Source organism: Ranitomeya imitator, chromosome 2 (genome assembly GCF_032444005.1).
Source record: "Ranitomeya imitator isolate aRanImi1 chromosome 2, aRanImi1.pri, whole genome shotgun sequence".
Lineage (NCBI taxonomy): Eukaryota > Metazoa > Chordata > Amphibia > Anura > Dendrobatidae > Ranitomeya > Ranitomeya imitator.
The window spans coordinates 389,030,179-389,164,630 of NC_091283.1; the positions used below are offsets into that span (position 1 = coordinate 389,030,179).

The 134,452-nt window shown below is 48.9% G+C and overlaps 1 protein-coding gene across 4 annotated transcripts; it reads right to left on the reverse strand.

The window, feature by feature from the left end:
* Positions 1–1,928: 1,928 nt before the first annotated feature.
* Positions 1,929–106,926, reverse strand: LOC138664133 (zinc finger protein 665-like). 4 transcript variants are annotated; one of them, XM_069750570.1, is made up of 11 exons: positions 106,819–106,926; positions 66,565–66,714; positions 66,256–66,435; positions 66,049–66,172; positions 65,872–65,969; positions 65,204–65,353; positions 64,896–65,075; positions 64,690–64,813; positions 64,514–64,611; positions 63,633–63,723; positions 1,929–3,884 (listed from the first exon to the last, which is right to left on the reverse strand). In XM_069750570.1, the coding sequence occupies exons 2-11, from the start codon at positions 66,640–66,642 to the stop codon at positions 2,101–2,103; spliced, it is 2,907 nt and encodes a 968-aa protein (XP_069606671.1). In that variant the 5' UTR covers positions 66,643–66,714; positions 106,819–106,926; the 3' UTR covers positions 1,929–2,100. The 4 variants fall into 4 exon arrangements, with proteins under 4 accessions (XP_069606671.1, XP_069606670.1, XP_069606672.1 ...); XM_069750569.1 differs by lacking the exon at positions 106,819–106,926 and adding an exon at positions 78,173–78,281; XM_069750571.1 differs by lacking the exons at positions 65,204–65,353; positions 65,872–65,969; positions 66,049–66,172; positions 66,256–66,435 and having other exon boundaries at positions 106,819–106,905.
* Between the last annotated feature and the right edge of the window lie 27,526 nt (positions 106,927–134,452).

Consider the following 134,452-nt stretch of genomic DNA (forward strand, 5'->3'; position numbering starts at 1 on the left):
CCTGCTCCCGCTCTTGTCCTGACAGCGGGCGCCGACATCATCGAGCTCGCTGTCAGTGTCGGCGACGACATCAGGGGAATGATGGGAGAAGCGCAGCGTTCCTTCCCTCATCAGTGCGGTGAGCTTTATCGGCTAGATGCCGATACAGCTCACCATGCGATGACGGGCAGAGGACCCACTGCTGGCATTGGGCCCCCCACCTGCTCAGGGGCCCCATAGCGGCAGAGCAGGGAGACTGATTCTCCCTGCTCTGCCGCAGAACGTAACTGTATCGGCGCACTCAGAGCGCGGGGCTCTGGGCGACAGCCCCCTCTGCCCCCCTGGTAGCTACTCTGCTTTTCTTATCCTTCTATTTTTTCCCCACTTCTGGTTTCAGAACTCCATTTCATGTTATGCCTCACTTCCGATTTTCACGAGATTTTATTCTGTGCTACAGTTCATGTTCTAGAATATCGGCTCATTATGACCTGCAATAATCACTTCTATGGAGCATGATCCTCCTGGAGACTAATTTTCATCTACCTTCAATTTACTTCTCATATACTTTACAAACATATGAATTATAGGGAATGCTCAAAACATGCTCTTTTAATGTAATATGTTTTAAAGCATACATCCTACATGATCATATATAAATGGACGCCATTTCTCTACCATATACTTTTGATCACACAATTCTCTTTTTTTATTATGGGCAACAGTTGCAAATCATGCAGCTGTGGCAAGGAAAACTAAGTCTCCGAGCAGTCACAAATACTCGGAGATCACCCGAGCGTGCTCTGGGAAACCCGAGCAACGAGTATACTCTCATCACTAATGCTAAATAGTTGCAAGTCAAATTTATGCATGAAATAGTCAAGATGATTGTCTATAAAATGATGGTAGTCTCACGAATGAAGAAGTGGTCCTGTTGATGTAATTATTTACAGATGATGGTTCTGGTGCTTTAATCATGTACTATTGATGTCTCTGGTGTTCTAATTAGTACTGATGATGATCTTGGTATCGTATTTATAGACCGCTGATTGATCTAGTGATGAAAACATTACTAGAACCATCATCACTCCATGAATACTGTATATCACCAGAGCCACCATCAGTACATGAATACGCCACCAGAACCACCAACCATCAGTTTTGTTACAAGCGATATTTGTTGCATGATGTATTTAAAATTCATCATACATATCCCTTTATCTATAATGGGGTCTGTTTGTTTTCAATTAAGGTGTCCAGCATTTGGCAAATACCCTAATGGAAACTAATCAGCCCCCATTATAGTTGAGCAATATTAGTTTCCATACATGTCCTTGGGTTTGAAATTTAAAATATAGGATGCCAGGGATGAATATCACTATGTGTCCCTCATATTGTATAAATAGTTTGCAAACAATGATCGATTCAATATCTAACTTTGAAATTGAAAAAGGTAACAATCCCAGTTGATGTGGTTGTTTCATTACCCATAGATGCGTTAGGTGTTGTGTTACTTTAGTCTCTGACCCATTCCTTTGCTTGGGTGGTAGGGGGCAGCATTTGCATCGTCTGCCTAGAGCACCAAGATATCTTGTCCAGGTCCTGGCAGCACATAGGAACATGGCTAGCTTATTTTTTTATTATTAATATTGTGTCTGTGCACTTGTCTGCAAGGAGAGGAATAACCGAGGAAGGTAATCATACTATGATGTAGGGCAGACTATGATAAATCATTTTGTTTGAGGGTGAGAAGTTTGAAAGAGTTTCCAATTCAGACTTAATTTGGGACCCCTTAATTGCTATGATCGCCCTTGATCACATCAAATTATAAGGTCACTCTTAATTGGATGAGACAAGCTGATCACTGAACAAATACCTTAGCAGCTCATATATAGCAGCATCTCTCCATTATCAGTGTCAAACAGGATGGAAAAAAGCATCACTCGACAACCTTTTAAAGCTGCAGTTGTAATGTAAAAGTAAAATATATTACACGTTGTAGATATATAACTCTATATGCGTATTATTTAGATACCAATTAGTTTTCAAAAACAAATGGTCAATGGTGTTTTCGCTTTCTTTTGGAAACTTGAATCTGACTTGTATATTTTCTTTTACGTTTTGTCAATAAGACAAATAAGGAAAAAAGCTACTTTTTGTGTGCATTTTCTGATGTGTAGCAAGATTTTTTTTCCAATTAAAACATTTCCCACAAATTGAACACGAAAATGGCTTCTCCACTGTGTGAGCTCTCAGATGTATAACAAGTCTTGATTTAGTATCGTAACCTTTCCCACATTCTGAACATGAAAATGGTTTCTGACCTGTGTGAATTCTCAAATGCCTAATTAAAACGGATTTTCGGTTAAAAATTTTCCCACATTCGGAGCATGAAAATGTCTTGTTGTCTGAGTGACTTATCTGATGCTCATCAAGACTTGATTTCTGTGTAAAACATTTCCCACAATCTGAACATGAAAATGGTTTCTCCCCTGTGTGAGCTCTCTGATGTATAACAAGTCTTGATTTAGTATCGTAACTTTTCCCACATTCTAAACATGAAAATGGTTTCTGACCTGTGTGAATTCTCAAATGCCTAATTAAAACAGATTTTCGTTTAAAAAATTTCCCACATTCGGAGCATGAAAACGTCTTGTTGTCTGTGTGACTTATCTGATGTTTAACAAGACTTGATTTCTGTGTAAAACATTTCCCACATTCTGAACATGAAAATGGCTTCTCCCCTGTGTGAATTTTCTGATGTCTAATAAGAACATGTTTGTGGTTAAAACATTTCCCACATTCTGAACATGGAAAAGGCTTCTCTCCTGTGTGAATTTTCTGATGTCTAATAAGAACATGTTTTTGATTAAAACATTTCCTACATTCTGAACATGAAAAAGGCTTCTCCTCTGTGTGAATTATCTGATGTCTATTAAGACGTGCTTTTTGGTTAAAACATTTCCCACATTCTGAACATGAAAATGGCTTCTCCCCTATGTGATTTCTCAGATGCCTAATTAAAGCTGATTTTTTTTTTAACAATTTCCCACATTCGTAGCATGGAAATGTCTTGTTGTCTGTGTGACTTAGCTGATGTATAACAAGACTTGTTTTATCTTTAAAACATTTCCCACATTCTGAACATGAAAATTGCTTATCTCGTGTGTGAATTTTATGATGTCTAATAAGATTTACTTTTTGGGTAAAACATTTCCCACATTCTGAGCAAGAAAATTTCTTATCCCCTCTGTGAGTTCTCTGATGTTTAACAAGAGAATATTTTGAATAATAACATTTCCCACATTCTGAACATAAAAAAGGCTTCTCCCCTGTGTGAATTCTCTGATGTGTAACAAGACGTGTTTTCCAATTAAAACATTTCCCACATTCTGAACATGAATATGGCTTCTCTCCTGTGTGAAGTCTATGATGTGCGACAAGATATGATTTAGTAGTGAAACATTTCCCACATTCTGAGCATAAGAATTGATTATCGCCTCGGTGAATTCTTTGATGTTTGTCAAGAGAATATTTCCAATAATAACATTTCCCACATTCTGAACATAAAAAAGGCTTTTCCCCTGTGTGAGTTCTCTGATGTGCAACAAGCCTTGATTTAGTATTGAAACATTTCTCACATTCTGAACATGGAAAGGTTTTCTTCCTTCTGTCAGCTATTTCATGTTCAACATCCATTCTGTGACTTTTGTTTAGCATATTTGTTTTTGAAGAAGCAGAAAAAAGGAACCGTTGATGAGGATCAGATGACAGATTTTTTCTGAGAAGGTTCTGGGATGTATCTGATACAATGTCATGCTCTTCACAAGTATCTGATAAAATACCAAGATTATTTGCTGGAAAATCTGAAAATATCATACATCCCTCTGCGCTCTTGGTGCAGTTATCTGCCAAAAAGAAAAATGATTTTATTATTTTTCAGTAATATTGCACTGGAATTATATTACTATTTATATTATCATATACTTTACATTATTTCCATGCAAACTGCAATACAATTCAATTATTGACAGAGACAAACCACAAAGAGGGACTCAGATTAAAGTGTTATGCCATCAGGTTATGTCCTTACAAATGTTCACTTCTATTATAGCCATCTTCTCGGTTCATGTTTCACCGTGTCTGTCATGAAATCGGTTCCAGTTACATGTTCAGAGGAGACTCATAAAAAAGATCTGTGATCTATTTTCCTAGGCGATTTAATCTCATACATTCTCTGACAGATACAATAACTATTGCACAGAGCAAAGCACATTGGAGGAGGCTGGTCAAGTACCCAAGTCAAAGTGTCAGGACAAGCACTCCGCATCTCACCAATTTGTCAGTGAGACCACGAAGAGATCCCATCGCTGCCACTAATTTGTCAAGAACCAACACTACTAATCCCACAATTGACTGGAAAATGATAAATGAGGCAATGGCTACTATTACAACTAGGCAGGTTATTGGGCTATACGTTTACTGTGAAAGAGTATATAGTATATACACCTTTATAATCAAAGGTATGTAGGCGTGAGGGGGTGTTATACACCCTATGAATCAGGCAATGTTGTGAAAGTCTCTGGGCTTCACTTATTGATACTAGAGGCATTGACTATAAAATATCGTCCCATATACCCTCACTAATATGGCCCACATCCTTAGTTTTGAGATTAATACTTTTTTTTCTTAAGGATCTGTTCCATAAGGCACTTGTAGTGAACTGAAATTACCCCTCTGGTCGATCCCTTCCCCACCACAGTGTCCAAGAAAGCCGCTTCCCTATTTTGAAAGAGGGAATTGTCTAGTTTGCAGATGTGTAAGCATGTCTTAACTGCAAATATTTGTAAAATCCTTTAGGCTGTGTGCACACGTTCAGGATTTTTCACGTTTTTTTGCTATAAAAACGTGATAAAACTGCGAAAAAAAACGCATACATTAAGCATCTTCTTATTAGAATGCAATCTGCAATTTTTGTGCACGTTGCATTTTTTTCCGTGACTGAATCGCATTCCAGAAAAGAATGCAGCATGCTCATTCTTTCTGCGGAAGCGCAGGGATTCCGCACACATAGGAATGCATTGATCCGCTTACTTTCCATATGTGGCTATGCCCACTATGCGGGAAGTAAGCGGATCATGTGCGGTTGGTACCCGGGGTGGAGGAGAGTAGACTCTCCTCCAGGCCCTGGGAACCATATAATTGTTAAAAAATAAAGAATTAAAATAAAGAAATAGTAATATTCTCACCTTCCGGCGTCACAGGCAGCCGTCCAGCTCCTTGCGATGCTTCCGTTCCAAATATTGCATTGCAAAAATTACCTGTGATGACGTAGCAGTCTCGCAAGACCGCAATGCATTATTGGGACCGGAGCATCGCGGCTGCCTGGGATGGCGGAAGGTGAGAATATTATGATTTTTTATTTTTAACTTTCTATCTTTTTACTATTGATGCTGCATAGGCAGCATCAATAGTAAAAAGTTGGTCACACTTGTCAAACACTGTTTGACAAGTGTGACCAACCTGTCAATCAGTTTTCCAAGGAATGCTACAGATCGCTTGCAAAACGCTAGCATTTTGCAAGCTAAAAAGCTTGCAAAACGCTAGTGTTTAGCGGGAATATACATGCCAATTCCGCATGCGATATACCCGCGGCAGGAGTTGCGGAATTGCCGCGAAAATTTCCACAGCAATTCTGCAACGTGTGCACTTAGCCTTACTTGGGAATCCCAGCTCTTTCAGAAATTCCAGAAAGATCTTAAATATGTTGTCTTTAATAAGTTGTGTGATCCTGGTGAGCATCTTTTCCTGACACTTCTCAAAACCTTCCGATTTACCAAATTATGGACAATCTGAGTTGATCCGGATAGGGAAATATTTTAAGTAACCTGTTATGACCATCGTCTCTTTAACTTTATTCCATATTTTGTGTATCCCTCAAATTGTTATACCCAAGTGATTATAATTTCAAAACACTCCTCCCTCCAAAGCCTCCGCCAAATTCCTTACGCCCAGCATGTGTCTAATCTTTCTAGAGAAGGAGGACGTACGCTCCATGGCTATTCCACCCCCTCAGATGCTGCAATTGTGTGGAGCAAAAAATACATCAGGGGGTCTCGAACATACAGACCGCATCCTCTTAAGGGTATGTGCACACGTAGAATGGTCCAGTGCGGATTTTTCTGCAGGAGATTTGATAAATCTGCAGGGCAAAAACGCTGCGTTTTTGCTGCAGATTTATCGCGGATTTACCTCGGTTTTTGTGCGGATTTCACTGCGGTTTTACACCTGCGGTTTTCTATTGGAGCAGGTGTAAAACCGCTGCGGAATCCACAGAAAGAAGAGACATGCTGCAGAATGTAAACCGCAGCGTTTCCGCGCGTTTTTTTCCACAGCATGGGCACAGCGTTTTCGGTTTCCCATAGGTTTACATTGTAATGCAAACTCATGGGAAACAGCTGCGGATCCGCAGCAAAATCCGCATCATGTGCACATAGCCTTCGGTCTCTGCAGGATCTCAAGTTTTATTCTTGGGGTGTTCATGTCCCTGGTAATACGGGTTACTTTGTCAAAAAAAAAAATCATAGGGGAAGCACTGTTGGTGCATTGTGAAGTAAGAAAGTAACTGTGGCATGAGGACCATTTTAATTACGTTGGCACTTCCTATCGACGACAGAGGCAGTTTACACCAGGCCGTTATTTTAGTCTGAAATGTAATCAAGATGGGATCAATATTTAAGGACTCATACTTTGTAGTATTATATTATTATTATTATTTATATAGCACCATTGATTCCATGGTGCTGTACATGAGAAGGGGTTACATACAAATTACAGATATCACTTACAGTAAACAAACAAACAATGACGGACTGATACAGGGGGGGGAAAACATTGCCCTTGCGGGCTTAAGGTACCGTCACACTAAGCGACGCTGCAGCGATACCGACAACGATCCGGATCACTGCAGCGTCGCTGTTTGGTCGCTGGAGAGCTGTCACACAGACAGCTCTCCAGCGACCAACGATCCCGAGGTCCCCGGTAACCAGGGTAAACATCGGGTTACTAAGCGCAGGGCCGCGCTTAGTAACCCGATGTTTACCCTGGTTACCATCCTAAAAGTAAAAAAACAAACGCTACATACTTACCTACCGCTGTCTGTCCTCGGCGCTCTGCTTCTCTGGTCTGGCTGTGAGCGCCGGGCAGCCAGAAAGCAGAGCGGTGACGTCACCGCTCTGCTTTCCGGCCGCTGTGCTCACAGCCAGACCAGAGAAGCAGAGCGCCGAGGACAGACAGCGGTAGGCAAGTATGTAGCGATTGTTTTTTTACTTTAACGATGGTAACCAGGGTAAACATCGGGTTACTAAGCGCGGCCCTGCGCTTAGTAACCCGATGTTTACCCTGGTTACCAGCGAAGACATCGCTGAATCGGTGTCACACACGCCGATTCAGCGATGTCTACGGGGAGTCCAGCGACGAAACAAAGTTCTGGACTTTCTTCCCCGACCAGCGACAGCACAGCAGGGGCCTGATCGCTGCTGCCTGTCACACTGGACGATATCGCTAGCGAGGACGCTGCAACGTCCCGGATCGCTAGCGATATCGTCTAGTGTGACGGTACCTTTACATTCTACAGGATTATGGGGAAGGAGACAGTAGGTTGGGGGTATTATATCTAGATATTTAAATGAGCAAACCACCTTAACCCCTCCTGACATTTGCAGTACATGTACATCATGATCGGAAAGGACTTCACAACCAATGCAGTACATGTACATCATGGCGACCACAAGTGCTCAGGAGGCTGTGCGCCAGCAATCGCAGCGGGATGTCAGCTGATTTTTGCAGCTGACATTCGGCTATCAGTGCCAGGAGCGGTGCGCCGCTCCGTCACTTCCGAGTCTCACCATATGGCTAAGCAGTAGAGTACAACTACATTTGCGGTGTTTCTACATTCAGCAGAAATTGCGGGACAAATTTTGGTGCCATTTTTACCTATTTGCCCGTGGGAAAATGTAAAATCTGGGGCCAAAACAAAATTTTGATGGTAAAAATTTGTTTTTTCTTTATTGCCCAATGGTATAAAATTCTCTAACTCACCTGTGGTGTCAATATGATCACTGCACGCCTAGATGAAATCATAGAGGTCTAGTTTGTAAACAATGGGGTCTCTTATATAACATAGTAACATAGTTATTAAGGTTGAAGGAAGACTAAGTCCATCTAGTTCAACCCATAGCCTAACCTAACATGCCCTAACATGTTGATCCAGAGGAAGGCAAAAATCCCATGTGGCAAATAGTAAGCTCCACATTGGGGAAAAAAATTCCTTCCCGACTCCACATACGGCAATCAGACTAGTTCCCTGGATCAACGCCCTATCAAGGAATCTAGTATATATACCCTGTAACATTATACTTTTCAAAAAAGGTATCCAGTCCCCTCTTAAATTTAATTAATGAATCACTCATTACAACATCATACAGCAGAGAGTTCCATAGTCTTGTAGATTGTGAGCCTTCGCGGGCAGGGTCCTCACTCCTCCTGTACCAGTTATGACTTGTATTGTTTAAGATTATTGTACTTGTTTTTATTATGTATACCCCTTCTCACATGTAAAGCGCCATGGAATAAATGGCGCTATAACAATAAATAATAAATAATAATAGTCTCACTGCTCTTACAGTAAAGAACCCGCGTCTGTTATTATGCTTAAACCTTCTTTCCTCCAGACGAAGAGGATGCCTCCTTGTCCCTGTCTCAGGTCTATGATGAAAAAGATCATCAGAAAGGTCTTTGTACTGTCCCCTCATATATTTATACATTAAAATAACATCACCCCTTAGTCTTCGTTTTTCCAAGCTAAATAGCCCCAAGTGTAAAAACCTATCTCGGTATTGCAAACCCCCCAGTCCTCTAATAACCTTGGTCGCTCTTCTCTGCACCCGCTCTAGTTCAGCTATGTCTTTCTTACACACCGGAGACCAGAACTGTGCACAGTATTCTAAGTGTGGTCGAACTAGTGACTTGTATAGAGGTAAAATTATGTTCTCCTCATGAGCATCTATGCCTCTTTTAATGCATCCCATTATTTTATTTGCCTTTGTAGCAGCTGCCTGACACTGGCCAGTAAATGTGAGTTTGTCATCCACCCATAAACCCAGGTCTTTTTCATTGACTGTTTTGCCCAGAGTTTTAGAATTAAGCACATCGTTATACATCTTATTACTTCTACCCAAGTGCATGACCTTATATTTATCCCCATTAAAACTCATTTGCCATTTATCAGCCCAAGCTTCTAGTTTACATAAATCATCCTGTAATATAAAATTGTCCTCCTCTGTATTGATTACCCTGCAGAGTTTAGTGTCATCTGCAAATATTGAAATTCTGCTCTGAATGACCCCTACAAGGTCATTAATAAACATGTTAAAAAGAGGGCCCAGTACTGACCCCTGTGGTACCCCACTGCCAACCGCTACCCAGTCCGAGTGTGCTCCATTAATAACCACCCTTTGTTTCCTATCCCTGAGCCAGCTCTCAACCCACTTGCACATATTTTCCCCTATCCCCATTATTCTCATTTTATGTATCAACCTTTTGTGTGGCACCGTATCAAAAGCTTTTGAAAAATCCATATACACTACGTCCATTGGGTTCCCTTGGTCCAGTCCGGAACGTACCTCTTCATAGAAGCTGATCAGATTAGTCTGACATGAACGGTCCCTAGTAAATCCGTGCTGTTACTGGGTCATGAGGTTCTTCCTCTTCAGATACTCCAGTATAGCATCCCTTAGAATGCCCTCCAGGATTTTACCCACAGTAGAGGTTAAGCTTACTGGTCTATAATTACCGAGTTCAGTTTTTGTCCCCTTTTTGAATATTGGCACCACATTTGCTATACGCCAGTCCTGTGGTACAGACCCTGTCATTATGGAGTCTTTAAAGATTAAAAATAATGGTCTATCAATGACTGTACTTAATTCCTGCAGTACTCGGGGGTGTATCCCATCCGGGCCCGGAGATGTCAATTTTAGTGATTTTTAGATGCCGCCGTACTTCCTGCTGGGTTAAATAGGTGATATTTAATGGGGAATTTTTATCACTCGTCATTTTGTCTGCCATGGGATTTTCTTGTGTAAATACTGATGAAAAAAAGTCATTTAGCATATTGGCTTTTTCCTCATCATCATCCACCATTTCACCCAGACTATTTTTAAGGGGGCCAACACGATAATTTTTTAGTTTCTTACTATTTATGTAGTTAAAGAATATTTTGGGATTATTTGTACACTCTGGCAACGAGTCTGTCTCAATCTTTGCTGCTTTGATTTGCTTTTTACAGAATTTATTTAATTTTCTGTATTTATTTAATGCCTCATCACTACCTACTTCCTTTAATTCTCTAAATGCTTTCTTTTTGTCACTTATTGCGCCCCTTACAGCTCTATTTAGCCATATTGGTTTCCTCCTATTTCTAGTATGTTTATTCCCATACGGTATATGCTGTGCACAGGTCCTATCCAGGATGCTAATAAATGTCTCCCATTTTCTTTGTGTATTTTTATGTCTCAGGATATTGTCCCAGTTAATTGCACCAAGATCCTCATCCGTTGGAAATTTGCCCTCCTGAAGTTTAGTGTCCTTGTAACCCCTCTACTACACATCTTATTAACGGATACATGAAAACTTATTATTTTGTGATCACTATTCCCCAAGTGACCCCCAACCCTTATATTTGATATGCGGTCTGGCCTGTTGGTTAATATTAGGTCTAGCAGTGTGTTATGTTTGCTAATGACAGGTGTTATGAAGGCAATCCAGAAACACAGTGTGCTTAGCGATCAGAGCGCACACAGTGATCTGACAAATACCCAAAAATACAAGAACGAGCTCTGAGACGTGGAAACTCTGTAGACTGCACACCTGATCCTATCCTAAACACAACTAAAAGCGGCAGTGGATTGCGCCTAACAACTACCTAGGCAACTCGGCACAGCCTAAGAAACTAGCCAGCCTGAAGATAGAAAAATAGGCCTGACTTGCCTCAGAGAAATTCCCCAAAGGAAAAGGCAGCCCCCCACATATAATGACTGTGAGTAAGATGAAAAGACAAAACGTAGGGATGAAATAGATTCAGCAAAGTGGGGCCCGATATTCTAGGACAGAGCGAGGACAGTAAAGCGAACTTTGCAGTCTACAAAAAACCCTAAAGCAAAACCACGCAAAGGGGGCAAAAAAAACCCACCGTGCCGAACTAACGGCACGGCGGTACACCCTTTGCGTCTCAGAGCTTCCAGCAAAACAAAAGACAAGCTGGACAGAAAAAAAGCAACAAAAAAGCAAAAAGCACTTAGCTATACAGAGCAGCAGGTCACAGGAACAATCAGGAGAAGCTCAGATCCAACACTGAAACATTGACAAGGAGCAAGGATAGCAGCATCAGGCGGAGTGAAGTAATGAAGCAGTTAACGAGCTCACCAGAACACCTGAGGGAGGAAGCTCAGAAGCTGCAGTACCACTTGTGACCACAGGAGTGAATTCAGCCACAGAATTCACAACAGTACCCCCCCCTTGAGGAGGGGTCACCGAACCCTCACCAGAGCCCCCAGGCCGACCAGGATGAGCCGCATGAAAGACACGAACAAGATCGGAAGCATGAACATCAGAGGCAAAAACCCAGGAATTATCTTCCTGAGCATAACCCTTCCATTTAACCAGATGCTGGAGTTTCCGTCTAGAAACACGAGAATCCAAAATCTTCTCCACAATATACTCCAATTCCCCCTCCACCAAAACCGGGGCAGGAGGCTCAACAGATGGAACCATAGGTGCCACGTATCTCCGCAACAACGACCTATGGAATACATTATGTATGGAAAAGGAGTCTGGGAGGGTCAAACGAAAAGACACAGGATTGAGAACCTCAGAAATCCTATACGGACCAATAAAACGAGGTTTAAATTTAGGAGAGGAAACCTTCATAGGAATATGACGAGAAGATAACCAAACCAGATCCCCAACACGAAGTCGGGGACCCACACGGCGTCTGCGATTAGCGAAAAGTTGAGCTTTCTCCTGGGACAAGATCAAATTGTCCACTACCTGAGTCCAGATCTGCTGCAACCTATCCACCACAGAATCCACACCAGGACAGTCCGAAGACTCAACCTGTCCTGAAGAGAAACGAGGATGGAACCCAGAATTGCAAAAAAATGGAGAAACCAAGGTAGCCGAGCTGGCCCGATTATTAAGGGCGAACTCAGCCAACGGCAAAAAGGACACCCAATCATCCTGGTCTGCAGAAACAAAACATCTCAGATGTTTCCAAGGTCTGATTGGTTCGTTCGGTCTGGCCATTAGTCTGAGGATGGAAAGCCGAGGAAAAGGATAGGTCAATGCCCATCCTACCACAAAAGGCTCGCCAAAACCTTGAAACAAACTGGGAACCTCTGTCAGAAACAATATTCTCAGGAATGCCATGCAACCGAACCACATGCTGAAAGAACAAAGGTACCAAATCAGAGGAGGAAGGCAATTTAGCCAAGGGCACCAGATGGACCATTTTAGAAAAGCGATCACAGACCACCCAAATGACTGACATCTTTTGAGAAACGGGAAGGTCAGAAATGAAATCCATCGAAATATGTGTCCAAGGCCTCTTTGGGACCGGCAAGGGCAAAAGCAACCCACTGGCACGAGAACAGCAGGGCTTAGCCCTAGCACAAATCCCACAGGACTGCACAAAAGTACGTACATCCCGTGACAGAGATGGCCACCAGAAGGATCTAGCCACTAACTCTCTGGTACCAAAGATTCCAGGATGACCAGCCAACACCGAACAATGAAGTTCAGAGATAAGTTTATTAGTCCACCTATCAGGGACGAACAGTTTCTCTGCTGGACAACGATCAGGTTTATTCGCCTGAAATTTTTGCAGCACCCGCCGCAAATCAGGGGAGATGGCAGACACAATGACTCCTTCCTTGAGGATACCCGCTGGCTCAGATAAACCCGGAGAGTCGGGCACAAAACTCCTAGACAGAGCATCCGCCTTCACATTTTTAGAGCCCGGAAGGTACGAAATCACAAAGTCGAAGCGGGCAAAAAATAACGACCAACGGGCCTGTCTAGGATTCAAGCGCTTGGCAGACTCGAGATAAGTCAAGTTCTTATGATCAGTCAATACCACCACGCGATGCTTAGCTCCTTCAAGCCAATGACGCCACTCCTCGAATGCCCACTTCATGGCCAGCAACTCTCGATTGCCCACATCATAATTACGCTCAGCGGGCGAAAACTTCCTGGAAAAGAAAGCACATGGTTTCATCACTGAGCAATCAGAACCTCTCTGTGACAAAACCGCCCCTGCTCCAATCTCAGAAGCATCAACCTCGACCTGGAACGGAAGAGAAACATCTGGCTGACACAACACAGGGGCAGAACAAAAACGACGCTTCAACTCCTGAAAAGCTTCCACAGCAGCAGAAGACCAATTAACCAAATCAGCACCCTTCTTGGTCAAATCGGTCAATGGTTTGGCAATGCTAGAAAAATTACAGATGAAGCGACGATAAAAATTAGCAAAGCCCAGGAACTTTTGCAGACTTTTCAGAGATGTCGGCTGAATCCAATCCTGGATGGCTTGGACCTTAACTGGATCCATCTCGATAGTAGAAGGGGTAAAGATGAACCCCAAAAATGAAACTTTCTGCACACCGAAGAGACACTTTGATTCCTTCACAAACAAAGAGTTAGCACGCAGGACCTGAAAAACCATTCTGACCTGCTTCACATGAGACTCCCAATCATCTGAGAAGATCAAAATGTCATCCAAGTAAACAATCAGGAATTTATCCAGATACTCACGGAAGATGTCATGCATAAAAGACTGAAACACAGATGGAGCATTGGCAAGTCCGAACGGCATCACTAGATACTCAAAATGACCCTCGGGCGTATTGAATGCAGTTTTCCATTCATCTCCTTGCCTGATTCTCACCAGATTATACGCACCACGAAGATCTATCTTAGTGAACCAACTAGCCCCCTTAATCCGAGCAAACAAGTCAGATAACAATGGCAAGGGATACTGAAATTTAACAGTGATCTTATTAAGAAGGCGGTAATCAATACACGGTCTCAGCGAACCATCCTTCTTGGCTACAAAGAAGAACCCTGCTCCCAGTGGTGATGACGATGGGCGAATATGTCCCTTCTCCAGGGATTCCTTCACATAACTGCGCATAGCGGCGTGTTCGGGCACGGATAAATTAAATAATCGACCTTTAGGGAATTTACTACCAGGAATCAAATTGATAGCACAATCACAATCCCTATGCGGAGGTAGAGCATCGGACTTGGCCTCTTCAAATACATCCTGATAATCAGACAAGAACTCTGGGACCTCAGAAGGGGTGGATGACGAAATCGACAAAAATGGAACATCACCATGTACCCCCTGACAACCCCAGCTGGATACCGACATGGAATTCCAATCCAATACTGGATTATGGGTTTGTAGCCATGGCAACCCCAACACGACCACATCATGCAGATTATGCAACACCAGAAAGCGAATAACTTCCTGATGTGCAGGAGCCATGCACATGGTCAGCTGGGCCCAGTATTGAGGTTTATTCTTGGCCAAAGGTGTAGCATCAATTCCTCTCAATGGAATAGGACACCGCAAAGGCTCCAAGAAAAACCCACAACGTTTAGCATAATCCAAATCCATCAGATTCAGGGCAGCGCCCGAATCCACAAACGCCATGACAGAAAACGACGACAAAGAGCATATCAAGGTAATGGACAGAAGGAATTTGGACTGTACAGTACCAATGACGGCAGACCTAGCGGACCGCCTAGTGCGCTTAGGACAATCAGAAATAGCATGAGTGGAATCACCACAGTAGAAACACAGACCATTCAGACGTCTGTATTCCTGCCGTTCAACTCTAGTCATAGTCCTATCGCACTGCATAGGCTCAGGTTTAACCTCAGGCAGTACCGCCAAATGGTGCACAGATTTACGCTCGCGCAAGCGTCGACCGATCTGAATGGCCAAAGACAAAGACTCATTCAAACCAGCAGGCATAGGAAATCCCACCATGACATCCTTAAGAGCCTCAGAGAGACCCTTTCTGAACAAAGCTGCCAGCGCAGATTCATTCCACTGAGTGAGTACTGACCATTTCCTAAATTTCTGACAATATACTTCTATATCATCCTGACCCTGGCACAAAGCCAGCAAATTTTTCTCAGCCTGATCCACTGAATTAGGCTCATCGTACAGCAATCCGAGCGCCAGGAAAAACGCATCGACACTACTCAATGCAGGGTCTCCTGGCGCAAGAGAAAATGCCCAGTCTTGAGGGTCGCCGCGCAAAAAAGAAATAATAATCAAAACCTGTTGAATAGGATTACCAGAAGAATGAGGTTTCAAGGCCAGAAATAGCTTACAATTATTTTTGAAACTTAGAAACTTAGTTCTATCTCCAAAAAACAAATCAGGAATAGGAATTCTTGGTTCTAACATAGATTTCTGATCAATAGTATCTTGAATTTTTTGTACATTTATAACGAGATTATCCATTGAAGAGCACAGACCCTGAATATCCATGTCCACACCTGTGTCCAGAATCACCCAAATGTCTAGGGGAAAAAAAAAAGTGAACACAGAGCAGAAAAAAAAAAAAAAATGATGTCAGAACTTTTTCTTTCCCTCTATTGAGAATCATTAGTTAGGCTCCTTGTACTGTTATGTTTGCTAATGACAGGTGTTATGAAGGCAATCCAGAAACACAGTGTGCTTAGCGATCAGAGCGCACACAGTGATCTGACAAATACCCAAAAATACAAGAACGAGCTCTGAGACGTGGAAACTCTGTAGACTGCACACCTGATCCTATCCTAAACACAACTAAAAGCGGCTGTGGATTGCGCCTAACAACTACCTAGGCAACTCGGCACAGCCTAAGAAACTAGCTAGCCTGAAGATAGAAAAATAGGCCTGACTTGCCCCAGAGAAATTCCCCAAAGGAAAAGGCAGCCCCCCACATATAATGACTGTGAGTAAGATGAAAAGACAAAACGTAGGGATGAAATAGATTCAGCAAAGTGGGGCCCGATATTCTAGGACAGAGCGAGGACAGTAAAGCGAACTTTGCAGTCTACAAAAAACCCTAAAGCAAAACCACGCAAAGGGGGCAAAAAAAACCCACCGTGCCGAACTAACGGCACGGCGGTACACCCTTTGCGTCTCAGAGCTTCCAGCAAAACAAAAGACAAGCTGGACAGAAAAAAAGCAACAAAAAAGCAAAAAGCACTTAGCTATACAGAGCAGCAGGTCACAGGAACAATCAGGAGAAGCTCAGATCCAACACTGAAACATTGACAAGGAGCAAGGATAGCAGCATCAGGCGGAGTTAAGTAATGAAGCAGTTAACGAGCTCACCAGAACACCTGAGGGAGGAAGCTCAGAAGCTGCAGTACCACTTGTGACCACAGGAGTGAATTCAGCCACAGAATTCACAACAGCAGTGCTCCCCTTCTTGTTGGATCCTGAACCAGTTGTGAAAGGTAATTGTCTCTCATAGTTGACAAAAACCGATTACCTTTGCTGGAACTGCAAGTTTCTGTTCCCCAATCTATTTCAGGGTAGTTGAAGTCCCCCATAATAATGACTTCTCCTTGAGTCGCAGCTTCATCTATTTGCTTTACGAGGATATTCTCCGTTGCTTCCATTATTTTTGGAGATTTATAACAAACCCCTATCAGTAATTTATTATTTTTTCCCCCTCCCCTTATCTCCACCCACAGGGATTCTACATTTTCATTAAATTCACCTATATTATCACGCCGGATGGGTTTTAAGGACAATTTTACATATAGACACACACCTCCCCCTGGCTTATCAATTCGGTCATTTCTGAACAGACTATAACCCTGTAAGTTGACAGCCCAGTCATGGCTCTCATCCAGCCATGTTTCAGATATCCCCACCATGTCATAATTATGCTCCAACAAGATTAGTTCTAATTCGTCCATTTTGTTGGCAAGGCTTCTGGCATTAGTATACATACACTTTATGTATCTCTCTGCACCTCTATTCTTTCTTAAATTATTAATTGTTCCAATCCCACCCCCATGCCACCGCCACCCCCATATTTGCACTATCCTCCCCTCCAACACAAACAAGAAAAACAAAACAAATGCAAAGTATTAAGATACAGACAGCAATTCAATAATTCCTCCCTTGGAAACTCCGTGAATCCAAAGTCACTGAATCACAAGTCACACTTACCGCCGTTCACACCTACACTCAGGTCACACTCAGCTCGCTCACACTCGCTAAGCTGATGTCACGGGGGTATTGGATAGACTAAAGCTGATTACCCGGGCCCCTGCGATATCCCTCAGACTAGGGAAACCCTGTCTGTCCCTCTCCCAGAATTTACACTGATGGTGTGCTTGTCTGGGCCGCCAGGCCTGACCCTAACTCCTGTTTCAGCCCTATGCTGAAACCTCCACCCGCTACCCAGTGATAAGACCACACACCAACCTACACAGAAAGTACAGACAGGGAAAACTGAAAATGCACCACACCACAGACACAGGAAAACACTATAATGTGCACAGGGCAAAAATAAACACAAATATAAGAAGGAGAAATATGACAAAGGATAATACACCACCAGATACGATACTTCAACTCCTAGACCACCACTCCAGACCGAGATCACCAGGTACAAGACACAAGCTATAATCGGCGACGCCCAAAGTCCAGAATGACTATTTAAAGGCCACGGGCGTGACCCAGCCTCCAACCAGATTAACCCTGGATAACCTGGTTAAAATCTAGCCGGCGCCACTGAGCGTATAGTGGACAAATGTGGAATTACCGCTGTCTGTCGTACGCCCTAGTGTGAATAGCGTCCGACATGACAGTACCCCGCCTTCTATGAGGGACCCCAGGGCCCTCACGTCTTATAGGACCCGGCTTGTCCGGATGGCGGCGGTGAAACATACTGACCAGCCGGTCTGCATGTATGTCCGAAGCTGGTACCCAAGACCTCTCCTCTGGCCCATAACCACGCCAGTGTACCAGATACTGTAATGTGCGTCGCACTATACGAGAGTCAACCACCTTGGAGACTTCAAACTCCAAATTGCCATCCACCAAGACAGGAGGTAGCATCGGCGCCGCGTCCACGGAACCCACCACCTTCTTTAACAGAGATCTGTGAAACACGTTGTGTATTTTATATACAGTAGGAAGCTCCAATCAGTAGGCTACTGGGTTAATGATGGCGGCGACCCTAAATGGACCAATAAACCTTGGACCCAATTTCAGGGATGGTACTTTGAGCTTTATGTTTTTTTGTGGACAACCACACTCAATCACCCACACTCAGGTCCGGACCTGGCACACGTCTACTGTCAGCCACTCGTTTGTACCTAGCACCCATGCTCAGCAAGCGCTGTTTCACTCTCCTTCAAACAGATGACAGTTGTGCTGCTAGCTGGTCCTCCTCAGGAACGCCAGCAGAGCCACCCTGACGCAGAGTACAAAACTGAGGATGGTACCCGTAAACACAAAAGAACGGGGACTCCCCAGACGATTCCTGGCAGTGATTGTTAATGGCAAACTCAGTCAAAGGAAGGAACGTCGACCATTCCTCCTGGTTGTCAGAAACAAAGCAGCGTAAGTACTGCTCCAAATTCTGGTTCATACGCTCGGTCTGACCATTTGACTGAGGATGAAACGCCGAAGAATGCGACAACTTGATCCCCAGCCGTGAGCAAAAAGCTTTCCAAAACTTTGCCACAAACTGAGTACCTTTATCAGACACTGTCAGACGGGACCCCGTGAAGTCTGACCACCTCCTGCACAAACACCTGAGCCAGAGTCTTTGCGTTAGGCAACGAAGGCAAGGACACAAAGTGCGACATCTTTGAGAACCGATCAACAACCACCAAGATGACAGTGTTCCAAGCAGAGGAAGGTAGGTCTGTAATAAAATCGATGGAGATCTCAGTCTTAGCTCTAGCACACGTGGTACATGCTGATACGTACGAGACCACGTCCTGTCAGATTTTGGGCCACCAAAACCGATGCGACACCAACTCCAAGGTACTCCTAACCCCTGGATGGCCAGCCAGAACAGCATCATGACGCTCACCCAACACCTTTAGGCAAAGATGGAGCGGTACAAATGATTTGTTAATGGGAAGCTCTGGTGGTACTTCCTCCTGAGCCTCGGCAATCTCCGCCTCAACCTCTGTCGTGAGAGCCGAGACCACTACACCCTTTTGGAGGATGGGTACCGGATCTTCCCGAGGTTCTCCCCCCGGAAAACACCTGGATAAAGCATCTGCCTTAGTGTTCTTAGACCCCGGACGGTACGTGATAAAAAAGTTGAAACGCGTGAAAAACAATGCCCTGCGAGCCTGCCTGGGGGACAGACGCTTGGCTGACTCTAAATAGAGCAGATTTTTATGGTCGGTGATAACTGTAACCTGGTGGACCGCCCCCTCCAAGAAGTGTCGCCATTCCTCAAAAGCCAACAACTCCCTGTTGCAGATATCGTAGTTAGGTTTGGCGGACGACAGCTTCTTGGAAAAGTAGGCGCATGGACGCAACTCGCCCAAGGATGAGTCTTGTGACAGCACCGCCCCCACTCCAACCTCAGACGCATCGACCTCCACGGTAAATGGTTTTGATACGTCCGGTTGTACCAGAATGGGGGCCGAAGCAAAACGGTTCTTCAGAAATTCGAATGTGCGCACAGCAGCCTCCGGCCAGACGGAGAAATTGGTACCCTTTTTCGTCATGTCAGTAAGCGGTTTAGCAATGGTAGAAAAATCTTTGATACATTTTCTATAATAATTAGAAAATCCGAGGAACCGCTGGAGTGCTTTTAGGTTATAAGGCCGTTCCCAATGCAGCACCGCTTGCACCTTAGCGGCGTCCATTTTAAACCCTGAAGCAGACACAATATAACCCAAGAAAGGCAACTCCTGAACCGAAAAAACACATTTCTCAAGTTTTGCATAGAGCTTATTTTCTCTGAGTAGCTGTAACACCTGCCTCACATGCTCTAAAGGAGTATCACGGTCACATGAATAAATGAGAATGTCATCTAGGTACACAATAACGAATTTCCCCAGTACATGCGAGAACACATCATTTATGAAATGTTGGAATACAGCAGGCACGTTTGTCAACCCAAATGACATCACCAAATTTTCAAAATGACCCTCAGGAGTATTAAAAGCAGTCTTCCACTCGTCACCTTGACGGACTCTTATGAGGTTGTATGCCCCCCTGAGGTCAAGCTTGGAAAACCACTTAGCACCAGCCACCTGGTTGAACAAATCAGATATCAGTGGCATAGGGTATGGATCACGAACCGTAATCTGGTTTAACTCCCTAAAATCCAGACACGGGCGTAGTCCGCCATCTTTCTTCTTAACGAAGAAGAACCCCGCTGCCACCGGCGAGGACGAAGGCCTGATGTGCCCTTTGCTCAGACTCAGCAATGTAGTCCTTTAGGGCTTGCCTCTCAGGACCAGAGATGTTAAACATCCTAGCTTTCGGCAACTTGGCCCCTGGTTTAAACCTAATAGTACAGTCATAGGGTCGATGTGGTGGCAATTCAGAGCAACCCTTCTCAGAAAACACATCTGTGAAATCCAGGACTCAGTGACTCAGGAATGCTGGAAGTCACAGCAGACACACATGTGGCCAGGCAATTCTCCTGGCAAAATCCGCTCCACTGAATTATATCCTGAGTTTTCCAGTCAATCACCGGGTTGTGCATAGACAACCATGGAAAACCCAGAACCATTTGTGCAGGAAGATTACTGAGCACCTTACATGTAACTTGCTCAGAATGTAGGACCCCAATGTGGAGTTTAACCTCAGCCACAAACTCAGTAATCTCCCCCTGTGGGAGTGGAGTAGCATTGACGGTGACCACCCGGATAGGATGAGGCAGTTTATCGAACGTGAACCCGGCCGTGCGCGCAAACTCCGCATCAATGAGATTAGTGGCCGACCCACTATCCACAAACACAGTGATTGGCAGCTCTCTACCAGCGACAATAACTCTGGCAGGGAGCATATATTGAGAGACCCCCATGGAGGATATGCATAAGCTCAGATTGGCCTCCTCCACACCCTCTGAGCTTAAAAGTTTTCCGCCGTTGCGCTTTTCTTAGAAAACAGAGGACAAGCATTTACATGATGCCCTTTTTTACCACAGCAAAAAACAGGCTCCCTGCTTCCTGAGTGAGGAGGCAAGATGATGTGACACCCCTGCGATTTGCATAGGCTCCGTGGGCTCACCTGCAGCAACCACACGTGCACCTACGCTCTCCCCCATAGACGGCGTCTCTTGCGCCCCCTGACGCAAACGGCGATCAATGCGGACAACAAGACTCATGGCAGACTCTAGAGAAACAGGAGTCTCATACATAAGGAGGGCTTGTTTAACCCTTCTCGAAACCCCATGTACAAATTGACTTCGCAGCGCAGGGTCATTCCATTGTGTGTCCACTGCCCAGCGGCGAAATTCAGAACAGCAATCCTCCGCCATTCGCTCCCCCTGGCGGAGAGCGCGTATTTTAGACTCTGCTAGAGCCAGTCTGTCAGGATCATCATAAATGAGTCCAAGAGCAGAAAAAAAATCTCCACAGAGTTAAATGCAGCTGAATCAGATGGTAATGAAAATGCCCATGCTTGGGGGTCTCCATTCAGTAATGACAATACTAGGCCCACACGCGGAGCCTCATTACCTGAGGAAACCGGGCGCATACGAAAATATAATTTGCAAGCTTTACGAAAAACAACAAATTTACTGCATTCCCCAGCAAACCTCTCAGGTAAAGGGATCTTTGGCTCTGCGACTACCTGCAGTTTCAGCTTGCACATTAGACACTACAATACTTTGTTGCTGAACTGCCCCCTTCAACTCAGTGACCTGTAAGGACAGTGCCTCCAACTGGCGGGTTATGGAAGTCATGGGATCCATGGCATCCCAAATTAATTTAGGCCGATTATAATGTCACGGGGGTATTGGGTAGACTAAAGCGGATTACCCGGGCCCCTGCGATATCCCTCAGACTAGGGAAAACCCTGTCTGTCCCTCTCCCAGAATTTACACTGATGGTGTGCTTGTCTGGGCTGCCAGGCCTGACCCTAACTCCTGTTTCAGCCCTATGCTGAAACCTCCACCCGCCACCCAGTGATAAGACCACACACCAACCTACACAGAAAGTACAGACAGGGAAAACTAAAAACGCACCTCGCCGCAGACAAACAGGAAAACACTATAATGTGCACAGGGCAAAAATAAACACAAATATAGGAAGGAGAAATATGACAAAGGATAATACTCCACCAGATACGATACTTCAACTCCTAGACCACCACTCCAGACGGAGATGACCAGGGACAAGACACAAGCTATAATCGGCGACGCCCAAAGTCCAGAATGACTATTTAAAGCAGGGGTGTCAAACTGCATTCCTCGAGGGCTGCAAACAGGTCATGTTTTCAGGATTTCCTTGTACTGCACAGGTGATAATTTAATCACCTACACAAATAATGAGTTGGTGATTAAATTATCACCTGTGCAGTACAAGGAAATCCTGAAAACATGACCCGTTTGCAGCCCTCGAGGAATGCAGTTTGACACCCCTGATTTAAAGGCCACTGGCGTGACCCAGCCTCCAACCAGATTACCAGCCAGATTAACCCTGGATAACCTGGATAAAATCTAGCCGGCGCCACTGAGCGTATAGTGGACAAATGTGGAATTACCGATGTCTGTCGGACGCCCTAGTGTGAATAGCGTCCGACATGACAGCTGAAGATTTAAAGATTTTTTTTTTCTTTTTCCCCTCAGCAGCAGTCCACCTTGCTGTTCAATGCACTTCCAAAAGGGGGGGGGTTGTTGATCTGGCACTCTCAAACCAGTCCAGCAAAACGTATAGCGTTTCATCCATTCTAAGCTCTGGACTGAGCCTCAAAAGTAGTTTTTAAACAAATATGGGGTATCGGCATACTCAAGACAAATTGAACAAAAAAAATTTGAGTCCATTTTCTGCTGCTATCCTTGTGAAAATAAAAATTGGGGCTAAAAACATTTTTTATGGGAAAGAGGTGATTTTTTTTTTATTTTCACTGCTCTGCGTTATAAACTTCTGCGAAGCAGCTGGGGGTTAAGGTGCCCACCACACATCTAGATACATTCTTTGAGGGGTCTAGATTCCAAAATGGTGTCACTTGTGGGGGTTTTCCACTGATCAGGCACATCACGGTCTATGCAAACGCGACAGGACACCAGCAGACCATTCCATCAAAGTCTGCGTTCCAAAACGTTGCTCCTTTTCTGAGCCCTGCTATAAGTCTAAACAGTATTTTTCACACATATGGGGTTTCTGTGTACTCAGAAAACATTGCACAACAAACTGTAAGGTGCAAATTCTCCTGTTACCGTTGTAAAAATGCAAAATTTGGGGCTAAATAACATTTTTTTTTGGGGGGGAAAACATGATTTTTTTTATTTTCACGGCTCAATGTTATAAACTTCTGTGAAGCACCTTGGAGTTCAAAGTGCTCACTACACATCTAGATAACTCCCCTGAGGGGTCTAGATTCCAAAATGATGTTACGTGTTAGGGGTTTCCACTGTTTAAGCACATCAGGAGCCCTTCAAACACGACATGGCGTCCGCTAATTATTCCTGCAAATTTTGCATTCAAAAATTTAAATGACGCCCCTTCCCTTCCAAGCCCTGCTGTGTGCCTAAACAGTAATTTCTTCCACATACTGGACATCAGTGTACTCAGGAGAAATTGCACAACAAATGTTGGGGTCCATTTTTTCCTGTTATCATTGCAACAATAAAAATTTGGGGGTCTAAAGTAAAATTTGTGACAAAAAGTTAAATGTTTATTTTTTCCTTACACATTCCAAAAATTCCTGTGAAGCATCTGAAGAGTTAATAAGCTTCTTGAATGTGGTTTTGAGCACCTTGAGGGGTGCAGTTTTTAGAATGCTGTCACTTTTGAACAGGTTATGTCCCCTCAAAGTTGCCTCAAATGTGATATGGTCCCTAAAAATATGGTTTTGTACATTTTGTTGGAAAAATTAGAAATCGCTGCTCAAATTTTAACCCTTTAAACTTTCTACCCCCAAAAAATGTTGCTTCACCAAAGTGTGCTGATGTACAGTTGACATGCGGGAAATGTTTTTTACTAACTATTTTGTGTGATATGACTCTCTGATTTAAGCGCATAAAAATAAAGTTTAAAAATTGTCAAATTTTATTTTTTTTGCCAAATTTCCATTTTTTTCACAAATTAACTTAGAAGAAATGTTACTGCTATCTTGAAGTACAATATGTCCAGAAAACAAAATTCTCATTATCAGTGGGATCACTGGAAGGGTTCCAGAGTTATTACCACATAAATTGATTACTATGAAAACCACTAAGTGCCCACCTTGTGGATTTTGGCTGCGGGTAATGGTTGACATACAATGTATACAAAAGTGCAGATTGATTGAAGTTCATGGAAATAGTTACATACCATATATTGGAATAACAGTATGTTGAGTCCGTGCTGCTGCTGAAACTATCCGGCTCATAAATAGAAGTTGGAGGACCAGGGTCGCTACCGGCCGGAGCGCTCAAAGGCTCTACATCTGCAGTTTCTGCTCCACACAAAGATTCAACAATCTATAACTACGCTCTGTATCCTCCTGCTTCTATTTGTGAGCCAGATATTTTCAGCAGCAGCACGGACTCCACACACTGTTATTTCAATGGTGCAACTACACAGTATGTAACTATTTCCGTGAACTTCAATCAATCTGCACCTTTGTATAATGGTTGTAGGTCAACCATTACCCGCAGCCAAAATCTGCATGGTGGGCACTCATACTAATCAGTTACTTGCATACCTAATAGCACTATGAACCAACAGTTTTTCTTTATTTGTTTGGGTTCATCACACAGAACCCAAGGTGTGTCTGCAGCATATTGCTTTCCCACGCCTCTATCCCAATTTCCATAGTGTAGGCACTGGTGATTTTATATTGTGTCATTTTATTTTGACCACATAAATTGACACTGGTCAGAATTGTAAAATTTGGTCAGGTCATGAAGGTGAAAACATACGTAGAGAGAAAACACCGTGTGCACTGCTACAAAACTGGTGCTAAGACTTAGGTTCCCAAACCATCAATATACATATAACATAGAAGTCTAGCACTCAACTTCAGTAACCGTAGAAACGATTTTTATTGGTAGCACAAGAAACGTTTCAGTCCCTTGGGACTTTCATCAGTCACTACAACAACATAAAAAAGGAATATAACAAAAAAAGGCAGTACATCCTGTACAAAAATAACTAAAGTATATACAAAAAGAGATACAAATAAACAGACAAGGTAAACTTGAAGTTTAGGTCATAACTAGAAGCAACGCAAAATATCATTTGTGGATGTGTAAAAGAGGAAATGATAGCAAATAACCCCGCTGGGTGTCAATATGTTAAAAGAACGTGACTAGGCCCGGGGACGGGACAAGGCAGATAGATTGAAGCAAGGATAAACATATTGTGCCTATAAGAGCCAATCTGGAAGGTGGAACGGAGCTGAGTCAGAAAAACTCTGACTCTCTTCTGACTCAGCTCCGTTCCACCTTCCAGATTGGCTCTTATAGGCACAATATGTTTATCCTTGCTTCAATCTATCTGCCTTGTCCCGTCCCCGGGCCTAGTCACGTTCTTTTAACATATTGACACCCAGCGGGGTTATTTGCTATCATTTCCTCTTTTACACATCCACAAATGATATTTTGCGTTGCTTCTAGTTATGACCTAAACTTCAAGTTTACCTTGTCTGTTTATTTGTATCTCTTTTTGTATATACTTTAGTTATTTTTGTACAGGATGTACTGCCTTTTTTTGTTATATTCCTTTTTTATGTTGTTGTAGTGACTGATGAAAGTCCCAAGGGACTGAAACGTTTCTTGTGCTACCAATAAAAATCGTTTCTACGGTTACTGAAGTTGAGTGCTAGACTTCTATGTTATATGAAGGTGAAAACAAGCTTACGGGTGAAGGGGATAAGTTGCCCCGCGTCTACCATCTCATTTGAAAGCTTAGGCTACTTTCACACATCAGGTTTTCAGTGTCAGGCTAAATCTGGCAAATGTTGGAAAAACCGTTTTTTTTACGGATCCGGCTAGCATATTTAGATTATTGGATTAAAGAAATAATAATTTTGGAGCATGCTCAGTTAAAAAAAAACGTATCAGGCCGCCGGATCCGCCTTTTTCCGGATCCGGCACCTTCCGGCTCCCATAGGCTTCCATTCTAGCAAACAGCCAGAAGCTTTTCGCCGGAGACAAAACACGTTGCTATGGACGTTTTTTCAAGAAACCGGAACCGGCAGATTTGCCGGATCTGGCAAAAACCGGACGAAACGCAATGTCATCCCGGTGCAATCCGGCACTAATACAAGTCTATGGGAAAAAAAATCCTGATTCGGTGGCAACATTCGCCTGATCCGGTTTTTTGAAAATTAGCCGGATTTAGCCTGACACTGAAAACCTGATGTGTGAAAGTAGCCTTAGGTGTTCTCATCATAGGTGCTAATTTACCCTAGCTAATAGAAAGGCCTGACAACAACCCTTAACGATTGATGATGACCATAGCTTCAGTTACTGAGGTTGGCCAGTTGTCCAGAAAAGAATATCAGCCGCATATTAAACAATTTTTTCTTGATGTTCCCCATATGTGGAGCTTTAAATTTTTTTTGGAGAGACGGATTGCTGCAGCCAACGGTTCCATAGCAATGGCAAACGACGATGAGAGGGGACAGCCCTGCCTGAGGAGCAGAAGAAGCCTTATCCAGGAAATACATTTCTTCCCAAATCCCATTTGAGATAGCTTACTCCTCAGAAAAGCCCACTCAATGCGATCAAAGGCCTTAGCCACGTCGAAAAACGCTATTGCTTTATATTTGTGGTTCTTAGAGGGAAGTTGAAGATTTAGATATAATCTATGTATAATAAAAGGGAACCTGTCACCAGGTTTGTCCGATACAAGTTATGGTCACCACCTTTTAGGGCTTATATACAGCATTCGCAAGACCTGCGACACCCCTCGGACCAGACTGCCCGCAGGAAAGTATAGTAAAAGGTTGGATTTGGGGCAGATATACAGCATTATAGAATGCTGTATATCAGCCCTGAAAAGGTGGCCATATTTCATATCAGCCTAACCCGGTGACAGGTTTCATTTAACCGCCGCTGGCATTTGGCATAAAGCCGGCTTGATCCTGGCGAATTATCACTTTAATAAGCCTATCGGCTACAATTTTGCCAATATCTTAATGCCTACTGTGAGTAATGAAATGAGATGGTACCATTCTGGAAGCAGTGGATCACTCCCCTCCTTTGTAATCACTGCAATTATGGCCTTTACAAAGCATCATTAAAAATTGTTAATAGTTGTGGGTTCCGGGTCCGGATGGCATACACCCACGAGTACTAAGAGAACTAAGTAATGTAATCGATAAACCATTATTTCCTATTTTTAGGGACTCTATAGCGACGGGGTCTGTTCCGCAGGACTGGCGCATAGCAAATGTGGTGCCAATTTAACACTGTCAAAAACTGCAGTCCCTTTACTAGCATCATTCATTCCAAGATACTATATTGATTTTCCTAGACATTTCTCTCTAACCACAGCAATATATAGCAGTAGTGTGATGAAAACGAACTCCATCCATCTTCTTTGAACCTGAGCATTAATAATTCGAGAGCCTGTGCTACCTCATCTAAACCTAAACAGAAGTCCAAATTGAGCTCTAACAACTTAACCCCAGGAAACATACAACAAGAACTACTCCCAAAGGGACTAGGGTCTAATACATATCCATAGATATGACATGCAGTCGCACGGGGAAGGGGGGAGAATTTTAAAATCCAAGTAAATAACATAACTTCTTAAGAATCAAATGTCTTCTATAGAAACTATACTCCTGGCCGAAGAAATTCATTTTCTCTGTCAGCATAGCTAACCGGCCTCAGCAATGTCAACCCTCTTAGCTCGCACTTTCTTCTCATTTTGATCCAGCCACAGGAGAGCATCCTTAGGTGAATCAAAACAGAATGTTGAGGTCATGGCTGCAATTCTTAAGCGAGCTGGATACAGCAACCAGTCGTCCATGAATTCAGTAGCTCTTAGTGATGAGCGAGTATACTCGTTGCTCGGGTTTAACCGAGTACATTCGAGTGATCTCTGGAGTATTTGTAAGTGTTCGGAGATTTAGTTTTTGTCACCTCAGCTAAATGATTTACGGCTACTAGCCAGGCTGAGTTCATATGGGGGTTGCCTGGTTGCTAGGGAATTCCCACATGTGTTCAGCCTGTCTAGCAGCTGTAAATCATTCAGCTGAGGGGACGAAAATAAAATCTCCGAACACTAACAAATACTCGGAGATCACCCGAGCATGCTCGGGAAAACCTGAGCAATGAGTATACTCGTCCATCACTAGTAGCTCTAGCTCCTTCAGTTTTCTTAGGGTCTCCTACAAGGCGCATATTAAACCTACGGAGACGATTGTCCATATCAACCTGTTTAAGCCACAATGCCTCCAGAAGTTATCCATGCTGACACACAACCATTCTCATGGGGACTAAAGTGTCTTCTGTTTCATTAACCCTTTCCTCCAGAACCGTCGTTCTTTCTGAGATATTGCACATTTCCTTTTTAATTTCACACACCTGCAGCACAAGTGATAGGGAGGTGCCACATCCTTTAACCCCTTTACCCCCAAGGGTGGTTTGCACGTTAATGACCGGGCCAATTTTTACAATTCTGACCACTGTCCCTTTATGAGGTTATAACTCTGGAACGCTTCAATGGATCCTGGTGATTCTGACATTGTTTTCTCGTGACATATTGTACTTCATGACAATGGTAAAAATTATTTGATAGTACCTGCGTTTATTTGTGAAAAAAACGGAAATTTGGCGAAAATTATGAAAATTTCGCAATTTTCCAACTTTGAATTTTTATGCAATTAAATCACAGAGATATGTCACACAAAATACTTAATAAGTAACATTTCCCACATGTCTACTTTACATCAGCACAATTTTGGAACCAAAATTTTTTTTTGTTAGGGAGTTATAAGGGTTAAAAGTTGACCAGCAATTTCTCATTTCTACAACACCATTTTATTTTAGGGACCACATCTCATTTGAAGTCATTTTGAGGGGTCTATATGATAGAAAATACCCAAGTGTGACACCATTCTAAAAACTGCACCCCTCAAGGTGCTCAAAACCATATTCAAGAAGTTTATTAACCCTTCTGGTGCTTCACAGGAATTTTTTGAATGTTTAAATAAAAATGAACATTTAACTTTTTTTCACAAAAAATTTAATTCAGCTCCAATTTGTTTTATTTTACCAAGGGTAACAGGAGAAAATGGACCCCAAACATTGTTGTACAATTTGTCCTGAGTATGCCAATACCCCACATGTGGGGGTAAACCACTGTTTGGGCGCATGGCAGAGCTCGGAAGCGAAGGAGTGCCATTTGACTTTTCAATGCAAAATTGACTGGAATTGAGATGGGACGCCATGTTTCGTTTGGAGAGCCCCTGATGTGGCTAAACATTGAAACCCCCCACAAGTGACACCATTTTGGAAAGTAGACCCCCTAAGGAACTTATCTAGAGGTGTGGTGAGCACTTTGACCCAACAAGTGCTTCACAGAAGTTTATAATGTAGAACCGTAAAAATAAAAAATCATATTTTTTCACAAAAATTATCTTTTCGCCCCCAATTTTTTATTTTCCCAAGGGTAAGAGAAGAAATTGGACCCCAAAAGTTGTTGTACAATTTGTCCTGAGTACGCTGATAGCCCATATGTGGGGGTAAACCACTGTTTGGGCGGATGGGAGAGCTCAGAAGGGAAGGAGCGCCGTTTGACTTTTCAATGCAAAATTGACAGGAATTGAGATGGGACGTCATGTTGCGTTTGAAGAGCCACTGATGTGCCTAAACATTGAAACCCCCCACAAGTGACACCATTTTGGAAAGTAGACCCCCTAAGGAACTTATCTAGAGGTGTGGTGAGCACTTTGACCCACCAAGTGCTTCACAGAAGTTTATAATGTAGAACCGTAAAAATAAAAAATCATATTTTTTCACAAAAATTATCTTTTTGCCCCCAATTTTTTATTTTCCCAAGGATAAGAGAAGAAATTGGACCCCAAAAGTTGTTGTACAATTTGTCCTGAGTACGCTGATAGCCCATATGTGGGGGGAACCACTGTTTGGGCACATGGGAGGGCTCAGAAGGGAAGGAGTGCCATTTGAATGCAGACTTAGATGGAATGGTCTGCAGGTGTCACATTGCGTTTGCAGAGCCCCTAATGTACCTAAACAGTAGAAACCCCCCACAAGTGACACCATTTTGGAAAGTAGACCCCCTTAGGAACTTATCTAGATGTGTGCTGAGCGCTTTGACCCACCAAGGGCTTCACAGAAGTTTATAATGGAGAGCCGTAAAAATAAAACAAAAATTTTTTCCCACAAAAATTATTTTTTAGCCCCCAGTTTTGTATTTTCCCGAGGGTAACAGGAGAAATTCGACCCCACAATTTGTTGTCCAATTTGTCCTGAGTGCGCTGATACCCCATATGTGGGGGGGAACCACTGTTTGGGCGCATGGGAGGGCTCGGAAGGGAAGGAGCTCCATTTGGAATGAGGACTTAGATGGAATGGTCTGCAGGTGTCACATTGCATTTGCAGAGCCCCTAATGTACCTAAACAGTAGAAACCCCCCACAAGTGACCCCATATTGGAAACTAGACCCCCCAGGGAACTAATCTAGATGTGTTGTGAGAACTTTGAACCCCCAAGTGTTTCACTACAGTTTATAACGCAGAGCCGTGAAAATAAAAAATCTTTTTTTTTCCCACAAAAAATATGTTTTAGCCCCGAGTTTTGTATTTTCCCAAGGGTAGCAGGAGAAATTGGACCCCAAAAGTTGTTGTCCTATTTGTCCTGAGTACGCCGATACCCCATATGTTGGGGTAAACCCCTGTTTGGGCACACGGGAGAGCTCGGAAGGGAAGAAGCACTGTTTTACTTTTTCAACGCAGAATTGGCTGGAATTGAGATCGGACGCCATGTCGCGTTTGGATAGCCCCTGATGTGCCTAAACAGTGGAAACCCCCCAATTATAACTGAAACCCTAATCCAAACACATCCCTAACCCTAATCCCAACAGTAACCCTAACCACACCTCTAACCCTGACACACCCCTAACCCTAATCCCAACCCTATTCCCAACCGTAAATGTAATCTAAACCCTAACTGTAACTTTAGCCCCAACCCAAACTGTAGCCCTAGCCCTAACCCTAATCCTAGCCCTAACCCTAGCCCTAACCCTAGCCCTAGCCCTAACCCGAAAATGGAAATAAATACATTTTTTTAATTTTTCCCTAACTAAGGGGGTGATGAAGGGGGGTTTGATTTACTTTTATAGCAGGTTTTTTAGCGGATTTTTATGATTGGCAGCCGTCACACACTGAAAGACGCTTTTTATTGCAAAAAATATTTTTTGCGTTACCACATTTTGAGAGCTATAATTTTTCTATATTTTGGTCCACAGAGTCATGTGAGGTCTTGTTTTTTGCGGGACGAGTTGATGTTTTTATTGGTAACATTTTCGGGCACGTGACATTTTTTGATCGCTTTTTATTCCGATTTTTGTGAGGCAGAATGACCAAAAATCAGCTATTCATGAATTTCTTTTGGGGGAGGCGTTTATACCGTTCCGCGTTTGGTAAAATTGATGAAGCAGTTTTATTCTTCGGGTCAGTACGATTACAGCGACACCTCATTTATATCATTTTTTTATGTTTTGGCGCTTTTATACGATAAAAACTATTTTATAGAAAAAATAATTATTTTTGCATCGCTTTATTCTCAGGACTATAACTTTTTTATTTTTTTGCTGATGATGCTGTATGGCGGCTCGTTTTTTGCGGGACAAGATGACGTTTTCAGCGGTACCATGGTTAGTTATATCTGTCTTTTTGATCGCGTGTTATTCCACTTTTTGTTCGGCGGTATGATAATAAAGCGTTGTTTTTTGCCTCGTTTTTTTTTTTTTTTTCTTACGGTGTTTACTGAAGGGGTTAACTAGTGGGCCAGTTTTATAGGTCGGGCCGTTACGGACGCGGCGATACTAAATATGTGTACTTTTATTGTTTTTTTTTTTTATTTAGATAAAGAAATGTATTTATGGGAATAATATTTTCATTTTTTTTTTCATTATTTTGGAATATTTTTTTTTAATTTTTTTTTACACATTTGAAATTTTTTTTTTTTACTTTGTCCCAGGGGGGGACATCACAGATCGGTGATCTGTCAGTTTGCACAGCACTCTGTCAGATCACTGATCTGACATGCAGCGCTGCAGCCTTCACAGTGCCTGCTCTGAGCAGGCTCTGTGAAGCCACCTCCCTCCCTGCAGGACCCGGATCCGCGGCCATCTTGGATCCGGGGCTGGAGGGAGCAGGGAGGGAGGTGAGACCCTCGCAGCAACGCGATCACATCGCGTTGCTGCGGGGGGCTCAGGGAAGCCCGCAGGGAGCCCCCTCCCTGCGCGGTGCTTCCCTGTACCGCCGGCACATCGCGATCATCTTTGATCGCGGTGTGCCGGGGGTTAATGTGCCGGGGGCGGTCCGTGACCGCTCCTGGCACATAGTGCCGGATGTCAGCTGCGATAAACAGCTGACACCCGGCCGCGATCGGCGGCGCTCCCCCCGTGAGCGCTGCCGATCGCATATGACGTACTATTGCGTCCTTGGGAAGTAAAGCCCACCCCACATGGACGCAATAGTACGTCTAATGGCAGAAAGGGGTTAATAGTGTATAATGTCCTTAAAGGGACACTGTCACCTGAATTTGGAGGGAACAATCTTCAGCCATGGAGGTGGGGTTTTTGAGTTTTTGATTCACCCTTTCCTTACCCGCTGGCTGCATGCTGGCTGCAATATTGGATTGAAGTTCATTCTCTGTCCTCCGTAGTACATGCCTGCACAAGGTGCAATCTTGCCTTGCTGTTATGAAAGGTAATTCAGTACCACAATGGACATAGAGGTCAGCGCACATACAGTGACCTGGCAATACCCCAAAAAACAAGAACGAGCTCTGAGACGTAGGAACTCTGTTGACCGCAATCCCTAATTCTCTCCAACCACACTAAAGGCAGCCGTGGATTGCGCCTAACGCTGCCTATGCAACTCGGCACGGCCTGAGAAACTAGCTAGCTTGAAGATAGAAAATAAGCCTACCTTGCCTCAGAGAAATACCCCAAAGGAAAAGGCAGCCCCCACATATAATGACTGTGAGTTAAGATGAAAAGACAAACGTAGAGATGAAATAGATTTAGCAAAGTGAGGCCCAACTTTCTGAACAGAGCGAGGATAGGAAAGGTAACTTTGCGGTCAACACAAAACCCTACAAAAACCACGCAAAGGGGGCAAAAAGACCCTCCGTACCGAACTAACGGCACGGAGGTACACCCTCTGCGTCCCAGAGCTTCCAGCAAGCAGAAAAAAACAAATTGACAAGCTGGACAGAAAAAAAACAGCAAACAAATAGCAAAGAGGAACTTAGCTATGCAGAGCAGCAGGCCACAGGAACGATCCAAGAGGAAACAGGTCCAATACTAGAACATTGACTGGAAGCCAGGATCAAAGCACTAGGTGGAGTTAAATAGAGAAGCACCTAACGACTTCACCACATCACCTGAGGAAGGAAACTCAGAAGCCGCAGTACCACTTTCCTCCACCAACGGAAGCTCACAGAGAGAACCAGCCGAAGTACCACTTGTGACCACAGGAGGGAGCTCTGCCACAGAATTCACAACACCTTACGCAGGCGTGTACTATGGAGGACAGAGAATGAACTTCAATCCAATATTGCAGCCAGCGGGTAAGGAAAGGGTGAATCAAACACACAAAAACCCCGCCTCCATGGCTGAAGATTGTTCCCTCCAAATTCAGGTGACAGTGTCCCTTTAAGTGTGGGTTCACTGTCCACATTATTTCGCAAGGGAATCATGAGAAGTTACCTGACTTTTTTATTCAGCCTATTCTCCGGCTCGGGTTAATGCTGATCAAGATCCAGCAGGGGGGGTAAAAAGGGATTCGGGTCTGGGCATATCCCACTAGTTACCTGTCTACCCATGCACTCCTCTGCCCTTGCAAACCTCTCAAGCCGGGCTTCAGCTTCTCTCTGCCGGTCCCCAGAGAGACTTGTTCTTCCTGCCGCCCATGTGTCAGCGCCATCTTGTGCCTCCTGCTATGACCCTTTAGGCGTTTTTCCTCTCTTCAGGTCAGGTGCCAGTCTGCCAGAGAGCCCTCCCGTCGTGCTGGATATGTTCAGGTGAGTATACCCGACTCCTGGTCTGTTACTCCAGTCAATAAATGTGCTTTTTAGGATTTTACAAGGATCACCTCACGGAGCTTGTGTGAAGTGCGTTCGCTCACATTCCTCGCCAGCTCCGGCCCCCCATAACTCACATGCTTAGTGAAAGGAAGTCCACCTGCGTGCAATATAAGTGTCACATGGTCTTTCAGAATACACACACCTTTTCTAAAAGGCCACAGCATCATTAAGCAAGAGTAACTACTAACCAAGTAACACCATGAAGACCAAGAAGATCTCCAAATAAGTTAGGGACAAAGCTTTTGAGAAGTACATGTTCGTGTTGGGTTATAAAAAAAATCCCAATCTCTGATGATCCCCTGGAACACCATCAAATCCACTGTCATCAAATGGAAAGAACATGGCACCGCAACAAACCTGCCAAGCGAGGGTTGCCCCCACCAAAACTCTCAACCCAGGAAAGGAGGGCATTAAAGGGAACCTGTCACCCCGTTTTTTCAGATTGAGATATAAATACTGTTAAATAGGGCCTGCGCTGTGCGTTACAATAGTGTATGTAGTGTACCCTGATTCCCCACCTATGCTGCAAAATACATTACCAAAGACGCCGTTTTCGCCTGTCAATCAGGCTGGTCAGGTTGGGTGGGCGTGTTCACAGCGCTGTTTCTTCCTCAGCTTTACGTTGGTGGCGTAGTGGTGTGCGCATGTTGAAGTGACTAATCCACTGTGGGCACGTGAACAAGCAGCGCGCGATCTGCGCTATCACCCCCTGTCATCGGTGGGGGCGGCCATCTTCCAGGGGCCGCGCGTGCGCAGATGGAGTGCTCTGCTGCACGGGGCTTCAGGAAAATGGCCGCGGGATGCCGCGCGTGCTCACAAGAGATCGCGGCGGCCATTTTCCCAAAGCAGAGTTTGCATCTCGGCTTTGGGAAAATGGCCGCCGCCGCGATCTCTTGTGCGCACGCGCGGCATCCCGCGGCCATTTTCCTGAAGCCCCGTGCAGCAGAGCACTCCATCTGCGCACGCGCGGCCCCAGGAAGATGGCCGCCCCCACCGATGACAGGGGGTGATAGCGCAGATCGCGCGCTGCTTGTTCACGTGCCCACAGTGGATTAGTCACTTCAACATGCGCACACCACTACGCCACCAACGTAAAGCTGAGGAAGAAACAGCGCTGTGAACACGCCCACCCGACCTGACCAGCCTGATTGACAGGCAAAAACGGCGACTTTGGTAATGTATTTTGCAGCATAGGTGGGGAATCAGGGTACACTACATACACTATTGTAACGCACAGCGCAGGCCCTATTTAACAGTATTTATATCTCAATCTGAAAAAACGGGGTGACAGGTTCCCTTTAATCAGAGAGGCCACACAGAACAAAGCAAAGGAAATCCTGAAATAGCTGCAGAGTTCCCGAGCAAAGACTGGAATATCTGTCCATATGACCACAATAAGCCATACACTTCATAGAGGTGGACTTTATGGAAGAGTGGACAGAAAAAAATGCCTTTATTTACACACAAAAATTGTAAGGCTGTGTGCACACGATGCAGATTTGGTGCAGAAAAATCTGCTGCAGTTCTGCACTAAATCTGCATCTCCTGGCAGAATCCGCAGGTGCGTTTTTGATGCGCTTTTTGTGCGTTTGATGCGTTTTTTGTGCACAAATCTGCACAAAAAAAAACGCATAAAAAACGCACCTGCAGATTTCTATTATGGAGGGGTGCAGAAACGCTGCAGAACTGCACAAAAGAAGTGACATGCACTTCTTTGAAATCTGCAGCGTTTCTGCGCAGATTTTTCTGCACCATGTGCACAGCTTTTTTTTTCACATTGATTTACATTGTACTGTAATCACAGTGCAGTTCTGCAGCGTTTCTGCTGCAGAAAAATCTGCATCGTGTGCACATACCCTTAGACTTATTTTGAGTTTACTAAAAGACATATGGGAGACTCCCCAAATGTATTGAGAAAGGTGCTGTGGTCAATTGAGACCAAAATTAAACATTTTGACCACCAAGCTACCATATTTTTTGTACTAAAAGACTCCCCGGACCATAAGACGCATTTAGGTATTAGAGGAGGAAATTACAAAAAAAAAAAAAAAATTGAAGCAAAAAATTAGGTAAATTCTGTACTTAATATCCCCTATCCTGGTATATATGGTCCTCTCATCCCTATCCTTGTATTAATTGCTCCCTCATACGTACCCTGGCATGCATGGCACCCTAATCCCTATCCTGGTATGTATGGCCCTTCTCATGATGTGCATGGCTCCCTCATTCCTATCCAGGTATGCATGGCCTGGTCATCCTAACCCTGGTATGCATGGCACCCTCATCCCTATCCTGATGTCCCTGTCATGCGCTGCTTACAAGCAAAATTCAGCTGCTGGCATCGGAACAGGAAGCTGCCAGGGAGAACAGGAAGGTAAGTATAATGATTTATGATTTTTTTATGTTTTTCTGATGGGGCCATGGATAGCAGAATTGGAATGGGGGCCAATCATACTAGGATAGGGATGGGGCACAATCATACCAGGATAAGGATGGGGCCATGCATACCAGGATAAGGATGGAGCAATACATACCAGGATGCTATTAAAGAGATATGAATATTCACTGCCCTCCATGCCTTTGGGCTCCCAGTCTCTTAAAGAGACAGTGCACACAATCCACAAGTGTTCCCAGCCAATCACTTATTTAAGGCACCTCCACCCGTTGAGAGGTGCCTGAGCAATGTGGATTTCTATGCCAGTCTGTGACTTTTCCAGTTTCTCTATCTCGCCGGCAACCTGCTGATGGCACACGGTGACACTCGATTTTCAGAGGCTATTTCGATCTGGGAACATCCGGCTTGAAGACTAGCAATTGCGAGGTACTGTTGATCAATTGGCAGGAGTCTTGGTCTCATTGTGTCAAAATGTGAACAGTATGATGAGGAGGACTGTTTAAATACAAATTCTAAATTAACCACAACATTTATTGGGCGATTCATGGCTCAAACAATACCACACATTTTTTACTACTGCAGTTATACAACAGAAGTATTTGTTTAATGCTTTAGTGTTTTCTGTTCCTATCTCCATTACCAAGTTGTGAGCTCCTATATTCCCCCCTATCCAGGACCACTTTAAAATGGGTACAGCATTCCCTGCCTCAGGCAGGCTATTATATTTTCTCCTGTTGCGCTACACTATGTAATGTGATAGCTGCAAGGCGCAAGAAGGCAGAAGGATCTTCCCCTCAGATATTGCGTCTGTCTACATTTGCAGTGAGCGGACACATGAGAGGTACATTTTTTTTTACCATTATTGTGTATAAAAACAAATCCCAGACAGAGTGCTCAGCACAGAGCAATTCAGAATGTGAATATAGGCCTCAATCAGACATCAGTTTTTTTGGGGTCATTCTTGAATAGCTTTGTGTTAGATCCATTTTAAGTCTGTGAGCCAGTTTTTGCAATCTGTGTGTCATTACATTTTTTCTCACATGGAAAAAAAATAGAGCTAGACTTCCTGGTAATTCGGTTTCTAGTAACCCACCATGACAGCACACCAGAGAATGTCACCCCTTTCCTAACAGGTACAGGAAATGACAAAGAGGTTAAATAACCCCTCCCACATCCTCCCCTCAGTACCATTATAAAAAGGACCACAGGAGAAGGAATGCTTCAAATTATATTTATTCTCTTTAAAGAACTAAAATGAAGCAAAGGGAGGGATTACCCATGCTGTTGTGGTGGGTTACTAGAAGCCGAATTACCGGTAAGACTAATTCTATTTTCTCTAGTAACCGTCCATGACAGCACACAAGAGTAATGTTTTAGGGAGGGACTATAGCTTGGGGGACTTTTCTCCCCAAGGCTAAGTTCTCTTCTGACATCATGTCTAGCATGCAATGCTTGGAGAATGTATGAACCAAGGTCCAGGTAGCAGCTCTGCATATCTGCTCAGTGGAAGCACCGGCTTTCTCGGCCCAGGAGACAGATGGTGCTCTGGTAGAGTGAGCCGTAAATTTCTCTGGCAGTGGAAGGCCCTAGACATGATATACCTCCGAGATTACCCTCTTGATCCAGTTGGCGATTTTAAATCTGGAAGTCTTCTTCCACTTATTCTGGCCTCGAAGGTGAACAAACAGGTTCTGGTCCTTCCTAGTTTTTTCTGTCACCTGAAGGTAATGGAGTACCATTCTACGAACGTCCAAAGTGTGGAACTGTTCTTCTTACTTATTTCCCGGCCCTTGAGAGAAAGAGGGAAGAATTATCTCCTGAGACTTGTGAAACTCTTAAGACTACATTAAGAAGAAAGGACTAATCCAATCGCAGAATAAGTTGGTCCTGCAAGATCTTCATGTAGGCTTCATTGATTGAGAGAGCTTGTAATTCGCCCACTCTCCTGGCTGTAGTTATTTAGTTATTGCTACCAAGAAGGCTGCTTTCCAGGAGAGTCTGTCTACATCTATGGATGACAAGGGTTCGAAAGGTGGTAGTGTGAGCCCCATCAAGACCACATTGAGGTCCCAGGATGGAAATAAGTTCATAGCTCCTGGACGTATGCAAGACGCTGCTGTCATAAACCTTCTAATCCATCGGTAGTCAGCTAACATCTGGTCAAAATATGAGCTTAGGGCCGCCACCTGGACTTTTTTTTTGTTTAAATAGTTTTTTTATTGAAAGCAAACATGCACAATACAATTTATGCACTGTCCAGTATTTTACAAAAATTTTAACATTTTCCAAACCCCCAACAATCCCAACCATACCCAAACCTCCCCCTCCCCTGACAGCTCCTTCCCAGTTATACTTTTGTTACCAGTATTGATGGTTCCTTGAGCCATTTGACTCACTTATGTTCGCTTGTTCCTCTAGCACTCTCTTCCTTTCAGAGGCTCTCACTCTCCCATTTCCCATAACTACTCATCCCAGCTCGAGCCACGGAGACCACATTTTGTCAAACGTTTCTATTTTCCCACGTCTTTTATAGACCCCCTTTTCCAGATTGAGACCATGTTTAACATAATTCAGGAATTCACCCCTTGTAGGCGGTTCCTCCTTGATCCAGTTCCTTGCTATTACCTTCCTTGCCATGTATAATAGCCTAGCTATTGCTATCTTCCAGATGTTATCCACTCTAATTTCCTCTACATATCCTAGTATACACACTATCGGATCTCTCGGCACTCTGCATTTATACGCCCCTTCCACACGGCTCATTACCACCAACCAGAAAGCAACCAGTCTTGGACATGTCCACATCATGTGGTATATTCCTGCATTCCCAGTCTTACATCTCGGGCATTCAGAGTCAGCACGTAACCCCGCTCTGCACAACACTTCCGGTGATTTATAGACTCTGTGCAAGATGTACAGCTGCGATAGTCTATACGGCTCGCTCAGCGACACTCGTGGAACCGACTCCAACACCGACTCCCAGGTTTCATCCTCCATTGGGCCTAAATCTCTTTCCCATTTCGCTCTCGCTTTTAAAGGGAAGTCTAACAAATATGCATGTAGAAGGTCCTTATAAAGGGTGGTAATGACTCCCCTTGTGGACCCTTCCCCACACACGTATTCCAGAACTATGTCCTCTTGGATCTCAACACCACCGCCCCTGTTTTGAGCTTTAAAAGCATGTTTCATCTGAGCATATTGATACTCCCCAGTCGGTCTCAGTCCAAACTCCCCTTGCAGCTGCGAAAAGGACTTTAATCCTCGTTGTTGAACTATCTGAGCCACCAAGTGGATTCCTTTGGCCCTCCACTCCGCCAGCACTCCAAGGGCCGCAAACTCAACCAAATTATTATTAAACCATATCGGTGTAAATTTAGTCAGCCCCGTAACCCCCCGAATCTGTCGCAGTCTGGTCCATAATTTATATATCAAAAACATAGTTGGGTATAATTTCCCCAATACTCCCAAGGAACCATCCTCCAGACACTGCGCTACCGGTCGTCGGTCTGTCACCCTCTCCATCAAGTGCTGTACCGCACTGGAGGACACCTCCCGTGCCCAGCCCTTCAAATGTTGGCTCTGGGCTGCAAGAAAATATAACTCAGGATTGGGTAAAGCCAATCCTCCATCTTCCTTGGGTCGCTGAAGCGTCTCCAGGCGAATACGTGGGTACCGCCTCCCCCATATCAGACTTCTAAATAGAGCATTAATCTGCCGGAATTTCCCACGTGGAATCCAAACTGGCGCGTTATGTAGGACGTAGAGTAATTTGGGCATCAGAACCATTTTAATTAGATTAACCCTCCCCACCACCGATAAGTGCAATTTATTCCATGCATCCACTTTTGCTTTAAGGGCGCCCACGAGAGGTGTCAAATTCCTATACAGAAACTCTGTAACTGGCATCGAGATCCATATTCCCAGGTATCTGAAAAGGGATACTACCCTAAGCCGCCCCTCTCCCAATGGCTCACTTCTGCTCTCCTCCACCCCATCCACCTCAAAGAGGACCGATTTATCCCAGTTTATCCTCAATCCCGATAAGTCTCCAAATTTCCCAACGATCTCGATAGCCCCATTCAAGGCTTCATCCGGGTCCGCTAGGAACAGTAGGATGTCGTCTGCATATAACGCAATCTTCTCCTCAACACTCCCATAACTGAACCCAGGGACTTCATCCGACTGTCGGATCTTGGCGGCCAATGGCTCCACAGCTAAGGCAAACAGAAGGGGCGACAGTGGGCAACCCTGCCTCGTACCTCTGGCCAGCTTTATAGGCTGAGAAAGTTCCCCATTCACTCTAATTCTAGCTGTTGGTAGTGAATATAACAGTTGAGTCCACGCCACAAATTGCGGGCCAATACCCATACATTTCAACACCCGCCAGAGATATCCCCACTCCACACTGTCAAACGCCTTATGGGCGTCCAAGGATGCAATAACCCTTCGGCCACAATTGTCAGACTTCAGCTGCAGGTTCATATGCAGCCTCCGCAGATTAACCGCTATAGATCTGTCAGGCATAAAACCAGACTGATCCGGATGCACAAGGTTAGTAATGACACTAGACAGACGGGTAGCTAACACCTTGGCCAAGAGTTTGACATCAATGGTTAACAGAGAGATTGGCCGATATGACTCAGGCTTCCCCAGATCCTTATCCTCCTTCGGAATAACCACTATAATAGCCTCCCTCATAGATGCTGGGAGATACCCTTTACATCCAGCCTCCTCCAGTACTAACTTTAATCTGGGAATCAGCACTTCCTCCAAACTTTTATAGATTTCGGCTGGTAACCCATCAACCCCAGGTGCCTTCCCATTGGCCATAGACTTCAGCGCCCGACTCAGTTCCTCCTCGGTGATAGGGGCATCGAGGCTCACCCTATCCTCCTCACTCAATTTCGGAAGACCCAGACTCTCAAGGAAAGTCTCCGTATCTCCGGCTGACTCATTGACCCTGGAGGAATATAAGTCCGCGTAAAAGTCCGCAAAGACCTTTATAATATCAGGTGTTTCAGATACCCTGCTCCCCCCATCCGAAACCAACGAGTGTACATATGAGGTACTACGCTGAGCCGCGGCTACCACCGACAGCATGTGTCCCACTGTTTCTCCCTCCTGAAAATAAGCCACCCTCTGAAACTCCCGCTTCCTTTCAGCTTTTCCCAGCAGAATCTTTTCCATACAATTTTGCGCTGTTCTCAACCTTTTCTCTGCCTCTGAGGTCCCCAGTACTACCATCTCGTCCTCCGCGGCTTTCAACTCTTCCAATGCCACTCTCTCCGCTTCCCATGTCCTCCTCTTACACCTACTAATGTCTCTAAAAAGTAGCCCTCTCAGGTACGCTTTCATTGCATCCCAAACAGTCAGAGCATCAGTACTCCCATCATTTAACGCAAAGAATTCCGTCACCTCCTTCCCTATACCGTCCAAGTCAATACTCTGTAACCAGTTAGGATGGATCTTCCATTCTCTCCCGCTTGTAGTCCGTGTCCCCAACAACCTAACCTCCACCTCAATTGGACTATGATCCGAAAGGGCCTTCGGCAGATAACGCACCTCCCCCACCATTGTGTCCAACAGGCGGTTACCCAGTGCCATATCAATTCTGGATAGCGTAGCATGAGCCGGCGAATAGCACGAGTATCCTCTCTCCCCAACATGTCTGACTCTCCATAGATCAATCATGCCTAATTCACGCACATAGGTTCCAAATGTTGTAGTGTGCCCCTCCGACCTATTCTGGGCGTTCTTATTTTTATCCCAAAAGTCATCGCATATATTGTTCAAATCCCCAATAATTAAGAGTGGCAGTGGTTCCCATCGTTCCACCCTCTCCAATACCTCCCTGATCTTCTTACTTGAATATGGAGGTGGAATATACATTGCCGCAACACACAATCTCACTCCATACAATATACATTGTATCACCACATACTGACCCTCAGCATCCACGCATACTTTCACCTCTTCATACTGCACTCCCACCGGCACCAACACTGACACACCTCTTGAGTACGTCGAGAAGGTAGAGTGATACCCTTTCTGTATCCAACGTCTATTTAGTACGTCCACTTTCTCCTGTATCAAGTGCGTCTCTAGCAAGCATATCATAGAAGCCCGTTGATCCTTCGCATACTGCAAGCTCGCAGCTCTCCTAGACTTATCCGCCAGGCCTCTCACATTCCAGCTCAATATCTTAAAGCGGTCCCCTATTATGTGACTCATCATCCTTAGTTATGTCAATACTCCCGGTTCTGAGCTGTCTAACTTCCCTCCCCACCCTCACCCCTCCCCCCCCTCCCCCACACCCCCCAATATTATACATTCTGCCTCTTATCAAGAGTGGGGCACCATCACCCGTTGCGAACACTCTTGCTAAACCTTCTCTTTCCGCCTCCCGCTACCGTTTATAACAGAATTCGGCGCAATTCTTAGAAGAACAGTATAATTAAACCTGTATTATATTACAACTGCAAGAAACTAAATAAACTTTTTAGTACGCTGCACACCCTTCCTCCCTCATATTTCACCGCCGCACCAGCTCTCCCAGTGCGTTCCCTGAGTAATACCCAACTCCACCCTTCAACCTTCACAATTCAATTACCAGTGTACTGTCAGTCAATCTCTTTTTTTCCCTTTTTGAAAGAATTAAGATACCTCCCGACCAACCCGCCCCACATTTTCAATCTCCTTTCCCTTTAAGTTTTTTAGCGTTAAGATCTATCCACTGGGTAGCGTCCTCCGGCGTCTGGAAAAAGTGAATCTTATCCATCGCTACCACTCTCAGTCGTGCCGGAAACATCATGGAGTATTGCACTCCCAGTTCTCTCAGCCGTCTCTTGATACCCGTGAACATCATCCGTTGTTTCTGTACCAGGGCGGAATAGTCAGGGTAAATAGCAATTCTTTGACCTCCAATTGTCAGATCCGTCATGTCTCTAGCCTTCCTCAGGATAATGTCTCTGTCTCTGTAGTTTAGGATTTTGGCAAGCATGGTACGGGGACTTGCTCCAGGGACAGGTGGTTTCGGTGGGACCCTGTGGGCTCTCTCTACCGCAAATACTTTTGTCAGTGCTGCATCACCAAAAGTCTCAAGGAGCCAGCTTTCAATATACTCCGTGGGATTCCTCCCCTCAGTTTTTTCAGGGACACCCACTATGCGAATGTTATTTCTTCTGGACCTATTCTCCAGATCCTCATTTTTTGCAGCTAGCTCCGATATTGTTTGAGCAAACTTCCTCTCCGCTTTCTGCAGCTGCACTATATGGTCTTCTGCCGTGCTCACTCTTTCCTCCACAGCCCCCACACGTTTGTCAATCTTCTGCAAGGCTGCATTTATCTGGGCTGTATCCCCTTTAACCTCCTGTATCTGCTGGGTCAGGGATTGTTTGCAGGATGATACCAGTGCAAAGACATCTCTAAGGGTGGGCTCTGCTCCTGACTCCTTATCTTCAGGTCCCCCTACTACCACCGCCATGTCACCATCCCTGCTCCCCTGTTGTACCTCCTGCTCCTCTGCTGGGCTTTCCTCCTCTCCTTCTGTGTCTGTGTCCACTCCGTCGTCCTCCTCTGCTTTTCCTGTGTTCCCTGCGGCTTCCACTCTAGCAAACTGCTGGAGCTTTGCCGCCGCCGACATTCTCTTCTGGCATGCCGCGTTGTCCTTCTCCGCCTTCTCCCTGGCGTCGGCGCCATCTTGGCCGGTCCCTGCCTCGCCGGCTCCGGCGTCTCTTTGTCTCCTCCTGGTCATGTTCACCGACCTCGGGGCCGCCGCTATTCACCGCCGCACTCCCGGGACTCTCCTGCAGCCGGTAAGCGCTGTGAATCGCCGCTCAGCTGCGGCTTATAAGGATAATATTAACTTTGGCAGCGGGAGCGCTCTGTCACGCGTCCGCTCACATGAACGTTCAGGCCACGCCCCCGCCACCTGGACTTTAAGGGTGCTAGGCCTGAGACCCTTCTCTAGCCCTTCTTGCAGAAAATCCAGGATCCGAGTTAAGTTCAGCTGGTGTGCGTTAGGTCGTTTGGGTGCACTCCACGAGATAAAGGTCTTCCATATCTTCTGGTATACGGAGTTTTTACTGCCTTTCGGCTTTAGTGCTGTGTCCTAATGACCCTTTCTGACAATCCTCTGGTCTTCAGGATTGAGAACTCAAAAGCCAGGCCTTCAGATGTAACCTTTCAGGATCCGGATGAAATATTGGCCCCTGGTGGAGAAGGCTTCTGACTGTGGGTAGCTCTACTGGCGTCTACTTTTATAGTGATCGCTGACTCTTGCGTCCAGGGAAAGCCTCTGCTCAAGTTCTCTGTTTTTAGCCACCATGTCAACGAGGACTTCACGCGAGGTGGCACCCGGATCTTCTTGACGAAGGATTCTGAGGATCCATCCCAGTATGCCAGGATGTGCATCTGAAGCGTTCTGGTGTGTTCTTGTGCCCATGCTACCATCTGGATGCAAGATGTCATAGATCAGAGAGCCGACATGGCCCATCTTAATGACACCATCTTCTTGCTCTGTAGTATCTTTATTTTTTATGTTCACAAGATCTGTTTTTGTTTGGGCAAGAAAGATGTTTGGCTGTGTGAATCTAGTAGGACTCCTAAAATGTCTTTGTTGTTGCAGTAACCACATCTGATTTTTTTGTGGTTCACTATCCAGCCTAGAGACGATAAGATCTGGGTCTTCATCTGTAGATGTTCCTGTAGCATGGGTACTGAAGGAGCCACCAACAAGAGGTCGTCGAGATATGGAACTATGCATATGTGCGGACCTCTGATGTTTGCCAACCACTGACATGACTTTTGTGAAGATTCGTGGGGCCGAGGAGAGACCGAATGGGAGGACATTGAACTGATAATGGCCTGTGTGCTCTACTTGGGTGATTGCAAATCTTAGGAATTTCCAATAAGTTGGATGGATCGGGATGTGATAATATGCATCCTGTAGGTCTATTATCGCCATGACGAAATCCTGCCGAATCAGAGGTACTGTTGACCTGACAGATTCCATCTTGAATCTTCTGTATATTATATATAACGATTCAGGGGTTTCAGATAATAATAATAATAATCTTTATTTATACAGCACAAACCTATTCCGCAGCGCTTTACAGTTTAACAATTTCAAACATAACAGGCATAAGTAACAATGATAACAATACAATAATTAAAGCAAAATAAGACGACCCTGCTCGTGAGAGCTTACAATCTACAATGAGGTGGGGGAAATAAAGTACAGGTGTGTATTTACAATGATGTATTTACAATGATGGTCCAGCCATCTTCAGGGGGTGGGGGATAGATGGAGATAGTGAATGGGCTACACACACACACACACATAAAATGACTTTGATTAGGGAACGTGATAGGCCGCTCTGAACAAATGTGTTTTGAGGGATCACCTAAAACTATGCAAATTGTGGATGGTCCTAACATCTTGGGGTAGAGCATTCCAGAGGATTGGTGTGGCACGGGAGAAGTCTTGGAGTCGGGAGTGGGAGGTACGGATTAGAGCAGAGGTTAGTCGAAAGTCGTTTGCAGAGCGCAGCGGTCGGTTAGGCTGATAGACAGAAATGAGGGAGGAGATGTAAGGGGGTGCTGCACTGTGGAGAGCTTTGTGGGTGAGAACAAGTACTTTGAATTGAATCCTGTAATGAATGAGCAGCCAGTGAAATGACTGGCGAAGAGCGGACATGTCTGAATACCAATTAGCTAGATGGGCAACCCTGGATGCATTAAGGATAGACTGGAGAGGGGAAAGTCGAGTAACGGGGAGGCAAATTAATAGAGAATTGCAGTAGTCCAGGCGGGAGTGGATCAGGGTGACAATGAGGGTTTTTGTTGTTTCCATGGTGAGAAAAGGGCAGATTCTAGAGATGTTCTTTAGGTGTAAGCGGCAAGAGCAGGAAAGAGATTGTATATGGGATGTGAAGGAGAGATCAGAGTCAAATATAACATCCAGACAGCGTGCCTGCTGCCGGGGTGTTATTATGGTGCCACCCACGGAGAGGGAAATGTCAGATTTAGGGAGGTTGGTACACAACGGGAGCAGAAGAAGTTCAGTTTTGGAGAGGTTGAGATTCAAACAGAGTGCGGACATGATGTTGGAGACTGCGGACAGACAGTCACTGGTGTTCTATAGTACAGTGGGGGTAAGGTCAGGGGATGACGTGTATAGTTGTGTGTCATCGGCATAAAGATGGTACTGAAAGCCAAGTCTGCTGATGGTCTGACCAATTGGGGCCGTGTAGACAGAAAAGAGATGGGGGCCAAGGACTGAGCCCTGAGGTACCCCAACAGCGAGAGGAAGAGGAGATGAAGTGGAGCCAGCAAACCAAACACTGTAGGAGTGATCAGAAAGGTAGGAAGAGAACCAGGAGAGAGCAGTGTCCTTAATGCCTAGTGACTGGAGCCTAGAGAGTAGGAGAGGGTGGTCAACAGTGTCGAAAGCTGCAGAAAGGCCGAGAAGTATGAGCAGAGAGTGGTCACCATTGCATTTTGCTGTCAGAAGGTCATTGGTTATAATCCGATGGGACCCGTTTGGTTTCTTTATGAGGAACAGGTTTGAGTAATGTCCCCTGTTCCTTTCCCTTTCCGGGATTATGGAGACTACCTTTGTGGATAGTAGGTATTTTACTCCCGCTATCAAGGTGGATTGTAGCTCTAGAGAGGAGAGTCGCATTGTTTTTACCGTTTCTGGAGGATAGGAGGCAAACTGTCTTTATTCCTTCCCAGACTGATCTTAGAGTCCATTGATCTGAATAGATCTTGTGCTACTGCGGAAGCAAGTTTGAGATGCGACCGCCTACCCTGTTGGCGTCATGGCTTCTTTTGTGTCTGGGAGTGGGGAAGAAAAAGATTTCTTTCTTTTCCTCCTTTCGGGTAGCTCCAGCGGCCTGACTTGCGCTTCTCCTTGTACGGAGGTGTATGCTGTTGCTGGGGGCGAAAGGGTATTTTCCTAGTATTACTAGGTTCCAGTAATGTCTTTTTGTCCAAAGCCTTTTCTAACAGCTCATCAAGGACAGGACCAAACATGTATTTCCATTTGAAGGGGATAGAAGACAGCTTCATTTTTGAAGTCATGACCCCGCTCCAAGATCTCAGCCAGAGTGCTCATTTCACAGTGTGACAACCCTGAGGATCTTGCTGCCACTCTCACGGATTGTACAAAGGCATCTGCTAGGAACCCGGTTACCTTCTGGAGGAGAGGTAGAGAAGCTAGGATGTCCTCTCTTGGAGTACTTGTGGACAGGTGTTCCTCCAGCTGCCCCAGCCAATGGTAGATCGATCGGGCCACACAGGTAGATACAGCGTTGGCATTCACTAAAGATGCTGAGGTTTCCCATGATTTCCTCAGTAGCTTATCCATTTTGCGTTCCAGAGGGTCCTTCAACTGTGAGGCATCCTCAAATGGTAGTATGGTCTTATTAGCTACCCGAGCAATCTGGACGTCGACCTTTGGAATCTCTGACCAGCATGATGCAGTCTCGTCATCTACAGGTAACCTGTCCTTCATCTCCGCTGGAATGGTCAAGTCACTTTTCTGGGGATTCCCACTCTCCTTAGACCAGGTCTCGGATGTTTTTATGAATGGGAAATACCTGCTTCTTTCCTAAAATGGAGACCCCCGAACACTTCTTCCTGTACCGTCTGGGCAGTCTTCTCCTCCTCAATCTCCATGGTCCTCCTTACTGCCGTGAGGAGTTCCTCTATATCACCTGAGGAGAAATAATATCTCTCCTGTTGTGATACCTCTGGGTCCAGGATTAACTCGCCTTCTTCCAGAGGTTCGTCTGGGATTGGAGTTTCATCCTGAGAGTCATCATCCCTTTCCTCCTCTAAATTAAGCTTCCTCCTTATGGCTTCTGGTGGAACACTGGGAGAGGGTGAGGGCTGGGAGAAAGGGGCCAGGGAGGTTTTTATCTCCTGTTGGATTAGGCCCTTAATTTCTTCCATCAAGGATGGTTGCTCTTCCCTGATGACTTTCTCAGTGCACTCTTTGTATAATGTCTTCTTATGCGAAGAGGCCAGCTTTTGGGTACAGAATGCACAGCTCCGTGAAGTCTTGAACTTGCTTCCTGGTGCAGGTTCCTTGTCCCCTTACAAGAAAGGGGAGAATAATAATAAAGCTTGGCACCTGCACACAGGGAATGGACATCAGTGCCAGAGCAATTCCTGGGATCGTGAGGGTGCTGGGATCTGCAGACAAAGAGCTAATGGAACCTGACATCTCCATGCTGGTTACCACACAGTGGTCTTACCTTAGATGTCTTCCTTGTCCGAGGCTCTTATATGGGCGACCGGACTTCAACACCTGATATCTGATTAGAGGACCTCCTCCCTCCGATGTTCAGGTGTGGGGGAAGGAGGTGGAGGAGTGGCCCGCCGACACCATCTGCGTTGTAATCCGGCTAAACGTTTCAGCGTGGAACGCAAAAATCCGCTCTGTATGCTGAAGCCAGCCGGGGTGCGACGTCACATCCTGTCACCGGCTTCAGACCAGGAAGTCTTTGCGCGTGCGCGCCCAGCACGACACGCTGCTCCACAGTGCCAGAGGAGGAGAGGGGCTGGAAAGCTCAAAGAGGTCTGCAGCGGAAAAATCCCCCACAGATCTTATCTGAAGGTGCGAAATGAAGGGGGGCCTGAGCCGAAAATGGAAACGGGAGCAGCACTCGGGGTGGAGAGGCAAGTCTGCTCCCCTACTGCCTGGCCTGAATCTCTTTCCCCCCCGATGACTGTTGCCGGCACAGCACACCGTTGATGACCTCTTCATCCCTAGTAGAGACAGGAAAGAACACTAAGGGGAGGATGTGGGAGGGGTTATTTAACCTCTTTGTCATTTCCTGTCCCTATAAGGAAAGGGGTAACATCTTCCAGTGTGCTGTCGTGGGGGGTTACTAGAGAAAAAAAAAAATCTAGTGATTTTTTTAAAGCTACCAATATCAACTACTTACTGACATAGTTAAAACACAGCATTTATCGACTACCATGAAAACATTTGTTTGCTATATTGTACACACTTACACAAAGTATGTCATGTTTATTGTAATTGTTTTGCATCTTTATTTTACATTAGAAAGTACTGACATACAGTTATATGTTTAGAACAGTATATTATAACATATAAAGAAGAACGCTACTAAGGTTTTTAGGCTGAGAAAATTCTTTAGTACATACAATGGGGAAAAGTATTTGATCCCTTGCTGAGTTTGTAAGTTTGCCCACTGACAAAGACATGAGCAGTCTGTAATTTTAAGGGTAGGTTAATTTTAACATTGAGAGATAGAATATCAAAAATAAAATCCAGAAAAATCACATTTTATAAATTATATGACGTTATTTGCATTTTGCAGTGAGGAATAAGTATTTGATCCCTCTGGCAAACAAGACTTTTAAATAATTGGTGGCAAAACCATTGTGGCAAGCACAGCAGTCAGACCTTTTTGTATTTGATGAGGTGGTTTACACAGATGTCAGAAGGAATTTTGGTCCACTCCTATTTGCAGATCATATCTAAATCATTAAGATTTTGAGGTTGCCGCATGGCAAGTTGGAGCTTCAACTCCCTCATAAGTTTTTTATGGGAATAAAATTTGGAGACTGGCTAGGCCACTCCATGGCCTTAATGTGCTTATTTTTGAGCCACTCCTTTGTTGCCTTGGCTGTATGTTTTGGGTCATTGTCTTGTTGGAAGACCCAGCCATGACCCATTTTTAATGTCCTGGCGGAGGGAAGGAGGTTGTCTCAGGATTTTACAGTACATGGCTCCATCCATTCTCCCATTGACACAGTGAAGTAGTCCTGCTCCCTTAGCAGAGAAACACCCCCAAAACAATGTTACCACCTCCATGCTTGACAGTGGGGACGGTGTTCTTTGAGTCATAGGCAACATTTCTCTTCTTGCAAACACGGCGAGTTGAATTAATGCACAAATACATCAATTTTTGTCTCATCTAACCACAGCCCCTTCTCCTAATCAGTCACAGAATCATCCAAGTGTTCATTGGCAACCTTGACACGGGCCTGCACATGTGCCTTCTTGAGCAGGTGTACCTTATGGGCACTGCAGGATTTTAAACCTTTACGGCGTAATGTGTTACCAATGGTTTTCTTGGTGACTGTGGTCCCAGCTACCTTGAGATCATTAACAAGCTATCTTCGTGTAGTTTTAGGATGATCTTTCACCTTCCTCATGATCAAGGATACCCCACAAGGTGAGATTTTGCATGGTGCCCCAGATCGGCCATTTTCTTACTATTGCACCAACAGTTGTCTCCTTTTCACCCAGTGTCTTGGTTTTGTAGCCAATTCCAGCTTTGTGCAGGTCTATGATCTTGTCCCTGACACCCTTATAAAGCTCTTTGGTCTTGGCCATGTTGTAGAGGTTAGTCTGACTGATTAATTGAGCTTGTGGACAGGAGTCGTTTATAAAGGTGACTATGTAGGACAGCAGTCTTTAATGCAGGTAAAGAGTTAATTAGGAGCATCTAACTGGTCTGTAGGAGCCAGAACTCTTAATGGTTGGTAGGGGATCAAATACTTATTTCTCACTGCAAAATGCAAATAAATTTAGATAATTTATACAATGTGATTTATGGATTTTATTTTTCATATTCTCTCTCTCAATGTTCAATTTTTTTACCTACCCTTAAAATTATAGACTGTTCATGTCTTTGTCAGTGAGCACACTTACAAAATCAGCAAGGGATCAAATACTTATTTCCCTCACCGTAACATTAACCCCTTTCTGACATATGACATACTATCCCGTCGAGGTGGGGTGGGCCCGTATGACCACCAACGGGATAGTACATCATAGCGATCGGCCAAGCTCACGGGGGGAGCGTGGCCGGGTGTCAGCTGCCTATCGCAGCTGACATCCGGCACTATGTGCCAGGAGCAGTCACGGACCGCTCCCGGCACATTAACCCCCGGCACACCGCGATCCCTGCGTGCTTCCCTGAGACCCCCGAATCCCTTCCGAAGGTCTCTTACCTCCTTCCTCGCTGCAGGCCCCGGATCCAAATGGCCACGGCATCCGGGTCCTACAGGGAGGGAGGTGGCTTCACAGCGCCTGCTCAGAGCAGGCACTGTGAAGCCTGGAGCTGTGCATGTCAGATCGCTGATCTGACACAGTGCACAGCAAAGTGTCAGATCAGCGATCCTACACTAAAACATGATGTATTTATTTCCATTTTCCCATTAGTGTTAGGGCTAAAGTTAGCGTTTGGGCTAAAGTTAGGGTTAGGGTTGGGGCTAAAGTTAGGGTTTGGATTACATTTATGGTTGGGATTAGGGTTAGGGGTGTGTCAGGGTTAGGGGTGTGTTTAGGGTTACCTTTGAGATTAGGGTTAGGGGTGTGTTTGGATTAGGGTTTCATTTATAATTGGGGGGGGGTTTCCACTGTTTAGGCACATCAGGGGCTCTCCAAACGCGACATGGCGTCCGATCGCAATTCCAGCTAATTCTGCGTTGAAAAAGTAAAACAGTGCTCCTTCCCTTCCGAGCTCTCCCGTGTGCCCAAACAGGGGTTTTCATTTTTATTTAAACATTCCAAAAATTCCTGTGAAACACCTGAAGGGTTAATAAACTTCTTGAATGTGGTTTTGAGCACCTTGAGGGGTGCAGTTTTTAGAATGGTGTCACACTTGGGTATTTTCTATCATATAGACCCCTCAAAATGACTTCAAATGAGATGTGGTCCCTACAAAAAATGGTGTTGTAAAAATGAGAAATTGCTGGTCAAGTTTTAACCCTTATAACTCCCTAACAAAAAAAAATTTTGGTTCCAAAAATGTGCTGATGTAAAGAAGACATGTGGGAAATGTTACTTATTAAGTATTTTGTGTGACATATCTCTGATTTAATTGCATAAAAATTCAAAGTTGGAAACATGCGAAATTTTAAAAATTTTCGCCAAATTTCCGTTTTTTTCACAAATAAACGCAGGTAATATCAAATAAATTTTACCACTGTCATGAAGTACAATATGTCACGAGAAAACAATGTCAGAATCACCGGGATCCGTTGAAGCGTTCCAGAGTTATAACCTCATATAGGGACAGTGGTCAGAATTGTAAAAATTGGCCCGGTCATTAACGTGCAAACCACCCATGGGGTAAAGGGGTTAAAGCCTATGACGGGTAATGTTTTTGCCTTACATATCAAACGTCACCGGCACTAGTAAGCATCAGAACTATATTTAGAAACATCCATTGAATACAGTGACTTGTGATTTGCAGGACTGTGACTAAAGAGTTATCTCCTCTTAAGTTGCTCAGAAACGTGCTATGGATGCAGTGGAGAAACCTTTGTACAAAGCAGTGTAAAAAAAAGCATCTTTCTTAAGCACTTTGGAGATGATTTAGCAACGTATCTATGCCACTGCAGTAGCATAATGTCATGGGGATAATACAACAGAGAGAGGCCAGAAGATTGCGGAGTCTGTTTATCCGAACTCTTGCACTGGTTAGAACTGCTTCACCATCATAATAAACAGTGCAGGATGCTATGGTTAACCCCTTCCCAACCTGTGACGCAGTGTATGCGTCAAGAAAGTCGGTATCAGGGCGTGGCCTGAACGTCCATGTGAGCGGACGTGTGACAGAGCGCTCCCGCTGCTAACGCTCAATTTATCCTTATAAGCCGCAGCTGAGCGGCGATTCAAGGCGCTTACCGGCTGCAGGAAAGTCCCGGGAGTGCGGCGGTGAATAGAGGCGGCCTCGAGGTCAACAAATATGACCAGGAGGAGGCAAAGAGATGCAGGAGCCGGCGAGGCTGGGACCGGCCAAGATGGCGCCGACGCCAGAGAGAAGGCGGAGAAGGACAACGCGGCATGCCAGAAGAGAATGGCGGCGGCGGCAAAGCTCCAGCAGTTTGCTAGAGTGGAGGCCGCAGGGAACACAGGAAAAGCAGAGGAGGATGCCGGAGCAGACACAGACACAGAAGGAGAGGAGGAAAGCCCAGCAGAGGAGCAGGAGGTACAACAGGGGAGCAGGGATGGTGACATGGCAGTGGTAGTAGGGGGATCTGAAGATAAGGAGTCAGGAGCAGAGCCCACTCTTAGAGATGTTTTTGCACTGGTATCAGCATGCAAACAATCCCTCACCCAGCAGCTACAGGAGGTCAAGGGGGATACAGCCCAGATAAATGCAGCCCTGCAGAAGATTGACAAACGTGTGGGGGCTGTGGAGGAAAGAGTGAGCACGGCAGAAGACCATATAGTGCAGCTGCAGAAAGCGGAGAGGAAGTTTACTCAGGCAATATCGGAGCTGGCTGCAAAAAATGAGGATCTGGAGAACAGGTCCAGAAGAAATAACATTCGTATAGTGGGTGTCCCTGAAAAAATTGAGGGGAGGAATCCCACGGAGTATATTGAAAGCTGGCTCCTTGAGACCTTTGGTGATGCAGCACTGACAAAAGTATTTGCGGTAGAAAGAGCCCACAGGGTCCCACCGAAACCACCTGTCCCTGGAGCAAATCCCCGTACCATGCTTGCCAAAATCCTAAACTATAGAGACAGAGACATTATCCTGAGGAAAGCTAGAGACATGACGGATCTGACAATTGGAGGTCAAAGAGTTGCTATTTACCCTGACTATTCCGCCCTGGTACAGAAACAACGGATGATGTTCACGGGTATCAAGAGACGGCTGAGAGAACTGGGAGTGCAATACTCCATGATGTTTCCGGCACGACTGAGAGTGGTAGCGCTGGATAAGATTCATTTTTTCCAGACGCCGGAGGACGCTACCCAGTGGATAGATCTTAACGCTAAAAAGCTTAAAGGGAAAGGAGATTGAAAATGTGGGGTGGGTTAGTCGGGAGGTATTTTAATTCTTTCAAAAAGGGGAAAAAGAGATGGACTGACAGTACATTGGTAATTGAAATGTGAAGGTTGGAGGGTGGAGCTGGGTATTATTCAGGGAATGTACTGGGTGTGCTGATGCGGCGGAGAAGTACGAGGGAGGAAGGGTGTGCAGCGTACTAAAAGTTTATTTAGTTTCTTGCAGTTGTAATTTAATACAGGTTGAATTATATTGTTCTTCTAAGAATTGCGCCGAATTCTGTTATAAACGGTAGCGGGAGGCGGAAGGAGAAGGTTACGTTAACAAGAGTGTTCGCAATGGGTGATGGTGCCCCACTCTTGATAAGAGGCAGAATGTATAGTATTGGGGGGTGTGGGGGAGGGGGGGTAGGGGTAAGGGTGGGGAGGGAAGTTAGACAGCTCAGAACGGGGAGTAAAGACATAACTAAAGATGATGAGTCACATAATAGGGGACCGCTTTAAGATTTTGAGTTGGAATGTGAGAGGTCTGGCGGATAAATCTAGGAGAGCTGCGAGCTTGCAGTATGCGAAGGATCAGCGGGCTTCTATGATATGCTTGCTAGAGACGCACTTGATACAGGAGAAAGTGGACGTACTGAATAGACGTTGGATACAGAAAGGGTATCATTCTACCTTTTCGACGTACTCAAGAGGTGTGTCAGTGTTGGTGCCGGTGGGAGTGCAGTATGAAGAGGTGAAAGTATGCGTGGATGCTGAGGGTCAGTATGTGGTGATACAATGTATATTGTATGGAGTGAGATTGTGTGTGGCGGCAATGTATATTCCACCTCCATATTCAAGTAAGAAGATCAGGGAGGTGTTGGAGAGGGTGCAACGATGGGAACCACTACCACTCTTAATTATTGGGGATTTGAACAATATCTGTGATGACTTTTGGGATAAAAATAAGAACACCCAGAACAGGTCGGAGGGGCACACTACAACATTTGGTACCTATGTGCGTGAAATAGGCATGATTGATCTATGGAGAGTTAGACATGTTGGGGAGAGAGGGTACTCGTGCTACTCGCCGGCTCATGCTACGCTATCCAGAATTGATATGGCGTTGGGTAACCGCCTGTTGGACACAATGGTGGGAGAGGTGCGTTATCTGCCGAGGGCCCTTTCGGATCACAGTCCAATTGAGGTGGAGGTTAGGTTGTTGGGGACACGGACCGCAAGTGGGAGAGAATGGAAGATCCATCCTAACTGGTTACAGAGTATTGATTTGGACGGTATAGGGAAGGAGGTGACGGAATTCTTTGCTTTAAATGATGGGAGTACAGATGCTCTAACTGTTTGGGATGCAATGAAAGCGTACCTGAGAGGGCTACTATTTAGAGACATTAGTAGGTGTAAGAGGAGGACAAGGGAGGCGGAGAGAGTGGCGATGGAGGAGCTGAAAGCCGCAGAGGACGAGATGGTAGTGCTGGGGACTTCTGAGGCAGAGAAAAGGTTGAGAACAGCGCAAAATTGTATGGAAAAGATTCTGCTGGGAAAAGCTGAAAGGAAGCGGGAGTTTCAGAGGGTGGCTTATTTTCAGGAGGGAGAAACAGTGGGACACATGCTATCGGTGGTAGCCGCGGCTCAGCGTGGTACCTCGTATGTACATTCGTTGGTTTCAGATGGGGGGAGCAGGGTATCTGAAACACCTGAAATTATAAAGGTCTTTGCGGACTTTTACGCGGACTTATATTCCTCCAGGGTCAATGAGTCAGCCGGAGATACGGAGACTTTCCTTGAGAGTCTGGGTCTTCCGAAATTGAGTGAGGAGGATGGGGTGAGCCTCGATGCCCCTATCACCGAGGAGGAACTGAGTCGGGCGCTGAAGTCTATGGCTAATGGGAAGGCACCTGGGGTTGATGGGTTACCAGCCGAAATCTATAAAAGTTTGGAGGAAGTGCTGATTCCCAGATTAAAGTTAGTACTGGAGGAGGCTGGATGCCAAGGGTATCTCCCAGCATCTATGAGGGAGGCTATTATAGTGGTTATTCCGAAGGAGGATAAGGATCTGGGGAAGCCTGAGTCATATCGACCAATCTCTCTGTTAACCATCGATGTCAAACTCTTGGCCAAGGTGTTAGCTACCCGTTTGTCCAGCGTCATTGCTAGCCTTGTACATCCGGATCAGTCTGGTTTTATGCCTGACAGGTCTACAGCGGTTAATCTGCGGAGGCTGCATATGAACCTACAGCTGAAGTCTGACAACTGTGGCCGAAGGGTTATTGCATCCTTGGATGCCCATAAGGCGTTTGACAGTGTGGAGTGGGGATATCTCTGGCGGGTGTTGAAGTGTATGGGTATTGGTCCGCAATTTGTGGCGTGGACTCAACTGTTATATTCACTACCAACAGCTAGAATTAGAGTGAATGGGGAACTTTCTCAGCCTATAAAGTTGGCCAGAGGTACGAGGCAGGGTTGCCCACTGTCGCCCCTTCTGTTTGCCTTAGCTGTGGAGCCACTGGCCGCTAAGATCCGACAATCGGATGAGGTTCCTGGGTTCAGATATGGGAGTGTTGAGGAGAAGATCGCGTTATATGCAGATGACATCTTACTGTTCCTGGCGGACCCGGATGAAGCCTTGAATGGGGCTATCGAGATCATTGGGAAATTTGGAGCCTTGTCGGGATTGAGGATAAATTGGGATAAATCGGTCCTCTTCGAGGTGGATGGGGTGGAGGAGAGCAGAAGTGAGCCATTGGGAGAGGGGCGGCTTAAGGTGGCATCCCTTTTCAAATACCTGGGAATATGGATCTCGATGCCAGTTACAGAGTTTTTGTATAGGAATTTGACTCCTCTCATGGGCGCCCTTAAAGCAAAAGTGGATGCGTGGAATAAATTACACCTATCGGTGGTGGGTAGGGTTAATCTCATTAAAATGGTTCTGATGCCCAAATTACTTTACGTCCTACATAATGCGCCAGTTTGGATTCCACGTGGGAAATTCCGGCAGATTAATGCTCTTTTTAGAAGCCTGATATGGGGGAGGCGGTACCCACGTATTCGACTGGAGACGCTTCAGCGACCCAAGGAAGATGGAGGATTGGCTTTACCCAATCCTGAGTTATATTTTCTTGCAGCCCAGAGCCAGCATTTGAAGGGCTGGGCGCGGGGAGCGTCTACCAGTGCGGTACAACACTTGATGGAGAGGGTGACAAACCGAAGACCGGTGGCGCAGTGTCTGGAGGATGGCTCCTTGGGAGTATTGGGGAAATTATACCCAACTATGTTTTTGATACATAAATTATGGACCAGACTGCGACATATTCGGGGGGTTACGGGGCTGACTAAATTTACACCGATATGGCTTAATAATAATTTGGTGGAGTTTGCGGCTCTTGGAGTGCTGGCGGAGTGGCAGGCCAAAGGAATCCACTTGGTGGCTCAGATAATTCAACAACAAGGATTAAAGTCCTTTTCGCAGCTGCAGGGGGAGTTTGGATTGAGACCGACTGGGGAGTGTCAATATGCTCAGATGAAACATGCCTTTAAAGCGCAAAGCAAGGGCGGTGGTATTGAGATCCAGGAGGACATAGTTCTGGAATACGTATGTGGGGAAGGGTCCACAAGGGGAGTCATTACCACCCTTTATAAGGACCTTCTACATGCATATTTACTAGACTTCCCTCTAAAAGCGAGAGCGAAATGGGAAAGAGATTTAGGCCCAATGGAGGATGAAACCTGGGAGTCGGTGTTGGAGTGGGTTCCACGAGTGTCACTGAGCGAGCCGTATAGACTATCGCAGCTGTACATCTTGCACAGAGTCTATAAATCACCGGAAGTGTTGTACAGAGCGGGGTTGCGTGCGGACTCTGAATGCCCGAGATGTAAGACTGAGAATGCAGGAATATACCACATGATGTGGATATGTCCAAGACTGGTTGCTTTCTGGTTGGTGGTAATGAGCCGTGTGGAAGGGGCGTATAAATGCAGAGTGCCGAGAGATCCGATAGTGTGTATACTGGGACATGTAGAGGAAATTAGAGTGGATAACACCTGGAAGATAGCAATAGCTAGGCTATTATATATGGCAAGGAAGGTAATAGCAAGGAACTGGATCAAGGATGAGCCGCCTACAAGGGGTGAATTCCTGAAATATGTTAAACATGGTCTCAATTTGGAAAAGGGGGTATACAAAAGACGTGGGAAAATAGAAACGTTTGATAAAATGTGGTCTCCGTGGCTCGAGCTGGGATAGTAGGTATGGGAAATGGGAGGATGAGGGCCTCTGAAAGGAAGAGAGTGCTAAAGAACAAGCGGACATAAGTGATTCAAATGGCTCAAAGAGCCATCAATACTGGTAACAAAGTATAACTGGGTATGAGCTGTCAGGGGAGGGGGAGGTTTGGGTTTTGTTGGGATTGTTGGGGGTTTGGAAAATGTAAAAATTTTGTAATATACTGGAAAATGCATAAATTGTATTGTTCATATTCGCTTTCAATAAAAATCTATTTAAAATAAAAAAAAGAAAGTCGGTATCACAGAATGATCGCGTCCCTGCAGATCGGGTGAAAGGGTTAACTCCAATTTCACCCGATCTGCAGGGACAGGGGGAGTGGTAGTACAGCCCAGGGGGGGTGGCTTCACCCCCCCCGTGGCTACGATCGCTCTGATTGGCTGTTGAAAGTGAAACTGCCAATCAGAGCGTTTTGTAATATTTCACCTATTAAAACTGGTGAAATATTACAATCCAGCCATGGCCGATGCTGCAATATCATCGGCCATGGCTGGAAACACTGGTCTGCCACCCCCCCACCGCCACCGATCCCCCCCAGTCCTTTGATCAGTCCTGTACACTGCTCCGCTCCCCTCTGTCCTCCTGTCCGCTCCCCCCGTGCTCCAATCCCACCCCCTGTGCTCCAATCCCACCCCCTGTGCACTCCGATCCACCCCCGTGCTCCAATCCACCCCACCATGCCCCAATCCACCCCCCCACCCGTGCTCCAATCCACCCCACCATGCCCCAATCCACCCCCCCCCCCCCTCCCGTGCTCCAATCCACAACCCCCGCGCTCCGATCCACCATAACCCCCCGCCCCGTGCTCCCCCCCCCCACCCCATCATACTTACCGAGCCTCCCGGGGTCCGTCCGTCTTCTCCATGGGCGCTGCCATCTTCCAAAATGGTGGGTGCATGCGCAGTGCGCCCGCCGAATCTGCCTGCAGGCAGATTCGTTCCAATGTGCATTTTGATCACTGTGATAAAACCTATAACAGTGATCAAAATAAAAAAAATAAAAAAATAGTAAATGACCCCCTCCCCTTTGTCAACCCCATAGGTAGGGACAATAATAAAATAAAGACATTTTTTTTTTTTCCACTAAGGTTGGGGTTAGAACTAGGGTTAGGGTTAGGGTTTCGGTATGTACACATGTATTCTGATCCTCTGCGGATTTTTCCGCAGCGGATTTACCGCGGATTTTCTGCGCATTTCACTGCGGTTTTACAACTGTGATTTTCTATTGGAGCAGTTGTAAAACCGCTGCGGAATCCGCAGAAAGAAGTGACATGCTGCGGAATGTAAACCGCTGCGTTTTAGTGCAGTTTTTCTGCAGCATGTGTACAGCGATTTTTGTTTCCCATAGGTTTACATTGAACTGTAAACTCATGGGAAGCTGCTGCGGATCCGCAGCGTGTGCACATACCTTTTGAATTAGGCTATGTGCACACAGTGCGGATTTTGCTGCGGATCCGCAGCGGATTGGCCGCTGCGGATTCGCAGCAGTGTTCCATCAGGTTTACAGTACCATGTAAACCTATGGAAAACCAAATCTGCTGTGCCCATGGTGCGGAAAATACAGCGCAGAAACGCTGCGTTGTATTTTCTGCAGCATGTCAATTCTTTGTGCGGATTCCGCAGCGTTTTACACCTGTTCCTCAATAGGAATCCGCAGGTGAAATCCGCACAAAAAACACTGGAAATCCGCGGTAAAATCCGCAGGTGAAATGCAGTGCCTTTTACCTGCGGATTTTTCAAAAATGTTTCTGAAAAATCTCACGAATCCGCAACGTGGGCACATAGCCTTAGTTTTAGGGTTGGAATTAGGGATGTGGTTAGGTTTGTGATTAGGGTTATGGCTACAGTTGGGATTAGGGTTAGCGGTGTGGGGGGGGTTAGTGTTGGAGGTAGAATTGAGGGGTTTCCACTGTTTAGGCACATCAGGGACAGGCACAAACGCAACATGGCGCCACCATTGATTCCAGCCAATCTTGTATTCAAAAAGTCAAATGGTGCTCCCTCACTTCCGAGCCCCGACGTGTGCCCAAACAGTGGTTTACTCCCACATATGGGGTACCTGCATACTCAGGATAAACTGCGCAACAATTACTGGGGTCCAATTTCTCCTGTTACCCTTGTGAAAATAAAAAATTGCTTGCTAAAACATCATTTTTGAGGAAAGAAAAATGATTTTTTATTTTCACGGCTCTGCGTTGTAAACGTCTGTGAAACACTTGGGGGTTCAAAGTGCTCACCACATATCTAGATAAGTTCCTTGGGGGGGACTAGTTTCTAAAATGGGGTCACTTGTGGGAGGGGGGGTTTCTACTGTTTAGGCACACCAGGGGCTCTGCAAACGCAACGTGATGCCCGCAGACCATTCCATCAAAGTCTGCATTTCAAAAGTCACTACTTCCCTTCTGAGCCCCGACGTGTGCCCAAACAGTGGTTTACCCCCACACATGGGGAATCAGCGTACTCAGGAGAAACTGGACAACAACTTTTGGGGTCAAATTTCTCCTGTAACCCTTGGGAAAATAAAAAATTGGGGGCTAAAAAGTCATTTTTGAGAAAATAATTTTATTTTTTTTTCATGGCTCTGCGTTATAAACTTCTGTGAAGCACTTGGGGGTTCAAAGTGCTCACTACACATCTAGATTAGTTCCTTTGGGGGTCTAGTTTCCAAAATGGGGTCATTTGTGGGGGATCTCCAATGTTTAGGCACACAGGGGCTCTCCAAACGTGACATGGTGTCCGCTAATGATTGGAGCTAATTTTCCATTTAAAAAGCCAAATGGCATGCCTTCCCTTCCGAGCCCTGCCGTACACCCAAACAGTGGTTTACCCCCACATATGGGGTATCAGCGTACTGAGGACAAACTGGACAACAACATTTGGGGTCCAATTTCTCCTATTACCCTTGGCAAAATAGGAAATTCCAGGCTAAAAAATCATTTTTGAGGAACGAAAAAATTTTTTTTAGTTTCATGGCTCTGCGTTATAAACTTCTGTGAAGCACCTGGGGGTTTAAAATGCATCTAGATAAGTTCCTTGGGGGGTCTAGTTTCCAAAATGGGGTCACTTGTGGGGGAGCTCCAATGTTTAGAGGCACACAGGGGCTCTCCAAACGCGACATGGTGTCCGCTAACGATGGAGAATTTTTCATTCAAAAAGTCAAATGGCGCTCCTTCCCTTCCAAGCCCTGCACCCAAACAGTGGTTTACCCCCACATATGAGGTATCAGCGCACTCAGGACAAATTGGACAACAACTTTCGTGGTTCAGTTTCTCCTTTTACCATTGGGAAAATAAAAAAATTGTTGCTAAAAGATAATTTTTGTGACTAAAAAGTTAAATGTTCATTTTTTCCTTCCATGTTGCTTCTGCTGCTGTGAAGCAACTGAAGGGTTAATAAACTTCTTGAATGTGGTTTTGTGCACCTTGAGGGGTGCAGTTTTTAGAATGGTGTCACTTTTGGGGATTTTCAGCCCTATAGACCCCTCAAACTGACTTCAAATATGAGGTGGTCCTTAAAAAAAATGGTTTTATAAATTTCGTTGTAAAAATGAGAAATCGCTGGTCAAATTTTAACCTTTATAACTTCCTAGCAAAAAAAAGATTTTGTTTCCAAAATTGTGCTGATGTAAAGTATACATGTGGGAAATGTTACTTATTAACTATTTTGTGTCACATAACTCTCTGGTTTAACAGAATAAAAATTCAAAATGTGAAAATTGCGAAATTTTCAAAATTTTCGCCAAATTTCCGTTTTTATCACAAATAAACACAGAATTTATTGACCTTAATTTACCACTAACATGAAGCCCAATATGTCATGAAAAAACAATCTCAGAACCGCTACGATCCGTTGAAGCGTTCCTGAGTTATTACCTCAATGGGACACTGGTCAGAATTGCAAAAAACGGCCAGGTCATTAAGGTCAAAATAGGCTGGGTCATGAAGGGGTTATTCAAGTCACTTAATCTTCTGAAGCTCTCCATCATGAATTGCCTCAGCTGTTCTGTGTTGGACACTCCCCTCTAATATATGCTTGCCACTGGCAAGTTGGAGTAGTTGTTCATTGTTTGGAGATTTTTGTTCTGGAGTTTTCTGAGTGGAGTTGGTTTGCATGTTCATTCTAATCGGTTTCACCTACATTACTCTCCCGTGTTCCACTCTGTTTGGCAAGTGTATTTTGTATGATTGCAGTTTTCATTCATCTCTGTGTGTTCTCCCTGGTCTCTCTGGTTAGCATAATCCTATAAACCTGAGCCTCACACCTTCTTGGGTGGGGGAGGGAACAGATAAGGGTAAGTCAGGAGCACAGCAAGGCATGTGACCCCAGCATCTCCACCGTAATCCGGGGACATATAGACTAAGGCGCTCGCTAGTGTGAAGGATGGGGAAGGAGCTCCTTTCACCGAGAAATCGTGGAACAGTACCGTGACACCTAAGAAATGCTGCTCCAGTCTGGTCCTAACTTGAGCCATTGAGATGATGTGACAAATTGACTAAGTGTCACGCACATCCTAATGAATTCAGCATCTCTTACCCCACTAATACCCCCCAAAAATTGAACATCTTGCTATAGTTATTCTACAAACCAGTGAGTAAAACCTGTGACCGCTATGTATTTAGTGGTCACTACTCACCTGTGTGGTTATCTGTAGGAATCTCCTCTTTACACCGCTCATCACCCTTCACATATGTCTCTGAAGTATTAATATGGGTCAAATATTTACCCTAAAACAAAAATTGTAAGAGTCACACACAGATGAAGATGTTTGGTGAGATGATTTGGAAAAACAACAACGATCAAACAAAATCCAATCTATTTGTTGGATTTTTGAAAAAGCAATCTAGATAAAAAGGAAAACGGCCTAACAAACATGCAATCCCTACTTGTGTTGCAGCGGTCGAACAGCAGAGAGACATGTCATGGTACCTGAAGCATAGTATACGTGCACGAAGATACTGTCAGCACACGAGCGTGCTCGGATAACAACTTGAATATTTCTCATTCATCACATATCCCATCATTCATCAGTATACTCGTGACATCATTGCATGTAAAAAAACAAAACATAAGTTTGTCACTTTTTAAAATACTTGTGCTGTGACAGTGTTCGAAATAATTCAGATTGCTCAATGTTGCCATTCTGAAAACCGATCACGATGATTTACGGCACAGTCACACAGACAGACGTATAAATCAGATTGAGATCGGAAAGCAGTGCATGAACTGGTCGGCGTCTCTCCCAACCCGACAGTGACAGCGATATGTATGCAGCTGTCACACTCCGGTTCAGAGAGTTACCAGCCAGCACATGCACAGCATTTTGATCTCACCCCGATTTATACAGCCATCTGACTGCACCTTTATACTGTACTCCTTGGTCACATGTCTAACTGGTTTCAGGTAGGAGTGTGAAAGTGTCGTAATAAATTGGCCGTTCAATGTGTAAACTACTAGTGGATAAAACAACACCGGGCACAAGACTTTCACAGCCTTCTACACCTTCTCTCCATCTACCTGATGATCCAGGGGAACATTGGGATCTTCTTGTTTACAGTCCTGTGGAAGAAGAGGACGGGGACATCTCTCTGGTGTTGTCCTCTTACTGGATAGACCTGGAGGAAAGACATACAGGACTGAATTCATTCTTTACATACAGATAATTATAGGCCGTGCGTATTTAGCCCTATTACCTGGTGATGTGAAGGGCTGGGGAACCTCCATCATGACGTCTTTGTACAGATCTTTGTGTCCTTCTAAATACCCCCACTCCTCCATAGAGAAATAGAAGGTGACATCCTGACACCTTATAGGAACCTGACACATACAATGATACCGTCATCCCCCGATTCCTCCATAGCGTTACTGTATAATGTCCCAGCATTCCCAGCAATGTCACCTCTCCAGTCAGCAGCTCAATCATCTTGTAGGTGAGTTCTAGGATCTTCTGGTTAATGATATCCTCATGTATCAGGGGGTGAGGTGGAGGCCCTGTGATTGGGCTCAGGGGTCCTCCCCATCCCTCAGACACAGGGGCCTGACAGCGCTCACTAGAGGTCTTCTTCACTACTGTGTAATCCTGGTTATGGAGAGACACATTAATAAACCTCACTACAGACATTCCAGAGTCCTCACCTCTCCAGCTCTGTCCGTCTGTTATTCCCATAGATAAGAATGATGTAATGTGACGTCATCAGAATCTCTCACCTCTCCAGTAAGCCGGAAGAGGATCTCTAGGGTGAGGTGTAATATCCTCTCTGCCATCTTGTCCCTGTCCCTATCCATCCTTGTAGGGTCACTCAGGAGAATTCTCTTATATAGAAGATCTCCACTGAGAGGATACGATATTGTAGGGACCTGAATGGGGAGAAGATAACGATGTAACATCATAAAGATCCCATATAAGAAACCTCCGGAGCTGTTACCGGCGTCACATGATCACTACATGCAGTCATGGCCCCGTCCTGCCTCTGGTATAACACACAATCCAAAAATAGTTGCATACAGACATACATACAGGTTTTCCCTAGACAGCTAAATAGCATCAGCATAAAGTTACTGGCGCCTGCGCCCAGTAATGAAGAATCTCTGCATGCCTACACCTGCAGAGCAGCACACTATATATAGCTGTGACTAAACACTAGTGGGCTATAGCATCTGGTGCCTTTTTCCACTAGAATTTAGATGTCTTATGTAGAGCAGGTTGAATGCTAATGGACAGAGTCTAGTAAGTTTCAGATGGGAATGTGAAAGGATTTCTAATAAATTGTTCATTCAGTGCAGAATACTGGGGGATAAAACAAGACTAAACAAAAGAACTTCACAGCCTTCTACACATCAAAGTAGAGAAGGTGCCATGAGATCTCTCCATCTACCTGCTGATCCTGAGGAACATTGGGATCTTCTTGTTTACATTTGAGTAGAAGAAGAGGACGGGGACATCTCTCTGGTGTTGTCCTCTCACTGGATAGAACTGGAGGAAACACATACAGGGAGTTCATTCTTTACATATAGATAAATATACACTGTGTATATTTAGTCCTGTCTATTACCTGGTGATGTGAGGGGCTGAGCTAACTCCATCACAAAGTCCTTGTAAAGATCTTTGTGTCCTTCTAAATACTCCCACTCCTCAATGGAAAAATGGACGGTGACATCCTGACACCTTATAGGAACCTGTCACATACAATAATACCGTTATCCCCCCGATCCCTTCATAGCATTACTGTATAATGTCCCAGCATTCCCAGCAGTGTCACCTCTCTAGTCAGCAGCTCAATCATCTTGTAGGCGAGTTCTAGGAGATTCTGGTCATTGATGTCCTCATGTATCAGGTCATGAGGTGGAGGTCCCGTGATTGGGCTCAGGGGTCTTCCCCATCCCTCAGACACAGGGGCCTGACAGCGCTCCCTAGAGGTCTTCTTCACTACTGTGTAATCCTGGTTATGGAGAGACACATTAATAAATCTCACTACAGACATTTCCAGAGTCCTCACCTCTCCAGTTCTGTCCATCTGTTATTCCCATAGATAAGAATGATGTAATGTGACGTCATCAGAATCTCTCACCTCTCCAGTAAGCCGGAAGAGGATCTCTAGGGTGAGGTGTAATATCCTCTCCGCCATCTTGTCCCTGTCCCTATCCATCCTTGTAGGGTCACTCAGGAGATTTCTCTTATATAGAAGATCTCCACTGAGAGGATCCAATATTGTAGGGACCTGAATGGGAAGAAGATGACGATGTAACATCATAATGATCCACCTTCACATATCCTGGTGATTCGTGTACTGGGAAAAAAAACTGGTGTGATCTGTGGTCCATTTCCCATCAGTGTGTACATATGTGACATAAGTATGACATCCATTTGTCAGAGTGACACATATGGAATGAAATGCAGCATAGAAATTAAAGAGTTTAATCTATTACAGATGTTCAAAGCTACAGGTACATAGCAATGAGGAACACGATAGATAAGTAGATAGATAGTAAGTGTGATATAATTTTTATTTATATAGCGCCAACATATTCCGCAGCACTTTACAATTAAGCAGGGACATGTACAGACAATAAATTCAATACAAGAGAATTTAAACTGTGACATTAGGGGTGAGGTCCCTACTTGCAAGCTAAAGGAAATGGGGGAACACAATAGGTAAAAAGTGCTTGTTATTTCAGGTCTGGCAATTATAATAAATAGAGATTTTCATATAAAGCTGCATGATCCGGTCATCAGCCCAGCCCGTGTGTTTAAGTGCAATAGTCAAGTATCAAGTGCAGTTATCATGTGCATGGAGGGTGTGGAGGCAGATGAATAGTAGGGTGCAGATTCAGAATAATATTTGGAAGGAGGGAACAGGGCAAAGTTAGTTTACTGAGTAGTTGATGTGGTAGGCTTGTTTGAAGAGATGGGTTTTCAAAGCGCGCTTGAATAGGTCGGGGCTAGGTATCAGTGTGGATGAAGTCTTCTGCTAAGAGATTTTCTCCACTGCCGCTCTGCACACCTTGAGCAACCTTGAGCGCCAAGACTGCCGTTGTCTGTCAGGTCTTTCTGCATGAGGAAGGTGCTGCTTCATCTAGGGCGTTCTTCAGTGTATTATTGAAGTGTGACAATACTAAGGGTATGTTCACACGTTCCTGATTTCCATCCTTTTTTTTTTTTTCAGGACTGAAACCGCAGCTCTTGGCAGAAAACGCAGGTCCTTTTTTTGGTGCTTTTTTGGTGCGTTTTTTGATCCTTTTTTATGCAGTTTTCTATGCAGAGTCTGTGTGTTTTCTAGGAAGTTTTTAAGGGTTAAAATGGCTGAAAATACCCTACCCCTATTCTAACCTTAGTGGAGAAAAAAAAAAATTCTTAATTTTTTTATTGTCCCTACCTATGGGGGTGACTAAGGGGGGGGGGGGGGGGTGTGTCATTTACTATTTTTTTATTTTGATCACTGAGATATAACCTCTCTCAGTGATCAAAATGCACTTTGGAACGAATCTGCCGGCTGGCAGATTCGGCGGGCGCACTGCGCATGCGCCCGCCATTTTGCAAGATGGCGGCACCCAGGGAGAAGACGGCCGGACGAACACCGGGAGGCCGGGTAAGTATAAGGGGGGGAGATTAGGGCACGGGGGGGGGGGGGCATCGGAGCACGGGGTGGGGGGGCATCGGAGCACGGGGGTGGCATCGGAGCACGGGGGGGTGGCATCGGAGCATGGGGGGGTGGGATCGGGGCAGCCACACTCCGCCCACGCACTTCCGCCCGCTCCCCGCACTTCCTGCTGCAGCGGTTCTGCACTACAAACCGCAATAAAACCCGCAGATAAATTTTTGATCTGCGGGTTTTACTGCGGGTTTGACCTCACAATGGAGGTCTATGGGTGCAGAACCGCTGCGGCTCCGAAAAAAGAAGTGACATGCTCCTTCTTTTTTACCGCGGCTATTCAGCGCGGCTTTTTTTTTTTAAATTCAGGATCATGTGCACAGTGGTTCCTGTTTTCCATAGGGTACATTGTACTGTACCCTGCATGGAAAACAGCTACGGAACCGCAGCGGCAAAAACGCTGCGGTTCCGCAGTAAAAAACGCACTGTGTGAACATGGCCTAAGTCTGGGCAGGAGAGGGAGGAGATGGTGGCTAAAGATGTGTGGAGATTGTCCATAAGCTGCTGGGTATTAATGGTACGTGTATTACGATAAGTTTGTAACTTAGTGGGGGTGTCCTGGGTGAGGAGACAATTCTTCGTAGGAGAATTAGCAAACTGTGAGAGGCCGAATGAAGAAATTAGAGAAAGAAGATGAGAGGCAGATTTGGAGAGGGGATCACTGATGGGGATGTTAAAGTCTCCCATGATGAGGGCGGGGATGTCACAGTGTTTAGCATGCTTATTTTTTTCACTTGTATTTATTATTTAAATAAATAAAAAACACGGAGTGGGGTGACCGGCGGTAACCTTAATGATGTAACCAGCGGTTACACCCAGCCACGTCCTCACGCTCAGCGTGAGGTTGCATCACTCATCTCACCGCTCACCAAACCATCTGGATCGTCATGGGACATCAGCAGTATGGATCATCAACGGACAGCTAAGGATTACTTTGATTTTATATTTTCCGGTTAATAAATGGGTAAAATAGGGTTATTGTGGGGGACAGTTTTATTTTTTTTTTTCAATTAACCCATTCCCGACATGCGCTATACATATACTGCTCTGCAGGTACTGTGTTCCAGCAAAGAGGTATATATACGGTGCAGCCATCGCACAGACTAACGCTGAGCACCTCGGCAATTGGCTGTGGGTGTCCGCTCCATGTGAAAGCTGACATCCTCCAGCAATGCCCACGATTAGTGCTAGCACCCATCGTGGACATTTAATTCCTCTGATACCGCTGTCAACAGTGACATCGAGCAGCATCGCATAGGGAGTGGGCTCCCTATATGGTTCCATCAAAAAGACGCAATGCGATTGCATTGTGCTGATGACCTCCTTGGAAACCACCGGCCACAAGATGACTGAGGAGTCCTTCAGGGAAGGTGGCATGTGAGCATCTGCTAAGAGCAGGAGCTGACACTCCCCCTCCACCCCTGCCTGTCAGACACTGCTCTGATGTTCTGCAGTGCAGAAGCATTGTAGAGTATCAGATCAGCAATCTGCTACTATATAGTGATGTTACATCCAGGGACAAAGTAAAAAAAAGTTTAAAAACAAAAGTTATTACAAAATGTAAAAATACTTAAAAAATTGGTCATGATTATGGGTGGGCAGTCACCGGAAACGCATCGATGTCGCACACCATGTAACATACATCGCTGATTCGGTATCTTCTACTGAGCACTTTCAGTGAATAAAGAAAGAAGTTTGTTCCCAAGTTTGTTGAGCTGGATGTTCTTCTGTTTAGTGATAAATCCCCAATAAAGAACAAAAAATAGAAAATATTTATTCCAATAAATAGCTTTATTTACATACAACAAAAAGTATATATTTGGAATCGCCATGCCCAGAACAACCCGACCTATAAAACTGTCCCACTAGGTAACCCCTTTCAGTGAACGCCGTAAAAAAAAAAAAAAAAGTCAGGAGGCAAAAAACTATGCTTTGTTCGGCAGTATGATGATAAACAGTGCAATAAAACATGATAAAAAAGACCAATGTAAATAGAAATGGAATAGCTGAAAATGTCATCTTTTCCCGCAAAAAACAATCCCCCACGAAGCTCTTTCAGCGGAAAAATAAAAAAGTTAGCTTTCAGAATAAAGCGATGCAAAAATAATCTTTTTTATAAAATATGTTTTTATTGTGTAAAAGCGCCAAAACATAAAATAAATGTGGTATCTCTGTAATTGTACTGACCCAAAAAATAATGCTACCTTATTAATTTTACCACACATGGAACGGTATTGAAAAAAAAAAAAAAGAAAAAAAAAAAACACAGTTCCCGAATTGCTATTGTTTTGTTTATTCTACATCACAAAACTCAGAATAGAAAGCGATCAATAAAAGACATGTGCCTGAAAATGTCAATTCTTCCTACAAAAAACAAGCCCTCACATGACTGTCGGCCGAAATATGGAGAGATTATAGCTGTCTAAATATGGCGATGCGCAATAAAAGCGTCTCTCAGAGAATGACCGCAACCAAACCTAAAAATCGACTTAAATCTACTGTCACTGTAATCGCACCGATCCAAAGAATAAAGTTGTCTAATCACTTATATGCACAAGGAACTGTGTAAAAAAATATAAACAAATTGTTCACAAAGAATTCTGCCTCCCAAAGATCGCAGTAAAGGTACCGTCACATTTAGCGACGCTACAGCGATATAGACAACGATGCCGATCGCTGCAGCGTCGCTGTTTAGGTCATTGTGTGGTCGCTGGAGAGCTGTCACACAGACAGGTCTCCAGCGACCAACGATGCCGAAGTCCCCGGGTAACCAGGGTAAACATCGGGTTACTAAGCGCAGGGCCGCGCTTAGTAACCCGATGTTTACCCTGGTTACCATTGTAAAAGTTAAAAAAAAAAAACAGTACATACTTACATTCCGGTGTCTGTCCCCCGGCATCAGCTTCCCTGCACTGTGTCAGGGCCGGCCGGCCGTAAAGCAGAGCACAGCTGTACCCCACATATGGGGCATCGTTGAAATTTTACCACTATCATGAAGTACAATACATCACTGAAAAAAAAATAAATCTCAGAATCAGTGGGATCCATTGAAGCGTTCCAGAGTTATGACCAGAGTTCCAGGGCCAACTGTACCCTAATGTGCAGAGTCCCTGTGCCCCCCCAGGACTGAGTCCTGTCCCCTCTATCACACAGTCCCTGCTCCCCCATTACCGCTCACCAGTGCAGACTTCTCCCTTCAGCTCTTACATGTGGAGGCGGCTGTACCCTAATGTGCAGAGTCCCGGTGCCCCCCAGGACTGAGTCCTGTCCCCTCTATCACACAGTCCCTGCCCCCCTTTACCGCTCACCAGTGCAGACTTCTCCCTTCAGCTCTTACATGTGGAGCCGGCTGTACCCTAATGTGCAGAGTCCCGGTGCCCCCCAGGACTGAGTCCTGTCCCCTCTATCACACAGTCCCTGCCCCCCATTACCGCTCACCAGTGCAGACTTCTCCCTTCAGCTCTTACATGTGGAGCCGGCTGTACCCTAACATAGTAACATAGTAACATAGTTAGTAAGGCCGAAAAAAGACATTTGTCCATCCAGTTCAGCCTATAATACCCTAATGTGCAGAGTCCCGGTGCCCCCCAGGACTGAGTCCTGTCCCCTCTATCACACAGTCCCTGCTCCCCCATTACCGCTCAGCAGTGCAGACTTCTCCCTTCAGCTCTTACATGTGGAGCCGGCTGTACCCTCATGTGCAGAGTCCTGTCCCCTCTATCACACAGTCCCTGCTCCCCCATTACCGCTCACCAGTGCAGACTTCTCCCTCCAGCTCTTACATGTGGAGTCGGCTGTACCCTAATGTGCAGAGTCCCGGTGCCCCCCAGGACTGAGTCCTGTCCCCTCTATCACACAGTCCCTGCCCCCCCATTACCGCTCACCATTGCAGACTTCTCCCTTCAGCTCTTACATGTGGAGCCGGCTGTACCCTAATGTGCAGAGTCCCGGTGCCCCCCAGGACTGAGTCCTGTCCCCTCTATCACACAGTCCCTGCTCCCCCATTACCACTCACCAGTGCAGACTTCTCCCTTCAGCTCTTACATGTGGAGCCGGCTGTACCCTAATGTGCAGAGTCCCGGTGCCCCCCAGGACTGAGTCCTGTCCCCTCTATCACACAGTCCCTGCCCCCCCATTACCGCTCACCAGTGCAGACTTCTCCGTTCAGCTCTTACATGTGGGGCCGGCTGTACCCTAATGTGCAGAGTCCCGGTGCCCCCCAGGACTGAGTCCTGTCCCCTCTATCACACAGTCCCTGCCCCCCCATTACCGCTCACCAGTGCAGATTTCTCCCCTCAGCTCTTACATGTGGGGCCGGCAGTATCCTAATGTGCAGAGTCCCGGTGCCCCCCAGGACTGAGTCCTGTCCCCTCTATCACACAGCCCCTGCTCCCCCATTACCGCTCACCAGTGCAGACTTCTCCGTTCAGCTCTTACATGTGGGGCCGGCAGTATCCTAATGTGCAGAGTCCCGGTGCCCCCCAGGACTGAGTCCTGTCCCCTCTATCACACAGTCCCTGCTCCACCATTACCACTCACCAGTGCAGACTTCTCCCTTCAGCTCTTACATGTGGAGCCGGCTGTACCCTAATGTGGAGAGTCCCGGTGCCCCCCAGGACTGAGTCCTGTCCCCTCTATCACACAGTCCCTGCTCCCCATTACCGCTCACCAGTGCAGACTTTTCCCTTCAGCTCTTACATGTGGAGCCGGCTGTACCCTAATGTGCAGAGTCCCGGTGCCCCCCAGGACTGAGTCCTGTCCCCTCTATCACACAGTCCCTGCTCCCCCATTACCGCTCACCAGTGCAGACTTCTCCCCTCAGCTCTTACATGTGGAGCCGGCTGTACTCTAATGTGCAGAGTCCCGGTGCCCCCCAGGACTGAGTCCTGTCCCCTCTATCACACAGTCCTGCCCCCCATTACCGCTCACCAGTGCAGACTTCTCCCTTCAGCTCTTACATGTGGAGCCGGCTGTACCCTAATGTGCAGAGTCCCGGTGCCTCCCAGGACTGAGTCCTGTCCCCTCTATCACACAGTCCCTGCCCCCCATTACCGCTCACCAGTGCAGACTTCTCCCTTCACCTCTTACATGTGGAGCCGGCTGTACCCTAATGTGCAGAGTCCCGGTGCCCCCTAGGACTGAGTCCTGTCCCCTCTATCACACAGTCCCTGCCCCCCATAACCGCTCACCAGTGCAGACTTCTCCCTTCAGCTCTTACATGTGGAGCCGGCTGTACCCTAATGTGCAGAGTCCCGGTGCCCCCCAGGACTGAGTCCTGTCCCCTCTATCACACAGTCCCTGCTCCCCCATTACCGCTCACCAGTGCAGACTTCTCCCTTCAGCTCTTACATGTGGAGCCGGCTGTACCCTAATGTGCAGAGTCCCGGTGCCCCCTAGGACTGAGTCCTGTCCCCTCTATCACACAGTCCCTGCCCCCCATTACCGCTCACCAGTGCAGACTTCTCCCTTCAGCTCTTACATGTGGAGCCGGCTGTACCCTAATGTGCAGAGTCCCGGTGCCCCCCCAGGACTGAGTCCTGTCCCCTCTATCACACAGTCCCTGCTCCCCCATTACCGCTCACAAGTGCAGACTTCTCCTCCAGCTCTTACATGTGGAGCCGGCTGTACCCTAATGTGCAGAGTCCCGGTGCCCCCCAGGACTGAGTCCTGTCCCCTCTATCACACAGTCCCTGCTCCCCATTACCGCTCACCAGTGCAGACTTTTCCCTTCAGCTCTTACATGTGGAGCCGGCTGTACCCTAATGTGCAGAGTCCCGGTGCCCCCCAGGACTGAGTCCTGTCCCCTCTATCACACAGTCCCTGCTCCCCCATTACCGCTCACCAGTGCAGACTTCTCCCTTCAGCTCTTACATGTGGGGCCGGCTGTACCCTAATGTGCAGAGTCCCGGTGCCCCCCAGGACTGAGTCCTGTCCCCTCTATCACACAGTCCCTGCTCCCCATTACCGCTCACCAGTACAGACTTCTCCCTTCAGCTCTTACATGTGGAGCCGACTGTACCCTAATGTGCAGAGTCCCGGTGCCTCCCAGGACTGAGTCCTGTCCCCTCTATCACACAGTCCCTGCCCCCCATTACCGCTCACCAGTGCAGACTTCTCCCTTCACCTCTTACATGTGGAGCCGGCTGTGCCCTAATGTGCAGAGTCCCGGTGCCCCCCAGGACTGAGTCCTGCCCCCTCTATCACACAGTCCCTGCTCCCCCATTACCGCTCACCAGTGCAAACTTCTCCCTTCAGCTCTTACATGTGGAGCCGGCTGTACCCTAATGTGCAGAGTCCGGTGCCCCCCAGGACTGAGTCCTGTCCCCCCCTATCACACAGTCCCTGCTCCCCATTACCGCTCACCAGTGCAGACTTCTCCCTTCAGCTCTTACATGTGGAGCCAGCTGTACCCTAATGTGCAGTGTCCCGGTGCCCCCCCAGGACTGAGTCCTGTCCCCCCTATCACACAGTCCCTGCTCCCCCATTACCGCTCACCAGTGCAGACTTCTCCCTTCAGCTCTTACATGTGGAGCCGTCTGTACCCTAATGTGCAGAGTCCCGGTGCCCCCCAGGACTGAGTCCTGTCCCCTCTATCACACAGTCCCTGCTCCCCATTACCGCTCACCAGTGCAGACTTCTCCCTTCAGCTCTTACATGTGGAGCCGGCTGTACCCTAATGTGTAGAGTCCGGTGCCCCCCAGGACTGAGTCCTGCCCCCTCTATCACACAGTCCCTGCCCCCCCATTACTGCTCACCAGTGCAGACTTCTCCCTTCAGCTCTTACATGTGGAGGCGGCTGTACCCTAATGTGCAGAGTCCCGGTGCCCCCCAGGACTGAGTCCTGTGCTCTCTATCACACAGTCCCTGCTCCCCCATTACAACTCACCAGTGCAGACTTCTCCCTTCAGCTCTTACATGTGGAGCCGGCTGTACCCTAATGTGTAGAGTCCGGTGCCCCCCAGGACTGAGTCCTGCCCCCTCTATCACACAGTCCCTGCCCCCCCATTACTGCTCACCAGTGCAGACTTCTCCCTTCAGCTCTTACATGTGGAGGCGGCTGTACCCTAATGTGCAGAGTCCCGGTGCCCCCCAGGACTGAGTCCTGTGCTCTCTATCACACAGTCCCTGCCCCCCCATTACTGCTCACCAGTGCAGACTTCTCCCTTCAGCTCTTACATGTGGAGCCGGCTGTACCCTAATGTGCAGAGTCCAGGTGCCCCCCCAGGACTGAGTCCTGTCCTCTCTATCACACAGTCCCTGCTCCCCCATTACCGCTCACCAGTGCAGACTTCTCCCTTCAGCTCTTACATGTGGAGCCGGCTGTACCCTAATGTGCAGAGTCCCGGTGCCCCCCAGGACTGAGTCCTGTCCCCTCTATCACACAGTCCCTGCTCCCCCATTACCGCTCACCAGTGCAGACTTCTCCCTTCAGCTCTTACATGTGGAGCCGGCTGTACCCTAATGTGCAGAGTCCCGGTGCCCCCCAGGACTGAGTCCTGTCCCCTCTATCACACAGTCCCTGCTCCCCCATTACCGCTCACCAGTGCAGACTTCTCCCTTCAGCTCTTACACGTGGAGCCGGCTGTACCCTAATGTGCAGAGTCCCGGTGCCCCCCAGGACTGAGTCCTGTCCCCTCTATCACACAGTCCCTGCCCCCCATTACCGCTCACCAGTGCAGACTACTCCCTTCAGCTCTTACATGTGGAGCCGGCTGTACCCTAATGTGCAGAGTCCCGGTGCCCCCCAGGACTGAGTCCTGTCCCCTCTATCACACAGTCCCTGCCCCCCCATTACCGCTCACCAGTGCAGACTTTTCCCTTCACCTCTTACATGTGGAGCCGGCTGTACCCTAATGTGCTGAGTCCCGGTGCCCCCCAGGACTGAGTCCTGTTCCCTCTATCACACAGTCCCTGCCCCCCCATTACCGCTCACCAGTGCAGACTTCTCCCTTCAGCTCTTACATGTGGAGCCGGCTGTACCCTAATGTGCAGAGTCCCGGTGCCCCCCAGGACTGAGTCCTGTCCCCTCTATCACACAGTCCCTGCCCCCCCCCATTATCGCTCACCAGTGCAGACTTCTCCGTTCAGCTCTTACATGTGGGGCCGGCTGTACCCTAATGTGCAGAGTCCCGGTGCCCCCCAGGACTGAGTCCTGTCCCCTCTATCACACAGTCCTTGCCCCCCCATTATCGCTCACCAGTGCAGACTTCTCCGTTCAGCTCTTACATGTGGGGCCGGTTGTACCCTAATGTGCAGAGTCCCGGTGCCCCCCAGGACTGAGTCCTGTCCCGTCTATCACACAGTCCCTGCTCCACCATTACCACTCACCAGTGCAGACTTCTCCCTTCAGCTCTTACATGTGGGGCCGGCTGTACCCTAATGTGCAGAGTCCCGGTGCCCCCCAGGACTGAGTCCTGTCCCCTCTATCACACAGTCCCTGCTCCCCCATTACCGCTCACCAGTGCAGACTTCTCCCTTCAGCTCTTACATGTGGAGCCGGCTGTACCCTAATGTGGAGAGTCCCGGTGCCCCCCAGGACTGAGTCCTGTCCCCTCTATCACACAGTCCCTGCTCCCCCATTACCGCTCACCAGTGCAGACTTCTCCCCTCAGCTCTTACATGTGGAGCCGGCTGTACCCTAATGTGCAGAGTCCCGGTGCCTCCCAGGACTGAGTCCTGTCCCCTCTATCACACAGTCCCTGCCCCCCATTACCGCTCACCAGTGCAGACTTCTCCCCTCAGCTCTTACATGTGGAGCCGGCTGTACCCTAATGTGCAGAGTCCCGGTGCCCCCAGGAATGAGTCCTGTCCCCTCTATCACACAGTCCCTGCTCCCCCATTACCGCTCACCAGTGCAGACTTCTCCCTCCAGCTCTTACATGTGGAGCCGGCTGTACCCTAATGTGCAGAGTCCCGGTGCCCCCAGGAATGAGTCCTGTCCCCTCTATCACACAGTCCCTGCTCCCCCATTACCGCTCACCAGTGCAGACTTCTCCGTTCAGCTCTTACATGTGGGGCCGGTTGTACCCTAATGTGTAGAGTCCCGGTGCCCCCCCAGGACTGAGTCCTGTCCCCTCTATCACACAGTCCATGCCCCCCATTACCGCTCACCAGTGCAGACTTCTCCCTTCAGCTCTTACATGTGGAGCCGGCTGTACCCTAATGTGTAGAGTCCCGGTGCCCCCCCAGGACTGAGTCCTGTCCCCTCTATCACACAGTCCCTGCTCCCCCATTACCGCTCACCAGTGCAGACTTCTCCCTTCAGCTCTTACATGTGGAGGCGGCTGTACCCTAATGTGCAGAGTCCCGGTGCCCCCCAGGACTGAGTCCTGTCCCCTCTATCACACAGTCCCTGCTCCCCCATTACCACTCACCAGTGCAGACTTCTCCCTTCAGCTCTTACATGTGGAGCCGGCTGTACCCTAATGTGCAGAGTCCCGGTGCCCCCCAGGACTGAGTCCTGTCCCCTCTATCACACAGTCCCTGCCCCCCATTACCGCTCACCAGTGCAGACTTCTCCCTTCAGCTCTTACATGAGGAGCCGGCTGTACCCTAATGTGCAGAGTCCCGGTGCCCCCCCAGGACTGAGTCCTGTCCCCTCTATCACACAGTCCCTGCTCCCCATTACCGCTCACCAGTGCAGACTTCTCCCCTCAGCTCTTACATGTGGAGCCGGCTGTACCCTAATGTGCAGAGTCCCGTTGCCCCCCCAGGACTGAGTCCTGTCCCCTCTATCACACAGTCCCTGCCCCCCATTACCGCTCACCAGTGCAGACTACTCCCTTCAGCTCTTACATGTGGAGCCGGCTGTACCCTAATGTGCCGAGTCCCGGTGCCCCCCAGGACTGAGTCCTGTCCCCTCTATCACACAGTCCCTGCTCCCCCATTACCGCTCACCAGTGCAGACTTCTCCCTTCAGCTCTTACATGTGGAGCCGGCTGTACCCTAATGTGCAGAGTCCCGGTGCCCCCCAGGACTGAGTCCTGTCCCCTCTATCACACAGTCCTGCTCCCCCATTACCGCTGACCAGTGCAGACTTCTCCCTTCAGCTCTTACATGTGGAGCCGGCTGTACCCTAATGTGCAGAGTCCCGGTGCCCCCCAGGACTGAGTCCTGTCCCCTCTATCACACAGTCCTGCTCCCCCATTACCGCTGACCAGTGCAGACTTCTCCCTTCAGCTCTTACATGTGGAGCCGGCTGTACCCTAATGTGCAGAGTCCCGGTGCCCCCCAGGACTGAGTCCTGTCCCCTCTATCACACAGTCCTGCTCCCCCATTACCGCTGACCAGTGCAGACTTCTCCCTTCAGCTCTTACATGTGGAGCCGGCTGTACCCTAATGTGCAGAGTCCTGGTGCCCCCCCCAGGACTGAGTCCTGTCCTCTCTATCACACAGTCCCTGCTCCCCCATTACCGCTCACCAGTACAGACTTCTCCCTTCAGCTCTTACATGTGGAGTCGGCTGTACCCTAATGTGCAGAGTCCCGGTGCCCCCCAGGACTGAGTCCTGTCCCCTCTATCACACAGTCCATGCTCCCCATTACCGCTCACCAGTGCAGACTTCTCCCTCCAGCTCTTACATGTGGAGCCGGCTGTACCCTAATGTGCAGAGTCCCGGTGCCCCCCAGGACTGAGTCCTGTCCCCTCTATCACACAGTCCCTGCTCCCCCATTACCGCTCACCAGTGCAGACTTCTCCCTCAGCTCTTACATGTGGAGCCGGCTGTACCCTAATGTGCAGAGTCCCGGTGCCCCCCAGGACTGAGTCCTGTCCCCTCTATCACACAGTCCTGCTCCCCCATTACCGCTCACCAGTGCAGACTTCTCCCTTCAGCCCTTACATGTGGAGCCGGCTGTACCCTAATGTGCAGAGTCCCGGTGCCCCCCAGGACTGAGTCCTGTCCTCTCTATCACACAGTCCCTACTCCCCCATTACCGCTCACCAGTGCAGACTTCTCCCTTCAGCTCTTACATGTGGAGCCGGCTGTACCCTAATGTGCAGAGTCCCGGTGCCCCCAGGAATGAGTCCTGTCCCCTCTATCACACAGTCCCTGCTCCCCCATTACCGCTCACCAGTGCAGACTTCTCCCTCCAGCTCTTACATGTGGAGCCGGCTGTACCCTAATGTGCAGAGTCCCGGTGCCCCCAGGAATGAGTCCTGTCCCCTCTATCACACAGTCCCTGCTCCCCCATTACCGCTCACCAGTGCAGACTTCTCCGTTCAGCTCTTACATGTGGGGCCGGTTGTACCCTAATGTGCAGAGTCCCGGTGCCCCCCAGGACTGAGTCCTGTCCCCTCTATCACACAGTCCCTGCTCCACCATTACCACTCACCAGTGCAGACTTCTCCCTTCAGCTCTTACATGTGGAGCCGGCTGTACCCTAATGTGTAGAGTCCCGGTGCCCCCCCAGGACTGAGTCCTGTCCCCTCTATCACACAGTCCCTGCTCCCCCATTACCGCTCACCAGTGCAGACTTCTCCCTTCAGCTCTTACATGTGGAGGCGGCTGTACCCTAATGTGCAGAGTCCCGGTGCCCCCCAGGACTGAGTCCTGTCCCCTCTATCACACAGTCCCTGCTCCCCCATTACCGCTCACCAGTACAGACTTTTCCCTTCAGTTCTTACATGAGGAGCCGGCTGTACCCTAATGTGCAGAGTCCCGGTGCCCCCCAGGACTGAGTCCTGTCCCCTCTATCACACAGTCCCTGCCCCCCCATTACCGCTCACCAGTGCAGACTTCTCCCTTCAGCTCTTACATGAGGAGCCGGCTGTACCCTAATGTGCAGAGTCCCGGTGCCCCCCAGGACTGAGTCCTGTCCCCTCTATCACACAGTCCCTGCCCCCCCATTACCGCTCACCAGTGCAGACTTCTCCTTCAGCTCTTACATGTGGAGTCGGCTGTACCCTAATGTGCAGAGTCCCGGTGCCCCCCAGGACTGAGTCCTGTCCCCTCTATCACACAGTCCCTGCTCCCCCATTACCGCTCACCAGTGCAGACTTCTCCCTTCAGCTCTTACATGTGGAGCCGGCTGTACCCTAATGTGCAGAGTCCCGGTGCCCCCCAGGACTGAGTCCTGTCCCCTCTATCACACAGTCCCTGCTCCCCCATTACCGCTCACCAGTGCAGACTTCTCCCTTCAGCTCTTACATGAGGAGCCGGCTGTACCCTAATGTGCAGAGTCCCGGTGCCCCCCAGGACTGAGTCCTGTCCCCTCTATCACACAGTCCCTGCTCCCCCATTACCGCTCACCAGTGCAGACTTCTCCCTTCAGCTCTTACATGTGGAGCCGGCTGTACCCTAATGTGCAGAGTCCCGGTGCCCCCCAGGACTGAGTCCTGTCCCCTCTATCACACAGTCCCTGCTCCCCCATTACCGCTCACCAGTGCAGACTTCTCCCTTCAGCTCTTACATGTGGAGCCGGCTGTACTCTAATGTGCAGAGTCCCGGTGCCCCCCAGGACTGAGTCCTGTCCCCTCTATCACACAGTCCCTGCCCCCCATTACCGCTCACCAGTGCAGACTTCTCCCTCAGCTCTTACATGTGGAGCCGGCTGTACCCTAATGTGCAGAGTCCCGGTGCCCCCCAGGACTGAGTCCTGTCCTCTCTATCACACAGTCCCTACTCCCCCATTACCGCTCACCAGTGCAGACTTCTCCCTTCAGCTCTTACATGAGGAGCCGGCTGTACCCTAATGTGCAGAGTCCCGGTGCCCCCCAGGACTGAGTCCTGTCCCCTCTATCACACAGTCCCTGCCCCCCCATTACCGCTCACCAGTGCAGACTTCTCCCTTCAGCTCTTACATGTGGAGCCGGCTGTACCCTAATGTGCCGAGTCCCGGTGCCCCCCAGGACTGAGTCCTGTCCCCTCTATCACACAGTCCCTGCTCCCCCATTACCGCTCACCAGTGCAGACTTCTCCCTTCAGCTCTTACATGTGGAGCCGGCTGTACCCTAATGTGCCGAGTCCCGGTGCCCCCCAGGACTGAGTCCTGTCCCCTCTATCACACAGTCCCTGCTCCCCCATTACCGCTCACCAGTGCAGACTTCTCCCTTCAGCTCTTACATGTGGAGCCGGCTGTACCCTAATGTGCAGAGTCCCGGTGCCCCCCAGGACTGAGTCCTGTCCCCTCTATCACACAGTCCTGCTCCCCCATTACCGCTGACCAGTGCAGACTTCTCCCTTCAGCTCTTACATGTGGAGCCGGCTGTACCCTAATGTGCAGAGTCCCGGTGCCCCCCAGGACTGAGTCCTGTCCCCTCTATCACACAGTCCTGCTCCCCCATTACCGCTCACCAGTGCAGACTTCTCCCTTCAGCTCTTACATGTGGAGCCGGCTGTACCCTAATGTGCAGAGTCCTGGTGCCCCCCCCCAGGACTGAGTCCTGTCCTCTCTATCACACAGTCCCTGCTCCCCCATTACCGCTCACCAGTACAGACTTCTCCCTTCAGCTCTTACATGTGGAGTCGGCTGTACCCTAATGTGCAGAGTCCCGGTGCCCCCCAGGACTGAGTCCTGTCCCCTCTATCACACAGTCCCTGCCCCCCATTACCGCTCACCAGTGCAGACTTCTCCCTTCAGCTCTTACATGTGGAGCCGGCTGTACCCTAATGTGCAGAGTCCCGGTGCCCCCCAGGACTGAGTCCTGTCCCCTCTATCACACAGTCCCTGCTCCCCCATTACCGCTCACCAGTGCAGACTTCTCCCTTCAGCTCTTACATGTGGAGCCGGCTGTACCCTAATGTGCCGAGTCCCGGTGCCCCCCAGGACTGAGTCCTGTCCCCTCTATCACACAGTCCCTGCTCCCCCATTACCGCACACCAGTGCAGACTTCTCCCTTCAGCTCTTACATGTGGAGCCGGCTGTACCCTAATGTGCAGAGTCCCGGTGCCCCCCAGGACTGAGTCCTGTCCCCTCTATCACACAGTCCCTGCTCCCCCATTACCGTTCACCAGTGCAGACTTCTCCCTTCAGCTCTTACATGTGGAGCCGGCTGTACCCTAATGTGCAGAGTCCCGGTGCCCCCCAGGACTGAGTCCTGTCCCCTCTATCACACAGTCCTGCTCCCCCATTACCGCTCACCAGTACAGACTTCTCCCTTCAGCTCTTACATGTGGAGTCGGCTGTACCCTAATGTGCAGAGTCCCGGTGCCCCCCAGGACTGAGTCCTGTCCCCTCTATCACACAGTCCCTGCCCCCCATTACCGCTCACCAGTGCAGACTTCTCCCTTCAGCTCTTACATGTGGAGCCGGCTGTACCCTAATGTGCAGAGTCCCGGTGCCCCCCAGGACTGAGTCCTGTCCCCTCTATCACACAGTCCCTGCTCCCCCATTACCGCTCACCAGTGCAGACTTCTCCCTTCAGCTCTTACATGTGGAGCCGGCTGTACCCTAATGTGCAGAGTCCCGGTGCCCCCCAGAACTGAGTCCTGTCCCCCCTATCACACAGTCCCTGCTCCCCCATTACCGCTCACCAGTGCAGACTTCTCCCTTCAGCTCTTACATGTGGAGCCGGCTGTACCCTAATGTGCAGAGTCCCGGTGCCCCCCAGGACTGAGTCCTGTCCCCTCTATCACACAGTCCCTGCTCCCCCATTACCGCTCACCAGTGCAGACTTCTCCCTTCAGCTCTTACATGTGGAGCCGGCTGTACCCTAATGTGCAGAGTCCCGGTGCCCCCCAGGACTGAGTCCTGTCCCCTCTATCACACAGTCCCTGCTCCCCCATTACCGCTCACCAGTGCAGACTTCTCCCTTCAGCTCTTACATGTGGAGCCGGCTGTACTCTAATGTGCAGAGTCCCGGTGCCCCCCAGGACTGAGTCCTGTCCCCTCTATCACACAGTCCCTGCCCCCCATTACCGCTCACCAGTGCAGACTTCTCCCTTCAGCTCTTACATGTGGAGCCGGCTGTACTCTAATGTGCAGAGTCCCGGTGCCCCCCCAGGACTGAGTCCTGTCCCCTCTATCACACAGTCCCTGCCCCCCATTACCGCTCACCAGTGCAGACTTCTCCCTTCAGCTCTTACATGAGGAGCCGGCTGTACCCTAATGTGCAGAGTCCCGGTGCCCCCCAGGACTGAGTCCTGTCCCCTCTATCACACAGTCCCTGCTCCCCCATTACCGCTCACCAGTGCAGACTTCTCCCCTCAGCTCTTACATGTGGAGCCGGCTGTACCCTAATGTGCAGAGTCCCGGTGCCCCCCAGGACTGAGTCCTGTCCCCTCTATCACACAGTCCCTGCTCCCCCATTACCGCTCACCAGTGCAGACTTCTCCCTTCAGCTCTTACATGTGGAGCCGGCTGTACTCTAATGTGCAGAGTCCCGGTGCCCCCCAGGACTGAGTCCTGTCCCCTCTATCACACAGTCCCTGCCCCCCATTACCGCTCACCAGTGCAGACTTCTCCCTTCAGCTCTTACATGTGGAGCCGGCTGTACTCTAATGTGCAGAGTCCCGGTGCCCCCCCAGGACTGAGTCCTGTCCCCTCTATCACACAGTCCCTGCCCCCCATTACCGCTCACCAGTGCAGACTTCTCCCTCAGCTCTTACATGTGGAGCCGGCTGTACCCTAATGTGCAGAGTCCCGGTGCCCCCCAGGACTGAGTCCTGTCCTCTCTATCACACAGTCCCTGCCCCCCATTACCGCTCACCAGTGCAGACTTCTCCCTTCAGCTCTTACATGTGGAGCCGGCTGTACCCTAATGTGCAGAGTCCCGGTGCCCCCCAGGACTGAGTCCTGTCCTCTCTATCACACAGTCCCTGCCCCCCATTACCGCTCACCAGTGCAGACTTCTCCCTTCAGCTCTTACATGAGGAGCCGGCTGTACCCTAATGTGCAGAGTCCCGGTGCCCCCCAGGACTGAGTCCTGTCCCCTCTATCACACAGTCCCTGCCCCCCCATTACCGCTCACCAGTGCAGACTTCTCCCTTCAGCTCTTACATGTGGAGCCGGCTGTACCCTAATGTGCAGAGTCCCGGTGCCCCCCAGGACTGAGTCCTGTCCCCTCTATCACACAGTCCCTGCCCCCCCATTACCGCTCACCAGTGCAGACTTCTCCCTCCAGCTCTTACATGTGGAGCCGGCTGTACCCTAATGTGCAGAGTCCTGGTGCCCCCCAGGACTGAGTCCTGTCCCCTCTATCACACAGTCCCTGCTCCCCCATTACCGCTCACCAGTGCAGACTTCTCCCTTCAGCTCTTACATGAGGAGCCGGCTGTACCCTAATGTGCAGAGTCCCGGTGCCCCCCAGGACTGAGTCCTGTCCCCTCTATCACACAGTCCCTGCTCCCCCATTACCGCTCACCAGTGCAGACTTCTCCCTTCAGCTCTTACATGAGGAGCCGGCTGTACCCTAATGTGCAGAGTCCCGGTGCCCCCCAGGACTGAGTCCTGTCCCCTCTATCACACAGTCCCTGCTCCCCCATTACCGCTCACCAGTGCAGACTTCTCCCTTCAGCTCTTACATGTGGAGCCGGCTGTACCCTAATGTGCAGAGTCCCGGTGCCCCCCCAGGACTGAGTCCTGTCCCCTCTATCACACAGTCCCTGCTCCCCCATTACCGCTCACCAGTGCAGACTTCTCCCTTCAGCTCTTACATGTGGAGCCGGCTGTACCCTAATGTGCAGAGTCCCGGTGCCCCCCAGGACTGAGTCCTGTCCCCTCTATCACACAGTCCCTGCTCCCCCATTACCGCTCACCAGTGCAGACTTCTCCCTTCAGCTCTTACATGTGGAGCCGGCTGTACCCTAATGTGCAGAGTCCCGGTGCCCCCCAGGACTGAGTCCTGTCCCCTCTATCACACAGTCCCTGCTCCCCCATTACCGCTCACCAGTGCAGACTTCTCCCTTCAGCTCTTACATGTGGAGCCGGCTGTACCCTAATGTGCAGAGTCCCGGTGCCCCCCAGGACTGAGTCCTGTCCCCTCTATCACACAGTCCCTGCCCCCCCATTACCGCTCACCAGTGCAGATTTCTCCCCTCAGCTCTTACATGTGGGGCCGGCTGTACCCTAATGTGCAGAGTCCCGGTGCCCCCCAGGACTGAGTCCTGTCCCCTCTATCACACAGCCTCTGCTCCCCCATTACCGCTCACCAGTGCAGACTTCTCCCTTCAGCTCTTACATGTGGAGCCGGCTGTACCCTAATGTGCAGAGTCCCGGTGCCCCCCAGGACTGAGTCCTGTCCCCTCTATCACACAGTCCCTGCTCCCCCATTACCGCTCACCAGTGCAGACTTCTCCCTTCAGCTCTTACATGTGGAGCCGGCTGTACCCTAATGTGCAGAGTCCCGGTGCCCCCCAGGACTGAGTCCTGTCCCCTCTATCACACAGTCCTACTCCCCATTACCGCTCACCAGTGCAGACTTCTCCCTTCAGCTCTTACATGTGGAGCCGGCTGTACCCTAATGTGCAGAGTCCCGGTGCCCCCCCAGGACTGAGTCCTGTCCCCTCTATCACACAGTCCCTGCTCCCCCATTACCGCTCACCAGTGCAGACTTCTCCCCTCAGCTCTTACATGTGGAGCCGGCTGTACCCTAATGTGCAGAGTCCCGGTGCCCCCCAGGACTGAGTCCTGTCCCCTCTATCACACAGTCCCTGCTCCCCCATTACCGCTCACCAGTGCAGACTTCTCCCTTCAGCTCTTACATGTGGAGCCGGCTGTACCCTAATGTGCAGAGTCCCGGTGCCCCCCAGGACTGAGTCCTGTCCCCTCTATCACACAGTCCCTGCCCCCCCATTACCGCTCACCAGTGCAGATTTCTCCCCTCAGCTCTTACATGTGGGGCCGGCTGTACCCTAATGTGCAGAGTCCCGGTGCCCCCCAGGACTGAGTCCTGTCCCCTCTATCACACAGTCCCTGCCCCCCATTACCGCTCACCAGTGCAGATTTCTCCCCTCAGCTCTTACATGTGGGGCCGGCTGTACCCTAATGTGCAGAGTCCCGGTGCCCCCCAGGACTGAGTCCTGTCCCCTCTATCACACAGTCCCTACTCCCCCATTACCGCTCACCAGTGCAGACTTCTCCGTTCAGCTCTTACATGTGGGGCCGGCTGTATCCTAATGTGCAGAGTCCCGGTGCCCCCCAGGACTGAGTCCTGTCCCCTCTATCACACAGTCCCTGCTCCACCATTACCGCTCACCAGTGCAGACTTCTCCCTTCAGCTCTTACATGTGGAGCCGGCTGTACCCTAATGTGGAGAGTCCCGGTGCCCCCCAGGACTGAGTCCTGTCCCCTCTATCACACAGTCCCTGCTCCCCCATCACCGCTCACCAGTGCAGACTTCTCCCTTCAGCTCTTACATGTGGAGCCGGCTGTACCCTAATGTGCAGAGTCCCGGTGCCCCCCAGGACTGAGTCCTGTCCCCTCTATCACACAGTCCCTGCTCCCCCATTACCGCTCACCAGTGCAGACTTCTCCCTTCACCTCTTACATGTGGAGCCGGCTGTACCCTAATGTGCAGAATCCCGGTGCCCCCAGGACTGAATCCTGTCCCCTCTATCACACAGTCCCTGCTCCCCCATTACCGCTCACCAGTGCAGACTTCTCCCTTCAGCTCTTACATGTGGAGGCGGCTGTACCCTAATGTGCAGAGTCCCGGTTCCCCCCAGGACTGAGTCCTGTCCCCCCTATCACACAGTCCCTGCTCCCCCATTACCGCTCACCAGTGCAGACTTCTCCCTTCAGCTCTTACATGTGGAGGCGGCTGTACCCTAATGTGCAGAGTCCCGGTGCCCCCCAGGACTGAGTCCTGTCCCCCCTATCACACAGTCCCTACTCCCCCATTACCGCTCACCAGTGCAGACTTCTCCCTTCAGCTCTTACATGTGGAGCCGGCTGTACCCTAATGTGCAGAGTCCCGGTGCCCCCCAGGACTGAGTCCTGTCCTCTCTATCACACAGTCCCTGCTCCCCCATTACCGCTCACCAGTGCAGACTTCTCCCTTCAGCTCTTACATGTGGAGCCGGCTGTACCCTAATGTGCAGAGTCTCGGTGCCCCCCAGGACTGAGTCCTGTCCCCTCTATCACACAGTCCCTGCTCCCCCATTACCGCTCACCAGTGCAGACTTCTCCCTTCAGCTCTTACATGTGGAGCCGGCTGTACCCTAATGTACAGAGTCCCGATGCCCCCCAGGACTGAGTCCTGTCCCCTCTATCACACAGTCCCTGCTCCCCCATTACCGCTCACCAGTGCAGACTTCTCCCTTCAGCTCTTACATGTGGAGCCGGCTGTACCCTAATGTGCCGAGTCCCGGTGCCCCCCAGGACTGAGTCCTGTCCCCTCTATCACACAGTCCCTGCTCCCCCATTACCGCTCACCAGTGCAGACTTCTCCCTTCAGCTCTTACATGTGGAGCTGGCTGTACCCTAATGTGCAGAATCCCGGTGCCCCCCAGGACTGAGTCCTGTCCCCTCTATCACACAGTCCTGCTCCCCCATTACCGCTGACCAGTGCAGACTTCTCCCTTCAGCTCTTACATGTGGAGCCGGCTGTACCCTAATGTGCAGAGTCCCGGTGCCCCCCAGGACTGAGTCCTGTCCCCTCTATCACACAGTCCCTGCTCCCCCATTACCGCTCACCAGTGCAGACTTCTCCCTTCAGCTCTTACATGTGGAGCTGGCTGTACCCTAATGTGCAGAATCCCGGTGCCCCCCAGGACTGAGTCCTGTCCCCTCTATCACACAGTCCTGCTCCCCCATTACCGCTGACCAGTGCAGACTTCTCCCTTCAGCTCTTACATGTGGAGCCGGCTGTACCCTAATGTGCAGAGTCCTGGTGCCCCCCCCAGGACTGAGTCCTGTCCTCTCTATCACACAGTCCCTGCTCCCCCATTACCGCTCACCAGTGCAGACTTCTCCCTTCAGCTCTTACATGTGGAGCCGGCTGTACCCTAATGTGCAGAGTCCCGGTGCCCCCCAGGACTGAGTCCTGTCCCCTCTATCACACAGTCCCTGCCCCCCATTACCGCTCACCAGTGCAGACTTCTCCCTTCAGCTCTTACATGTGGAGCCGGCTGTACCCTAATGTGCAGAGTCCCGGTGCCCCCCAGAACTGAGTCCTGTCCCCCCTATCACACAGTCCCTGCTCCCCCATTACCGCTCACCAGTGCAGACTTCTCCCTTCAGCTCTTACATGTGGAGCCGGCTGTACCCTAATGTGCAGAGTCCCGGTGCCCCCCAGGACTGAGTCCTGTCCCCTCTATCACACAGTCCCTGCTCCCCCATTACCGCTCACCAGTGCAGACTTCTCCCTTCAGCTCTTACATGTGGAGCCGGCTGTACCCTAATGTGCAGAGTCCCGGTGCCCCCCAGGACTGAGTCCTGTCCCCTCTATCACACAGTCCCTGCTCCCCCATTACCGCTCACCAGTGCAGACTTCTCCCTTCAGCTCTTACATGTGGAGCCGGCTGTACCCTAATGTGCAGAGTCCCGGTGCCCCCCAGGACTGAGTCCTGTCCCCTCTATCACACAGTCCCTGCCCCCCATTACCGCTCACCAGTGCAGACTTCTCCCTTCAGCTCTTACATGTGGAGCCGGCTGTACTCTAATGTGCAGAGTCCCGGTGCCCCCCCAGGACTGAGTCCTGTCCCCTCTATCACACAGTCCCTGCCCCCCATTACCGCTCACCAGTGCAGACTTCTCCCTCAGCTCTTACATGTGGAGCCGGCTGTACCCTAATGTGCAGAGTCCCGGTGCCCCCCAGGACTGAGTCCTGTCCTCTCTATCACACAGTCCCTACTCCCCCATTACCGCTCACCAGTGCAGACTTCTCCCTTCAGCTCTTACATGAGGAGCCGGCTGTACCCTAATGTGCAGAGTCCCGGTGCCCCCCAGGACTGAGTCCTGTCCCCTCTATCACACAGTCCCTGCCCCCCCATTACCGCTCACCAGTGCAGACTTCTCCCTTCAGCTCTTACATGAGGAGCCGGCTGTACCCTAATGTGCAGAGTCCCGGTGCCCCCCAGGACTGAGTCCTGTCCCCTCTATCACACAGTCCCTGCCCCCCCATTACCGCTCACCAGTGCAGACTTCTCCCTCCAGCTCTTACATGTGGAGCCGGCTGTACCTTAATGTGCAGAGTCCGGTGCCCCCCAGGACTGAGTCCTGTCCCCTCTATCACACAGTCCCTGCTCCCCCATTACCGCTCACCAGTGCAGACTTCTCCCTTCAGCTCTTACATGTGGAGCCGGCTGTACCCTAATATGCAGAGTCCCGGTGCCCCCCAGGACTGAGTCCTGTCCCCTCTATCACACAGTCCCTGCTCCCCCATTACCGCTCACCAGTGCAGACTTCTCCCTTCAGCTCTTACATGTGGAGCCGGCTGTACCCTAATGTGCAGAGTCCCGGTGCCCCCCAGGACTGAGTCCTGTCCCCTCTATCACACAGTCCCTGCTCCCCCATTACCGCTCACCAGTGCAGACTTCTCCCTTCAGCTCTTACATGAGGAGCCGGCTGTACCCTAATGTGCAGAGTCCCGGTGCCCCCCAGGACTGAGTCCTGTCCCCTCTATCACACAGTCCCTGCTCCCCCATTACCGCTCACCAGTGCAGACTTCTCCCCTCAGCTCTTACATGTGGAGCCGGCTGTACCCTAATGTGCAGAGTCCCGGTGCCCCCCAGGACTGAGTCCTGTCCCCTCTATCACACAGTCCCTGCTCCCCCATTACCGCTCACCAGTGCAGACTTCTCCCTTCAGCTCTTACATGTGGAGCCGGCTGTACCCTAATGTGCAGAGTCCCGGTGCCCCCCAGGACTGAGTCCTGTCCCCTCTATCACACAGTCCCTGCCCCCCATTACCGCTCACCAGTGCAGACTTCTCCCTCAGCTCTTACATGTGGAGCCGGCTGTACCCTAATGTGCAGAGTCCCGGTGCCCCCCAGGACTGAGTCCTGTCCTCTCTATCACACAGTCCCTACTCCCCCATTACCGCTCACCAGTGCAGACTTCTCCCTCAGCTCTTACATGTGGAGCCGGCTGTACCCTAATGTGCAGAGTCCCGGTGCCCCCCAGGACTGAGTCCTGTCCCCTCTATCACACAGTCCCTGCTCCCCCATTACCGCTCACCAGTGCAGACTTCTCCCTTCAGCTCTTACATGAGGAGCCGGCTGTACCCTAATGTGCAGAGTCCCGGTGCCCCCCAGGACTGAGTCCTGTCCTCTCTATCACACAGTCCCTACTCCCCCATTACCGCTCACCAGTGCAGACTTCTCCCTTCAGCTCTTACATGAGGAGCCGGCTGTACCCTAATGTGCAGAGTCCCGGTGCCCCCCAGGACTGAGTCCTGTCCCCTCTATCACACAGTCCCTGCCCCCCCATTACCGCTCACCAGTGCAGACTTCTCCCTTCAGCTCTTACATGTGGAGCCGGCTGTACCCTAATGTGCCGAGTCCCGGTGCCCCCCAGGACTGAGTCCTGTCCCCTCTATCACACAGTCCCTGCTCCCCCATTACCGCTCACCAGTGCAGACTTCTCCCTTCAGCTCTTACATGTGGAGCCGGCTGTACCCTAATGTGCCGAGTCCCGGTGCTCCCCAGGACTGAGTCCTGTCCCCTCTATCACACAGTCCCTGCTCCCCCATTACCGCTCACCAGTGCAGACTTCTCCCTTCAGCTCTTACATGTGGAGCCGGCTGTACCCTAATGTGCAGAATCCCGGTGCCCCCCAGGACTGAGTCCTGTCCCCTCTATCACACAGTCCCTGCTCCCCCATTACCGTTCACCAGTGCAGACTTCTCCCTTCAGCTCTTACATGTGGAGCCGGCTGTACCCTAATGTGCAGAGTCCCGGTGCCCCCCAGGACTGAGTCCTGTCCCCTCTATCACACAGTCCTGCTCCCCCATTACCGCTGACCAGTGCAGACTTCTCCCTTCAGCTCTTACATGTGGAGCCGGCTGTACCCTAATGTGCAGAGTCCTGGTGCCCCCCCCAGGACTGAGTCCTGTCCTCTCTATCACACAGTCCCTGCTCCCCCATTACCGCTCACCAGTACAGACTTCTCCCTTCAGCTCTTACATGTGGAGTCGGCTGTACCCTAATGTGCAGAGTCCCGGTGCCCCCCAGGACTGAGTCCTGTCCCCTCTATCACACAGTCCCTGCCCCCCATTACCGCTCACCAGTGCAGACTTCTCCCTTCAGCTCTTACATGTGGAGCCGGCTGTACCCTAATGTGCAGAGTCTCGGTGCCCCCCAGGACTGAGTCCTGTCCCCTCTATCACACAGTCCCTGCTCCCCCATTACCGCTCACCAGTGCAGACTTCTCCCTTCAGCTCTTACATGTGGAGCCGGCTGTACCCTAATGTACAGAGTCCCGATGCCCCCCAGGACTGAGTCCTGTCGCCTCTATCACACAGTCCCTGCTCCCCCATTACCGCTCACCAGTGCAGACTTCTCCCTTCAGCTCTTACATGTGGAGCCGGCTGTACCCTAATGTGCCGAGTCCCGGTGCCCCCCAGGACTGAGTCCTGTCCCCTCTATCACACAGTCCCTGCTCCCCCATTACCGCTCACCAGTGCAGACTTCTCCCTTCAGCTCTTACATGTGGAGCCGGCTGTACCCTAATGTGCCGAGTCCCGGTGCCCCCCAGGACTGAGTCCTGTCCCCTCTATCACACAGTCCCTGCTCCTCCATTACCGCTCACCAGTGCAGACTTCTCCCTTCAGCTCTTACATGTGGAGCTGGCTGTACCCTAATGTGCAGAATCCCGGTGCCCCCCAGGACTGAGTCCTGTCCCCTCTATCACACAGTCCCTGCTCCCCCATTACCGTTCACCAGTGCAGACTTCTCCCTTCAGCTCTTACATGTGGAGCCGGCTGTACCCTAATGTGCAGAGTCCCGGTGCCCCCCAGGACTGAGTCCTGTCCCCTCTATCACACAGTCCTGCTCCCCCATTACCGCTGACCAGTGCAGACTTCTCCCTTCAGCTCTTACATGTGGAGCCGGCTGTACCCTAATGTGCAGAGTCCTGGTGCCCCCCCCAGGACTGAGTCCTGTCCTCTCTATCACACAGTCCCTGCTCCCCCATTACCGCTCACCAGTACAGACTTCTCCCTTCAGCTCTTACATGTGGAGCCGGCTGTACCCTAATGTGCAGAGTCCCGGTGCCCCCCAGGACTGAGTCCTGTCGCCTCTATCACACAGTCCCTGCTCCCCCATTACCGCTCACCAGTGCAGACTTCTCCCTTCAGCTCTTACATGTGGAGCCGGCTGTACCCTAATGTGCCGAGTCCCGGTGCCCCCCAGGACTGAGTCCTGTCCCCTCTATCACACAGTCCCTGCTCCCCCATTACCGCTCACCAGTGCAGACTTCTCCCTTCAGCTCTTACATGTGGAGCCGGCTGTACCCTAATGTGCCGAGTCCCGGTGCCCCCCAGGACTGAGTCCTGTCCCCTCTATCACACAGTCCCTGCTCCCCCATTACCGCTCACCAGTGCAGACTTCTCCCTTCAGCTCTTACATGTGGAGCTGGCTGTACCCTAATGTGCAGAATCCCGGTGCCCCCCAGGACTGAGTCCTGTCCCCTCTATCACACAGTCCCTGCTCCCCCATTACCGTTCACCAGTGCAGACTTCTCCCTTCAGCTCTTACATGTGGAGCCGGCTGTACCCTAATGTGCAGAGTCCCGGTGCCCCCCAGGACTGAGTCCTGTCCCCTCTATCACACAGTCCTGCTCCCCCATTACCGCTGACCAGTGCAGACTTCTCCCTTCAGCTCTTACATGTGGAGCCGGCTGTACCCTAATGTGCAGAGTCCTGGTGCCCCCCCCAGGACTGAGTCCTGTCCTCTCTATCACACAGTCCCTGCTCCCCCATTACCGCTCACCAGTACAGACTTCTCCCTTCAGCTCTTACATGTGGAGTCGGCTGTACCCTAATGTGCAGAGTCCCGGTGCCCCCCAGGACTGAGTCCTGTCCCCTCTATCACACAGTCCCTGCCCCCCATTACCGCTCACCAGTGCAGACTTCTCCCTTCAGCTCTTACATGTGGAGCCGGCTGTACCCTAATGTGCAGAGTCCCGGTGCCCCCCAGGACTGAGTCCTGTCCCCTCTATCACACAGTCCCTGCCCCCCATTACCGCTCACCAGTGCAGACTTCTCCCTTCAGCTCTTACATGTGGAGCCGGCTGTACCCTAATGTGCAGAGTCCCGGTGCCCCCCAGAACTGAGTCCTGTCCCCCCTATCACACAGTCCCTGCTCCCCCATTACCGCTCACCAGTGCAGACTTCTCCCTCAGCTCTTACATGTGGAGCCGGCTGTACCCTAATGTGCAGAGTCCCGGTGCCCCCCAGGACTGAGTCCTGTCCCCCCTATCACACAGTCCCTGCCCCCCATTACCGCTCACCAGTGCAGACTTCTCCCTCAGCTCTTACATGTGGAGCCGGCTGTGCCCTAATGTGCAGAGTCCCGGTGCCCCCCCAGGACTGAGTCCTGTCCCCTCTATCACACAGTCCCTGCCCCCCATTACCGCTCACCAGTGCAGACTTCTCCCTCAGCTCTTACATGTGGAGCCGGCTGTACCCTAATGTGCAGAGTCCCGGTGCCCCCCAGGACTGAGTCCTGTCCTCTCTATCACACAGTCCCTACTCCCCCATTACCGCTCACCAGTGCAGACTTCTCCCTTCAGCTCTTACATGAGGAGCCGGCTGTACCCTAATGTGCAGAGTCCCGGTGCCCCCCAGGACTGAGTCCTGTCCCCTCTATCACACAGTCCCTGCCCCCCCATTACCGCTCACCAGTGCAGACTTCTCCCTTCAGCTCTTACATGAGGAGCCGGCTGTACCCTAATGTGCAGAGTCCCGGTGCCCCCCAGGACTGAGTCCTGTCCCCTCTATCACACAGTCCCTGCCCCCCCATTACCGCTCACCAGTGCAGACTTCTCCCTTCAGCTCTTACATGTGGAGCCGGCTGTACCCTAATGTGCAGAGTCCCGGTGCCCCCCAGGACTGAGTCCTGTCCCCTCTATCACACAGTCCCTGCTCCCCCATTACCGCTCACCAGTGCAGACTTCTCCCTTCAGCTCTTACATGTGGAGCCGGCTGTACCCTAATGTGCAGAGTCCCGGTGCCCCCCAGGACTGAGTCCTGTCCCCCCCTATCACACAGTCCCTGCTCCCCATTACCGCTCACCAGTGCAGACTTCTCCCTTCAGCTCTTACATGTGGAGCCGGCTGTACCCTAATGTGCAGAGTCCCGGTGCCCCCCAGGACTGAGTCCTGTCCCCTCTATCACACAGTCCCTGCTCCCCCATTACCACTCACCAGTGCAGACTTCTCCCTTCAGCTCTTACATGTGGAGCCGGCTGTACCCTAATGTGCAGAGTCCCGGTGCCCCCCAGGACAGAGTCCTGTCCCCTCTATCACACAGTCCTGCTCCCCCATTACCGCTCACCAGTGCAGACTTCTCCCTTCAGCTCTTACATGTGGAGCCGGCTGTACCCTAATGTGCAGAGTCCCGGTGCCCCCCAGGACTGAGTCCTGTCCCCTCTATCACACAGTCCCTGCCCCCCCATTACCGCTCACCAGTGCAGACTTCTCCCTTCAGCTCTTACATGTGGAGCCGGCTGTACCCTAATGTGCAGAGTCCCGGTGCCCCCCAGGACTGAGTCCTGTCCCCTCTATCACACAGTCCCTGCTCCCCCATTACCGCTCACCAGTGCAGACTTCTCCCTTCAGCTCTTACATGAGGAGCCGGCTGTACCCTAATGTGCAGAGTCCCGGTGCCCCCCAGGACTGAGTCCTGTCCCCTCTATCACACAGTCCCTGCTCCCCCATTACCGCTCACCAGTGCAGACTTCTCCCCTCAGCTCTTACATGTGGAGCCGGCTGTACCCTAATGTGCAGAGTCCCGGTGCCCCCCAGGACTGAGTCCTGTCCCCTCTATCACACAGTCCCTGCTCCCCCATTACCGCTCACCAGTGCAGACTTCTCCCTTCAGCTCTTACATGTGGAGCCGGCTGTACCCTAATGTGCAGAGTCCCGGTGCCCCCCAGGACTGAGTCCTGTCCCCTCTATCACACAGTCCCTGCCCCCCATTACCGCTCACCAGTGCAGACTTCTCCCTCAGCTCTTACATGTGGAGCCGGCTGTACCCTAATGTGCAGAGTCCCGGTGCCCCCCAGGACTGAGTCCTGTCCTCTCTATCACACAGTCCCTACTCCCCCATTACCGCTCACCAGTGCAGACTTCTCCCTCAGCTCTTACATGTGGAGCCGGCTGTACCCTAATGTGCAGAGTCCCGGTGCCCCCCAGGACTGAGTCCTGTCCCCTCTATCACACAGTCCCTGCTCCCCCATTACCGCTCACCAGTGCAGACTTCTCCCTTCAGCTCTTACATGAGGAGCCGGCTGTACCCTAATGTGCAGAGTCCCGGTGCCCCCCAGGACTGAGTCCTGTCCTCTCTATCACACAGTCCCTACTCCCCCATTACCGCTCACCAGTGCAGACTTCTCCCTTCAGCTCTTACATGAGGAGCCGGCTGTACCCTAATGTGCAGAGTCCCGGTGCCCCCCAGGACTGAGTCCTGTCCCCTCTATCACACAGTCCCTGCCCCCCCATTACCGCTCACCAGTGCAGACTTCTCCCTTCAGCTCTTACATGTGGAGCCGGCTGTACCCTAATGTGCCGAGTCCCGGTGCCCCCCAGGACTGAGTCCTGTCCCCTCTATCACACAGTCCCTGCTCCCCCATTACCGCTCACCAGTGCAGACTTCTCCCTTCAGCTCTTACATGTGGAGCCGGCTGTACCCTAATGTGCCGAGTCCCGGTGCTCCCCAGGACTGAGTCCTGTCCCCTCTATCACACAGTCCCTGCTCCCCCATTACCGCTCACCAGTGCAGACTTCTCCCTTCAGCTCTTACATGTGGAGCCGGCTGTACCCTAATGTGCAGAATCCCGGTGCCCCCCAGGACTGAGTCCTGTCCCCTCTATCACACAGTCCCTGCTCCCCCATTACCGTTCACCAGTGCAGACTTCTCCCTTCAGCTCTTACATGTGGAGCCGGCTGTACCCTAATGTGCAGAGTCCCGGTGCCCCCCAGGACTGAGTCCTGTCCCCTCTATCACACAGTCCTGCTCCCCCATTACCGCTGACCAGTGCAGACTTCTCCCTTCAGCTCTTACATGTGGAGCCGGCTGTACCCTAATGTGCAGAGTCCTGGTGCCCCCCCCAGGACTGAGTCCTGTCCTCTCTATCACACAGTCCCTGCTCCCCCATTACCGCTCACCAGTACAGACTTCTCCCTTCAGCTCTTACATGTGGAGTCGGCTGTACCCTAATGTGCAGAGTCCCGGTGCCCCCCAGGACTGAGTCCTGTCCCCTCTATCACACAGTCCCTGCCCCCCATTACCGCTCACCAGTGCAGACTTCTCCCTTCAGCTCTTACATGTGGAGCCGGCTGTACCCTAATGTGCAGAGTCTCGGTGCCCCCCAGGACTGAGTCCTGTCCCCTCTATCACACAGTCCCTGCTCCCCCATTACCGCTCACCAGTGCAGACTTCTCCCTTCAGCTCTTACATGTGGAGCCGGCTGTACCCTAATGTACAGAGTCCCGATGCCCCCCAGGACTGAGTCCTGTCGCCTCTATCACACAGTCCCTGCTCCCCCATTACCGCTCACCAGTGCAGACTTCTCCCTTCAGCTCTTACATGTGGAGCCGGCTGTACCCTAATGTGCCGAGTCCCGGTGCCCCCCAGGACTGAGTCCTGTCCCCTCTATCACACAGTCCCTGCTCCCCCATTACCGCTCACCAGTGCAGACTTCTCCCTTCAGCTCTTACATGTGGAGCCGGCTGTACCCTAATGTGCCGAGTCCCGGTGCCCCCCAGGACTGAGTCCTGTCCCCTCTATCACACAGTCCCTGCTCCTCCATTACCGCTCACCAGTGCAGACTTCTCCCTTCAGCTCTTACATGTGGAGCTGGCTGTACCCTAATGTGCAGAATCCCGGTGCCCCCCAGGACTGAGTCCTGTCCCCTCTATCACACAGTCCCTGCTCCCCCATTACCGTTCACCAGTGCAGACTTCTCCCTTCAGCTCTTACATGTGGAGCCGGCTGTACCCTAATGTGCAGAGTCCCGGTGCCCCCCAGGACTGAGTCCTGTCCCCTCTATCACACAGTCCTGCTCCCCCATTACCGCTGACCAGTGCAGACTTCTCCCTTCAGCTCTTACATGTGGAGCCGGCTGTACCCTAATGTGCAGAGTCCTGGTGCCCCCCCCAGGACTGAGTCCTGTCCTCTCTATCACACAGTCCCTGCTCCCCCATTACCGCTCACCAGTACAGACTTCTCCCTTCAGCTCTTACATGTGGAGCCGGCTGTACCCTAATGTGCAGAGTCCCGGTGCCCCCCAGGACTGAGTCCTGTCGCCTCTATCACACAGTCCCTGCTCCCCCATTACCGCTCACCAGTGCAGACTTCTCCCTTCAGCTCTTACATGTGGAGCCGGCTGTACCCTAATGTGCCGAGTCCCGGTGCCCCCCAGGACTGAGTCCTGTCCCCTCTATCACACAGTCCCTGCTCCCCCATTACCGCTCACCAGTGCAGACTTCTCCCTTCAGCTCTTACATGTGGAGCCGGCTGTACCCTAATGTGCCGAGTCCCGGTGCCCCCCAGGACTGAGTCCTGTCCCCTCTATCACACAGTCCCTGCTCCCCCATTACCGCTCACCAGTGCAGACTTCTCCCTTCAGCTCTTACATGTGGAGCTGGCTGTACCCTAATGTGCAGAATCCCGGTGCCCCCCAGGACTGAGTCCTGTCCCCTCTATCACACAGTCCCTGCTCCCCCATTACCGTTCACCAGTGCAGACTTCTCCCTTCAGCTCTTACATGTGGAGCCGGCTGTACCCTAATGTGCAGAGTCCCGGTGCCCCCCAGGACTGAGTCCTGTCCCCTCTATCACACAGTCCTGCTCCCCCATTACCGCTGACCAGTGCAGACTTCTCCCTTCAGCTCTTACATGTGGAGCCGGCTGTACCCTAATGTGCAGAGTCCTGGTGCCCCCCCCAGGACTGAGTCCTGTCCTCTCTATCACACAGTCCCTGCTCCCCCATTACCGCTCACCAGTACAGACTTCTCCCTTCAGCTCTTACATGTGGAGTCGGCTGTACCCTAATGTGCAGAGTCCCGGTGCCCCCCAGGACTGAGTCCTGTCCCCTCTATCACACAGTCCCTGCCCCCCATTACCGCTCACCAGTGCAGACTTCTCCCTTCAGCTCTTACATGTGGAGCCGGCTGTACCCTAATGTGCAGAGTCCCGGTGCCCCCCAGGACTGAGTCCTGTCCCCTCTATCACACAGTCCCTGCCCCCCATTACCGCTCACCAGTGCAGACTTCTCCCTTCAGCTCTTACATGTGGAGCCGGCTGTACCCTAATGTGCAGAGTCCCGGTGCCCCCCAGAACTGAGTCCTGTCCCCCCTATCACACAGTCCCTGCTCCCCCATTACCGCTCACCAGTGCAGACTTCTCCCTCAGCTCTTACATGTGGAGCCGGCTGTACCCTAATGTGCAGAGTCCCGGTGCCCCCCAGGACTGAGTCCTGTCCCCCCTATCACACAGTCCCTGCCCCCCATTACCGCTCACCAGTGCAGACTTCTCCCTCAGCTCTTACATGTGGAGCCGGCTGTGCCCTAATGTGCAGAGTCCCGGTGCCCCCCCAGGACTGAGTCCTGTCCCCTCTATCACACAGTCCCTGCCCCCCATTACCGCTCACCAGTGCAGACTTCTCCCTCAGCTCTTACATGTGGAGCCGGCTGTACCCTAATGTGCAGAGTCCCGGTGCCCCCCAGGACTGAGTCCTGTCCTCTCTATCACACAGTCCCTACTCCCCCATTACCGCTCACCAGTGCAGACTTCTCCCTTCAGCTCTTACATGAGGAGCCGGCTGTACCCTAATGTGCAGAGTCCCGGTGCCCCCCAGGACTGAGTCCTGTCCCCTCTATCACACAGTCCCTGCCCCCCCATTACCGCTCACCAGTGCAGACTTCTCCCTTCAGCTCTTACATGAGGAGCCGGCTGTACCCTAATGTGCAGAGTCCCGGTGCCCCCCAGGACTGAGTCCTGTCCCCTCTATCACACAGTCCCTGCCCCCCCATTACCGCTCACCAGTGCAGACTTCTCCCTTCAGCTCTTACATGTGGAGCCGGCTGTACCCTAATGTGCAGAGTCCCGGTGCCCCCCAGGACTGAGTCCTGTCCCCTCTATCACACAGTCCCTGCTCCCCCATTACCGCTCACCAGTGCAGACTTCTCCCTTCAGCTCTTACATGTGGAGCCGGCTGTACCCTAATGTGCAGAGTCCCGGTGCCCCCCAGGACTGAGTCCTGTCCCCCCCTATCACACAGTCCCTGCTCCCCATTACCGCTCACCAGTGCAGACTTCTCCCTTCAGCTCTTACATGTGGAGCCGGCTGTACCCTAATGTGCAGAGTCCCGGTGCCCCCCAGGACTGAGTCCTGTCCCCTCTATCACACAGTCCCTGCTCCCCCATTACCACTCACCAGTGCAGACTTCTCCCTTCAGCTCTTACATGTGGAGCCGGCTGTACCCTAATGTGCAGAGTCCCGGTGCCCCCCAGGACAGAGTCCTGTCCCCTCTATCACACAGTCCTGCTCCCCCATTACCGCTCACCAGTGCAGACTTCTCCCTTCAGCTCTTACATGTGGAGCCGGCTGTACCCTAATGTGCAGAGTCCCGGTGCCCCCCAGGACTGAGTCCTGTCCCCTCTATCACACAGTCCCTGCCCCCCCATTACCGCTCACCAGTGCAGACTTCTCCCTTCAGCTCTTACATGTGGAGCCGGCTGTACCCTAATGTGCAGAGTCCCGGTGCCCCCCAGGACTGAGTCCTGTCCTCTCTATCACACAGTCCCTGCTCCCCCATTACCGCTCACCAGTGCAGACTTCTCCCCTCAGCTCTTACATGTGGAGCCGGCTGTACCCTAATGTGCAGAGTCCCGGTGCCCCCCAGGACTGAGTCCTGTCCCCTCTATCACACAGTCCCTGCCCCCCCATTACCGCTCACCAGTGCAGACTTCTCCCTTCAGCTCTTACATGTGGAGCCGGCTGTACCCTAATGTGCCGAGTCCCGGTGCTCCCCAGGACTGAGTCCTGTCCCCTCTATCACACAGTCCCTGCTCCCCCATTACCGCTCACCAGTGCAGACTTCTCCCTTCAGCTCTTACATGTGGAGCTGGCTGTACCCTAATGTGCAGAATCCCGGTGCCCCCCAGGACTGAGTCCTGTCCCCTCTATCACACAGTCCCTGCTCCCCCATTACCGTTCACCAGTGCAGACTTCTCCCTTCAGCTCTTACATGTGGAGCCGGCTGTACCCTAATGTGCAGAGTCCCGGTGCCCCCCAGGACTGAGTCCTGTCCCCTCTATCACACAGTCCTGCTCCCCCATTACCGCTGACCAGTGCAGACTTCTCCCTTCAGCTCTTACATGTGGAGCCGGCTGTACCCTAATGTGCAGAGTCCTGGTGCCCCCCCCAGGACTGAGTCCTGTCCTCTCTATCACACAGTCCCTGCTCCCCCATTACCGCTCACCAGTACAGACTTCTCCCTTCAGCTCTTACATGTGGAGTCGGCTGTACCCTAATGTGCAGAGTCCCGGTGCCCCCCAGGACTGAGTCTTGTCCCCTCTATCACACAGTCCCTGCCCCCCATTACCGCTCACCAGTGCAGACTTCTCCCTTCAGCTCTTACATGTGGAGCCGGCTGTACCCTAATGTGCAGAGTCTCGGTGCCCCCCAGGACTGAGTCCTGTCCCCTCTATCACACAGTCCCTGCTCCCCCATTACCGCTCACCAGTGCAGACTTCTCCCTTCAGCTCTTACATGTGGAGCCGGCTGTACCCTAATGTACAGAGTCCCGATGCCCCCCAGGACTGAGTCCTGTCGCCTCTATCACACAGTCCCTGCTCCCCCATTACCGCTCACCAGTGCAGACTTCTCCCTTCAGCTCTTACATGTGGAGCCGGCTGTACCCTAATGTGCCGAGTCCCGGTGCCCCCCAGGACTGAGTCCTGTCCCCTCTATCACACAGTCCCTGCTCCCCCATTACCGCTCACCAGTGCAGACTTCTCCCTTCAGCTCTTACATGTGGAGCTGGCTGTACCCTAATGTGCAGAATCCCGGTGCCCCCCAGGACTGAGTCCTGTCCCCTCTATCACACAGTCCCTGCTCCCCCATTACCGTTCACCAGTGCAGACTTCTCCCTTCAGCTCTTACATGTGGAGCCGGCTGTACCCTAATGTGCAGAGTCCCGGTGCCCCCCAGGACTGAGTCCTGTCCCCTCTATCACACAGTCCTGCTCCCCCATTACCGCTGACCAGTGCAGACTTCTCCCTTCAGCTCTTACATGTGGAGCCGGCTGTACCCTAATGTGCAGAGTCCTGGTGCCCCCCCCAGGACTGAGTCCTGTCCTCTCTATCACACAGTCCCTGCTCCCCCATTACCGCTCACCAGTACAGACTTCTCCCTTCAGCTCTTACATGTGGAGTCGGCTGTACCCTAATGTGCAGAGTCCCGGTGCCCCCCAGGACTGAGTCCTGTCCCCTCTATCACACAGTCCCTGCCCCCCATTACCGCTCACCAGTGCAGACTTCTCCCTTCAGCTCTTACATGTGGAGCCGGCTGTACCCTAATGTGCAGAGTCCCGGTGCCCCCCAGGACTGAGTCCTGTCCCCTCTATCACACAGTCCCTGCCCCCCATTACCGCTCACCAGTGCAGACTTCTCCCTTCAGCTCTTACATGTGGAGCCGGCTGTACCCTAATGTGCAGAGTCCCGGTGCCCCCCAGAACTGAGTCCTGTCCCCCCTATCACACAGTCCCTGCTCCCCCATTACCGCTCACCAGTGCAGACTTCTCCCTTCAGCTCTTACATGTGGAGCCGGCTGTACCCTAATGTGCAGAGTCCCGGTGCCCCCCAGGACTGAGTCCTGTCCCCTCTATCACACAGTCCCTGCTCCCCCATTACCGCTCACCAGTGCAGACTTCTCCCTTCAGCTCTTACATGTGGAGCCGGCTGTACTCTAATGTGCAGAGTCCCGGTGCCCCCCAGGACTGAGTCCTGTCCCCTCTATCACACAGTCCCTGCCCCCCATTACCGCTCACCAGTGCAGACTTCTCCCTTCAGCTCTTACATGTGGAGCCGGCTGTACCCTAATGTGCAGAGTCCCGGTGCCCCCCAGGACTGAGTCCTGCCCCCTCTATCACACAGTCCCTGCCCCCCATTACCGCTCACCAGTGCAGACTTCTCCACTCAGCTCTTACATGTGGAGCCGGCTGTGCCCTAATGTGCAGAGTCCCGGTGCCCCCCCAGGACTGAGTCCTGTCCCCTCTATCACACAGTCCCTGCCCCCCATTACCGCTCACCAGTGCAGACTTCTCCCTCAGCTCTTACATGTGGAGCCGGCTGTACCCTAATGTGCAGAGTCCCGGTGCCCCCCAGGACTGAGTCCTGTCCTCTCTATCACACAGTCCCTACTCCCCCATTACCGCTCACCAGTGCAGACTTCTCCCTTCAGCTCTTACATGAGGAGCCGGCTGTACCCTAATGTGCAGAGTCCCGGTGCCCCCCAGGACTGAGTCCTGTCCCCTCTATCACACAGTCCCTGCCCCCCCATTACCGCTCACCAGTGCAGACTTCTCCCTTCAGCTCTTACATGAGGAGCCGGCTGTACCCTAATGTGCAGAGTCCCGGTGCCCCCCAGGACTGAGTCCTGTCCCCTCTATCACACAGTCCCTGCCCCCCCATTACCGCTCACCAGTGCAGACTTCTCCCTCCAGCTCTTACATGTGGAGCCGGCTGTACCCTAATGTGCAGAGTCCCGGTGCCCCCCAGGACTGAGTCCTGTCCCCTCTATCACACAGTCCCTGCTCCCCCATTACCGCTCACCAGTGCAGACTTCTCCCTTCAGCTCTTACATGTGGAGCCGGCTGTACCCTAATGTGCAGAGTCCCGGTGCCCCCCAGGACTGAGTCCTGTCCCCTCTATCACACAGTCCCTGCTCCCCCATTACCGCTCACCAGTGCAGACTTCTCCCTTCAGCTCTTACATGAGGAGCCGGCTGTACCCTAATGTGCAGAGTCCCGGTGCCCCCCAGGACTGAGTCCTGTCCCCTCTATCACACAGTCCCTGCCCCCCATTACCGCTCACCAGTGCAGACTTCTCCCTTCAGCTCTTACATGTGGAGCCGGCTGTACTCTAATGTGCAGAGTCCCGGTGCCCCCCCAGGACTGAGTCCTGTCCCCTCTATCACACAGTCCCTGCCCCCCATTACCGCTCACCAGTGCAGACTTCTCCCTCAGCTCTTACATGTGGAGCCGGCTGTACCCTAATGTGCAGAGTCCCGGTGCCCCCCAGGACTGAGTCCTGTCCTCTCTATCACACAGTCCCTACTCCCCCATTACCGCTCACCAGTGCAGACTTCTCCCTTCAGCTCTTACATGAGGAGCCGGCTGTACCCTAATGTGCAGAGTCCCGGTGCCCCCCAGGACTGAGTCCTGTCCCCTCTATCACACAGTCCCTGCCCCCCCATTACCGCTCACCAGTGCAGACTTCTCCCTTCAGCTCTTACATGAGGAGCCGGCTGTACCCTAATGTGCAGAGTCCCGGTGCCCCCCAGGACTGAGTCCTGTCCCCTCTATCACACAGTCCCTGCCCCCCCATTACCGCTCACCAGTGCAGACTTCTCCCTCCAGCTCTTACATGTGGAGCCGGCTGTACCCTAATGTGCAGAGTCCCGGTGCCCCCCAGGACTGAGTCCTGTCCCCTCTATCACACAGTCCCTGCTCCCCCATTACCGCTCACCAGTGCAGACTTCTCCCTTCAGCTCTTACATGTGGAGCCGGCTGTACCCTAATGTGCAGAGTCCCGGTGCCCCCCAGGACTGAGTCCTGTCCCCTCTATCACACAGTCCCTGCCCCCCATTACCGCTCACCAGTGCAGACTTCTCCCTTCAGCTCTTACATGTGGAGCCGGCTGTACCCTAATGTGCAGAGTCCCGGTGCCCCCCAGGACTGAGTCCTGTCCCCTCTATCACACAGTCCCTGCTCCCCCATTACCGCTCACCAGTGCAGACTTCTCCCTTCAGCTCTTACATGAGGAGCCGGCTGTACCCTAATGTGCAGAGTCCCGGTGCCCCCCAGGACTGAGTCCTGTCCCCTCTATCACACAGTCCCTGCTCCCCCATTACCGCTCACCAGTGCAGACTTCTCCCTTCAGCTCTTACATGTGGAGCTGGCTGTACCCTAATGTGCAGAGTCCCGGTGCCCCCCAGGACTGAGTCCTGTCCCCTCTATCACACAGTCCCTGCTCCCCCATTACCGCTCACCAGTGCAGACTTCTCCCTTCAGCTCTTACATGTGGAGCCGGCTGTACCCTAATGTGCAGAGTCCCGGTGCCCCCCAGGACTGAGTCCTGTCCCCCCCTATCACACAGTCCCTGCTCCCCATTACCGCTCACCAGTGCAGACTTCTCCCTTCAGCTCTTACATGTGGAGCCGGCTGTACCCTAATGTGCAGAGTCCCGGTGCCCCCCAGGACTGAGTCCTGTCCCCTCTATCACACAGTCCCTGCTCCCCCATTACCGCTCACCAGTGCAGACTTCTCCCTTCAGCTCTTACATGTGGAGCCGGCTGTACCCTAATGTGCAGAGTCCCGGTGCCCCCCAGGACTGAGTCCTGTCCCCTCTATCACACAGTCCCTGCTCCCCCATTACCGCTCACCAGTGCAGACTTCTCCCTTCAGCTCTTACATGTGGAGCCGGCTGTACCCTAATGTGCAGAGTCCCGGTGCCCCCCAGGACTGAGTCCTGTCCCCTCTATCACACAGTCCCTGCTCCCCCATTACCGCTCACCAGTGCAGACTTCTCCCTTCAGCTCTTACATGAGGAGCCGGCTGTACCCTAATGTGCAGAGTCCCGGTGCCCCCCAGGACTGAGTCCTGTCCCCTCTATCACACAGTCCCTGCTCCCCCATTACCGCTCACCAGTGCAGACTTCTCCCTTCAGCTCTTACATGTGGAGCTGGCTGTACCCTAATGTGCAGAGTCCCGGTGCCCCCCAGGACTGAGTCCTGTCCCCTCTATCACACAGTCCCTGCTCCCCCATTACCGCTCACCAGTGCAGACTTCTCCCTTCAGCTCTTACATGTGGAGCCGGCTGTACCCTAATGTGCAGAGTCCCGGTGCCCCCCAGGACTGAGTCCTGTCCCCCCCTATCACACAGTCCCTGCTCCCCATTACCGCTCACCAGTGCAGACTTCTCCCTTCAGCTCTTACATGTGGAGCCGGCTGTACCCTAATGTGCAGAGTCCCGGTGCCCCCCAGGACTGAGTCCTGTCCCCTCTATCACACAGTCCCTGCCCCCCCATTACCGCTCACCAGTGCAGACTTCTCCCTTCAGCTCTTACATGTGGAGCCGGCTGTACCCTAATGTGCAGAGTCCCGGTGCCCCCCAGGTCTGAGTCCTGTCCCCTCTATCACACAGTCCCTGCTCCCCCATTACCGCTCACCAGTGCAGATTTCTCCCTTCAGCTCTTACATGTGGAGCCGGCTGTACCCTAATGTGCAGAGTCCCGGTGCCCCCCAGGACTGAGTCCTGTCCCCTCTATCACACAGTCCCTGCCCCCCCATTACCGCTCACCAGTGCAGACTTCTCCCTTCAGCTCTTACATGTGGAGCCGGCTGTACCCTAATGTGCAGAGTCCCGGTGCCCCCAGGACTGAGTCCTGTCCCCTCTATCACACAGTTCCTGCTCCCCCATTACCGCTCACCAGTGCAGACTTCTCCCCTCAGCTCTTACATGTGGAGCCGGCTGTACCCTAATGTGCAGAGTCCCGGTGCCCCCCAGGACTGAGTCCTGTCCCCTCTATCACACAGTCCCCGCTCCCCCATTACCGCTCACCAGTGCAGACTTCTCCCTTCAGCTCTTACATGTGGATCCGGCTGTACCCTAATGTGCAGAGTCCCGGTGCCCCCCAGGACTGAGTCCTGTCCCCTCTATCACACAGTCCCCGCTCCCCCATTACCGCTCACCAGTGCAGACTTCTCCCTTCAGCTCTTACATGTGGATCCGGCTGTACCCTAATGTGCAGAGTCCCGGTGCCCCCCAGGACTGAGTCCTGTCCCCTCTATCACACTGTCCCTGCTCCCCCATTACCGCTCACCAGTGCAGACTTCTCCCTTCAGCTCTTACATGTGGAGCCGGCTGTACCCTAATGTGCAGAGTCCCGGTGCCCCCCCAGGACTGAGTCCTGTCCCCTCTATCACACAGTCCCTGCTCCCCCATTACCGCTCACCAGTGCAGACTTCTCCCTTCAGCTCTTACATGTGGAGCCGGCTGTACCCTAATGTGCAGAGTCCCGGTGCCCCCCAGGACTGAGTCCTGTCCCCTCTATCACACAGTCCCTGCTCCCCCATTACCGCTCACCAGTGCAGACTTCTCCCTTCAGCTCTTACATATGGAGCCGGCTGTACCCTAATGTGCAGAGTCCCGGTGCCCCCCAGGACTGAGTCCTGTCCCCTCTATCACACAGTCCCTGCTCCCCCATTACCGCTCACCAGTGCAGACTTCTCCCTTCAGCTCTTACATGTGGAGCCGGCTGTACCCTAATGTGCAGAGTCCCGGTGCCCCCCAGGACTGAGTCCTGTCCCCTCTATCACACAGTCCCTGCCCCCCCATTACCGCTCACCAGTGCAGACTTCTCCCCTCAGCTCTTACATGTGGCAGCTTCCTTCCAGTTCCTACACAGAAAGCAGCAGTGTCTAGACTGGAGTTGATTTTTTGAGGGAATGACGTCACCGGAATAGGCGGAGCCTCCAGTCAGTAACCTGCAGTGTGTGCTCTCCTGTGGTGATTGCTGAGGCTGCACTGGACAGGAAAGGACTGAGGGGCTGCACTATAGGATGGGCTCTGGCAGAGGTCACACTACATATTTTACGAAGGGGTTAAAATACTCCTCATCAATTTTGAAGAGTATATTTTAGCCAAGAACGATGTAATTTGCAGTAACTCAAATCCATGTAGTCAGTATACATGGACCTGTGAGAAGAGCAGCACTCAGGACACGTCCAGCTCTCTGGCTGGTCCGGACTGGTTCCTGTGTCAGTAGGCAGCCAAAGGGCTGAAAACAGTAGAAACTGGGGGCACAGGCTGCAGCATGCAAGTGCCCTCTCGGCAGGGCCGGACTGGCCATATGGCAGATGTCAGAAGGTCCTGTCTGGTTGTGGGCACCTTGTCTGCTACTTTGGTAACAGAATCAGTGTTTTCAAGACACCCATACTGTTAAGGGTATGTGCACACGTTGCAGATTTGCCTGTGGAATTTTCAGTACAAATTTTGCATCTCTTGACAGAAAACGCGGGTGAAAATCCATGCGGATTTGTATGTTTTTGTAAGCTAAATAAAGAGCTATTATTTAACAAAAAGAAAAAGAATTGTGATGTCGTTTCTTGTCCAACCTCTTTTACATACTCCATTGAAGAATAATGTTTACACACAGAAAGATAGACGATAGATAAATATGTATACCACAAGATGGCAGAAAATCCCTGTCGTCTATCAAGAAGCCAACCATACATATAAATAAAAATAATCCAATTTATTGTTACAGAAACAAATACAGATAAATAAACAAAACATATAAAAAGCTACACGATATCTTCCTGGTCATACCCCATGGGAGAGTGGCGAGGAGCACTAGTCAAAAATAACCAAACAGAAATATCTATAATGAAAAACTGCCTATATAGTCCCCATAGGTATAGGTGCACACAGGCATCCTATTGCTAGAAAATCACAATAGCGGCAGTCTAACATACCCTTATAGCTGTATACATAAATAGACCTGTTCCAAAAAGGTAGTGCCAGTGTATGGTACAGAATAGAAGGGGTCACAAATAATTACCACTGTAGGTTTTCGAACAGTGCGTCCTCCCACGTCACAATCCCAGCGCCCCACTGGGATAAATAATAGATAACACTGTGTTAGGCCGGAGTCACACTACATGGAGCCGCACGCTCCGCTCTGGAGTGCCGGTGCCAGAGCTTGGTTTTAACCTGCGAGACTCGGCCGTATCTCCCTGTAGTGTGACTCCGGCCTTACAAAGGTTTTGAATGAGTTCAGATTTTTCCTATCACGTAAGGTTTATGAGAAATGATACAAAAAGTAATATTCTGTTATCATTCTAAAAACACGGATTATAAATGAAAGTCTGTAAAACTTTTGAACAATTGCTTTTGCTACTGACATTGATGCACATGTACGTAGTGTCTCAGACGTCATAATATAGACTGTATAAACTGTTGTTTCTTAACCCCTTACTGCCAGCTGACGGAATACAGTAGTACATCAGCTGGCAGTATCCACCGCTTTGAGGTGGGCTCCGGCGGTGAGCCCACCTCAAAGCCACAATATGTTAGCTGTTTTTAAAGGGACTCTGTCACCTGAATTTGGAGGGAACAATTTTCAGCCATAGGGGCGGGGTTTTCGGGTGTTTGATTCACCCCTTCCTTACCCGCTGGCTGCAATATTGGATTGAAGTTCATTCTCTGTCCTCCATAGTACACGCCTGCGCAAGGCAATCTTGCCTTGCGCAGGCATGTACTATGGAGGACAGACAATGAACTTCAATCCAATATTGCAGCCAGCATGCAGCCAGCGGGTAAGGAAAGGGTGAATCAAACACCCGAAAACCACCGCCCCTATGGCTGAAAATTGTTCCCTTTAATAGCTGAGATATGCCCGCAATAGGCGCGAGCGGAATCGCTATTAAGTAGTTAAGTGCCACTGTCAAACTCTGACAGCGGGCATTTAAATGCACTTCCGGATGCCGGTCACGTGATCGGGGGTCATCGCTGTGTTGCTATCCCAACCAGAGGTCTCGTCGAGTCCTCTATGGTTGTTGATGGCAGAGTGATATGAGTGCCACCCAGTGGTCGGCGCTCATAGCAAGCCTGTAATTCTGCTGCACAGAGGTTATCTGAGCATCACCTCTATGTAACAGAGGCGATCCCCCTATGGCAGCTTCTAGCCTCCTATGGAGGCTATTGAAGCATACCAAAAGTAAAAAAAAAAATGTTTAAAAATATTTAAAAAAACATAAAAGTTCAAAACACCCCCCTTTCGCCGCAATCAAAATAAAATTTAAAAAAATCAAACCTACACATATTTGGTATCACTGCCATTAGAATCCCCGATCAATAAAACAAAAGAATTAACATGATCGCGCCGGCTTGCAAGAGTCATCTGCGGTAGCTAACATAGTTCTGTAGCTATGCTGGATAAAAAATATATACATTCTTGTCCCTTATAGGCTACTTTCACACTAGCGTCATATGACGCACGTCACAATGCGTCGTTTTGGTGAAAAAATGCATCCTGCAAAGTTGGCTGCAGAATGCGTTTTTCCCCATAGACTAACATTAGCGACGCATTGCCACACATTGCAACCGTCGTGCGATGGTTGCATCGTGTTGTCGCGGACCGTCAGAACAAAAAAACGTTACATGTTACTTTTTTTTGTGCGTCGTGTTCGCCATTTCCGACACAGAATTAGTCACTAATCTTTCTTAGCCCTGCAAGATGTGTAGATTAATGATTGCCAGTCACTCCGGACCGTGACAGTCTGAATTGTCTCCTAATATGTGACTTCGGTTTTATGGCGTTTATTTATTTTTGTTTTTTTAGGATACGCCACGATAAGATATACTGCCACATGGTGCACCGTCTCCAGAAAGCGGCATTGCGTAATTTTACCGTCTGCTCCACCACACCAGTCGCTGATTGTGCAGTTGTGAGCGGACAGATGTAATATCAGACTGGCACATGGGCACAGATTGGAGATTAGTGCCTATTAGTGATGAGCGAATATACTCGTTACTCGAGATTTCCCGAGCACGCTCAGGGGTCCCCCGAGTATTTTTTAGTGCTCAGAGATTTAGTTTTCATCGCCGCAGCTGAATGATTTACAGCTACTAGCCAGCATAAGTACATGTGGGGGTTGCCTGGTTGCTAAGGAATCCCCACATGTAATCAAGCTGGCTAACAGATGTAAATCAGTCAGCTGCAGCGATTAAAACTAAATCGGAATGTGGTCAGAAGTATACAAATCACATGCTTGTGCTGACATGACTGTCACCAGCAAGGGAGAATCCTAAAAGTGTGCAGTGCATGAGTTGTGAGAATTCAGAACTTTCACCAAACTGAATTCTTGCCCCGGGTGCCAGAAACCCTAGATACACCTCTGCAATCTGGTTCTTGGGGATGGGGACATCTTGGGCCTGTATGATTTCAAATGCCACGGCTGAATTTGAACCCCAGTCGGTATCTGCCTCTCGGCGACGAAAGTTGGCAAGTGTCCAGAAATTCCAGGACAGTCTATGAAAATATGGCCTGGTCTGTAAAACAAATTTAAGGTGTCTGTGATTTTTTTTTTTAATTGAAGAAACTTACATAGCTAATAAGACTGACTAATTCTTATCATTATTCAGTGAATGCAGCTATTGTCTTCATATCAGAATTATGGGCTGTAGATATATATCATTTACAGCCATAATGATTTATGATTTTTGAAAGTGTCCATAAAAAATGTTTTTGCCTTTCTTTTTAATTAGGCTGTCCAGAAAAATATATAGCGGAGGAGGCAACCTTGCCGGTATCCCAATATATAGCGGAAGAGGCAACCCTGCCGGCATCCCTATATATAGCAGAGGAGGCAACTTGCCGGCGTCACAATATATAGTGGAGGAGGCAACCTTGCCGGTATCCCAATATATAGCGGAAGAGGCAACCCTGCCGGCATCCCTATATATAGCAGAGGAGGCAACTTGCCGGCGTCACAATATATAGTGGAGGAGGCAACCCTGCCGGCGTCCCAGTATATAGTGGAGGAGGCAACCCTGCCGGCATCCCAGTATATAGCGGAGGAGGCAATCTTGCCGGCATCCCAGTATATAGCGGAGGAGGCAATCCTGCCGGCATCCCTATAGCGGAGGAGGCAACCCTGCCGGCTTCCCAGTATATAGTGGAGGAGGCAACCCTGCCGGCATCCCAATATATAGCGGAGGAGGCAACCCTGCCAGCGTCCCAATATATAGCGGTGGAGGCAACCCTGCTGGCGTCCCAATATATAGCGGAGGAGACAAGTCTACCAGCATCCCAATATATAGTGGAGGAGGCAACCCTGCCGGCGTCCCAATATATATAGCGGATGGGGCAATCCTGCCGGCGTCCCAATATATAGCGGAGGAGGCAATCCTGCCGGCATCCCAATATATGGAGAGGAAAATTTAACCGTGAGCACTACTAGAGAAGGGGTGCTAAGGACAGGTTCCCAAACCATATAGATTAATAGTAAGAGACGTAGCACTCAACTAGACAAGCGGTGGATGCCGCGTCAGAGAGCACTGCAGCTCCAGGAATCTTCCTTTTTGCTCATAGCAGGTTAGCCTACAACAACCACACTGAACTAATTTTGATATATGATCGTGCAGCGATTATAATTCCCGTTACCGGCTTTTATTTAATAACCTCCTGTAACTGATGAAGGTCACAATTGACTGAAACGTTTTCCTGTATTTACTACAATACATTTTTCCTGCTGCATCTTACGTAAAGTTGAGTGCTAGGTCTCTTACTATTAGGCATCCCAATATATAGCGGAGGAGGCAACCATGCGTGTGTGAATCTATTGGAGAAATAGGCAGCTGTTGGCTCCTCCCACTATTTGGCACAATCGCTGAATAAAAAGCCGTGAATTATATGGAGCTGATTCGCTGTTACAAGTGAGGACACAAGTTACAATGTGAGCCCTATCTTAATGTAGGAGCGACTCAGAGGAATTTATTCTGCTCAGTATTAAGTAATACATTTATTACTGTTTTATAATATTTGTATTAATGTTGAGCAGAATATAAGCCTATTGGTTCGGCCTCCACAACAGTCACAGTCTCTCGTGTGACCCCTCGGGAAAATAAATTTGCCACTCCTGGTATACAGAATACTAAAATCTCATTATTTATGATGGGAAACTGGATTGTTGTATGAATAGAGAGAAATTGTTTTCATCAGACCCCTTTATCACCTATCCAAGGTGACCGGTGGTGTCAGAGGTGAAAAATCTGAGTGGGCTCCTAACCAGGTAATTCTGACTACAGCTACGGTTGCGCACCCTAATTGTTAGTATAGGGGAACATCACCAGATGACTGGGCTGTCATTGAAAATAAAATATAAATCTATATACACAAAAGAACACAGATATTACTATATGGGGGCCATATAGTGGTAGATCCCACTCTTGCATACAATAATAGTAAGAGAGAACAGTACAGTTATAGATGGTGACTTACAGCGGATGTTCTTTCTTACGGAGTCGTTCACTTCCCTTCTTTTCCCTCTGACCCAGACCAACATGACAACTTCTCCAGCCAAGACTTGTCTGCAGAGATTACAGCAGACATCTCACTTCTCACATTTTCAGCACTGTCCATATCTATACCCAACCTGCACAAACGCCTCATCCTGCTGATACACCAATACTGAGCCACTGCTGCTGTTATGTGTACTACAGCACCAGTTGTGTGGTACAATAACAGCCCCTCTTACCGCCCCATATAATACTGCCACCACTGTGCCCCTTACATAGCAATAAAGACTTCTTTGTGCTCTCTAGATAGTTTAATGCCCCCAAGAAAATATTAATGCCCTGTGCTAGTGCACTACACATTTTGTCCCTAAAACAGAATACCCCATATGCAACTTTGATGGTCACAATACTCTGAGTGCCCCTCTAACAATGTTTAAGTGCCCCCTTAACATTTAATAATGTCCCCTAAGTTCTCCCCATGTACAGCTTCCCTATACACAGTATAATGCTCCCAAAGCTCCCCTATACACCATATGATAATCCCACAACTCCCCTATACACCGTATAATATCCCCACTGCTCCCCTATGATGTCCACACATCTCCCCTCTACACAGTATGATGAGCCCACTGCTCCCCTCTGCACAGTATGATGAGCCCACTGCTCCCTTATACACAGTATGATGAGCCACATCTCCCATATACATAGTATGATGAGCCCAATGCTATCCTATACATAGTATGATGAGACCACATCTCCCCTCTACACAGTATGATGAGCCCACTGCTCCCCTATACATAGTATGATGATCCCACAACTCCTCTATACACCGTATAATGTTTCAACTGCACCCCTATACACAGTATGATGATCCCACAGCTCCTCTATACACAGTATGATGATCTCACTGCTCCCCTCTACACAGTATAATCATACTGCTCCCCTCTACACAGTATGATGATCCCACTGCTCCCCTCTACACAGTATGATCATACTGCTCCCCTATACACAGTATGATGATCCCACTGCTCCCTTCTACACAGTATGATGATCACACTGCTCACCTACACACAGTATGATGATCACACTGCTCCCCTACACACAGTATTATGAGCCCACAGCTCCCCTTTACACAGTATGATGAGCCCACAGCTCCCCTTTGCACAGTATAATCCCAACAGAACTCCACTATAAAAAGTATAATGCCTCCGGAGCTCCCATATGTACAGTATAATGGGTCAACAGCTCTCCTATGCACAGTATAATGCCTTCACAGCTCTCCTATACACAGCATGGTGGGATGACAGCTCCAGTACATACAGTATGATGCCCCCCACAGTTCCCATGTACACAGTATAATGGGCCAACTGCTCCCTTATACACAGTATAAAGCCCATACAGCTCCCCTACACACAGTATGGTGGGCCAAGAGCTCCCTTACACACAGTATGATATGCCCACAGCTTCCATACATACAGTATGATGTCCCTCACAGTTCCCCTGTACACAGTATAATGGGCCATCTGCTCCCGTATACACAGTAGGATGGGCCCACAGCACCCGTACATACAGTACGATGTCCAGCAGAGTTCCCCTATATATAGAATGATGTCCCCACTTCTCTCCCATAACACAGTATAACAGTTAATAGCAATTTGACACAGCGTAGCGCCTGCACTGAGAGTCCCACTGCCAGGAGGGAATTAATTGTCTTCTTCCTGGCAACCTTGCTCTTCCAGTCATAGTGGTGGCCTCGGCATGGTTTCAGTCACAGGTTTGTGTACAGCCAGCTCAGCACCCTCTACCACCCAGTAGCTGCACTACCGGGGCCCCTAAAAACAATAATGCTCCTTAAGTTCCCACTTAACATTTAATAATGACCCGAGTCCCCCCATGTACAGTAACAATGGCCCCAGCATCGCTGATATCAGCAGGCGGTCAAGTGATGACTCTTTCGGCTTCTCTCTGTTCTCTTCTATTGAGAGAAGCCAAAACTTTCTAGTTGACATACACACAAACGTGGTCGCATAACCGCTGTGATATCGGGGTCTCATAATAGCAGGCGCTTCCTGTCATGATTTGACAGTCTGAAGTCACATAAAGGGACTGCAGACATTTATTCCAAGCCTTTATTAACATTATAATAAATTGCTTATTAAATTATTAAAAGTATCACTCCAGCGGGAATGGGGGGGGGGTTCACCACAGGAGTGGTGGTTTCAGCGCAAGCCCCCCTTCCGGGTCATATATTCATCCTCCGGCGTATTAAATGTTTTTGGCACCGCTCCAGTCCTGCTGCTCAATTGAGAACGAGGTCAGAATAAGGCTCTCATAGACTTACATTGATTAGTCACCTCCATGACACAGTATGAAACACTGGAGCAGCGGACAAGTCACAAACTGCTGGAGATGGAGGGGAGCGGCGGCGAAAACAGATGAAAACCCCGGAAGGTGAGTATCAGACAGTCGGTAGAGGTCTTGGATTTTAAGAGCCACTCTAGTGATTAAAGGGACTCTGTCACCTGAATTTGGCGGGACTGGTTTTGGGTCATATGGGCGGAGTTTTCGGGTGTTTGATTCACCCTTTCCTTACCCGCTGGCTGCATGCTGGCTGCAATATTGGATTGAAATTCATTCTCTGTCCTCCATAGTACATGCCTGCGCAAGGTAATCTTGCCTTGTGCAGGCGTGTACTACGGAGGACAGAGAATGAACTTCAATCCAATATTGCAGCCAGCATGCAGCCAGCGGGTAAGGAAAGGGTGAATCAAACACCCGAAAACTCCGCCCATATGACCCAAAACCAGTCCCGCCAAATTCAGGTGACAGAGTCCCTTTAACCCCTTTCTGACCTCGGACGGGATAGTACGTCCGAGGTCAGATCCCCTGCTTTGATGCAGGGCTCCGGCGGTGAGCCTGCATCAAAGCCGGGACATGTCAGCTGTTTTGAACAGCTGACATGTGCCCGTAATAGGCGCGAGCAGAATCGCGATCTGCCCACGCCTATTAACTAGATAAATGCTGCTGTCAAACGCAGACAGCGGCATTTAACTACCGCTTCCGGCCGGGCGGCCGGAAATGACGTCATCGCCGACCCCCGTCACATGATCGGGGGTCAGCGATGTTTCAGAATTGTAACCATAGAGGTCCTTGAGACCTCTATGGTTACTGATCGCCGGCAGCTGTGAGCGCCACCCTGTGGTCGGCGCTGACAGCTCACCTGATTTTCAGCTACATAGCAGCGAACAGCAGATCGCTGCTATGTAGCAGAGGCGATCGTGCTGTGCCTGCTTCTAGCCTCCCATGGAGGCTATTGAAGCATGGCAAAAGTAAAAAAAAAAAAAGTAAAAAAAAATGTGAAAAAAATAAAAAAAAATATAAAAGTTTAAATCACCCCCCTTTCGCCCCAATCAAAATAAATCAATAAAAAAAATCAAATCTACGCATATTTGTTATCGCCGCGCTCAGAATCGCCTGATCTATCAACTAAAAAAAAGCATTAACCTGATCGCTAAACAGCGTAGCGAGAAAAAAATTCAAAACGCCAGAATTACGTTTTTTTGGTCGCCGCGACATTGCATTAAAATGCAATAACGGGCGATCAGAAGAACGTATCTTCACCAAAATGATATCATTAAAAACGTCATCTCGGCATGCAAAAAATAAGCCCTCACCCGACCCCAGATCATGAAAAATGGAGGCGCTACGGGTATCGGAAAATGGCGCAATTTTTTTTTTTTTTTTTAGCAAAGTTTAGAATTTTTTTTTACCACTTAGGTAAAAAATAACCTAGTCATGTTAGGTGTCTATGAACTCTTACTGACCTGGAGAATCATAATGGCAGGTCAGTTTTAGCATTTAGTGAACCTAGCAAAAAAGCCAAACAAAAAACAAGTGTGGGATTGCACTTTTTTTGCAATTTCACCGCACTTGGAATTTTTTTCCCGTTTTCTAGTACACGACATGCTAAAACCAATGATGTCGTTCAAAAGTACAACTCGTCCCGCAAAAAATAAGCCCTCACATGGCCAAATTGACGAAAAAATAAAAAAGTTATGGCTCTGGGAAGGAGAGGAGTGAAAAACAAACACGGAAAAGCAGAAAATCCCAAGGTCATGAAGGGGTTAAATAAAAAAAAAATAAGCTGGAGTGGGGCATTTAATGGGATGCAGCTCATGGTTACTGTATGGGGGCTTGTTATACTAATACTCGTAAAAGACCCAGCTGGTAATTATAAAAAGACCCCTACATACCTATCTCCAGCCTCCCAGACAGCAAGTCAGGGCCGCCATCAGGGCATGACAGCCATGACTGGCGTATGGGGCCCGGTGGGCAGAGGGGGCCCGCATCGGGCCCCGTCTCATCTGCTCACCGGGCCCCCCCTGGAGGCGCTGCGGCTCACTATTGACGTGCGGGCCCGTGCCCGCACGTCAATAGTTAACAGTCGCCGCCAGCCAGTCGGAGGCTGGCAGCTGACTTGAACGGCGGCAGTGCGCAGTCGCACCTCGCCGGCGTCTGACGTCATCGTCAGCCGCCGGCGAGTGCGTCCTTCACCTGCGTGGAGGAGCTTCGCCCGCCGCGGGAGCATGGCAAGGTAAGAAGTTTTTTTTTTTTTTTGGTAGCGGTGATCCAGGGGAGGGGGCCCGGGGCAGAGGAGATGCTGGACACAGACAGGGGCAGAGGAGATGCTGGACACAGACAGGGGCAGAGGAGATGCTGGACACAGACAGGGGCAGAGGAGATGCTGGACACAGGGGCAGAGGAGATGCTGGACACAGACAGGGGCAGAGGAGATGCTGGACACAGACAGGGGCAGAGGAGATGCTGGACACAGACAGGGGCAGAGGAGATGCTGGACACAGACAGGGGCAGAGGAGATGCTGGACACACAGGGGCAGAGGAGATGCTGGACACACAGGGGCAGAGGAGATGCTGGACACAGGGGCAGAGGAGATGCTGGACACAGACAGGGGCAGAGGAGATGCTGGACACAGACAGGGGCAGAGGAGATGCTGGACACAGACAGGGGCAGAGGAGATGCTGGACACAGACAGGGGCAGAGGAGATGCTGGACACAGGGGCAGAGGAGATGCTGGACACAGACAGGGGCAGAGGAGATGCTGGACACAGACAGGGGCAGAGGAGATGCTGGACACACAGGGGCAGAGGAGATGCTGGACACAGGGGCAGAGGAGATGCTGGACACAGGGGCAGAGGAGATGCTGGACACAGGGGCAGAGGAGATGCTGGACACAGACAGGGGCAGAGGAGATGCTGGACACAGGGGCAGAGGAGATGCTGGACACGGGCAGAGGAGATGCTGGACACACAGGGGCAGAGGAGATGCTGGACACACAGGGGCAGAGGAGATGCTGGACACACAGGGGCAGAGGAGATGCTGGACACAGGGGCAGAGGAGATGCTGGACACAGACAGGGGCAGAGGAGATGCTGGACACACAGGGGCAGAGGAGATGCTGGACACAGGGGCAGAGGAGATGCTGGACACAGGGGCAGAGGAGATGCTGGACACAGACAGGGGCAGAGGAGATGCTGGACACAGGGGCAGAGGAGATGCTGGACACAGACAGGGGCAGAGGAGATGCTGGACACAGACATGGGCAGAGGAGATGCTGGACACAGACAGGGGCAGAGGAGATGCTGGACACAGACAGGGGCAGAGGAGATGCTGGACACAGACAGGGGCAGAGGAGATGCTGGACACAGACAGGGGCAGAGGAGATGCTGGACACAGGGGCAGAGGAGATGCTGGACACAGGGGCAGAGGAGATGCTGGACACAGGGGCAGAATGGAGATACGGGGTATGATGAAAGACATGGGGGCATGACTGGAGACAGATGGGGAAGAATTGGAGACACTGGGGGCAGAATTGGAGACAGATCTTGCAGGATCATGGGGCAGGATTGATATGATGGAGACAAATGGGTCAGGATGGGGAGATCATATGGGGCAGAATGGATACTCATGAGGGCAGGATGGGAGAACATATGGCTGACGCCAGGAATGAGACACACGGGGCCAGGATGGGGAATATTATTACCATAGGGACTAATTTAGGGATATTATTACTGCAGTGATGTATTTATTTTATTTTTTGAGGATACTGTTTTAAATGAGGGGGCGATCCTGTTACTGTGTAGAGTGATACTATGTTGCCTCTTTTTCTTCATGTGGTGTAATGTAGAAGTTGGGAAAATTAATTAATGTATTCTACAAGCAGAGCTCGAGATAACTGTGTTATTTCCTGCAGAAACGAGTCCTGGCTGGATGAAATGATGGCGGTCTGTGCTGGATGAAAGATGAAGGACTTCAACCTAGAGACGTCACTGGTAAGTCAGTGTGTTACCTATACACTGACACTATACACTGTATACAGAGCTCCTGTGTATAATTTCACTAGTGATCACTGTATTATCTGTACACAAACACTGCATACTAAGTACAGATCTCCTGTGTATAATGGCACTTATGGTGATAGTATGGTGCTTTTTTTTTTATTACTGATCAGAATTGTAGTATTCAGTCACTATGTGGTGGTAATATGTGGTCTGGTAATGGTGTAGCAGTATTTGTTCTTTGTATGTGATATTATTGGTCATTTAAAAAATTGAAAAATAAATATAAATATACCTAAATTGTATTGCATATTTTAACAAATATTTAATAGGTTACAGTAGAGTAGGGCCCGGCCAAAAGTGTCTACTGTGTTATGGTGGCGGCATAAAAAATCTTTTGGCCAAAACAAAAGCTGCCGGCTATATGTGTGATCTGGTGATGGGAACTGTTAATGTGTGATAGGTGAGAAGTGGAGTTTTTCCAAGAGATAGCGGTGGGACTGTGGACAGATCGTGGGGTGGAGCCTGGAGGCGGGGCTGGGGTGGAGCCTGGGCGGAGTCTCAAGGGGGCCCCGAAAATTTTGCCAGTATGGGGCCCCGAAATTTCTAGTGGCAGCCCTGCAGCAAGTATTACATGTAATGGAGTGCATATAATCTCCTAACAAAAGAGTATAATAATCAGCCCCCAGCGACCTGTCCCCCTTCCCCACTTCAGCTCACACAACACCCCCATCCTTTCACATTCACCTCCAGTGCCCTGTCCCTCCTCCTCCACCTCAGCCCCCACAATACCCCCATCCTCTCACATTCATTCCACAGTGACCATGAGATGCCTATATTTAATCAATCTAATAAATTCCATCCCCATTTACTGATGAAGTTTGCAGAAGGACCAGGAAGTGTCTGAGTGAAATGCAAGCTTGCAGGGAGTGAAACAAACTGCAGCCCGGAGAAGCTCCTCAGATCGGCCTGAATTGCACACTGCAGGAGGGACACTCTGCAACTGGCGGCTGTGCTAGCCAGCACGCAGAGTCTCCATCATACAGGAGCAGGCATTTTGCCTCTCTCCTCCTGTGCTGTGTTCTGCCTCATCCAGAAATGGCAGTGACTCCTGGTGGGCCACTTCATGTGACTGCCCCCTCTGCCCCCCCTACTGGGTGGTGTCCAACAGCTTGGACCTGCGGTGATCAGCAGAATGGGGCACACTTATTTCTGTAAGGCTGCGCTCACACTGGCATATAACTTGGATGAGTGCAATTCAATAAAGAATGACATTGCACTTAGACTAATGTCTGTCAGATGTCAGTTTTGCCTGCCTGGTTATCAAAAATACAGGGGAACCCAAGCTGTTTTTTTATTATTATTTAAGAGCGCAGGCGCCAACTGATGAATACTCCCATCGGTCATCGCTTATCTTGCTGTTAATAGCGGCAGCAGGAGTAGGCTGATGGGAGCAGTAGTCCCATCAGTCGACACCAGTGACTGGAGGAAAACTTTTTACCTCGGGTCACAGCTTTGAGCGCTTGCGATCATCTGACAGTGTGGGAATCGCAGCACTTTGAAAGGTAATATTAATCTTACTGCGGATCAAAGCCGTTGGTGTATCTTGCGCTGTCATGCAGATGACAGGTGATTGGAGTTGTGAACCCGCAAAGTAAAACGGACTTCCTGGTGAAGTCCTTGCCCAAACGGTAGGTCTTTGGCACGGACCCCGACCGTTACTGTTCGGGTTTGCCCACCTCTAGTGCTAACATATTGCATCACTGAACGAGTGCTTGAAAATTTGATTATTTTCAGATCTTAGTGACAATTTGCATAACCTTACGACTTGTCCCTCTGGGTATTGCAATTACAATGTTGAGAAGTGTATATAAAATACCTGGAAAACAAGAAGGAAGATACAATCTATTATAGAAGAATGAAGAATAATAAAACCTGACTGCTGGACACCATCATAAAAACAAGATATCCTCATTTAAAATAAATAAAATATCAAAGCAAGTGAAAAACACTTACAGAAAAAAAAACACTTAACACATAACTCATGCAAAATTGTATAAAAGACAATATAAACATTAAAACATTTTTTGTTATAAAAAAAAAACGCATTTCGGATAAGTAGGCTTTCATCAAGTGTATAATAAAATGATTTTGTTGTAAGCTATTTATAACCCATTTTTATTGCCAATGGGTGTGGTTGTACTAACTGAGGAACCAATCGCTGTTTTAATGTTTATATCGCCTTTTATAAAATTTTGCATATTACCAAGCCAATAAAATATCGTCTGATTCTGCATCAGATATACTTGGTTCTTTGGCTATACAACCCTCTTACTCCAAAATGGCTTAAGGATCCTCTGAAGGAAGCGCCCTGAAACTTCTTTATTCGCAGTATCACATGCAGAATTGTTTTTTTTTCTGGGAGAGGAAAATCATCTGCATGTTATTAAAGATGGACAGCATACCGGTGGAAGGATCATCCTTGTTTGCAAACTTTTCCCACTGTTGTGCCTCTTTGCACAACCACACCAGGTGAGCAAGATTCAAGTTGTACTTTTCTCAACAAGCAAGAATGGCTCATCTACTACGCATAGATAGCACTCTCCCTCTCATCCTCTTTCCTAGGACCTCATTCACACCATCCACAAACCAGCTGCCTTCTCATCAGTGTGTGTGTGTCTACTAGAGGGGAGGCAAGGGATACACTGGCAGTGTCAGGAGAGAACTACACCGAGTGCAAGCTGAAGACGCTGGGGGGAGGGTGCCTGTGGCCCCTTAACATCAGTTATGGCACTCTGTAACAAACACTTGCTCCTGGCATTTAGGAGTGCAGCCTGAGCTACATCTTCTGGTGGTGCTGAAGGAGCTTTATTTTTTTTTAGCTTGAATACACAAGCTCTATAGAACACAATACAATTAAATATCTGTGGTACACTACCGCCACCCAGTGGCACTTCCTGTATCTGCACTATCAACTATTAACCTTCACATCAAAATTGCCGTATCTCAACTAGATCAAGACATATAAGCCATCTGAGGCTATGTGCACACGTTGCGGATTTTCTGCGGATCCGCAGCGTTTTTTGCGGTGCAGAAACTCTGCTGATCTGCAATTGATTTACAGTACAATGTAAATCAATGAGAAAAAAAAAAAGCTTTGCACACGTTGAGGAAAATCCGCTGCAGAAACGCTGCGGTTTATAAGATGTAGCATGTCACTTTTTGGGGAATCTGCAGCGTTTCTGTACCCATTCCATTATAGAAATCCGCAGGGGTAAAAAACGCAGCAAATCCGCAAAAAAAAACCGCAGCAAAAATGCACAAAAAACGCTGCAGAATCCGCACAAAAAAGCGACAAATCCGCAGCTGCGTTTTCTGCCAGGAGAAGCAGAATCCGCACCAGAAATTCCTAAGGCTAATCCGCAACGTGTGCACATAGCCTAAGAAGTGGGAGAGTAGTGCAGGTCGGTTATAATGTCACACTCGGACACAGGTAAGTCTGGCAAAAGGCATAGCATATAAGTAAAACTAGATGGAACAAGGAGAGGAATGCCCTAACTGTAGAAAGTGGGGGATGGGACACTACCTGACAAAAACCTGTGCCAGTCCCTAAGCTTCCCCAATGCCCTATGCGGGTCCTTCCCCTCACTGCCGTCACGTGCCTAGACCCTGACTGTCACCTCTATGTACCCTGGCTAGTGAACTGGCCAGCAAGGATGCTTGCCACTGCAGATGGTAACACGAAGAAGAGACGAACAGGGAACAGACAAAAAGGAAACTACTCAGTGCAGGCCCTGCTGATAAGCTCCACAGCAGCAATAAATGGCACCAGGAATCTGAACTCCCAAAGCAGCCACACTTCCGTCACAGGCGAACTCCACACTCCAAGCTGGTCTGCATAGAAGAAAACTCTATAACCAACGATCAGCTGATGGATCTTGTGACTAAAAGACGAATTCCAACAAGAGACTGACATTAGCTCTTGCCGAACCAAAAGCAAAAACATTTCAACAGACCCAGAGCTGCCACGAATCCCTTAATGATTCGCAACATCCACACCCATGAAAAACAGATGGAGATGCTCCACGAAAAAATCTAATTCCTTAACAACAAACTGGAAGATTTTGAAAATCCTGCCCGTAAGAGCAACATTTGCATCAGAGGCCTCCCTGAGACAATCATAGACCTCCAATCCACAGCTTCATTCCAAGAATTCCTACCTGGAATCTCTATCAAATGCTTAGAGATGGACTGCATTCACAGACCCCTCAGCAAATGCAAACCTGACGGCCCACCCCATGATATTATCCTCAAACCCCACTTCTATATAACGAAAGAACTACTGCAGGTGGCTCGAAATTCCTCATGCTTGAAGTTGCAAATTCACTCCTATGAACTCTTTCCAGACCTGGCTCCAACCACCACAGTCAAGAGACAGGCCATGAAACCATACCTGGAAATCCTCCACTCCAAAAACATGAAATATCAATAGGGATTCCAGTTCAAGATGATCTTCACCCACTTGGATGTGGTCCACACTGTCCTTTCCTTAGAGGGCGCCAAGAACTGCCTCAACAAACTACATCTCCTGGAACCATCTTCATCACCATCTACTTTACCTCCTCAACATCAACCTAAAATTCATTGCCCAAGACAACACAACCCATTCATTCCTCAATGATTTCAAGACTGGTCACTCAAACACTACCTTGCCATCAGGATAGAAAAATGACTCATTTAGGGAAAAATCTCAAGATATCTTCCTGTGAACCTTGCCGCTATCACATAGAGGCCTTCTAGAGAGCTCCTGAATGTTTAGTTTAATATGTGCTGCCAATCACTACAATGCCCTACTGGCTTTATGATGTTATACCCAGATTTACAGATTTTCCTGTTTCAGGCACTGTAGACAAATTTGTTCAGCGAAAGCTCAAACGAGCAAGAATGCTATGATCACAGCCTCATGTCCGAATTGCTGCTTTCCTGAACAGAGGAGTGTCCATGTTATGTTCATGCCAGTGCTATTGTTTTGTTGTGGCTGTTAAGCTGAATTTCACTTTTGTTCTTAATGCCTTCATATATTGTATACTACTCTGATGAATTGTACCCCCTAACCAATGTTTATATCCAATAGATTAATTAGTTCTTATTAGTCTATACCTCACCTAGATAAAACCTCCCTTTTTCCATATGCCCACCTGATAGCAAATACTCTGATGCCAGAGAATGTGGCATTCATTCAGTTCTCCTAACCAATAATTGTTAGCTGTTCGCACAATCCAATCCGCTTTAGTCTACACGTGATGGCTGACCCATCGCGTGTTGAGACATACATATATTAAGCTCAGCCATCTACACCTAATGTTGCGCCCCTCCTCCCCTCCCTTATTTAAGTTTCTTTCCCTCAACCAAATGTTCCAACTATGCCAACTCACAATCCCATATGTAGCCCGAGTAAACAAAAATATAACCTTTTATTTTGACACCTGGAATCCCGATCCTAAACATAGACCACTTATGGGGCCATTACATGCGACCCAGCTTACATCTATACCATACCGCTAACCATTTTATCACACAATAAACAAGACCACACTAATGATCCAAGGCCTTTCGTTACTACAGATCTTTACAAGCCAACGTGATATGCCTCCAAGAGACACACTTTTCTAAAACATCACACCCAAAATTCCTATCCCCTCTTACCCACTTTTCTACACCATTGACGCTTCAAATAAAAGTAAAGGGATTGCCATATGCTTAAAAAAATCCTTCCACATGGTCTTCAAATCATCAGTGGCGGACTGAGAAGGACGCTATTTATTGGTCATAGGGCCCATCTCCGAATAACTAGTGACCTTCATTTCTTATTACGCTTCCAATTCACACAAATCAGCCTTTCTCTCCAATGATCACGAGACATAACACTGCAACGTTAGCCCTGGGAGAGCCAGTGTCGACACCGCTGGAATATGACACTGGAGGGGAGTATAGCTGCTATTATTTTACTTGGGGGAACATAATTATTCAGAAGTCATTGTTCGAGTAGTTGACAACGCTTTTAACATAGGGCTCAGGTGGAAAGACAATGGCATGTAAGTATTCTTGAATGTTTTTGTTTTAAGTGTTTTATCTTTGCAAGTATATAACTAATGTGTTTCTTTGATTTCTAGGTTCCACAACATGAGGAAGGCACCATTGACAATGTCCTCTTGATAATGCTGGTGCAAGAGCCAGTACCGTTTTGGGACACCCGTGATTGGCAGCACTTGGACACCATGGTGATTCGGTAATTGTGGGAAGAAGTGGCCAGATTGCAGTTGGATGATTGGGACAAAGCCACGCCACAAGTCAGAAAGGAGTTTTGTAAGTATTGCAATGTGGTCTGACTCGACAGTGAACCTGTAAAAGGTGCATTGTTTCACAATTTCTTTTTTTTTTTTCCCCTTCACAGTGAAGAGAGTAAAAGTCCGTTGGCGTTCGATGAAGGATCCCTTCAAAAAGGGCATGAGAGAGGAGAACCAAGTTCAAAGTGGTGCTGCTTGAAAAATAGGAAAATACAAGTACCAGAGTATGCTCTCCTTCCTGAAGCCTGCGGTTGGTCATCGAACGCAAGTATTTTTGTGTTGTATTCCATGGTATACATCTGAATTTTTCTATTCCACAGGATATGTTGGCGCTTTTAATATTTTAATTTTTTATAGTAATGTTTTTCATCTCTTTTCCACACAAAACCTGGAGCAGCACCTCCGAACCTGAATCGTCCTCTGTTGGAGTGGCCCCTCATCGATCAGCCAGCGAAAAGTCCCAGTCATCCACCAGCGATGCAGCAAGTGGGCATGCTTCACAGGCTGGGCAACAGGCAGCCGGTCCACAGGTTTTCCTCTTTCACAGTTCTCTGCCACTGTTTTTTTTGGGGTCTTCTTGCCAGGGGCAGAGGGCCTGTGACAGGCCAGTCATGCCAGAGTTTCTTCACTTTAGGCTCGGTCTTCCAGAATGGGCTGAAGGCGATTAGAGATAGACTGGAAAGTGGGTTCACCCATGTGAACACACTTTTCCAAGAAGTCAACTGACACCCTGACCACCTGGAAGCTAACCTTCAGAGACCGGCACATTTTTTTCTGCTATAGAGCGGGGCATGTTGGAAAACCTTACACTTGAGCTCCAGCTGAATGTGATGCAGGCCTGGCAATCTATGTTCCACCACCACCGCTGGACACCAGGGCTATTCCACCACTACCCAGCTAAACCACCTTGCTAAGTCCAGCAGCACGCCAGTCTGAAGCCACCACCATGCCGAGTCCTGCAGCACGCCAGCCTCTTGCCACCACCATGCCGTGTCCTGTAGCACGCCAGCCTCTTACCACCACCATGCAAAGAAGTGCAGCACGCCAGCCTCTAGCCACCACCATGCCAAGTCTTGCAGCACGCCAGCCTCTAGCCACCACCATGCTGAGTCTTGCAGCACGCCAGCCTCTGGCCACCACCATGCAGAGTTCTACAGCACACTAGCCTTAAAGGGACACTGTCACCTGAATTTGGAGGGAACAATCTGCAGCCATGGAGGCGGGGTTTTGGGGTTTTTGATTCACCCTTTCCTTACCCGCTGGCAGCATGCTGGCTGCAATATTGGATTGAAGTTCATTCTCTGTCCTCCGTAGTACATGCCTGCACAAGGCAAGATTGCCCTTGCCAGGCGTGTACTATGGAGGACAGAGAATGAACAATGAATGAATGCCCACGACAGCACCCACGAGAGAGAGGGGATCCGCCCCTAGGAACAGGAAACCTACAGAGAGATAAAAGGGGCGGCCCCCCCTCGCTCCTCAGTTGTTTTACAGAGAATAGGAGGAACCGCCGCCGGGTTTTAGTTAATAGGTTCAGATATATATATATATATATATATATATATATATATATATATATATATATATATATACATATTTACAACCCTATACTACATCCTTCTAATATTTACACCTCACCAAAAAGCACCACGTGGAACTATACAAAGAAAAGGGAGGGATGTGAATGGGTGCTGTCGTGGGCTCTATAAAAGAGCATTACCGGTGAGTAATCCGGTATTTTCCATTCACCACGACAGCACCCACGAGAGATTTTCAGAGACTATAAATTGGGTGGGTTAACTGCGTCAAGAACCGAAACCCCAAAGGTTAGATCAGAAGCAGCTGATAAGTCTAATCTATAGTGCCTATAAAAGGTGCCCGGTGAAGCCCAAGTTGCAGCCTTACATATAAGCTCTATTGGCACATTCGCCCTTTCTGCCCAGGAAGTCGACAAGGCCCTTGTAGAATGCGCTCCCACATGCATTGGAGGATCTCTTCCTTTGGCCCTGTAGGCCAAGATTATGGCTTCTCTGATCCAACGAGATAACGTCCCCTTCGTGACTCTGGATCCTTTGGTTTTACCCTGAAAAGACACAAACAGGGCCCTACTCTTCCTCCAGTCCCTAGTTCTCTCTAAATAGGCCAGAACAGTCCTTTTTACGTCTAGGGCATGAAGTCTTACTTCCTCTGGAGACGAGTGGTCTTTATAAAAGGTAGGTAATAAGATCTCCTGGGATCTATGAAAACTAGTGGCCACCTTAGGTAGCTAACATGGGTCTGTTTTCAAAACTATTCTATCAGGTGTTATAGATAGGTATGGAGGATCGATTGACAATGCCTGCAGATCACTCACTCTTCTAGCTGATACCAATGCTACTAACAATATCGCTTTTAACGAGATGTTCTTTAATGAGGCTGCATGAATAGGCTCAAACGGGCTTTGTGTCAATGCATCCAGGACCAAAGATAGATCCCACTGGGGCACCTGTGGTATATTTATTGGTTTCGACCGTTGACATGCTGATATAAAACGGGATATCCATCTATCACCTGCGATATCATAACTAAAAAGGGCTCCCAACGCTGAAACCTGAACTTTCAAAGTATTAACCGAAAGTCCCAATTCTAGACCTTTTTGCAAAACTCCAGTATTGAAAATATAGGTACTTCTGAAGAAATTTGTGTAGTGTGAAACTGAAGAAATTTTTTCCAGACCTTAACATAAATTTTAGTGGTAGAAGGCTTTCTACTCTTCATAAGGGTATCTATCAACCCACTAGAAAACCCTCTCCTGCTTAGTAATTGCCTCTCAAATTCCAGGCAGTTAAGTTCATGCCCTTCACCTGAGGATGGAAAAGCGGACCTTGAGACAGCATGTTGTCGGCCAGAGGCAGAATCCACGGGTCTGTAATTGACATGGCTCTGAGCCATGAAAACCATGGCCTCTTGGGCCAAAAGGGGGCTATTAACAGAATCCTTGCCCCTTCCTCTCTTATCTTCCTTATCACCATAGGCAATAGATTCCATGGGGGAAATGCGTATGCCAGGTCGAATGTCCATGGTACCTGAAGGGCATCTAGTATGTCTGGATTGTCTAGCCTGCATAGGGAGGCAAACATTCTGACCTGACGATTGGATCTTGTTGAGAACAAGTCTATTTGAGGCATGCCCCAACGAGTTGTTATCATTTTGAAAATCTTCCTGTTGAGCATCCATTCTCCTTGATGAAGAGGATGACGACTGAGGAAATCGGCCTGACAGTTGTCTATCCTTCTTATGTGTACCGCTGACAAGGACAACAGATGACCTTCGGCTAACATTATGATGTCTGATGCCACCTTCATAAGAGTGTCTGACCGTGTACCTCCTTGACGGTTTAGATAGGCCACCGCAGAGGTGTTGTTGGAGAGGACCCTTATGTGAGAGCCTCGCAGCGGAGGACGAAAGTGGAGCAGGGAATAATATATAGCTCTTAATTCTTTAACATTAGAAGAATCACTATATTCTGATCTGGACCAGAGACCCTGAACCCACAGATCTCGAAAATGTGCTCCCCAACCTTCAGGACTAGCATCCGTGGTGACTTTATTTGAAGGAGAGATTACCCATAGGACTCCTTTTGACAGATTTCCCCAATCTAACCACCATGTAAGGGAGTGTACCACTTCTGACGGAAGAAAAACTATCTGATCTAAACGTCCCTGATTTTTAATACTCTCTTGTAATACAAATTTCTGTAGCTGCCTGGAATGAAATTGTGCCCACTCAACTGCAGGAATACAAGAAGTTAAAGACCCCAACAATGACATGGCGCTTCTCAAGGTCATACTACGTCTATTTATTGCTAAGTTTACTTTATCAATAATTGAGGTCTTTTTACTATCTGGCAGCCAACATACTTGATCAACCGAATCCAAAAGGAGACCAAGGAACTTCTGACATCTAACAGGCCGGAGTCTGGATTTCTCCCAATTAATAATCCAACCAAGAGATTGTAAGGAAAAAACTACCTCCTCTAATCTCCGTTCACACTGTAGGGAGTCTCTACCCACTATTAGAAGATCATCTAGATACGGGATGACTAGTGTGTCCTTTAACCGCAAAAAAAGACATTACTTCCAACAATAATTTAGTAAAGACCCTCGGAGCCATGGATAGGCCGAAGGGCATTGCCCTGTATTGCAGATGACACACCTGACCATCTATTACAACTGCTACCCTAAGAAACTGCTGGTGTAACTGGTGTATAGGCAGATGGTAGTAAGCATCCTTAAGATCTAGCACCACCATGTAACAGTTGGGAAATAAATTTTTAATGGCTGACCGAATGGACTCCATTTTAAAGGTTTTAGGTCTTATGAAGGTGTTCAATTTCCTCAAATTTAATATAGTCCTAAAGGACCTATCAGGCTTAGTAATTAGTAATAAAGGAGAGTAAAAGCCCTTTCCTATTTTTGATGATGGAACTTTTATTAGTACTCGTTTGGACAAAAGAGACTTGATTTCAGTTTCCAGTGCCTCTTGCTGTAGCCTGGATTTTAGGGAGGTGAGAAGAAAAGAATCCGGAGGCGTCCGGATGAGGTCTAAGGCGAGACCTGACGAAATTAAATTTAAGGCCCATGTATTGGCCGTTATCTTTTTCCACTGTTCAAGAAATTGTAGTAGTCTACCGCCCACCGGTGGAATAGGGCTCTCGGAACTTATCCGCTGGTTTGAAGGGGCGCTTGTTGAACAAATTGCCCTTCTGCCTGAACTCCCTGTTACTCCAGTGGTCTTTAAAGCCTCCTTTTTTTCCAAATGGTGGCTTCCTGAACGCCCTTCTGTAGGAAGGAATAAAGGGTTTAGGAAACCCCTTTTTCCTTTCGCCCGCCTTAGTGAGAATGTCATCCAGGACCGCTCCAAAGAGGTACACACACAACTTAGCCCTGGACTGGGCGTCTCCCTTCCAGTTCTTTAGCCATAATGCTCGACGAGCCGTATTCGAGAGGTTAGCTGATCTAGCCGCCAGGCGGAGAGAGTCTATTGAGGCATCAGATATAAATGCCGCAGCCCCCTTAATCAATGGAATAGAGGCTCGCAACTTCTCTCTGGAAACACCACTCTTGATATCTTGATCTAATTGTTCCAGCCAGACCAACATGGATCTACTAGTACATGTAGCTGAAATAGCTGGTTTAAACGCTGTAACACAAGCTTCCCATGACTTTTTGAGAAGCGCATCAGACTTTCTGTCCATTGGATCGGACAAGGAACCCGCATCCTCTACCGGCAAAGAGGAGCGGCAAGAGGTAGATGCTACAGCCGCATCAACTTTCGGTACTTTAGCCCAGGAGGCTAAGTCCTTGTCATCAAAGGGGTAGCATCTTTTACAGGACACTGGCACAAACCCCTTCTGACCTTTACTCCATTCTTTCTTAACCAGGTTCTTTATAGCCTGGTTTACTGGAAACACATGGCCCTTCCATTGAGACAGACCCGCGAACATCACCTCCTGCTGGGTCTGGGGTTTTTTTAATTCTAAAACCCCCATAGTACTTCTTACCGACTTAACCAAGTTATTTAGGCTATCCGTAGGGAAGCAGACATAGTCCTCCTCATCTGATGACCCCGATAATTGAGACGCCTCTGACTCGACCTCCCCGCTTTCTGCCGACGTGTCAGCTTTTGGCGAGGATGCTCTGCTAACTCTCCTCTCAATATTTATGGATGGACTACTTCCTTTTAAACTCTGAAGCTCCTCCCGAATCATAAGACGTATTTCATTCATCTTAACGGACTCTTCCTGCCTATACAAGCCTGACATAGCTTTTTACTACAGTGGGGCAAAAAAGTATTTAGTCAGTCAGCAATAGTGCAAGTTCCACCACTTAAAAAGATGAGAGGTGTCTGTAATTTACATCATAGGTAGACCTCAACTATGGGAGACAAACTGAGAAAAAAAATCCAGAAAATCACATTTTCTGTTTTTTTAAAATTTTATTTGCATATTATGGTGGAAAATAAGTATTTGGTCAGAAACAAAATTTCATCTCAATACTTTGTAATATATCCTTTGTTGGCAATGACAGAGGTCAAACGTTTTCTGTAAGTCTTCACAAGGTTGCCACACACTGTTGTTGGTATGTTGGCCCATTCCTCCATGCAGATCTCCTCTAGAGCAGTGATGTTTTTGGCTTTTCGCTTGGCAACACGGACTTTCAACTCCCTCCAAAGGTTTTCTATAGGGTTGAGATCTGGAGACTGGCTAGGCCACTCCAGGACCTTGAAATGCTTCTTACGAAGCCACTCCTTCGTTGCCCTGGTGGTGTGCTTTGGATCATTGTCATGTTGAAAGACCCAGCCACGTTTCATCTTCAATGCCCTTGCTGATGGAAGGAGGTTTGCACTCAAAATCTCACGATACATGGCCCCATTCATTCTTTCATGTACCCGGATCAGTCGTCCTGGCCCCTTTGCAGAGAAACAACCCCACAGCATGATGTTTCCAACACCATGCTTTACAGTAGGTATGGTGTTTGATGGATGCAACTCAGTATTCTTTTTCCCCCAAACACAACAAGTTGTGTTTCTACCAAACAGTTCCAGTTTGGTTTCATCAGACCATAGGACATTCTCCCAAAACTCCTCTGGATCATCCAAATGCTCTCTAGCAAACTTCAGACGGGCCCGGACATGTACTGGCTTAAGCAGTGGAACACGTCTGGCACTGCAGGATCTGAGTCCATGGTGGCCTAGTGTGTTACTTATGGTAGGCCTTGTTACATTGGTCCCAGCTCTCTGCAGTTCATTCACTAGGTCCCCCCGCGTGGTTCTGGGATTTTTGCTCACCGTTCTTGTGATCATTCTGACCCCACGGGGTGGGATTTTGCATGGAGCCCCAGATCGAGGGAGATTATCAGTGGTCTTGTATGTCTTCCATTTTCTAATTATTGCTCCCACTGTTGATTTCTTCACTCCAAGCTGGTTGGCTATTGCAGATTCAGTCTTCCCAGCCTGGTGCAGGGCTACAATTTTGTTTCTGGTGTCCTTTGACAGCTCTTTGGTCTTCACCATAGTGGAGTTTGGAGTCAGACTGTTTGAGGGTGTGCACAGGTGTCTTTTTATACTGATAACAAGTTTAAACAGGTGCCATTACTACAGGTAATGAGTGGAGGAAAGAGGAGACTCTTAAAGAAGAAGTTACAGGTCTGTGAGAGCCAGAAATCTTGATTGTTTGTTTCTGACCAAATACTTATTTTCCACCATAATATGCAAATAAAATGTTAAAAAAACAGACAATGTGATTTTCTGGATTTTTTTTTCTCAGTTTGTCTCCCATAGTTGAGGTCTACCTATGATGTAAATTACAGACGCCTCTCATCTTTTTAAGTGGTGGAACTTGCACTATTGCTGACTGACTAAATACTTTTTTGCCCCACTGTATATGAGTCAGGTAAGGGCTCAGTACATATTGCACATTGTTTGTGCTTGGTCTTCCCAGTCCTCTTCGTCTATTAAGACATAAGGAGGGGAACCACATAAGCTTCCATGGAGCTAAATAAAAACTCTCACCCTGAAGTATACTTGTATACCGGGTCTCGGCTCCTTTGCTCGGCCTGGGGTGTGTTATGGGACGACCTCCTTCCTGACTTGTCAGTGGAGTCGCTCACTTTGGACAATCCTCTCTTTCTGACATTGCCACTTGGTGCAACCACCTCCTCCACGGGGCGCTCACAGACTTCCTCATGGGATGACATGGTGATGCACCCTCTGCACAGCATAGCTGTGATTTATAATGCTGGAGGACACACCCAGACCCCTTCCAGCCGTTTTTTTTTTTTTTTTTTTCTAAAGCAAGTCCATTTGCAATTTCCCATTGTGGGATTAGAACACTTGACTGCTTTTTTTTTTTTACCTGCAGAGCTTTAGTGCACAGGAAACACACAGAACCGCCTCCACCAATATGGCGGTCCCCCGGAAATGAAACACTGACCCTGGAGGTTCAGAAAAAACTACATCTGGGAACCGCCTGTACTGCGCATGCGCCGGCGTTCCCACAGTCTGCCGGCCGAAGCTCTCCCACCGCCATCATACCTGAGGGACTGGGGAAGCTCCACTCACCCGGAGGCCACCGCTACCCGAAGGAGGTCCGGGTCGGTCCAGGTACACCTTGCCGGTCATCTATTACAACGGTCTCCCATCAGGGAGATCGTTGCTAAATTTCAGGCCTCTCAGCAGGCCGCCGCAGATGAGGGGGGAGCCAGCAGGAACCCCCGACTCTGTCTACCCGCTCTGGAGCCCCTGTCGCTCAGCAGAGACAGACAGGCGGCATCCAGGCGAGTTCTTCCTCTTCATACCACCGAGAGTCTTCTCTGTGGGTTCCCATCTAGGAACAGGAAACCAACTGAGGAGCGAGGGGGGGCCGCCCCTTTTATCTCTCTGTAGGTTTCCTGTTCCTAGGGGCGGATCCCCTCTCTCTCGTGGGTGCTGTCGTGGCGAATGGAAAAACTAAATCTCCGAGCAGTTACAAATACTCGGTGATCACCAGAGCGTGCTCGGGAAAACCCGAGCAACGAGTATACTCGCTCATCACTATTTACTAACCCTTCAGGAGCTTCACAAGAACTAAAGCAATGCGGAAGTAAAAAAATTAAAACATTTTCACAAAGTATCAGGAGAAAATGGACCACAAAATTTGTTGTGCAAAATTTCTCCTGAGTACGTCGATACTCCGTATGTGGGGGAAATCCACTGTTTGGATGCATGGCAGGGCTCAGAAAAGAGGGAGCACCGTTTCACTTTTTGAACACAAAATTTGGCTTTAATCATTGGCGCGCCATGTCGCGTTTGGAGACCCCCTGATGTGCCTAAACAGTGGAAATCTAACTCCAACCCTAACGCAGCCCTAACCCCAACACACCCCTAACACTAATCCCAACCATAACCCCAACACCACCCCCAACCCTAACTGCAAAGAATGGAAAAAATACTATTTATTTTATTTTTATTTACCTTACTAAGGGGGTGAGAAAAACAAAATAGTAATTCAAGCCCTCCTTTATTTTGATCACTGCTATAGGGTCTATCACTTTGATCAAAATGAACAAATAGGAAAAATCTCCCATTCTTGCTGGGTGCCAGCCATGCGCCTGCCATATGGGAAAATTACACGGAGGGACGGGGGACTGAGCCAGAGGGTCCAGGGATGCCGGAGGTACCAAGGTGTTTCGGGGGATGCCATTTCTCTCTCCTCTGGTATGATATATCATATTAGAGG

Coding starts and splice junctions, on each gene's coding strand:
- LOC138664133 (XM_069750570.1), bottom strand. CDS start 66,642: ATGGATAGGGACAGGGACAAGATGGCGGAGAGGATATTACACCTCACC. Junction 65,076..65,203: donor TCTTCCGGCTTACTGGAGAG/GTGAGAGATTCT, acceptor CTCCATAACCAG/GATTACACAGTAGTGAAGAA. Junction 64,814..64,895: donor TTGAGCTGCTGACTGGAGAG/GTGACATTGCTG, acceptor TGTATGTGTCAG/GTTCCTATAAGGTGTCAGGA.